Source organism: Pygocentrus nattereri, chromosome 13 (genome assembly GCF_015220715.1).
Source record: "Pygocentrus nattereri isolate fPygNat1 chromosome 13, fPygNat1.pri, whole genome shotgun sequence".
Classification (NCBI taxonomy): domain Eukaryota; kingdom Metazoa; phylum Chordata; class Actinopteri; order Characiformes; family Serrasalmidae; genus Pygocentrus; species Pygocentrus nattereri.
In genome coordinates this window covers 14,089,710-14,190,963 of record NC_051223.1, presented here as the reverse complement: position 1 = coordinate 14,190,963, position 101,254 = coordinate 14,089,710, and the positions used below count along the sequence as shown (strand labels likewise).

The window sequence follows — 101,254 nt, the reverse complement described above, 5'->3', positions numbered from 1 at the left end:
AACTCCGGTCTTCAGTGTAACAGGTGGAGATACTGTCCACTATATTAACGAGGACAAGGAATATCCCATACTGGATAGCAAAATTAGCATTATTGCACTATATGTTTTTTGAACAGGTTTGGACAGTTTAGGCCAGAGAAACTTGATGAATGAATGCCCTGATCTCTTATTACTTCACAGAGTTCTTGGGTTAGAAAGGTTTAGGATCTTCTGAAGTACAACCACAACTAAATCACAACTTTCAGATGATTGATCTTTTTATTCAAGTACAGAATATAGTTTGATTTAAGTTGCATGTTAGAATCCATTCTTCAAAAAAAGTCAATACAAATACACTTCTAAAACAGTCCTTGCCATGTTTATGGTATTGCCTTTCACAACTAATCAGAAAATAAAAACAGAACAATGGCATTTAAACAGCTTGTGTAAAAAAGAAAGAAAGAAAGAAGCCTCACATTTCTCACATTGTATCAAATAAATTATAAGGCTGAAATAGAGTAACCAAACTTAAACAGTGACTCAAAGTGCTTGTGCTGGGTTTCTCTGAAAATATTTCTGCAAAGCACTTTGGCTCGTTGCATCCCATTTTTCTTGTGATAGCTGATTTTGTTAAGATTTTTAAAAATGATTATATATTCATATTATAACTTTGTCTAAAATGTCAAGTGAACTAAAACTATATAGATTTTGCTTGATTAACCTACACAAAAATCGATTTGCCACTACTTAGATATGTTCCACAATAGCAATGTGCATCTTGAAAATTAAATCCTCCAACCATGAAAAAAAAAGGAACAAGGATAATCATTAATGTTCAGCATAGATTTCTCAGGGAACAAAAAAATGCAAAAGAAGTAAAAAGAAGAATTATATACCATTTTCCATATTATGAACCATTTCATTATGCTAATGTAGCAAAACAAAAGTCAATAGATCCTTAGACCAGCAGTGAATGAGGAAAGAGTATGAATGTTCATGGAAATGACTCTGCCCTCTCCCATAGAGGCATCTCGGAGAAGAATCCTTCACAGAGACCATAACCCTGGTCCAGAGACAGTGGGATGGCTTGGACTTCCTCTTTAATCTCCCAGGGGTGCTGCTGCTGCTGAGGAATATCTGAAAACAGTGCCATTCCTTCATAATATTGTGGATGGGTCTGTATGTGCTGCTGATGCTGCTGCTGCTGAAAGTCCTCCATGCTGCATCCCAATCCGCTGTTCATCTCCAAGTAAGCACAAGCCTGTTCATCCTCATTGCTGTACCATTTGGGCAGGCTAGGTATATGCTGGTTCTGGGAGGACACCTCCATTTCACAGCCCAGAGAGCTCAGAGCAGTGTTGATATCCAAGTCCTCAAAGGTGCTGCCGTTCCCACTAAGGACATCATCGAAGACAGAAGCCAGGTCAAAGTCCCCCCGGAGAACGTCTGAGCTTTTGATCTCACTGGCCAGCAGTGGCGACTGGGACACCCTCGACAACTTGCCCCCATGCTTGGGAAACACCTGCTTGCGTTTGCTTCCTGCTACAGGCTCTTGGTAGTGGACCATCGCTGTTTGTTGGTTGCGTTGAGGGCTATAAGAAGAACAAGAGGATAGCAATCTGCTCTGTCTCTGGGTGTTGAAATTTGTGGCAGGCATCCGCCTTCGTTTGAAGACCCCATTTACAAACATGTCTGCGTACTGAGGGTCAATCTGCCAGAAGCCTCCCTTTCCTGGCTCATCCTTCTGCCTGGGCACCTTCATGAAACACTTGTTCAGCGACAGGTTGTGGCGAATTGAATTCTGGAAAAGATTGAGACAATTGGATTTGTTAGTTAATATATGCCATTAGTTTAAGATTATTTTCTCAAAATAATTTACTGGTGATTCACTGCTTGACATTTGTCCATTAATATATACCCTTGCTTTTCGGATAATTTCTCAAAATAAGACATTTAAGACATTTTTTCTTAAAATACATTTCAGCACTTCAATACAAATAAATGTACTCAATCAAAAAACGCCAAAGAGCGATCAGTTGTGCTTCACCAAAAAACATCTAGTCCACTGCAAACAGCAAAACTTTTAATAATTCCTAAACTCAGTATGTACATTTTGACAAAATGCACTTTCAAAAATGCTCTGCATTTGCAATTACCCCTAACTTCATACGTGGGTCCTCAGGAAGATCCCATTGTGCAGCAGGTTGAGGTGTCCTCTTTCATTGGCATACAGTGTATGTGTGTCAGGGAGTTGGTGGGGGGGTTGATGAAGGTGGGGGAAGGGAATGATGTGTGTACAGGAGAGCATATGCTCCTAATGAGGCTCTCTTGTAATGCAGTAATGCATGTTTCTTATGATCAGCTGTGCTGGGCTGTGAGTGACGTCCCCTAAGGGTCCCTCATTAAAGAGGTAGGCCCCATAACACACTGTGGTCCCTTTGGGTATCGTGGGTTCAGTTTCCAGCAACAGCACATCTGCAAGGGCTCTAACCTATCTAAACACATTTCATTTATTCATACTGAGAAGCAGAACATTATAGACAAAGGTGTTCAGTTTTGTGCATCTTTATGCTAACTCATGGTAATTGGTTTTCTTTGACCACATACAGTATGAAATGCAATTGGCTCTACAGATCATAGCTTTTGCAATTTCCCTGCCATAAGACTGCTCACCTAAATCTTTCAATCTGCATAAATTATTGACGTAAAAGATGCTTGGCTAAAGCAAAATTTTCTGAGAACTCAACACAGAATCAAACTTTTTTTTCTTTACATTCAGATTAAAACAAGCCTTAACTATTTCTTTGCATTACATGTATAATAAGTAATAATAAGTGCTAGCTTATTACTTATTTAACCTATTTGAAAAACAGCAACTGCCCATTACATTGTGTGAACATTTTATGATGAATAGACCAACTGAAACATTTTAAAATGACTTAATCTTTGTTAATGTACATGCAGTTAAAAACACATTATGGCTTCTAAAGTTAACATTTCTGAGCTATGAGGTAATATTTCAAAACATAAATACACCATTTACCTGCCAGCTTGGCTCAGCGTGTCTGTAGTAGCAGAAGTTCTCAGTGATCCAGCTGTAGATGGCAGACAGGGTGATTTTAGTCTTCTTGCTGGCCTGCATGGCCATGAAGATTAACGTGGCATATGAATAAGGGGGTTTGACATGAGGGTTCGTTTTGTAGTCAATTTCCTCACTGTGGCCATAGAGTCCAACCTGTGGATGGCTGTAAGTGCTACAGGCTGGCATGGGATTTCCTGGGGGCTGAGCCATGCCCATGGCTGCTGTGTCCCCAGCAGGGGGGCTGGAGGGTGAGTCAGAGCTCCCCGAAGGGTTCTTGGGCTGAGGGAAGTGCTGCGGGTGGCATCCAAAGCTTGGAGACCTTTCTGGATTGGCACTGAGGATGGAGAAGTTCTGAAGCCAGTGAAGGCTGGTGAGGCTGTCGTCCAAACTCACAGAACCACTGGCGTTTTCACAGTCCTCTGGATGAAGCAGCATCCATTTCTCCTTAAATTTGTTGGCAATCTCAGGCCTTGTTAGTACTGGCATCTTGGACAGAAACACGTCTAAACACCTCTAAGGGATTTTACAGTGGATATCTAGAAGATGTGTGGAAATTACAGACAAGTTACAAAGAGAAAATAAACACCTGCTAAGTATGTACAACATATAAGGTCTTGAGATACCAAAAAGAGACACATACATTAGGGTGGACTGAGGTATAAGAGGCAATCAGGTTGTAAATTATATCTTTAAAAACTCCTGTTTATTTGATATTCAGATGATGCTTCCTACTGTATTTTTTCTTAGCAAAATGAAATACTGTAAATTAATTACATTACCAAAAGACATTTTAATGGGAAACTGAATATAGGAATGATTTTGAAAAACTGAAGATGGCCCATATTTCCTAGCACATTATTGGATATTCTAATACCTGAATTGACCCTACTCAGAAAAAGAAAAAGCAAACAGAGACCTACACATTTTGTGGTGAATACGGGGACAGAGTTTAAAAACACTGGAACTACTTTATTCTCTCTGAATATGCAAAAGGTAACAGCGTATACTAAATAAGATGATTAAATCACAACTTTAGTGGGAAAATTAAACAAAAAAAACATTGCTTTATCGTTCAGAAACTAGAAACTAGTTACCATACTACCTTATAAAACGTTAGATCCCTTTTTAGATAAGGCTGCATGATCAAAGTAAGGTAAAGCTACTGTAAAGACGCATTTTCTTACCTTGGTGATAGAGTAAATGCAGTGGAGCTGGAGCTGCGTCTCAGTCCGTTAGCAGATAACGAGGCAGAACAACAAGTGCACTCGGATGCTGCACTCGCAATCACTCCATTCTCATGTGAAAAGAGCAAAGATTAGAATCCACCTTCAGGCTACGGCATCCAAAATGTCATGGTGCACGGTGTGAGAGAGTGAGGCAGGCTGGAGGAGGCTTTACTGCTTCTTAATAGCTCTTTAAAAAGAGGCGCATTCTGATTGGCTCGAGTATCACGTAGCACAGTCTGGTGGCACAGTCAGACACACTGAGGGGAGTGTCTCTACCACAACATTATCACAAACGGTAAAGCGAGGTCAGCTCTGGCATACATCACTCTGATCATCAGTGGCTTCCATCATTTCATAATTACATGCGTATATTGTAATAAGGCGTAGAAGCTGAACTACAAAGTCTATTGGTGGTTCCATATCATTCCATACACTGGGATCCTGTCCTTTAAAATGAATCGAGGACCTCCCCTGTTTAATACTGACTGTTTGAGTTTGGTATGTGTCCGTTGAACGTGTGTGGGGTGCAGTGGTGGTGTGAAGTTTTCCCGCCTCGGGACAGCGCTGGTTGTAGATACATGGCGCGCAAACACTGACAGAAAGGCGCTAAAAGTGTAGAAGCAAACGCGCCACTTGTCCCGCCTTCGCACGCACTTTTCCTCCTCACGCTGTACACTCACACACATAGACGCTGCATGCCCTCACAAATTCCGTCACTTATTTATCCGTCGTTAAACCAGTAGTTGGGCAGACTTTTTGAGTGATAAAATCATGTATACATGCTTTAATATGGAGGTATCTATGTTGCAAAACTTGAGAACCTGTGGGACTTGATGTGAGAACTTGTAGAACTGAAATCTGAATTTGCACGTAAACATTTTCACTGGTATGTGATATTCTGGTATGTGATATAAATTTGAAGTCACAGAGAAAAAGTCACATCTGTGGACGAATACCAAGTTAAAAACAAGTGTATTTATTTGTACACAGAGTCATTTTTTGGTCTACAACCACAAATTCGAGCCCACAACCTCTTAAACACGACCGCACAACTTCAAATCTGCTCGCCTCGACTTTTACAACACTTCTCTCAGTAGATTGCTGTAAAACCGATTTGTGCACTTGTAGCTGCATCATTGAGGGAGCAGAGCTTGGAAGGGGTGGCGCCAGTGTTGCCAACGCCACAGTAAGGAAAGTAGCTATTGGCTGTCCTAAAAGTCGCTAGAAGTCGCTGAATGACGCCATCGCCTAATTTGCATAATAGTCTATTTGCGTGTATTTGAAGCCGTAGAATAAAGGAATAACGTTGTGGGAGAGAAGAAAGTGAGTAAAAAACATCCTTAATGTGTTAGAACTACAAATTAACTGAATAAATGAATTTCTGTTGATTCTTTTTTTTGCCGTCACTTCTAAAAATAACTTAATGACTTTAATGCTTTGTCTAGACCCACACTACATAAATCATTTTAACGTAAATTACAGAAATCAATTTTGTCCTGTGTTATTAAATGTTAGCATATCAAATTTAATCAAATGACTATTGTGTGGGGTGGAACTGCTACTCTACGCTCAACCCTCCTCCTTTATCCGGGCTTGGGAATGGCAAAGTGACCTTAATAGAGACTCTTTGACAGACTTAGTTTTTTTCTGTCTTTTTTTTTCAATTTTTAAATATTTTTTTAATTTATATTTACATCCCGTTCTGTGAATAGGGGGCGAGGTCAGCGGCGGCTTTAGGCATGCGCAGTTCATTTGCAGTGTGGCCGTGGAGCGGTGTGGGTCTGCTCTGACTGTGAGAGTTGTGAGACCCGCCGCTCGCTGAGGACAGTAACTGAAGAAGGAGTGTGTTCACCTCAGAGTCTCCAACAGTCTCCAACAACACCAGAAAAAGTCGCTAGATTTGTCGCTAGTCGCTTAAAAAAAAGTCGCTAGAGGAGTCTGAGAAGTCGCTAAGTTGGCAACACTGGATGTCGCGATGGGGTTGAGACGTTATTCATTACCAATCAAATAAGCTTATTTTAGCGCAAAAAAAGAACAACTCATGGGCGCCGCCGGGCGAAGCAACCCACGTTGCACAACGCCAATTAGTTAACTAACTAAGAAAGCGTCCCTGCTGTTGGATTATGGAACGACGAGCTCAGACGGTAAATTTATTCCCAATTTTGGTAACGTTAATGCTAATGTAAACATTATTATTATTATTATAAATCTATGTCTTAATTTTCGAAATAGTGTTGCCATGGAGGTAATAGTAGATGATGACTGCACGCTAGCTAGTTATCGAAGCTTTTTAGCTAATGCGTTTACATGGAAACATTTTCATAACATTAGTTAAATGTAAAAACCCACTATGATGGTTTTCACATTCAGAGTTAGATAGTTCGATCCAACATCCAGGATTGGTATAGCTAGTTATGTTTCTGGAATTTTTGGTGACAAGTTGGTGGGGCTAGCTTTTTACATTTAGAATAGGATGTAATGTTAATTTAATGTTAATTAGCGTTAGCTAGAAAAGAAATTGATATGTACTTTGTTTCGTATGTCCACTATATCCTAGGAGTCATTAAGTAAACTAAAGTATTTTGCTGTAGTATGGAAACATCTGTATAATGTGGGCTAGTATTAATTAACCTATTTTATTTTGCTTTTAGGAACTGTTCCTCGGCCATTTATTGGAAAGGCTCCATACTCGACTTCGGAGTTGGCTTGACCGTATTCCTCTTGATGTAGTTAGATTACTTAGAATTTGTGTGTTCACAGAAGCTGGTACTCCTTAGTTCAGTCTCAACTCAAGTAGATGTTCCTCAAGGTGTTTATAACGCACTTGCAGAGGTCCACCAGATGGCATGCAATCTAAATAACAAGGAGACCTGCATCACTATTGAGCATGAGAAGGGAATGAATGGCTGTTGGGTCTGTCAAGATTTACAGTACACAGGCGTATGGCAGAGTGGGGGTTATCTGTGTGGGCAGGCTTCAGCATCTTGACTGATGAGGAACTGGACTCCCTAGTATCAACAATTCATGCCAAAAATTCAAATGCAGGATATAGAATGATGATGGGTTTGCTGAGGGCACAAGGACTTTGTGCGTAGTGGGAAAAAGTACATTCTTCAATGCACCGAGTAGACACCATTGGCATAATTTCCAGAATGTCAGAGTTGGGCTGTGTGATCAGAGGAACATATTCTGTGACAGCCCCAAAGTCACTGATGCACATCGACACAAATCACAAGTTAATAAGGTTTGTATAATGAATATAAAATAAGTAGTAATATATACTTCGAATTTATCTTGGGCAGCAACTGTAGTAAATTTAACATATAATTCATTAACCAAGGTACAACACGGTGATCTTTGGAGGCATAGATGGCTTCTCTAGGAAAGTAATAATATAATTATTTTTTATTACATGTATGTGTTACAATATATTACATAGCACACAGTGAGTGTAATTATTTGAAGTAGTCCTATAATAGGCCTAGTTGATAGCCATACATATAGCTGTGTATCATAGTGAGGATATTGATCATCAGACAAAATTAATTCAAAGATTGAAGTCAGGAATGCCTTTGTTTACATCTGTTTATTTTCTTCATTTGTATTCTTAATGTAGATAATGTACAGGGGTTGGACAATGAAACTGAAATACCTGTCATTTTAGTGTGGGAGGTTTCATGGCTAAATTGGACCAGCCTGGTGGCCAATCTTTATTAATTGCACATTGCACCAGTAAGAGCAGAGTGTGAAGGGTCAATTAAGGGTAAGAGCACAGTTTTGCTCAAAATATTGCAATGCACACAACATTATGGGTGACATACCAGAGTTCAAAAGAGGACCAATTGTTGGTGCACGTCTTGCTGGCGCATCTGTGACCAAGACAGCAAGTCTTTGTGATGTATCAAGAACCACGGTATCCAGGGTAATGTCAGCATACCACCAAGAAGGACGAACCACATCCAACTGGATTAACTGTGGATGCAAGAGGAAGCTGTCTGAAAGGGGTATTCGGGTGCTAACCGGGATTGTATCCAAAAAACATAAAACCATGGCTGCATTAAATGTGCACCTCAACTCTCCTGTTTCCACCAAAACTGCCCGGCGGGAGCTCCACAGGGTCAATATACACGGCCAGGCTGCTATAGCCAAACCTTTGGTCACTCATGCCAATGCCAAACGTTGGTTTCAATGGTGCAAGGAGCACAAATCTTGGGCTGTGGACAATGTGAAACATGTATTGTTCTCTGAGGCGTCCACCTTTACTGTTTTCCTCACATCTGGGAGAGTTACGGTGTGGAGAAGCCCCAAAGAAGTGTACCACCCAGACTGTTGCATGCCCAGAGTAAAGCATGGGGGTGGATCAGTGATGGTTTGGGCTGCCATATCATGGCATTCCCTTGGCCCAATACTTGTGCTAGATGGGCGCGTCACTGCCAAGGACTACCGAACCATTCTGGAGGACCATGTGCATCCAATGGTTCAAACATTGTATCCTGAAGGCGGTGCCGTGTATCAGGATGACAATGCACCAGTACACACAGCAAGAATGGTGAAAGATTGGTTTGATGAACATGAAAGTGAAGTTGAACATCTCCCATGGCCTGCACAGTCACCAGATCTAAATATTATTGAGCCACTTTTGGGTGTTTTGGAGGAGCGAGTCAGGAAACATTTTCCTCCACCAGCATCACGTAGTGACCTGGCCTATCCTGTAAGAAGAATGGCTTAAAATCCCTCTGACCACTGTGCAGGGCTTGTATATGTCATTCCCAAGACGAATTGACGCTTCATTAGCCGCAAAAGGAGGCCCTACACCATACTAATAAATTATTGTGGTCTAAAACCAGGTGTTTCAGTTTCATTGTCCAACCCCTGTATCTTGGTGTGTCAAATAACAATTTGGCTTCAAAACTCTGGCTTTCTTCAGTGATGCAGTTCAAAAGTTTGGACTTCCACTGAGGTAAATAAAATTAAAAACAAAACAAAAAAAAACCTTGTCAAGAAAACCAACATTACCCTACATGAATATTTATAAATGCTTATTCCAGTAGGCATCTGTCAAAGGCTATAAAGCCTCAGTTTGACAAATGCAACCTTTATAGCCCACTTGAATAAGCATTTGTAAACCATTTATGTAGGACAGGGGTGCCAGTCTTATCCACAAAGGGCCAGTCTGGCTGCAGTTTTTCATTCAAAACACCTGATTCCATTTAATCCGTTTCGGTCTTTAAACTGCTGTTCATGTTCTCTCCGGCTTTGTTGAATTAAAAAACCTGCAGCTACATAGGCTTTTTGTGGATAAGATTGGAAACCCCCTGATGTAGGGTTATGTCATTTGTCATGACAAGCTTCTGCTCAGTTGCAGTGAAAAGGCACATTAGTATTTGCACCCAAGATTTGTGACCCCCCTCCAGAAAATCACATTCAATCATATGCAGTGTTTTGTTGCCAAATTTGTGTTTTAACAGGGTGTGGGGCGACCATGGAGCAGAGACTATTGATGTGGCTCGTGTTATGTTGTCCGTTAGGGGAACGGGAAGGAGTAGCTTTATTGCAGGCAAAAGCGTCCACAATCAAAGGTAATTATGAATAAACCCTTATGAGTATCTACAACTCCTACACAACCAGTGTGTCTGATGGCTTCTTTTATTTATTTATTTTTTGTAATCAGAATTGAGCGCTAGTGGTGTGATGTGTTCACAGCAGTGACCAGCCACTTCTACAACGTCCTGCATGAGCCTGATGAGGGTCATCTTGATCTGTTCAGCAGCCTGCACAACTGCCATAATGACTTCATTCCATGCCTGCAAGCCCACCTTGACATTTTCAGAGATGGTTGGGATAATTATCCTATTTGGGCAACCTCTCTCCTAATCAGCTGTGGCACCTGGGACAACAATATCACTCTCAAGAGAGTGATGAAGTAAGTATGACTAAACTTGAAAGCTTTTCCCACATTTATGTATACATTTGTTGTTCCAGTCACTGAAGCTGAAATTTTATTTAACAGAATCTGAACATTCCACAAATAGACTGGGAAAGCAGTGGACTTCTGCCCAGTGATTCCAACTCTGGCATCCAGGTCCCTAAAATTGAATGCCCACTGACAGCTGATGAATTTGCTGGACTAAAGTCTACTGTAGAACGTCAACAAGAGTCAAGAGAGTCAACAAGTTTTGGTGGCAGTATTTATTTAGCAGCACTGCAGTACATGCAAAACATTGGTTACAATTAATAATTGTTTTTTTTTGTTTTTTTTTTTAAATCTCAACTAAATCTGCCTAAAGAGCTATTAAATGGCTGAATAGTTTTCCTAAAACATTTAAAAGGCTGGAAACATCTAAAACATTTTAAATTTGGACAATGAAAAGGTTTCAAATGACCCAACATGTTTAACATGAATTGACATAACAAAAAAGTCTAAGTAAAATAAAAGGTTGCATGTTTAAACAGTGTGTATTTCATAATTGCAGTATTTGGGGGAAGGGCAACAGTGCAAAAATGAACTCGGAACAGTTGGAACTTTTCTATCCCAAGATAACACACATACATGAGTAAGTGATTAAAGTGAAAAACAGAACCCCTTACCACATGATGCTTCTTCCCCTACATAATTGTATCAGTCCAAACCCACTGTCATTGCAGGCAATACAACCTTTCAAATGATCAGTGACCAGGTAAGCGCAGGATACGAAAGCAGGTGGATGATGATGGATGGGCTGCCTGCACCACTTCTACTTGCATGTCTTTCATGGGCAGTTCCCAGCCCACCCAGAATTTTACCAGCTGCTTCAATTTGTCTTCGGTTACTGTAATTTAGACAAATAAAAGTTGAAGCTCTACAGCATGCATAATTAAGAACTGGTTTGCAAGAACCATACAAACTAATTTGTATTAACCAAAACCCTTTAAAAAGACAAAAATGTTAGTGTTTTTTCTGACGAATTTAGACCTCATTTCACACGCCACCCCACCTGTCCGTTTTGTGCCTTCAAGCCTAGGGATAGGATGTCCTGATTTTTTATTTATTTTTTTATTTATTTTTTTTTTGTTAGAGTGGTAGGGTGAATTTTTAGAGATACATGGTCTTCCAAACAGATTTTTCAGGAGCACACTCGGTGTTCTGAGAAATTTCTCTGAATGCAGTGTGAATCACATCACTGGCAGGATGGCTGTGCAAGTGACCAAAGAAACCCACAAATGCAAGTAATTTGTAACACCGTTCCTATGTATTATAACAAGCATTAAAAAAATTGCTAGTAGTAGCTGAAGTCGTGGTAGCTAGCTAGCTAAATTTTCTGTTCCGCCTTAAATGGTGCATAATCCAAATGGTTTCATATAACCGAAGAGTCAGACGTGGGTGATGAGCAATTATCACATCCCCCTCTTTGAAAGCATATGATGCCCTAAATGTAACTAAAGCCCAGCAGCAACATGGCTGAACTACATTTTTACATTTACGGCATTTGGCTGACGCTCTTATCCAGAGCGACTTACAATTTGATCATTTTACACAGGCAGGCCAAGGTGGTGTTAGGAGTCTTGCCCAAGGACTCTTATTGGTATAGTGTAGGGTGTTTGCCCAGGTGGGGATTGAACCCCAGTCTACAGCGTAGAAGGCTAGCAGCTGTTAATTAATGGTGTGTTTTTTGAGGGTTGGCCCATTGTGTAGGGGAAGATTACAGACATTACTCCTTGCAACTCACTCCCAAGGGGCAAGGTGACACTCAAAAACAAGGAGTAAAAATATTATATGGGTATGGGCCTTTGTTACATATGCCCATTGCTGTCTTTTGCAGATTGAAATAGATCAATTCCCCCTTTTGGTGCACATACTATACTATCCTATACCACCATGATAGAATATTCAACTAAAAATAGATATTTCTAAAATACTTTAAAAGTTACAAATCATCTTACAAATGGGATTCTTTATGTTAAGTTTACTTTAAAATACAAAAGTATAGTTTTGTGTGTGCTCATTAAAGCATATGCAACCTCAAAAAACAAAATGTTACAATACACCTGCCTTTGTGGTTAAGAAGGTGAATAATCCTGCATTACATGACAGTCTGAGGGACTCACTGTTAGTAATTCAATTAATAAGAAATTAATAAGGAGAAAAGGTTAAAACATTGCTTTAAGGCAGTTCTGCATTTTTGTTGTATAGCCTTAAGGAGATCAATAGCTTGTAGAATATATACAAAACATTTTCTGTGCAAGAAAAATAAGAGATTTCATATTTCACTATTCCCTTGCTGGTAGCTACAATGGCAAATACAAAGGAAGAGGTCTGACAAGAAAAAATACAAGTCTTCGTGGTGCTATGGTTTAAAGGGGACCCTGACTGTTAAGGCTGTTCAGTTCAACGTTATTAAAATTATGTATAAACCAAATAAATGTTTTGTTCATTATTGACAAAAATGGCAACCTACTAGTATAGAAATTGTCTATATTTAAGTATATTTTTATCATAGTAGTACTGGACATATACACAATATGGCATATCTTGACATGTCTTTACAGTCAGGGTTCCCTTTAAGGTATCATTATGAGCCTGCATAGCGATACCCAACTTCACCAGCCTCAGTTTTAACTGGCTAACTCTCAACAGAAAAGCATTGGTCTTTTAAACTTACAGCATGATGAAACAAACTGTGCAAGAGCAAGGTACGGTTTGTTGCTGTCAGTAAAGGAAGGTCCCAAAATAATGCCAGCTGATTAACAGCTCCCCTCTGGTCCTCATTAAGCTTTTCATCTTTCTTCTCATCATCTGACTGCCCGTTGCCTGTATATAACATTATGCATAAAGATGAAACAACTTGAGTGTGCTTGAAATGGCATATGCACTTCCCATTACACTCCAAACCTACAAGCTGTAATGTCTCTTGTATGTCATTGTCTACTACATCTTCAAGCAGGATAGTTGCGGTCTGTGGGGAACCAATATAATAGTACATGGATAATTGCTGGGCTGAGACCAGCAAGCAGGAGGCCACCATGGAGGAAAGAGTGGCTGATCATCCTTACTGCCATCAAGAATAAATCATTCTGCACATGAACTTGAGAGGTGGATGGGACTAGGTGATCAATTTGTCCCTCAAAAATCACAGTGCTGGTTCCATTTCCTGCAGGAAGAATGACAAGCATATGGTATATATTTTTATTTTATTCATGCAGTTATTGCACAGAAAAGTGCACCTCTTTTATAAGAACACTATTTGAACGACTAACCAAAATCTGTGATGAATCCACTTCGCAATTTGTGCATTACAAGGCTGAAGAGATGGCGTTTAATACCCTCTCCAGTGGCTACATCACCTTTTTTAAAAGAAATTTAAAAAATGTATCATATAGTTTGAAAGTAATATAATTTAAAGCTAATTTAAGAACAAATCATTTAAAAGTTCAGTTTACCTTCCAGTTTGCAATAGAGTGGTCTGGCCCAGTCTATTTTAGGGACCTTATAAAAGCTGATTATTCTTTCCTCCTGATCTTCCACGTCCTCTCTTATATCCATTCTGAACTTCAGTGGTGGTTCAGTTTCTTTTTCATGCAGCAAACCTTGTACAGCACTGCTGCTCTTTGTGGAACTTCGGCCCTCTTCCATGCTGGGACAAAAAGTTACACATTTCTATCGAAAAATAAACAAATAAATTTACCAATAACAATCTTCAGGCATTGCAGCTCTGTTGACTCATGTTCTGCTGTGTCAAAAGTGGACAGGCCAACAGTACTGTTTTCAGATGCAGTAACCACTGGTAATGATGTACTTTCTTCAGTGACATTCCTGTTCATCATTGTGAAATTCACTGGAGGAAAGCTACAAAGAAAACTAATTTTGAAAGGAACATCTTTTAGGAATACTGGATAGACACACACACACACACACACACACACACTTTTATATAAAAATCTATATAACATATTGATTTATATGTTTACTACATATAAATATGCAGTAAACATATTTAGTTTCAATTCAAAATACAGTATGTTCTCTCTCATTTAATGCACTTTCTTATGGCTTGAACAAATGATCTATTTAAATTTCATCTGTCATGTTGATATACCACTAGCATGTTTACAATACTTTTCTCTATATGAACATGCATGGTAAGGCATTATCTCAGCAGCAAACTGCTCTCCACATACTGGACATGAATCCTGGTTAGGGCAAAGTACAAAATGATATTAACTATTATTTGTATAAAACCAGTATACAAATAATAGTTCATATTATTTTGGCCTGCTAATATTAGTTGGCCTGTAGGACACCAGAGGCAGCTGGCAGGTATCGACAGGCCAAGCGATCTGCAGTTTCAGTCGTTGCCAAGGCAAAAACCTGGATGTGGGAAGAGTTCGGTGAGGCCTTGGAAAGTGACTAAGTCGGCTCCGAAAAGATTCTGGCAAACCGTCAGGCGACTCAGAAGGGGAAAGCAGTGTGCCAATAGGACTGTATATAGTGGAGATGGTGTGCTGCTGACTTTGACTGAAGACGTCATTGGGCGGTGGAAGGAATACTTTGAGGACCTTCTCAATCCCACCAACACTTTTCTCCAGTGAGGAGGCAGAGTCTGGAGACACGGGAATAGGCTCGTCCATTACTGAGGCCTAAGTCATTAAGTCATTAAGGTAGTTAAAAAGCTCCTTGGTGGCAAGGCTCCAGGGGGGGATGAGATCCGTCCCGAGTTCCTCAAGGCTCTGGATGTTGTGGGGCTGTCTTGGCTGACACGCCTTTTCAACATTGCGTGGACATCGGGGGCAGTGCCACTGGATTGGCAGACTGGGGTGGTGGTGCCTCTTTTTAAAAAGGGGGACCGGAGAGTGTGTTCCAACTACAGGGGAATCACACTCCTCAGCCTCCCTGGTAAGGTCTATGGGGTACTGGAGAAGAGAGTCCGGCTTATAGTAGAACCTCGGATTCAGGAGGAGCAGTGCGGGTTCCGCCCTGGTCGTGGAACACTGGACCAACTCTTTACCCTCTCCAGGATTCTGGAGAGTTCATGGGAGTTTGCCCAACCAGTCCACATGTGCTTTGTGGATTTCGTGAAGGCATTCGACTGTGTTCCCCGGGGTATTCTGTGGGAGGTGCTTCGGGAGTACGGGGTACATGGCTCTTTGCTACGAGCCATTCAGGCCCTGTACAAACAAAGCAGGAGTATGGTTCGCATGGCCGGCAGTAAGTCAGACTCGTTCCCTGTATGAGAGGCTGGACAGTAAAGAAGGAGTAAAGGACTCAGTGTAGAAAGGTGAAGAAGAGGGTGCAGGCAGGATGGAGTGGGTGGAGACGGGTGTCAGGGCTGATGTGTGACAGAAGGATAGCAGCCAGAGTGAAAGGGCAGGTTTACAAGACAGTAGTGCGTCCTGCTATGATGTATGGTTTGGAGACTGTGGCTCTGTCTAAAAGACAGGAGGCTGAGCTGGAGGTGGCGGAGATGAAGATGCTGAGATTTTCGTTGGGGTGACAAGGATAGACAAGATTAGAAATGAGCGGATCAGAGGAACAGTGAAGGTGGAGCAGTTTGGAGATAAAGCCAGAGAGGCCAGGTTGAGATGGTTTGGACATGTGTTGAGGAGGAATAGTGGATATATTGGGCAAAGAATGTTGGAGATGGAGCTGCTGGGTAGAAGGAGAAGAGGTAGACCTCAGAGAAGGTTTATGGATGTACTGAAGGTGGACATGGGGATGGTTGGTGTAAAAGTAGAGGAGGCAGTGGATAGGGCAAGATGGAGGCAGATGATTCACTGTGGCGACCCCTAAAGGGAGCAGCCGAAAGAAGATTTGTATAAAACCAGTGTTTCCCAGCCCTGAAACTGGAGGGCCCCTCACCCTGCACATTTCAGTGCTTCAATGGCTCTTAATACCTGATACAACTAATTAGCCCATTTAACAAACCCTTCATGACTTTAAGTGGGTGTGTTGGAGCACAACCACTAAAATGTGCAGGGCAGTGGGTACTCCAAGATCTAAGTTAATATTATTTCTTGGGACCTGCTTGGGAGTTTACTCACAATTAGCCTGATTATTACTTGATTCCGTAACAAACTGTCAGTGGTTTTATTTATTGTGAATATCTAATGTGAATATCTGCTTACCATACAAATAACATCAGTCTCTTGGCTTGGCTGTTCTCCTGCAACATATCCAGAATCCTTGAATCCTTGAAAAACAATACACACAAATGTATGCCATATGAGCACCTTTTGCAACAAAGTGTAATACAGCAAATGAATTAAAAGGGCAAGATGTTCTGGGTTTCTGTATGCCATAGCAGCTACATTGGCTTACTACATTTTAGATGGCTGACGGTCTGAATCCTGATACAGACGGAAGAGTGTACTGCATCTAAGACACCCATAAGTAGCTGCAATATAAGTCATGCTGACTACACCAAGGAACTAAAATGATAAAAATTCAAAGGAGTGGCAGCGTAAAGAGGATACAGGAAGTTTTCTTTATGAAGTCCAATGCTGCACTCTGCAATTATGTGACGAATTACCAGAAGAATAACGTATTTTAAAGAAATATAATTTAGGATATGTCTGTTATAACTACAGATGAATGTGAAATGGGATCTTATTATAGTAGTATGGTAATTAAAAGCAGAAGCACTACTAGCGCTTGCTTAAATCATGAACTGCACTAAGACACAGCATTAGCTGCATCTGATTGACTGCACACAATGATCTCAATGGCACTCAAATGTGATTGTTGCCAAGCTCATTTGGGTCTCATGATTTTATCTACATTAGAGTTAACTTGTTCATACCTGTCCAAACAAGCTGAAGAGACAAAAGTACTACAGTTTAAAAAAAAAAAAAAAAAAAACTTATGTATGAAACTGAGCTTGCTTGGAAAATGTATTATGTCACTTACATCATCTAGCTGACAGGATTCAATGTGAAACGGCAGCAACTGAAGAGGAACTGATGTACCACAAGTCATGCAAACACTTTTTGGCATGTTCTTGAATTCCAGGGCATCATATGTCAATGGGGTCATGCCAATTTTTTCTTGAAGGGGAACAATGTAGATGATGTTCTTGCCGTTGTTTAAGGAGGACTTCAGTTTTTTTGCTGTGTAGCCCTGGGAACCTTGGGATAGGAGTATTTTTTTTTGTCCACTGCCCCTTTTGAAAATAAATATTTGTTATATACTGAAAGATCAGTCTTCATTCCAACATAACGACATTAAATACCAAAATGCAAAAAACTTCAAATGTGCAGTGATTTATTCTTTCCCCTATGTAACGTCACAATCTTACCTGCTGCTTTGTGGAGAAGCCAACCACCAACGCAAATGTTGCAGCTTGGGATATTCCTCAAGCAGTACTCTGGTGATCTAAAGAATAAAACAAAAAATATGCAGAGTTGGGCAGTATGACAATATTTATAGTTTTTGTGATGAAATATGCCACAAAGTGTCACAATATGCTTCTCTGAGCATACTGTAGATATCATGGAGTACTTAACTTGCCTGTTTCATAACAAAGAGAGCATAATTAGTATTGCTTAATTAGATTTAGTTCAGCACAATGTGTGAAGTGAACAGAAATAATTGAAGTCATAATTGTTGATAGTATTTTTAAAATGTGGCACACAGTGCTAACTGACTAAAGAAAATCAGGTTAATTTGTCGATACACTAATTAAAAAGACAAACATCGTGTGAAAGGGACAAACGTACTTGTGTAATACAAACTGCATTTGGAAAAATACTGTTTACTGTTAATAATAGTTTACTGCTAACCTCAGAATGATCAGCATCATCAGAAATGTTAATACTTCTTCTGCCTAAACCGACTCGCAATAGCAGAGTTTCATCTTTAGGACTTTTGTTTGTATTTTATCCTTGCAAGCAGAACTGCAGTTGCAGGAACTTGGTCACTCTTGGAGGTTCAAGTGCCTTTCTTTTAGTTCTTGTCCGATTACTGTAGATTGCTGGAAAAGACCTTTAGGGAAATAAAATATTTAGTAATGTAGCTACTGTCGTTGACATGTCATGTTTTTTCAGCAACTTTTAAGAAAGACCTTTTGTTAGTACTAATACTAGATTTGAACTGGGTTGATTTTACTTTATCAAGAGTTCAAGTTCAAAGTGTTTATTGTCATTTGTACAGAGGAAACAGGTTTCCTTATATACAGTGAAAAGCTTACTTTGCTCCTCGCTAAGAATGCCAGATATAACATTAAAAATACAAAGGAGAATATATACAAGCATATATATTAATCAAGAAATAATGCAATGTATAAATTACAGTGGTATGGACGGATAGTGCTGTGCCTTGCCAGGAACATGATTGTCTGCAGCAGAAATGAGTAGTAAAGTGCAATAGTGCAATTGTAAACATGTGCTACAGTTAAAGTGACAGTAGGTGCAGGTTATTCCTGAGGAAAGAGTTATTTACCAGTGGGATACACATCACACGTCTGTACCTAAGTCTGGCAGACCGAAGTGTGAATAGTTATTTCTGATTCAGAACTCTGATTGTGGTGGGGAAGAAGGAGTTCTTTAGTCTGGAGGTCTTGCACATCATGCTCATATACCTCCGGCCTGAGGGCAGAGGTTTGAACAGTCCGTGCTGGGGGTGGGTGGGGTCTTTAATGATGGAGGCAGCCTTCCTTTGGACTCTATGGTTGTAAATGTTCTGCAGAGAGTGCAGTGGAGATTTGGTGATCTTCTCTGCAGTCTTCACCACTCTCTGTAGGCATTTACGATCCATCACGGTAAAGCTGCCGTACCACACGGTGATGCAGCTGGTCAGGAGGCTCTCAATGACGCAGTTGTAGAAGTTGCTGAGGATCACCGGAGACATCCCAAACTTCCTCAGCCTCCTCAGGAAGTACAGCCGCTGTTGAGCCTTTCTGACTAGCTGCTTGGTGTTCAGTGACCATGTGAGGTCCTCACTGATGTGGACACCCAGGTATTTAAAGCTGCTCTCCCTCTCCACCTCGAGCTCCCGGATGAAAAAGTGGCCGATGAGGTCTCCTCTCCTTCCTCATGTCCACTATCAGCTCCTTCGTCTTGTAAGAGTACTTGTAAATTCAGATTTGTGACTGGAAAATTACACACGTACCATAATTCATATCTGTGAAATTCTTACCTGTGCATCTCTTGTTGAACTGTATTTGTTCTAACTGGAAAAATTATTATTGTAAAAATTATATACAAAAACTAGGTAGAACATGTATGTTCGCATGACACTGTCTTGGTAATTTAACCACAGATATGTTTGTATAAATTCAACTTTAGCTGTGCTGCTTTAGGGAATGTGTAAATTCCCCACAAATCAAAATGACAACTGGCTTAATATGGACTGCTTCTGCATTATAACAAGCATATATAAATGTATTTAGCTAGCTACTTTCTACTGTTACTGTTAAGCCACAGCAGTGTGGTCACCAACTCTCTTCCTGGCGATCCAACTTCCTAGAGTTCCCTTCTAAACCTAATCTAGCTAACTTAGTAACCTGCTTCTACTAAACCAACATGACTGCAAAACTGAACACTGCTACACTTATCTGCACCACCTGTGGGTTAGCTAACTAACTTACTGAGCTCTGCAAGAAGGTTAATAGCTAGGAACAGAGTTGGTGACCACAAAGGAAACGTTAACTAGTTATCTAGCGGTGTTTGCTAGCTAGCTACACTTCACAGTTTCTGCGGCAGGCCAACCTCTTAGCTGTGTTTGGGCAAGATTAGCGTCGCTGGTAAGCTACGCGAACTAAGGTATCTTAGCTAGCTAGCTACATAACGTCATTAGAGTTTGAGTCTACACCGATTGGCTATTTTGATCATATTTAATACCGATTACTAAATATCGCTTGTCATGTTTGCAGGTGAGAGGTTGTTTTCCTCCGCGTCCAGAAGTTGTTCTCTTTTTTTGCGCTAAAATAAGCTCCTTTGATTGGTCATAAATAACGTCTCATCCCCATCGCGCCACCCCTTCCAAGCTCTGCTCCCTCAATGAAGCAGCTACAAGTGCACAAATCGGTTTTACAGCAATCTACTGAGAGAAGTGTTGTAAAAGTCGAGGCGAGCAGATTTGAAGTTGTGCGGTCGTGTTTAAGAGGTTGTGGGCTCGAATTTGCGGTTGTAGACCAAAAAATGACTCTGTGTACAAATAAATACACTTGTTTTTAACTTGGTATTCGTCCACAGATGTGACTTTTTCTCTGTGACTTCAAATTTAAAACACAGTGGTGAGAATATCACATACCAGTAAAAATGTTTACATGCAAGTTCAGATTTTAGTTCTACAAGTTCTCACATCAAAAATACAAGTACAGATTTGTTTCACAAGTTCTCACATCAAGTCCTACAGGTTCTCAGGTTTTGCAACATAATTACCTCCATACTTTAACATGTATGACGTTTAATAGAGAAAGGCATTTATTTCACACCTCTGTATTCGACTTTATCGGAGTTGCAAGTATTAGAGTGCCCTCTTGCGGCAATAAAACGTTACATCACCCCTCTATGCGCTCACTCGTTTTGTGCATCCACTGTTATTAAACGGTCCGTACTCGGCTGTATTTTTATGATCTTTGATTCTGATATGTTTTTATTTTTATATTTACTACAATGAAATGAAATGGAATGAAATTCCTCTGATTTCTCAGTCTAATTCAATGACTAAGATTAAAACTAAATAATTCAGACTGGATTGATGTAAAAGAGTGCATCATAGAGAAACTCACCCAGGGAGGTTTTCAGTTGTGGCGATCTGAGCTTGAGGCTGTGACATCTACAACAACAAAAGCGTTTTTTTTTTGTTTGTTTTGACAAAAGAATTGTTTACACCGACCAACCACTCCATTAAGTACACCTATCTTATATCTACACTCATTGTCTGTTTTATCAGCTTCACTCATCATATAGGTGCACTTTGTAATTCTACAATTACAGAAGTCTGTAGTCTCTCTGTTTCTCTACAGGCTTTGTTCCTACAGAGCAGGTATTGTGCTGGTTAAAGTGGATCAGACACAGCAGTGTTGCTGGAGTCTGCTGTGTCCACTCACGGTCCACTCCATTAGACACACCTACTTTGTTGGTTCACCTTGTAGATGTAAAGTCAGAGACAGTAGCTCATCTGTTGCTGCACAGTGTGTGTTAGTCATCCTCAACTCCTTCATCAGTGGTCACAGAATGCTGATGGATAGATACTTTTGGTTGGTGGGCTATTCTCAGTCCAGCAGCGACTCTGAGGTGTTTAAAAACCCCAGCAGCACTGCTGCATCTGATCCACTTGTACCTACACAACACACACTAACCTGCCAAAACCATTACTGCAGTGCTGACAATGATCCACCACTCAAATAATACCTGGTCCTGTGTGGGTCCTGACCTTTGAAGAACAGGATAAAGGGGACTAATAAAGTATGCAGAGAAACAGATGGACTACAGTCTGTAACTGTAGAACTAGAAAGTAGGTCATGGTAAGTGTTACAGATGGACAATGAGTGCCGAAACAAGGAGCTGCACTCAAAGAAAAGGCTGATTGATATTTGTAATGCTGATGTACAATTGTGGTAAATAAAAAAATACTCTTTCGACTCTCTCCACTCTATTTCGTATGTACCTCTCCACCATAAGTCTGTGTTAAAAAATACATTTTAGGCCAAAACCTTAACGAGTTCCTAATGCATGGCCACGCCTTGGTAAGCCGCGATCTCGTTCCCACGCCTTACGAAGTCATGGCCACGACTTAATCATCTCATGTCACGCATTATTTTTATTTATACAGGGTATCACCAGCGGGGCTCCGTAGGGAATTAAAAAAATTCAGGGGATTTCTGTATGGAATTATAGAATAACGTTAGAGGACTGACCATGCCTGTCACTCCTAGACAATTGGATGCTTTAAGCAAAAACGTAGGCATTTTCGCTGCGTCCAGAAAGATGAACAGGTTCTAAAATGAAGGAAAGTTGTATAACTTTGTTATACAAAAAAGAATGAAATAATAAAATGAACGTCTAGAATTCATTATATTCATACAAAAAGTGTTCTACTTTGACTAAAAGACTCGATCTTGCGCCTCATGACTCCGAAAGACTCGAGACCCAAAGTGGAAGAAACGTGGTGAGGCGCCCGACTGACACAGCTGGTAACTGTTCATGTGGATTCGCTTCCTGCTCTAAATGTGATACAGAAACGTCATCAAATGTCTGTTATTGTGTTTGTTTGGCTTATTTCGCTAAGTTCGCCTCCATGAGCTGGAAACAACTGAAGCTTGTTTTACTGGAGAAACTTACCGGGTAAAATGACCATCTCTCTCTCTCTAATTGCCTGATTGTAACAGCTTCTAGAGCTACAACACACGCAACATTAATCTGACTTATATTCGAATTTGCCGTTCGACCTTAAGAGGTGCAGCAGTATTCCCACGCCTGACTGCTGCATCATTTAAGGTGGAACGGAAAATTCGAGGAGGCCAAATTCAGATTCGTACAATCACCATCGTTTTGCTGTCTTTTGTGTAAACTTTGTTCAACATGGTCGTATTGCTTTCTCTTGTTCAATCTAAATTCAAATAAAACTAACGGTTTTTAGTTTGCTGAGATAGATCTAGTTTCTATTTGAATCACATGCTCACAAAAATCATTAAAAAATCTTCAAATTTTTTTTATTTAATTGAATAGTACTTTGAAAATTATTTTGATGTGTAGTGGCACCACTCTTTGTGTATACAATTATGTCCGTTATGATTATCCATGTACCTGGATTTTTTGGAAGGGTAAAAAAAAAAAAAAAAAAAAAAAAAAAAAAAAAAACATACTAATCCTACATAACCTAATTGCCTAGAAGACAAAGACACAATGTAGTTGTTTACAGTGCTTTATGATAAAATGATTCTTCTACATACAAATATACAATACTTTTACAGGGGCCAGCAGCAGTGAATAACTAAAAAGCGACATATCAATCCAGGGTGGCTGTTGCACAGAGATCTAAATGTAATCTTTGACATATTGCATTTTGGATGTTCTTCTGCTCAAAAATCTCTTTAGGTCTGAGGCTAGACTTAATGTCTGCCATGAAAAAGACATTTATGTATGGCAAACCCATTTCAATTGACTATAATTAAAGCTTAACAGCTTCCCATGTTGCACATTTCAGAGACCAGAAGGGACAGCCATATGCTCTAAGGCACAAACAGATATACAGGTTCAGATACAAGCTCCACAATTAATATATCCAATGCATCACAGACTGAAATATTACTTAGTGTTCAATTGTCAATACAAAATAATAGAAAAGACTTAAGACCAAAAAGATGCTTACTTAAATAAATGAAATAAAAGGCACACAAGAAACTGACTGGACCACACAATTGCACTGTCACAGGTGTGTGTGTGTGCATATATATATTTAGAGAGAGAGAGAGAGAAGCAGCTGGAGCTTTACAGGTTCAGTAAGGGCAGTATATGTAAGGGACTGTCTTGTCATTTGTAAACATGGTGTGTGCGTTTCTTCTAACGTGTTATGATTTATGCTAAATCATAGCATGTGCATATAAAAACATACCCTTCTAAACTCCTTGGAAATGATAAGCAATGGGTCTAGTCTGGGACTAAACTGTAATGCAAGGGTGTCTCATCGTTGAATGTCATCATTGTTGACTAGTAGATTAAGAAGGTGTAGGTACTTAAGAAATGTAACCTTGTACTGATTACAAATTATCTGACTAAAAATCAGTTTAGTAATGCAGCTTAAAGATTTAAAAAGTAAAATCTGACCTAAATATTTTGAAGTATTTCTGTTTTAACAGCTTTGTTTGGCTTCACATCTTAACTGTTAAACAGGTTTTAAAAAGATTGATTCATGTGAAGATACAGTCCTAATTTCTCTCTTATGTCTACTTTCTTATAAAATGATGAACTATTAATGTCAGTTCAAGTGACATGACCGTTTTGCAGTTTACACTGTAAATTAGGAAACAATGGGCTGATTTATCAATATTGTTTTAAGCAAAAAGGTCCTTAAAATAGTAATCCACAAAAATGGTAATTGCAATCTGATTAGGTTTATTTTCAAAGGTATACTAATCTAATTACAAGTATTTGGTTAGTGTCAGAGAGTTTTCAGTTTAGACTAGGTCTATTTCAGATAGCTGGCCACAAATTGCATGATAGTTTTATGCACATCCTGGGCTACCAATTATTCGTTCACACCATCCAGTAATCAACCATGAAAAATTAGACTCATGCACACAACTAACTAAAGCCACCATCATGAACCTTCTTGCCTTTTAACCTAGTCCCAATCTAAATCAAATCTGTTCCTGCATTTTTCCATTACTTGTACGCAAATTGAACAAGTTCTGCAACTGATTCGATTAGAAACCCAGTGCAGACAAAAGTAAATTCTGCAATATCCAGCACCTGAGGACTATGAATCAAGTTTCCAAACTTAGTGATTTGTAGTTTGGAAGACACTTAAGTATTCACAAAGTATTCTGGCAGAAAGATTTTTGCACAGCCAAAGGCCAAAATTTGTAGACCCTGGTAGAAAAACAATAATTTGACCCTTTTGGTGGAGAAAATCTGATTTTTTTTTAAGTGTTCAACCTGTGGTGTTACATTTGATAACAAATGGTTTTCACAATGGTTTTCCCAATGTATTTAGCTCATTCCCTCCAACCACTGGTTAACAATGGTCACCTTACTCTAACCTGCTGGAACTAGTTTTTTGGTGGAAGAAATGTCTAATATTAAAAGCATATATTTATACGTTTGGTGCTTCTTTGCCTTACCTTTTCTTTACCTTGCATAAAACACTATAGACTGTATGTTATCACAAATAGCATTACAGCTGTGATTTACTGTGACCAAATCGCAGCCATGATGTTATAAATAATAACGCACTCCTTCTATTGCTTAACTGACAAACATTAGTGATTGTGGTATGTTGTTTCTGAGTGAGACACTTTTGACTGAAGGCAGAGGAGGCTTAGAGATAAACTGTAAGAGGAGAAAGAGTGCTAATGTAAACGGAGGAAAGCACATTGCTGCTATGGGCTGAGGCGCTCATCCTCCATGTGTAGACTGCTGGGGAGGCAGAGCAGAGGCTGGCTGGAGCTGCTGGTGCTCTGACTCTTCAGACTCTCAATGGATCCAGATGATCCTGAGCAGATAACCAGAGTGAGATGTAGGCAAAAAGAGGAACAACTTATCACATCTATTTTAAGCTGGTTAATATTCATTCACCTTCTGAAAATAGCCAAATACACCAGGGTCTTAAAAGGATAAATTAGCACAAGTGATCACTCATATACACGTACCATTGTCAACATTCCTCAACAGCAGTAGACCAGGACTCAGATGCTGAGCAAGTTGAGAGTAAAGCCAGGTCAGATTAAAAGAGGAAAGGTTAGGAAACAGCAGAATAGCAGCGCTCAAGCATCAGAGTGTGAAAGTAAGTCAAAAGCATCTTCAGCCAAACATCTTAAAATGGTAGTTCTACATAATTTAAAATTTACACAATTTTCCTTTAATTTTCTAATGAATTATTACAGCACTGTTCTTAGATCTTAATTTAATTTAATTCCCTTCTTTTTCTTCATTCCTTCTATCACTCAAAGAGGATATTTAATCCAGCAATCAGATTTTTCCCTAAGCCATTATGGACTACCTGAACAGCATTAGGAACTAATATTTTTAGTCATTCAGTGTTTAGTATGTTCTTTTCTTGCAGATTCTTTCATTTCCTATCTTTTACCTAATCAACACAAAGTATGTCTTTGTACAAGCAGTTTTTACAAGCTTGGCCTGCAAGTCATTCCTGACTAATGTCTGGATACTTTTCCATTTATTTAAATAGTATTGTACACAATGTTTTGTTAATTAGAATCTAGAATAAGACTTGTTGAAAATTACATTATGCATAATACTGCCAACAATTTTGGAAAGTCGTGTGGTTGTGCAGCTCCTGGATATTTTGTTAGGCATTTGTTTCGGTAGTTTCATGTATGGAAACAAATCTATAAAAACTGTTTTCGTGATGTCACAACAAGAAATGTGTTTACATCAGTGGTGTTCAATCTTATCTGCAGAGAGATGGTTGCATTCCAAACGAGCAGAAGGACACCTTACACTTGTTCAATCAGTTGGTCAGCTCCTGCTTTTTTGGAATGACAACCCGCAGTCACACTGGCCCTTTATGGATAAGACTGGACACCCCTAGTTTACAAAAATCTGCCTATTAAGCAGTTCAGCTCTGTTCATCAGAAGTGTTTCAGTGTGGGCTGCTTTTTGAATGAGACAAAATACAGGACAGCCAATCAGAATTGAGGTCATTTATACACACAAGATGTAAAAGCACAATAACTTGTTTAACTCTAAGTGATAGAGGTTGGAAAACAACCATGCAAATTAAATTTTGGCTGTTTTTGCATATTAAGTGGGGAACAGATTATATCCAAAAAAAAAAAAAAAACGTAGGACACAGGAACTTTATCAACTTAACAGAGTTTGATGCAATTGTGTAATGATTTAGAAACACAGCCAGGGTACATAATTTTCCATTACTTTTTAGCTACATTAGCCTCATGTTCAGGGCTCAAGATCAAAACTAAAGATGGAAATTTTGAATACCAAACGTCTTGGCTGATTAACTACATTTGGGGGAAAGTGTGTATATTTGTTATTTTGCTGAACCATTGTTACAAGCAGCATTGTTACAATACAGTGAGGAGAAAAGAGAAAATCTAAAGCAAGTGCATGTTAGAGACCACTGGCACAATAAGCAATTGTCTTTATCTCCCATAAACTGTGAAATAAACATGAAATAAATAATGGCACTGGAGAGAAGACTGTGCGCTGCAAAGCAAATACTGAATTGCCCAGCTCCTTGCTCTGCAGGCTGACAATCTGCAGCATGACCACCATAAGTATGCTGACAAAATAAAGGCATTGTAAGACAAGTCTGTGGGTTATAAAGCGGTGCTGGACTGTAGTGTGGAGAATGGCACTATTAGGTGCTGAAGGTGTCTGTCTGTGAAGAGTATCAGAGCATGCACTGCAGGGACAATATGTGGAGTGTCAGAGTGTTATGATGAAGGAGTGTAAACTCACCAGGCAGGGCCAGGTCAGCTGAGGGGTCACTCTCAGTGCGGCTCAAGCTGCTGCGGGCGCTGTGACAGTCCTGCAAGATCTCACTCACAGACACACCCAGAGTCCTGCTCTCTGAACCCACACACACACAATAAGTATAATAAGAATTATACACCAGACTTTAACCAGACATGTTTTGTATCCAAAGTTTTTTAAAGCTCTTCTAGTTAACAAGAATAGGAAGCTTATATCCACCACTTAGCAAATGTATGCTTAAATCATGTTACACTTGCTCCAGACCGTGCTGAACTGTTAAATAATCTCAAACAGACTTGCTTATATGGTTTCTGACCATGCATGACATAGTTATTTAAGGAAATTATCAAAAGCATGTTGTATAGCAATATAAAATTTTGAAGCCTGAATTTTGTTTGTACTTTTGTCCATTTTATAGATAGCAGCATATCATGCAGTGTCAAAAATTTCGTTTTTTAAAAAGTTTGATTTTTAGCTCATCCATCATCTTAAGAATCTTGCATGTCTTATTTGTTGTTAATACACATTTCCTTTGGGACTCAGAAGAACAGCCTTAGACAATGGACTGGAAGAACATACTTCTCCTTCCTTACAGACTTACCTGTGTTAGGAGAGGCAGGTTCAGAGATCTCCCCATCTATTGTTCCCTGCGGAGGTGGGGGAGAATGAAACAGCTTTAGAGTACAAAGCAGCTGTGACAGTAATGTGATGTTACCAGTGTGTTTCCTGATTCCATTGAATTAACAGTTTTAAACAGAGTACCACTCTAACAAAAAAAAAAAAAAAAAAAACACGGTGACATAGAAAACACAATGAGCCTTCATCTATGAACTATTCTATAACACCACTACAGTACAGCCAGTTGAGTTAAGCTTTAACACACCCACAACACTACTTACATATACGCTAGGTACATACTTTGCAAAAATGAATAATCTGAGGATGATATACAACCCCCCAAAAAAGTGGGATGCTGTGCAAAGTGAAAATAAAAACATAATGCAAGGATGTAAAAGTCATTTAAACTTGATATTTATAAGAAAAACATGCTGAAACAGAAATGCTAATTGTTTTTTGATAAATATATGCCCATTTTCATTTGATGCCAGCATTTTTCAAAAAGGGAGAGGGACATGTTTACCACTTTGTTGCATCACCTCTTCTTTTAACAACACTCTGTAAGTGCTTGGGAACTGAGGAGACCAATTTAACAGTGAAATGTTTTGCTACATGTTTTCTTCCATGATATGGGATTTCAGCTGCTCAACAGTTTGAGGTCTCCTTTGATGTACATTTTATTTCATGCAGCAGTTTCCAGTGGGTGACAGGTCTGGACTGCAGGCAGGCCAGTTTAGCACCTGAACCCTTTACCTAAGGAGTCATGGGGATTTATGTGGATGACAGAATATGTTGCCAAACCTGTATAAATCTCTTCAGCATTATTGGTGCCTTCACACCCATGTCACCCATGTACACTAATGCACCATCATACCAACACGGATGCTAGCCTCTGAACTATGTGTTGAGAACAAGCCAAATGGTCTTTAGTCCAAGGGATGCAGTGTCCAAGATTTTTAAAAATAACTTCCAATTTTGATTCGTCAGACCACAGGACACTTTTCCACTTTGCTTCAGTCCACCTTAAATGAGCTGGGGCCGAAAAAAGTTGGCAGTGTTTCTGGATCCTGCGCAAATGTGGTTTCTTCTTTTCAAGGCATTTGTAAATTTGTGGATGTAGCGGAAAACTATTTTCACAAACAATGGTTTTCAGATGTTTTCTGAGCCCATGCGCTGATTTCTACTATATAAGTGTGTTTTTAACAGAGGTGGACGAAGTACACAAATCATGTACTTGAGTTAAAGTAGAGATACCCAAGGTAAAACATTACTCCAATAAAACTAGAAGTCCTTACTCTAGACCTCAACCTGAGTAAAAGTACAAAAGTGTTTGCCTTCAAATATACTTAAATAAAAGTACTAAGTACTAAAAGTACTTTTCACTAAAGTGAAAGTAAAAGTACTAAAAGATTATGACTCTAATGTCCTATTATCATTTTTGTAACAAGACTCACTTCATGAACTCATTTTAAGTGAAAATACTCCAGTGTCTCTCTTGGTAAACCAGTCTTTTAATAGAACGTCATTAATTGGTGACGCTGACGTCTATTAAAATGATCATAAGCACAAAACACTGAAGGCAAACAGTTTCCATCAGGTAGAACCGAGTGGCTCTGAAATCTCTTTTTACAAACAAGCAAAGTTTCAGTTTAAGATTACTTTGTAAATTAGTTACAAGCTGAAATAAAAACTTGCTTTAAAACACAGGTCCACAAATACACTTTCCATTACTATCTGTAGGTCTCTGTTCATAAATATAAACTAACCAAAACTAATTTACTATAAAATGAAAGTGTTTGTAGGAATTCAGAAAAAAAAGAAACATGCCAGTCACAACTGCATTTGTGTACATATTTCTATATTGTGTTCTATTTACACAAAGTTAGGTTAGTTCCATCCTTTAGGTAGACGTATGTGCTCCCAATTTTTTACGCTACTGCACTGACGTTTAACCATGTGCTTGCACTGGGTTGGTATGACCAACAGGCCAAAACAAGCTCAGAACAAAGTGACCCTGACTGGGGTTCTTGCTTTGCACTTCTCTTGTTTTGACATGTTACGTTTTTTTACAGACAAAAACCAAAGGAAACGACAGATTTCTCAAAATGTAGTGGAGTAAAGATAAATTAAGATATTTGACTTTGAAATGTAGTGGAGTGAAAGTAAAAAGTCGCCCAAAATGGAAATACTTAAGTAAAGTACAGATACACAAAAAAACGACTTAAGTACAGTAACGAATTACATTTACTTAGTTACTGTCCACCACTGGTTTTTAATGCTGTACCACCAGAGGGCCCAAAGATCACGGCCAGCCAGTACTGTTTTTTTGGCCTTGTCGCTTTGCAAACTGAGATTTCTCTGGATTCTCTTAGTCTTCTAATGATTTTACACACCACAAATGATTAAAAAACTCAAGTTCTTTGCTATTGTATATTGAGAAATGTTATTCTTGCATTGTTTCACTATGTACCCAGGTGGTCTTGATGGTTGCCATTAGACGCCATTAAGAAATTATCAAATGTATGTGGAATCAGTCCCAAAACACTTGATTAAATGATTAGAATCCTTTACACTGTGATATCAACCCATCAGGAAAACACAGAAAACCATTAGCAACTACTGAAACATTTTTAATAGGTTCTATGATCATTTTTATCAGGAAGGTACATTAAATGTAACTCTCGAGCCGTGTTATGGAGGATTGGATTAAGTGATATGGCTAAGCAGCAGCCGCCAAAAGTTACCATTGTGGCAGAGTGGGCAGTGACGTCACTGGGGCTGAGAGTCCATGTCTGTAGCCAGACTCTATTGCTTTTTATACCCAATCACGTTACTGACCTGTTATCAATTAAGCATCAGTTTTTTTTTGGTTCTGTTTTTGTTCTGTTTTTATTTCCCAAAACTTTATCCATTTTTATTGCTCTGTTCCAACTTTTTTTAATATGGGTTGCTGGTTTCAACTTCAAAATGGGCATATATTTTTCAAATAACAATAAATATGTTCAGTTTCAACATTTTATATATTGTCTTTGAACTATTTCCAATTTTATATATAGGCTTTAAATGATTTGCACATCATGTTTTATTTACATTCTGGTCAGCAAACAGGGTTGTACACTTAATTAAATAATCATAATAATATTAAGAATACACTCGACGTCCTTAGGCTATTTTCAAATATAAAAATAAAAAAAAGTGGTGTATTGTTTTTATTGTCTCTATTCCACTACAGTGTACTACATTGTATCATCATTTTTATCAGGTACACTTCATCTGTTTTTCTGTATAATTTGTTAGCCCCTTTTACCCTTTTTTGCAATGGTCAGGACCCCCACAGAACCACCACAGAGCAGGGTTATTGAGGTGGTGGATCATTCTCAGCACTGTTGTGACAGTGTGTTTTGCACTGGTACAAGCGTAATTATAGAACTGTGTCCCTTTGTGCTAAGTGGAGCTGATAGAACAAGATACAAGGTAGACGTATTTAATGAATTGGCCAGTGTATTCATGTATTTGCTATATTTTATCATTCTGAATTATATCAACATAAACAAGCTGAATTGAACTGTAGGAAAATTTTAAATTTCATGACGCACTAAATTGTTTCTTAAAGCATCATAGCCAAAACAAATCAAACCACTGAGGTGAAATTTATATACTAGCATTGTGCTGCCAAAACTCATTTGCTGTAGAAAAAAGGACATATACAGTGGGGCAAAAAAGTATTTAGCCAGCCACTGATTGTGCAAGTTCTCCTACTTAGAAAGATGAGAGAGGTCTGTAATTTTCATCATAGGTACACTTCAACTATGAGAGACAATACGAGAAAAAAAAAATCCAGGGAATCACATTGTAGGATTTTTAAAGAATTTATTTGTAAATTATGGTGGGAAATAATTATTTGGTCAATAACAAAAGTTCAACTCAATACTTTGTAACATAACCATTGTTGGCAATGACAGAGGTCAAACGTTTCTTTCAGTCTTCACCAGGTTTGCACACACTGTAGTTGGTATTTTGGCCCATTCCTCCTGCAGATCTCCTCTAGAACAGTGATGTTTTGGGGCTGTCGCTGGGCAACACGGACTTTCAACTCCCTCCACAAATTTTCTATGGGGTTGAGGACTGGAGACTGTCTAGGCCACTCCAGGACCTTGAAATTCTTTTTACGGAGCCACTCCTTTGTTGCCCGAGGGGTGTGTTTGGAATCATTGTCATGCTGGAAGACCCAGCCACGTTCCATCTTCAATGCTCTCACTGATGGAAGGAGGTTTTGGCTTAAAATCTCACGATACATGGCCCCGTTCATTCTTCCCTTAACACAGATCGGTCGTCTTGTCCCTTTTGCAGAAAAACAGCTCCAAAGCATGATGTTTCCACCGCCATGCTTCACAGTAGGTATGGTGTTCTTGGGACACAACTTAGCATTCTTCTTCCTCCAAAAACGACGAGTTGAGTTTTTACCAAAAAGTTTTATTTTGATTTCATCTGACCACATGATATTCTTCCAATCCTGTTCTGTATCATCCATATCCTCTCTGGCAAACTTCAGACAGGTCTGGACATGTACTGTCTTAAACAGGGGGACACACCTGGCACTGCAGGATTTGAGTCCCTCTCGGCATAGTGTGTTACTGAGGGTAGCCTTTGTTACTTTGTCCCAGCTCTCTGCAGGTCATTCATTAGGTCCCTCTGTGTAGTTCTGGGATTTTTGTTCACCGTTCTCATGATCATTTTGACCCCACGGGATGAGATCTTGTGTGGACCCCAGATCAAGGGAGATTATGAATGGTCTTGTATGTCTTCCATTTTCTTACAATTGCTCCCACAGTTGATTTATTCACACCAACCTGCTTGCCTATTGTAGGTTCACTCTTCCCAGCCTGGTGCAGGTCTACAATTTTCTTCCTGGTGTCCTTCAACAGCTCTTTGGTCTTGGACATGGTTAAGTTTGGAGTGTGACTGTTTGAGGCTGTGGACAGGTGTCTTTTATACAGATAACGAGGTCAAACAGGTGCCATTAATACAGGTAACGAGTGGAGGACAGAAGAGCTTCTTAAAGAAGACGTTACATGTCTGTGAGAGCCAGAAATCTTGCTTGCTTGTGGGTGACCAAGTAATTATATTCCACCATAATTTACAAATAAATTCTTTAAAAATCCTACAATGTGATTTCCTGGATTTTTTTCCTCATATTGTCTCTCATAGTTGAAGTGTACCTATGATGAAAATTACAGACCTCTCTCATCTTTCTAAGTAGAAGAAGTTGCACAATCAGTGGCTGACTAAATACTTTTCCACCCCACTGTACATATACAAGTTTTCTTTGTTTTTAATTAAATAGGTCCTTCTACTTTCTAAAATTCAAGGAAGGTTCTGGGCACTTTCATTTTTACCCCTTTGAGTTCCACTGATTGAGGACTCTCTGGAATTTTGCAGTTTTTCATATAATGGGGGAAACAGGAAGTAGCCAGGCTCCTCATAAACTGGTTGTGTGGCTGGCTTCACAGGACTAGGACAAAGCTGGCTAGCCTCACCCTTCCAGTACTGGTGGTATCGTGTGATTGGGGCTGTCCTAACTACTGGGTGGAATTGGATAGGACTAAATTGGAAGAAAAATCCCCCAAAAAAGTATTCCCAAGCCCTATGAGGGGATAACCATCACATAAATATGCCGTTTTTTAATGCAGTGTTGTCTGAGAGGTCAAAAGTCACAGGAATTTATTTGTGGTTTTTGGCCTTGCCAAGGTAGATTTGCAACTGTTTTTATTTACATTTTACTTACTGTCCCAACTTATTTGGAATTGAGGTCATAAATAAAGTGCGTCAGAGACGTGTGAAGGTGCAGGCGGACCTCAGTAGGTGCTGGGCTATAGGGCAGCACAGTGCGAGGCTGGGCATCAGAAAGTTCAGACAGTCTCTCTTCATCCTCCTCTTCCTGGATGGGAGACGATGGAGACCGTATGGACCTGTAGAATACGCAACACGCAGCAAGATCACCTAAGCAAAAAGGTCATCATTGTACATGGGACAAAAAGAAAACTGTAAAATTCAATGTTAAAACGTATTACAGGCCTGGGCAATATAGTCAAAAATTCATTTTGAATAATTACCAATAATTATTTTCGGAATAGTTCTATGAATGCTGTTGAAAACAAAAAGCTCATGCAAGTTTATGAACCAAAATTCTTTACCGTCAAGACAGAACATAAACATAAATAAAACACAAATAAAAATAAGCGCTAACAACACTAACATAAACAAAAACTGTTAACACTCTTAACTGTTCCACTGGTTTGTGTTGAGAATAAACTATTAAGACTATTCCTTCCTCATCTGGAAAGTAAATGGTGCATACTGGCACCTAGCATACCAATGTAGCAATTGTTAGTTAAACATATTGCTATATTTTATATGTTTTAGATGCTCTTACCCATCTGGTGATTTGCTCCCTTTGCCTTTCAGCGCTGCAGGGTCTGGACTGTGCTCAAGCATGCTCTGCTGTCGTCTGCTCAGGTTCAATGGGTCACCCACCTCACCTGTAAACTGGATCTCCTCGTAGAGAGGGGCTGAAGGTATGGCAGGAGGCAAAGCCTGCACCCCGTTTAGTGCCTCCAGCAGGGACACTGGCTCATACCCTGGAGGGACATTCTCGGAGTTCTAGAGAAGAGATGAGCCAACATGAGCCAAAGCAAAACACTGTTCAGAGTCAGATTTCAAACACAATTCCAGAAAGCACAATCAATTCTGTTTTTTTATGCATTAGGGACATGGCTACAGAGCAGAGAGGGCAAACTGATTTGTTTAAAAAACAAAGGCTTGTTGTGGTGAGGAAGAAAGCGTCTGTGTTAGGGGTGTAAACCTAACACTTCATGTCAATTCAACTAAGATTCTTTCAATTAGGTCTGTGCTGGTAATAGAATCCTCTCATTCAGATAGCAGTGTGGAAATTAACATTGGTAGAAAGTTTTACCCATAAAAACAGAAAGCAATGATTTGCAAATCTCTCAGACCTATATTTTATTCACAATAGAGCATAGAACATATATCAGATATTAAGAGTGAGACATTTAACCATTTCATGAAAAACAATAACTCATTTGCACTAACTTGATGATAGCAATGCATCTCAAAAAAAGTTGGCACATGGCCATGTCTACCATTGTGTAGCAACCCCTTTTCTTTTAACAACAGTCTGTAAATGCCTGGGAAGTGAGGACTCCAATTGCTGGAGTTTTGAGAGAGGAATGTTGTCTCATTCTTGTCTGATGTAGGATTCTAGCTGCATAACAGTCCTGGGTCTTCTTTGCCAGATTTTTCATTTCATGATGTGCCAAATGTTTTCTATTGGTGAAAGGTCTGGACCTTCCAAATGTGTAAGCTGCCCATGCCACTGACACTAATACAACCCCATAACATGAGAGGCCTTCGAACACTGATAAAAAACCTCCTCTTGAGCCCACAAGACACAGTGTCTGTTTCCAAAAAGAATTCAAAATTTTGATTAATCTGACCACAGAACATTTTTCCATTTAGCCTCAGTCCATTTTAAATGAGCTCTGGCCCACAGAAGAAGGAAGCATTTCTGGAGAGTGTTGACAAACAGCTTGTTCTCTGCATGATACAGCTTTAACTTGCATTTGTCGATTGTACAGCAAACTGTGTTCACAAACAATGATTTTTGGAAGTGTTCCTGAGCCCATGCCATGATTTCCAGTACAGAATCATGCCTGTTTTTAATGCATTGTTGCTTGAGGGCCAAAAGATCACAAGCAGCCAATACAGAGTGTTGTCCTTGTCCCTTGCGTACAAGGATTTCTCCAGATTCTATGAATCTCAATGATATTATGTACTGTAGATGATGAGATATAAGTTTTTGCAATTTACACTGAGGAACATTTTTCTGAAATTGTTCAACAGTTTTTCACAGATTGGTGAACCTCTGCTCATCTTTGCTTCTAAGAGTCTGCCTCTAAAATGCTCTTTTTATACCCAGTCATGCGAGTTAGTTGCAAATTTCTCCTCCAGCAGTTTTTTTTCCATTAGTACAACTTACTTTTCCAGCCTTTCATTGCCTGTGTCCCAAGTTTTTTTTTACATGCATTGCTGCCATCAAGTTCTAAATGAGTTCATGTTTTTTATGAAATGGTAAAATGTCTCACTTTCAACATCTGTGTTCTATGTTCCAATGTGACTAAAATATGGGTCTATGAGATTCGCAAATCAGCGCATTGTGGGTTTTTTTTTTTTTTGGGGGGGGGGGGGTTAGGTCATACCCAACTCCACCCACTATTTAGGACTAGTTAGTATACCACCAGTGCTAGGAGGGCGAGACCTGTGAGGCCAGCCACCGCGTCTTTTTAAACGGCCACTCACACAACATCACTGGACAGCCAAATATGCTCAAAGGGAAGCGCCAACCGCCAGTTCTGTGACATCAGCTAACAGGTGTCTGCATTGACTAGCATCACACTGAGTGATGGGGGAGAGGCAGGGCTATCCTACCCACCCAGAGAGCAAGGCCAATTGTGCTCTCTTAGACTCTCACCCACGGATGGCTGTAGCATCACCAGAGATCGAACTTGCGATCTCCTGACGATAGGGCCAATGCTTAGGCAGTTGCTCCACTTGACAGCCCCATTGCATTCTGTTTATTTACATTTACTCACATTTTACACAGCGTCCGAACTTTTAAAGAATTGGGGTTGTATGTTATCTTTAATTTGGCCACAAGACAATAATTAATCTAGTAATAATGAACAGAATTACAAATATCTGAAGCTGTTTACGGTAACTTAGCTCAATGTCTTTTTCTCTGAACTCTGGCAACTCAGCTAACTGCCACATAGGCCTAGATTCAATGCATTTTTACATTTGAAAATAGATGAGATTTTTATTTTGGTTAAAAAAAATAGTGCATAATTTATTGAATATTATTAGAATAAGGTAATTCGTAAATGCATTTTTACACCCCTGATGTGTGTGAATATGTGCATGTGTATGTTATATACTGTATTCTCCGTGTGGTCTGAGCTCTGAGAGAGCACTGGACTGAAGGAGACAGAAGAGAGCATGCTAGCTGGTTTCTTCCTCACTGCACGGATCTGGAGCAGTGCACGAAAGGCTGGTGACAAAGAGAAAGACCATTTAAGGGGGAAAAAAGTGCTAATCAGAGCACTACAAATAAAGCAAACACAGGTGCTGCATCTCTATAAGCAGCCACTTCCCAAATATTGCCAGCTTCTTCTTTTTTTTTTAGCAGAAAAGGAGTAAACGTTTCCAGAGCTGTTCTAATTGCAAAAGGGAAGACTTTTTTCCTCACTAGGTACTGTTAATCAAAACTGTAATTGTTGCCTTGTTAACCAACCAATTCTACAAATTGTTACAGGAATGATGTACAGGATTGCAAAACGTGATATAAACCAGAAATCTCATGTTCACAGAGGTTAGAGGTTAGCCAAAATAAGAAAAATTACACTCTGTCCTTTGAATGACATTTAAAAAAGGTCTCTGTTCTCTGTTGTCATTACTATAATATTCTTTGTCTCCCACTAAACAGTGATTTAAGCAAGTATAGAACATGGTGACTTTGAAATTATTCTATTCAATGCTGACAAGTGACCATAAATATAAAACAGTAACAGGCTTCTTTATACACATTTACAAAAACAGTTATAAACATAAACCAACACTTCTGAAGTAATCATTAACTAATGCAATAACCAAGTTTTAGTTGTCATTTTCAGTGTACTTAAAATGAATGAATAACTAATCACTTTGTTGTGTAAAAAACTATTGTGAAAATTCATTCACTTTTCCGTTCTATTTGATAAAGAGATGTTTTGAACTGAGAGAATGCGTTGTTACAGTGAGGTGATATTAACAGTTTTCCAGGCTACAAAGACATGAAATGATTTGAGGATTAAAAGAAATCGAGGGCCTAAATCTTTTCAAGCCACATGCAGCGACACTGCACCAAAGATTATTCTACTCTTTCCAGCAGATGTCACTGTTTTCAAAAGGTACCACACATATCTTCTGCAGCTATTGCATGTCTACTTACAGCCTCATCAGATTAATACAAAGAAGAAAAATTAAGCAAAATGGAGAGAAAAATGAACATGCATCCTTTCAGCACTCTGCCAAGGCTCTGCCTATTATTATTGTTATTCTCCAAAACATTACAAGATCCATTATAATAACAATGGCCAAATACAAGGACAATTTATGCACTGATTAATGAGACACTTACGCAGTCGGCAGATGGGGCAGTTGTTGGCCTGGTAACGCAGGGTGTCCGCACATGCATTGCAGAGGCATAGGTGCCTGCAGGGGAGTATAAGTGTATCACGAAGGTCTGACAGACACACCACACACTCACTGCTGTTGTCACTGTTCTCATCCTCTGGAGACTGATGGAAGAAAGAAAACACACCATATAGCAAAAAAGAATATGGAGTATGGTTGTCATAATATCAGAATTTTGACTTTGATACTGATAAGTATCATTAGCATTAGCATTTGTAGCATTACAAAGCTCGATATCTAAATAACAGTCTAGCAAAAACTATTGTCACTACCTGAAAACCCAATGGATAATGATGATTATCAAATTCAATCCTTTTTTTTGACATGTAAAATAAATCAAATAAGTAAACAAAGAAAAGAAATTAGAGTATTCAATTAACAACTGCATTGAACTTTCAATACATCATGCAGCACTCTTGGGGAGACAAACATGTCAGCAGGAACACTCAGTAGTAGTGACTTGCAGGGACAGCACAAGGCCTAATCATTTTATGATGTGCCTACATGAAATGTTTTATAACAGTGTTTGGATTTACCTTTGTCTTTTGATTGTTCTTATTCTCAATACCATAAATCTCCTGAAGAAGGTAGCTCACACGATCAACCTGTATGACAGCATTAATACAAGATTAGTTTTTTTTTTATACTTCACAGGAGCCATCTGAAGCTAACACTTTAGAAGTAATAATTAACTAAGACAGTAAGCACTCTTTTAGCATTTTTATAAGGTTAGCTTATACACATTTAAACCAGAAGTGGGCAGTAAAGAGCTACAGCCACTCAGCTGCTGTTTACCCTGAAGTGCTTTTGCTGACGATACTTCTTGTACGCAATGCATCCAGTTCACTCGCACTTACATAACGTCAAGTCCCTCTATATATAGCTTCTGATATCAGCTATCCCATTCTATTTTACAATAAATTCTACTCAAAAATACTTCCCCTTTCTCCTCAAATACAGTAGTCAATACTGATGAAGTTTCATTACATTACTTGCTTTAATTATTGTCTCTTTGTAGATGAGCAAGAGTGATGAACAACAAAATTAGAAGGAAATAAAGAATTACATCTTTGTTAAGATTACAGACATGCCAATAGACGTCATGTGACTTACTAATTCTAAATATAAACATTTAGAAAAATCAGTCATGACTGTGACCATATATACTCTGTCCCATGCATAAATCCCAAATACACTTACTATTTGCTTCTGCTTTAAGGGCTTCACTGAAAAACTGCCATCAACATGCTGTGGGGGAAAAAAGAAAAAAAATTCCATGGTCGAATCATACCATGACAGTAGACCCACTTACACTCGGTAATACAATTTAACATTCACAGGTAATCAAAAAAATATTTAGAATATAACATTACATACCTTTTCAAAGGCTGCTAAAAGTATGTGAGCATGTCCTATGACATCTGCAGCAGTAAAGAATACAGTTCCTATGAATCAGTGCAACTTGACACAACATTTTCACAGAGAGAATAATTCTCTAAAGGTTAACTTGTAAGGCCTACCATCTCCCTCATCAACGACTGCCTGAATCACCAGAGGGAATACACCTCTGTCCAGATCAAAGTTCAGCTAGGCAAAAACACAAAGAGCACTTTCAAACTGTAATTTTAAACTGTCAAAAGCCCCCCATCCAAAAGCACTATTGTTACTGTTAACACGCCTATAGGTATTTCATTTCAATTTCCCGCATGAAGTGTAAATACAGTCAGTGTTGTTTCATTCATCATTTTATTTCACAGAAATAATCCTCACACAGCTTTTTTGAAAAAAAAAAAAAAGACTGAAAATTGCACAGCTATTAGTAAAGTTGACATGGTTCATCATTTGTGATTCTCACCTCCTCTGGCTTCCACTTAGTGAAATCAATCTTGAAGGACGGCAGAGAAAACTGCTGATTTATCTCTCTCTTATAATGAACCGTTTCAGAGACCAGAGCTGGTGTCTTAGGAGTATACCTTCAAACGTGAACATTAGCATGATCATCATTAAGTAGTTTTTGAAAATACCCAGTCAAAATAATTACACAGTTCACATCTATTCTACATTCAAATGAATTGTGCATGTCTCAGTGAGTAACCAGCTGTCAATAGATCACAAACTTAAACTTTAAAGCTAAGGAGAGCCCCTTATACTTTTTGTTTTATCTAAAAGCCCAGTACTATTTGTGCTGTTGTTTCTGTGGCATCAAAGAAACTACTAAGGGATCTGTTGTCTAGCTAAGGCAGTGTTGTATTTCCTTGAACTCAGGTAACAGAAACAAGACAGAGCTATTTAGCTCATCAAGCATGTGATCCACATGCTTCCTCTGACCTGTAACATTTCCACAAAACTGACAAAACCCACTGGAGCATTTGCAGCATAATCTATCCTAAAGCTAGGACTTTATTCCTAGAACTGTCCAAGTCAAAGTTTTGCTTTATTTTTGTATGAAGTTGTGAACTAAAAAAAGTAATGCATTATATGTATTTGATTCAAATGTGTACACCATTTCCACATGAAAAAATACAGCACGTTAACATGACTAAAGCAAAAAATAAGTAACCTAAAGACAAATCTATCTGGATGCAAAATATCTTATTCATGTGGAAATAATGTACATATTTGAATCAAGTAAATTAAATTATTTAGATTTTTCAGTGTATAGTGTGTACCATTTACTACAGATACTTACACTGCCATTCCGTTAGAAAACTCCTCAAAAGCTTGACAATATAGTGTTATGGCAACTCTCGCATCAGTATCAAAACAGAACTCCACACCATATAAAACTCTGGGATTTTCAGTTTCCTCAGTCATGCCCTCAGCATCATCTTTGTACCTGACAACGAAAGGCAAAGTTTATGTCCAAATCCTTAAGTTTGTTATTCAGTAACTACATGGAAAACAAGACAAAATAATGGAGTTATTTAAGCAAGTATGACAGAATGAAATATCTGGCCTCAAGCTTGAGAAACAAGACTACCTGACAAGCCGTAAAGAGTCTTTCCTGATGTTCACCAGGCTCCTCAGGGTCTTCACAGGCTCGTGAGGCGCAGGGGTCACATAGGGAAACTAGGAAAAGAAGTACATGTATCCATTAAGGATCCATGATGACTCAGTTTTGAGCTATACTCAGATGTAACTTTAGAAGATTCTGTTTTGCTTACTTGAACAGGTCTGTTGCCTAGAAAGTTCAAATCCATATTTTCTCCAAACAAATATCCCTCAGGATGTGGGGTGTCAAATTTCTCCCCTCCCATGAAAAAATGACTGGTGAAGTAATTTCCTGAAATGATAATGATGAATGTGAGTTCATAACATGAGACAAAGAAACACCTGTGGATAATGAAAGTTGCATGACTGGACTGATTTATGTAACATTCACTAGGTTCGCTATTTGCCATCAGTTACAACCATAAGCAAGCTACTGAAATTGGGAGGAGAGGTATGCTATATTTTGGTATGGTCATAAATATCAGGATGGAAATAATTCATAGTTCATGTTTATTAATAATCTAAGTTATTACAGATGGACAGCCATAGTAAACATTTAGGCATTGTCATTAAGTATTTTGCTATGTTTTTCCCAAAGGTTATCGTACACGTCTTACCTGATTTGGGAGGATATCTGTAAGCTGAATTAGCTTGAATATCGATGTCTTCAACTCCAGCAATTCTTCGACTAAGTATTGAACCCATCTTTAGATATGACCTCACTCCTGAAAATATGAGAACCAAAGAAGAAAGACAATCCTGGCAAGCTGCTGGGTTTATTTTGCTAGTTTTGCTTCATCCGTTACAGATGCATTCGCATTCCCATTTTGTCTGCCAAATATGTAAGGTTCAACGGCACTTTTGCGTCAGAACGATCCTTCAAAGCATTAAAACGACTAAATATACAGTGCAGATCGTACACTAACGCCTTCAGACGTTAGATAAACGACTGGCTTTAAAAATAAAGTCTAAAAAAGACCAAAAACAATACTATAACCCTACACCACTGACTCCCCTCTGTGGCAACAACAGCAGCTACACCGCGAGATGCGTGATTTCATGGAGCTAAGAACTGTGGGATATGTAGTAAGGAAAGGGACCGAGATTCAACAGCGCATTTGTGCAACCGATTAAAAATAAAATTGATACTATAAAAATAAGCGCAATAACATGTGAATATATTTCATTTTCTCCATTATTAGGAATACAAGTCATACATACAATTAAAATGCTGGTTACATTACATGCCCTGTAAAAGTAACTATAACCGTTATAGTAACTATAACTGTTGTAGTAAACGTTTGTCTCTTAGGACTATGAAAAAAAAACATTTATTAACGTGCCTTCAAATTTACTATCATAAAATTAAAATATTAGGTGTTTCTGTAATGCTTTGGCATATGACAGCATGGTGCGGGTATTATAATAATTGATAATACAGACACGTGTTTGTAAACTACATATATGTTGAATTATATGTCACGTGGAAAGAAAGAGGATTCCAATAGCCCAACTAGCGGTGTTTATAAATATCGTATTAAATATAGCTTCTCCCTATTTCCATCACATCATTTAAATCTACGCAGAGTGCTAGGAAAACTCATGAAAAGGCAAGGCAGCGAGACTGCGCATACGTGGTGTACACTGGACTCCTCTAAAGTACGTCTAATGGTGCCTTTGGACTTTTATGTTTCTCCACGCAATTCAATTGGTGTTGGAAGATTTGTTTACCATATTTGGCGAGGTGGCAGCGTGACTCGGACGGGAATTGGATGGGAGCGGCCGTCATTCATAAAACTCTGCCTTCCAGGACTTTACAAACAAAGCGGGCGTCGACGGGAAATGTAGTTCGGAAGAGTAATAACTTGTAGCTGAAACATACATTTTGCTTGCCTGCTGGAAATGTCAAAACGGTGATCGTGTATATCTCTCTAATTAAACTGTGCACATATATCAAGACACACATTCGGGATGAGTGGGTAATTTAGAGTAAATCAGTTCCGTCACCGGCATAACAAAAAAGGGATTATGCGGCATACATTTCCCACCACCTCTAATGTGTTGCTATTGGCCGCTCAGCTGTGTCAATCAGAGGGCGCTCAGGACACTAGGCTCCCTACAGTAAATATTTGTGTTTGCTCAGCCGGCTGTAATGGTGGACGACTGAAAGAGAAAAGGGAGAAATACAATCTCTAAAAAATTGCATCCCAGGCAAACACAGTGCTGCCCGTGGCTCGGACATAAACTCCGGCAGACATGGATGAACTTAAACATCAAGTGATGATAAACCAGTTCGTCCTGACAGCTGGATGTGCGGCAGATCAGGCGAAGCAGCTTTTGCAAGCGGCACATTGGCAGTTTGAGGTGAGAAAGCTGGTTTGGTTTTGCCCGTAATGTTTATGCTATGTTTAACAGTTTAGCGCTGGTGGGCCTCGCTGCCACGGAAACGAAGCCGGATTATCAAACTCTCGTTTTCTCTAACGTTACACGTTTGCTTTATTTTCATTGGTTTTGTCGTCAATCAGAGACAGTGCACGTAGCAATAGTAAACCACAACGAGAATAGTCTGCACTGGCTGCTATCCAGTTTAACTTTACTCTAGATTAAATACTATAATCCTTCCCCGTGACACACCGTTCTAGCTTGCAGTGCTATTATGCAATAAAAACGGACATCGTGGTCGCTGTCTTTCTCTCACAGATTACTTGGGCTATACCAGCAAACAGCTCCTTACCAACGCCATAATGAATGTGCTGGCGTTTTGTTTTACTTTATTTAGCCTGCTATGATGCAAGACAGTGCTCTGCTCCATGAAGAATTACAAACATGTATAACGTTATATGACAACTTCAGTTGTCTTATGTAATGCAAATGAAGCTTAAAATTACGCTTTTCATAGCATATATGTGATGTGTGTGTGTGTGTGTGTGTGTGTGTATATATATATATATATATATATATATATATATATATATATATATATATATATATATATATTATATGTGTGTTTAACATAGCATTGTGCTTTCTCGTTTCAGACAGCCCTCAGTGCCTTTTTTCAAGAGACTAATATTCCTTACGGTCACCACCATCAAATGGTGAGTACAGAGCTACAGTCTTTTGTTTTTATAGTTCATTTTAGCAGATCGCCTGTCTCAAAATGGTTTCCCATTAGCCATGTGGGATTTTCATTTTGTCACGGCTTGACTGAGAAGAAAGAGTCCTATCCAAGTAACAATAACATTGTATATGTCGGCCATGTTGCGGAGACACGGGGCTTCCAGAAATAAACACAGTCGGCCCTGTTCATACTGCTGTTACTGTAGTGGACAGAAGCAACGTTAGTAAAATGAAATCGTGCTCTCGTGTAGACTCGTGTTATAAATTTGTCTGCGATTTGTCACTTAGTTTAATGTTTGCGTGATATAGCTCTATGATCATCATTTTTAGCTTTCCATTTAGTTAAAGGAACCTTTAACGTTAAATGCTGTACAGAATTGAGCAGTGTTTATGTTTTGGAAGGTGGTCCTGGCTCCATGTGCAGATGGACAGCATTGATTTTATTCGCAGCTCCACAGTATGTGTTGGCTTTTGCAGAGCATGTCCACTGAGGCAGCACACACAGTCTTTGTTTAGAGTCACAGTATCGTTCATCTGCGTTCTCGAACATCTCACTCTCAGTACATTGCAAATGGTGGTGCCCTATTGTAGCTGGCCATTGTGATACACTCCTATTATTATAGTATTCCTTTTACTGAGATATATAATTGATTGTTTTGCACTGTCAATTATTTTAAATAAGGATGCACAATGACTTTGGAAGTATATTGGTATTGGCTGATAATTGTTTTTGCAAAATATATCGATATTGGATTGTTAATGCATTATCAAATATTACCAAACTTGTCCATCAACTCAGAAGGTCAGAGTACATTAATGGAATAAATACAAACATTCTAATGTTTGCATTTATCCTTATGTTCAGAAGTAAAATGAACTAAACACAAACAGAGTGTGGTGTGCCATACTCAAATTTGATTGTAGAACATTAGAATGTTCTCTTCCTTTTCACTCTAGTTGGTTTTACTTTCAAGTTCTTTTCTTAACATTCTACACAACAACAAACATTACAATGTTCAAACATTATAATGTTCCTGTTTTGTCCTGACTGTGTACTCTGGTCTTTTGATTTTACAGATAATTCACACTGCTATTTGAGGATGCATTTACTGTATTCCAGAAGAGTGACGCATAGCTACAATGCTAAAATTCCTGCATAAATAAATTTGACTAATTATATTGATTATGCATATAACCCTATGCAAATATGTGCTGTATTTCTCCATAATGCTAATCCAGGTGTATCTTGTCCTGATTTGTGTGTGTACATAGATGTTTGTATATCGGCATCAGCAGATATGTACATGAAAAATATCTGATATCAGCATCAAAATTAGGTGCATCCTAATTTTAAATCTGTTCTTTTGTTAATTGAACATCTCTCTTTATTCTTAATCCATATTAACTTGTTTTGTCTTATACAGTACTAAAACATTCTTACCCTGGCCTAAAAACACACACTAAAGCTGTTTCATTAAATCCTTTCAGTCCGTTAATTTTTTTGCATAAAATATGGGGTGCTCATAAATCAGTGTTTGAAGACAGCCCTTTGGTTTTATGCCACAAACTTTGATAAAGTACTTTCCTTTGTAAGTGTTATAGCAGCTTTGCTTAGCTTTACTTAGCATATGGGCTGTTCTAGGTCTGAGGCCTTTTTGAAAGAAGCCTTTTTAGAAGCCTCTATCTAAGGGCATCTGCAGACCCTCATTCAAAGCTAAACGCAGAACAGATTGTCTAGCATTGTACAGTTTGGCTGTATTCAGTTGAAGCATAGGCCTGCGGTTGCTGCATGGTAGCCAACCCCCTCCAGCTTATCAGTGTTGCTTAGCTATACAGTCCTAATCCACTTTGCTCCAGAATTTCTGCAGCACTGACACACTTCTTCTGATTGACAGAACTGAGGCTGCAAGTGGTCCCTTAAGTCACTTTGGCCTTAAGTGCATGAAAGAGAATTTGCAGTATTGTAGATACCACTGTACTCTTTGACATTACACTATATTTTATGCAGCTGTGAAGGGGCTGAAAGTATTGATGATAAAACTCCCAATGAGCGCCAACACAAAAAAGAATTAGATTAGAGGAAGTTACTAACTTACAAATACTTGTAAAATGGAGCTTTGAGAGATTTTATTCAGAATTGAATATGAAGGACCATATTTTATGATGGTGAAAGCAAGAGCATTGCTACTCTCCAATAAGCTCAATAGCTAGCAGAACTAAGCATTTTCGCTGCTCATTTTCTCTTAAGATTAGTTCATTATCACTTTACATTACTGCATGAATTGAGTTGCATGCTGGGAGATTATGGAGCACTGAAGAGATGAAGGTGTGGTGTGTCCACTGCTGGTCATGGCAACTCGCAGCCCACCACCATTACACCTATCTTACGCACACATTGCAAAGGCCTCAAATAGGAAGTATGACCATGGCCCAGTCCATTGATGGATGAATTAAGTAAAGGTTTTGAGAGCGGGGTTGAAAATTCAAATGTCCTTCTCACCCTTATGAATACAATGAATGTTTATGACCGTATTACTATGGCAATACTGTCACACAGTTAAAAGAGCTCTTACTAAAAATAAAATTTTTATGTGTGCAGTTAACAATGAATATGCAAATCGGCTCAAAATGTTATCCTGTTATACTGTGATTTTTTTTAAGTTGTCTCTTTTTTTTCCTAGTACATTTTTACCTACATTAACCCTTTGAACTCTAATGCTCACACTTCACTTTATCACTCTCATATTCATATAAATGAAATACTACTTTCATAGTAAAAGTAAATAATTTATATCAGTTATTTAATAATAAGTAGAGGTATAACAGTACACTCAGCCCATGATTCAACCTGATACTGGGTGCATGATTTCTCACTATGTTTTGAATTGTAATTGTGTTGTTGCACTACCTACTAACGATACATGACAATGGGAGGCAGGAGGAGTGTTGCAGGGTTGCAGTTGTTGATTGGTCGCTTGCAAATGTTGGTGTTCAAACAATGTAACTACATTAAATGGCATAATTTAAATAATGTAAGTTCCCCTCAATGGACAAAGTTCAAGAAATTAATGACATTGTACTATTGCAATAGTGCATAGTTTACTAGTAGATTTGGAATATTAGAGCTATCAAATTTGTATAAAAGCATTTTAAGGTAGATTTATGTGGCTTTTAAAAATATGTGGTAAAATAGAAAAACAGATTGTATTAATTAATTTGGATTAATTAACATGGATTAATTTAAGGGAGTGTAAAGAGCTCATACCTTCTTATTTGCAGTTTTACACATTTACAGATTATTTCTGAAACATACTGAAGAGGCTCTTTAACATAAGTCTTCAAGCTAATAACTATTCACTAAAAATGCTAAAGGCTCAAAGGTATTTAGTCTCTTGTTAAATTTAATTTAAAAAAGACAATAAAAAAGGATAAAAGACTGTGTTCCTGGCAGCCTGGGTAAAGGAATAAAGGATGGAAAAGAAGGTGATGTGAAGGTTCTCGTAACTTTAAATATGTGGTTTCTTTCTGGGTGTGGCCAAAGCAGGAGTTGGATTTCATAGAAACATATGACACACAAGGTCAGAATTGGGCTGTTTAGGGCCTAGTCTAGTATAAACCTAACCTAAACCATGTTGTGGAACAGAGTCTGGAGTAATAAATTGGCCTGACCATAGATATTGTATTTTGTTAATGTAATAAAGAGCACATTTGTTGCTATGTCTCGTAGAGGCTGGCAATTTGAGCAAATGGAAAATCTAGAGCCGCGACCCTGACGGAGAAGCAGCTTAGAAAATGGATGGATGGATGGAAAATCTAGAGTGCGTGATGCATTAGTACAAAATACGTCAGGTACATGTTGAAGTGTAGAATTACTGCTAAAAAAGTTTTTGTTATGACGGTGTCATAGACCAAGTACTTGGTGTCTTTACAGCAATATGTACACCATTGCTGTTGTTAAAGTCTATGAAATGGTATTTTTATAGGATAAGGAAAGGTATTCTTAATTTACTTTAATGTAATAACATTTAATTAGAAGGTATTTTGGGACATTTCTATTAGTCTCTTCATCCATGTCAAGGCAAGTAGCATTTTCAAGTGGTGTAAAAAGGAGAAGTGGGGGGGTGAGTATTGATGTGATGGCAGCTCTATACACGTCTGCATTTTTATATCTCACACAGAATTGTCACTGTGTACACGTACATGGTCACTGTTTAAGCACACTGTAAATTACTGTTAGAACTAAGGTGTTTTATTTTTGGATGTTTTGTCTATTTAAATGATCAAAAATCAAATAATGTGTAAGGACTAAAACCTCAGAAATTTCATGGCTTTATTATAGACCAAGCAATACATTCTGGCTTGTATCCCTGGAGTGGCATTGAGTATGGCCTTCTTTCGGTAAGTGTGCCAGGCAGAGCCAGAGCCACATCTGAAGTGGTTTGGTCTGTGTGTGTGAGCGTGTGCTTCTAGTAGAACAGCTTCCCGGAACACAGGGAACCCGGTGGTGGATGGTTTGGCCGAGTGTGCGAAGAGCAGATGTGTGAACAAGTAGTGGTGCGCAACACACACACAACATTTCTGCTGTGTGTTTTATGTGACCTAGACCGGAGAGTGCTCTTTAGGGTTTCTAAACTGGCCCATGCTTAACATTATTCTGTGATATTCAATCATATCAGAGAATTATTCATTTTATTTATTTGATTGTTTATTTATTTAGTTATTTATACACCATTTGAAAATTAAAGTTGCCACCCTTTACAATGTATGGACATTTCAACTGTGTACATGTATAGTAAATTGTAAAGTTTCAGATCTTAAGTCATAAGGCCTTCATGACAGTTCCAGAAAGTAATACACTCTCTAACTTTTCAGATCTTGCGCTAATTTTCAGCATCCATGGACTTCTCTAAGTAGCTGCTGACAATCCAGAAATTAAGTTTCTTTAGATATCAAAAGTTTGCAAAGTTGTCCAAAATATCATTAAGAAATTAATGCTATGTTAAGGGGAACTGTGGAAGTCCAGACGAAATCTGGAATAGCAAATAAAATAGGACTGCTTGTATGTGTCCGAAGGCGTGGGCCTTGGCGTTCTGATCCTCGGTTGCTGAAACTGGCTTTTGGAACTTGGAATGTTACCTCCCTGTTGGGGAAGGAGCCTGAGTTGGTGCGCGAGGTTGAGAGATACCGGCTAGATATAGTCAGGCTCACCTCAACACACAGCTTGGGCTCTGGGTCCAGTCTCCTTGAGAGGGGCTGGACTTTATTCTTTTCTGGAGTTGCCCATGGTGAGAGGCGGCGGGCAAGTGTGGGCTTTCTCATAGCCCCTCAACTCGGTGCCTGTATGTTGGGGTTTTCTCCGGTGGACGAGAGGGTAGCTTCCCTACGCCTTCAGGTTGGGGAACGGGTCCTGACTGCTGTCTGTGCTTATGCACCGAACAGCAGTTCAGAGTACCCAGCCTTCCTAGAGTCCTTGGGAAGGGTGCTTGAAAGTGCTCCTCCTGGAGACTCTATTGTCCTACTGGGGGACTTGCCTCTCTGATCTGAACCCGAGTGGTGTTCAGTTTTTGGACTTCTGTGCAAACCACAGTTTGTCCATCACGAACACCATGTTTGAACACAAGGATGTCCATAAGTGCACATGGTACCAGGACACCCTAGGCCGCAGTTCAATGATTGACTTTGTAGTCGTGTCATCGGACTTGCGGCCATGTGTTTTGGACTCTTGGGTAAAGAGAGGAGCTGAGCTGTCAACTGATCATCACCTGGTGGTGAGTTGGATCAGGTGGTGGGGGAAGATGCTGGTCAGACTGGACAAACCCAAACGTATAGTGAGGGTTTGCTGGGAACGCCTGGCAGAAGAACCTGTCAGATTGATCTTCAACTCACACCTCCGTCAGAACTTTGACCAGATATCGGGGGAGGTGGGGGACATTGACTCAGAATGAGCCATGTTCTGCTCCTCCATTGTTGAAGCGGCTGACTGTAGCTGTGGCCGCAAGGTAGTAGGTGCCTGTTGGGGCGGTAATCCTCGAACCCGGTGGTGGACACCCCAGGTGAGAGATGCCGTCAAGCTGAAGAAGGAGTCCTACCAGGCATGGTTGGCCTGTGGGACACCAGAGGCAACAGGCAGGTATCGACAGGCCAAGCGATCTGCGGCTTCAGTCGTCGCCAAGGCAAAAACTCGGGTGTGGGTGGAGTTTAGTGAGGCCTTGGAAAGTGACTCAGTCAGCTCCGAAAAGATTCTGGCAAACTGTCATTCGACACAGAAGGGGAAAGCAGTGTGCCATTAGCACTGTATATAGTGGAGATGGTGTGCTGCTGACTTCAACTGAAGACGTCATTGGGCGGTGGAAGGAATACTTTGAGGACCTTCTCAATCCCACCGACACGTTCTCCAGTGAGGAGGCAAAGTCTGGAGACACAGGAATAGGCTCGTCCATTACTGAGGCCGAAGTCATTAAGGTAGTTAAAAAGCTCCTTGGTGGCAAGGCTCCACGGGGGGATGAGATCCGTCCCAAGTTCCTCAAGGCTCTGGATGTTGTGGGGCTGTCTTGGCTGACACGCCTTTTCAACATTGCGTGGACATCGGGGGCGGTGCCACTGGATTGGCAGACTGGGGTGGTGGTGCCTCTTTTTAAAAAAGGGGACCAGAGGGTGTGTTCCAACTATAGGGGAATCACACTCCTCAGCCTCCCTGGTAAGGTCTATGCAGGGGTACTGGAGAAGAGAGTCCGGCTTATAGTCGAACCTCGGATTCAGGAGGAGTAGTGCGGGTTCCGCCCTGGTCATGGAACACTGGACCCTTCACCCTTCACCCTCTCCAGGATTCTGGAGGGCTCATGGAAGTTTGCCCAACCAGTCCACATGTGCTTTGTGGATCTGGAGAAGGCATTCGACTGTGTTCCCCGGGGTATTCTGTGGGAGGTGCTTCGGGAGTACGGGGTACATGGCTCTTTGCTACGAGCCATTCAGGCCCTGTACAAACAAAGCAGGAGTTTGGTTCGCATGGCCAGCAGTAAGTCAGACTCATTCCCAGTGAGAGTTGGACTACGTCAGGGCTGCCCTTTGTCACCGATTCTATTCATAATTTTTATGAATAGAATTTCTAGCCGCAGTCAGGGGACGGAGGGTGTCCGGTTTGGTGACCTCAAGGTCACATCGCTGCTGTTTGCAGATGATGTGGTCCTATTAGGGACATCAGGCCATGAACTTTAGCTTTCGCTGGATCGGTTTGCAGCCGAGCGTGAAGCGGCCAGGATGAGAATCAGTACCTCTAAATCCGAGACCATGGTTCTCAGGCGGAAAAGGGTGGAGAGCCCTCTCTGGGTCTGGGATAAGCTCTTGCCTCAAGTGGAGGAGTTTAAGTATCTTGGGGTCTTGTTCACGAGTGATAGTACAAGGGAGCAGGAGATTGACAGGCGGATTGGTGCTGGGTCAGCAGTGATGCGGGCTCTTTGCCGGTCTGCTGTGGTAAAGAAAGAGCTGAGCCACAAGGCAAAGCTCTCGATTTACCGGTCGATCTACGTTCCTACCCTCACCTATGGTCATGAGCTTTGGGTAATGACCGAAAGAATAAGATCGTGAATACAATCGGCTGAAATGAGTTTCCTCCGCAGGGTGTCTGGACTCTCCCTTAGAGATAGGGTGAGAAGTTCGGTCATCCGGGAGGGACTCGGAGTAGAGCCGCTGCTTCTTCACGTCGAGAGGAGCCACTTGAGGTGGTTCGGGCATCTGGTTAGGATGCCTCCTGAACGCCTCCCTCGTGGGGTGTCACAGGCAAGTCCACCAGGGAGGAGACCCCGGGGAAGACCCAGGACACGCTGGCGTGACTATATTGCCCAGCTGGCCTGGGAGCACCTCGGAATCCCCCCGAGGCGCTGTCTGGCGTGGTCTGGGCTTCACGGATGCTGCCCCCCCGACCCGAAACCCGGAGAAGCGGAAGATGATGAATGAATGGATGGATGGATGGATGGATGGATGGATGGATGGATGGATGGATGCTGTCCAGAAAAGCAATGATAGCATTTGATAGCAAGGACTTGCAGGAAGGTTTAGCAGACACAGGAGTTGGGATGCACCATTCTACTGTGCACCATTGCTTGCACAAATACTGTATGATATCAATGGTCAAGAGACATTCTTCCATGTGATTCAAACTGACCTGTGACCTAATCACAAAAGTCAGCATTGCACGCGTAGATGGATGAATGGATTCCACCCAATTCAGAAAGTAATTAGCACAATCCATAATGACTTATTTTAGTATTTCTATTTTGGACATTCATGAAATATAAAGTAACTATGCATTAATGTTTTACCGTAAAGTCCATCCATCCATCCGAGGTTGTGATTGTTTTATAATTTGGTCTGGGGTGGCCAAATTCATGTGCACAACTGTATCTGGGTACTTTAAAAGAAAATCACATCAAAGTACTAAAACCTCTGAAATTTGTATAGTTTTATTAAAGACCATGCAGTGCTGACTCTTGACCTAAATGCTTTGCATTAAGCTTGGGGATTTTAATACTTTGCATATTGGTCTAGCAAGCACTGCACAATTCTGGGTCTGACTGATGCCACCATTAGCTTATACCAATATAACATTTTGTCCTTGCTTTAGATATGTGTACTCGCAGATTATTTTTTCAACTGTCCACTTAGAAAACCAAATAAGCTTATAGAGACAATAACTACCCATTGTTTTTTCTCTGAAGTCCCCTGTGGTGTGTCAACAGCCAGGTTAATAATCAAGCCTTGCACCAAGAGATCTTTTACCTACATGTGCAAGGACACACACTCATTTGTTTTTTTTATATCTTGTCAGAATACGAGGTCATGCGTACATTGCGTTATGTAGATACTACCATGTAAAAAATCACTTATATATTTAAATACTGTACAGCAGAAGGCCTTCTAAGTGTATGGTAATTTCTCAATTTTCTCTGTTATACAGTTTTCTCAGTCATTAGTCATTAAGACATCATCAACATTGGTTATACATGAATTAATTTTTTTCCATACTTATGTACAATAAGGATTTTCTAGGCCTAACAATAGTGTCCCCTGCATTCTTTCGCGGGTCTTGTTACTTGAGTGTTGTCTGTCTGCAATGCAGAATGTGAATAAACCTGTCAGTGAGCTGTGGATTTCAAATAAATTATCTTCTCAAGCTCAACATACCAAAAAAAGATAGCCTGCTATAACTGTCTATAACACCATTGACAGAACACTGACAATGTCAGAGACTTCCTGCTATGGCAGTATGTCTTTAGCATTTGGTTTGGATCATACAGGACCTAGGAAACCCAGACAGAGCTGTTAATAACTTTTTGTCTGTGTCATCCAGAACTGTGTAGGCTCCATGGTGAGAATGTAATGAATATAAGTCTTGGGAATATGTATTCAAAATACAGAAATTAAGTGCCTGTGTTCAGTCCAAGTTACATTCATAAAGGCAGTGTCCAGAATACAGATTTTTAGAAGAATACTTTAAGAATTCCTACCCACTGAATGAAATATAATAAATAAGATAATAATAAATTTAAAAACACATTAATGTTTGTTTATACAGTTCATACACAGCCCATTAGGCACACTCTAAAAAAACTTCTTTGGAAACTTTGTCATTCGTGCTAAAGCCTGAGTAGACTGGTAAATCAATGTGATAATCAGTTATTAATCTCAGTGTTAGTAAGCTTTACTAAAGCCTGTGTAGACTGGTAAAAATCAAAATGATGAGCCGGTTATCAATCTCTGCATTATTGAACTCTTTTGAGGGATGACTGAACTGCACATCTCTTCAATAGTGGAAATGCTCACAAATTACCTAGTATCTGTGATTAACTGGACTCCTGCTCATGGGGATTATGGAAGCAGTGAACCCTAACTTCAGTAACCAGAAAGAAGCTGCTGTATCCTTCCAATGAATCATGAAGCTTTTAGTAAAGAGCACTTTGCAAAGTTTTTTCCTTGTGTGGTATGCTGGCCTGTAATTTTCCCACAATGTCAGTACATTTTTTTTTTTTTTTTTTTTTTTTTAATATGTAAAATATATAAAATATATAAAAACCACACACAGACAGTCAGGAGATTGAATGTTTTTGCTGGTCTAATAATGTGTGTGGTATATATATTTTTAACATCATTACTTCTGAGCAAATGATTGTCTTGCACCTTAAAATGAATTACCAGATTCAAACTCTCCACCCACCAGTCTCTGTCTGCGCTGTGCTATTCCTGTCTCTTTGCAGTATGTTCCTGTCAGCCTATCACTCTCTTTTTCACTCACTGACAAACTGTTCCCTCAAACAGAGCTGGAGCTCAGTGGCCTTAGATAATGCTTTTGGACTTAAAGGGGCCCATGTCACAGACAAACAAAATTACCCTGCTTTCTTGAAGTAAGAGTTTAAGGTTCTTCAGAAATGTTGTTGATATCTCAAAATATACCATTCACTCACAAGTTCATGCTGTAAAAACAGTCCCTATGAGCACCCATTCAGCCTAGCAGGTTAGCTCACCATTTTATTTTAAAGTGATAAGAAGTGTTGGTACTGCAGGCTGTAGCAGGTTATTGGAGTAGAGGACATGAGGAAAACAATTATAGCAGCTTTCCACAAAAAGCAATCACTGCTGATTATTTTTTTCCAATTTCTGTGAGGATTTTAACCTAAACATATCAGTTTGTTCTGTATATTTTAGCCTTAACCACCTAAGGCCCAATACAGTGCAGCCAATCGGAACAGAGGTAACATCAGTAACAAAAACAGCCTGTTTAAATTAGGGATAAAGGGATGAATAAGAAAATGACTGTGTTTGGTACATAACACTACACATGTTATGAGTGGCCTGTAGTTGGGACAGTATGTGAAATACAAACAAAAAACAAAGCAATAATTACAAAATTCAGTTTGACCTGTATTAAATCGAGTACAGTACAAAAACTGAATTGTTTACCATTATTTATTCATTCAGTCATTTTAGTTAACTTTACGCTGGTAACAATCTAGATGTTTCTTTTCTTCTTTGGCTCATAGAACACAACATCCATTATTTTCTATAAACACTCTGAATGGTTTATTCATCAGACCACAATACTGATGAATGGTGTCTTAACAGTTTTTTGTCAAAGTATTCCGGAACCCATGTGGCAGGTTTTACCATGGAGACATGCTGATTTTTGAAGGTCTTTAGCTATGCCCTTTACAGACAGAGATTTCTCTAGATTTATTTAATCTTGTGATGACATGCATTGTAGATGGTGAAATACCTTGCAAGTTCTTGTTGTGGAATGTTGTTCTTAGTGTTAGATTATACGTTGGTGCTTTTTTTTGTTTGTTTTTTTTGTTTGTTTGTTTGTTTTGGTGACCAACTTTTCCTGGATGTTGTTTTCATACCCAAGCATGATTACACCACTTTTTTATTTCCTTTTTTTCTTCAGTATTACAGAATTCCTATTGCTATTTCTTTCTTAACTTTTTTGGACCATGGTGCAGGCACCCATTTCAGAATGTGTGTGTGTGTGTTTGAGCAAGACAGAGTGAGAACATGTAAGAAAGGGTAAACATAAAACAATGATTCAGTTGATCCTCTTCTTTAATTGTTCTCCGTGAGCCTTGATGAATCGCATCCTCCTCTGAGCAGTTAGTGCTCTGAAAGGCATCTTCTGTTCTTTGTATATTCCAGTTATCTGTGGTAAGGAGGGACATTTATTGAAAGTTTGCATAGTAAATCTCAAATCCCATTCATAATGGTATTATATTATAGATCCAACTGGTCATGCAAACTGGTAAAACTGTAAATGGTAATGAGGATGTACAACCCCAATTCCAATTAAGTTGGGACGTTGTGTAAAACATAAATAAAAACAAAATACAATGAATTGCAAATCCTTTTCAACCTATATTCAACAGAATACACTACAAAGACAAGATATTTAATGTTCAGGTGGATAAACTTTATTGTTTTTTGCAAATATTCACTCATTTTGAATTTGATGCCTGCAACATGTTCCAAAGAAGTTGGGACAGGGGCATGTTTACCACTGTGTTACATCACCTTTCCTTTTAACAACACTCAATAAGCGTTTGGAAACTGAGGACACTAATTGTTGAAGCTTTGTAGGAGGAATTCTTTACCATTCTTGCTTGATGTACAACTTCAGTTGCTCAACAGTCTGGGGTGTCTGTTGTCGTATTTTGCGCTTCATAATGTGCCACACGTTTTCAATGGGAGACAGGTCTGGACTGCAGGCAGGCCAGTCTAGTACCAGCACTCTTTTACTACGAAGCCACGCTGTTGTAACGTGCATAATGTGGCTTGGCATTGTCTTGCTGAAATAAGCAGGGACGTCTCTGAAATACATTGCTTGGACGGCAGCATATGTTGCTCCAAAACCTGTATGTACCTTTCAGCATCAATGGTGCCTTCACAGATGTGCAAGTTACCCATGCCATGGGCACTAACACACCCCCATACCATCAGAGATGCTGACTTTTGAACTTTGCGCTGATAACAATCTGGACAGTCCTTTTCCTCTTTGGCCTAGAGGACACGATGTCCATGATTTCCAAAAACAATTTGAAATGTGGACTCGTCAGACCACAGGACACTTTTCCACTTTGTGTCAGTCCATCTCAGATGAGCTCGGGCCCAGAGAAGCCGGCGGCGTTTCTGGGTGTTGTTGACGTATGGCTTTTGCTTGGCATGGCAGAGTTTTAACTTGCACTTGTAGATGGAGCGACGAACTGTGTTCACTAACAATGGTTTTCTGAAGTGTTCCTGAGCCCATGTGGTAATATCCATTACAGAATGATGTCGGTTTTTAATGCAGTGCTGCCTGAGGGATCGAAGGTCACGGGTATTCAATGTTGGTTTTCTGCCTTGCCGCTTATTTGCAGAGATTTCTCCCGATTCTCTGAATCTTTTGATATTATGGACTGTAGATGATGAATTGCACGTTGAGAAACGTTGTTCTTAAACTCTTGGACTATTTGCTCACGCAGTTGTTCACAAAGTGGTGAACCTCGCCCCATCCTTGCTTGTGAACAACTGAGCCTTTCAGGGATGCTCCCTTTATACCCAATCATGACACTCACCTGTTTCCAATTAACCTGTTCACCTGTGGAATGTTCCAAAGAGGTGTTTTTTGAGCATTCCTCAACTTTCCCAGGCTTTTGTTGCTCCTGTCCCAACTCCTTTGGAACGTGTTGCAGGCATCAAATTAAAAATGAGTGAATGTTTGCAAAAAACAATAAAGTTTATCCATTTGAACATTAAATATCTTGTCTTTGTAGTGTATTCAATTGAATATAGGTTGAAAATGATTTGCAAATCATCGTATTCTGTTTTTATTTATGTTTTACACAACGTACCAACTTCATTGGAATCTGGGTTGTAAGTGCTTCTTCTCATTGTCCTGCAACTATGGACATGACAGACTGCAGCAGGATGAAGTCGACAGGGCTGGTATTTTCTCCACAACTTCTAAATACAGTCTGTATCACAATACAAGCATCACAAGCAACACACCATAAAACAACACATTAGACATACAACAATGTTTTTTGTTCCCAGTCTTATTAAAAACTAATGCGCATTACATATGTAGAAAAGACTGTACCAATTTTCATATTGGCAAGAGTTTTCATGATATTTCAGCATATATTGACTTTGATGGTGTACACTCATATCATACACCAGCTGCTTTGACTTGCACACAGTGGAAATGTTGAGAGTCTGCTGTGATTTTGTTTGGATGCAGGGTAACACACGTTGACCTCCAGTTTTAAAATGATGCAATAAGATGGCATTTGTTTACAAATTCCTTGTCCACTCAGCCACAGTAGAACATCAACAGCAGAAAGCTCGAGTTTCACAGGAAATGTATGTAATTTGTCCTAAGCTACAATACTAAAGCCGTTCAGGAGACCATCAGGACACAGTATGGTTTACCACAACGTGGCATGAAAGCAGGTTTGATGTTTCCAAACATGATTTAATAAACCGTAACGGAGCACAAATACAGTGAGCCTTGTCTTAAATCTGACCTCCTTTCTCATCAAGGGATTTATCCTCTATCCTAACAACCCAAATATTCCCATAGCAACACAGCTGTGGGCTGCTGCATATTTATGTACACCCCACCTCAGAAGAGCAGTTTTTAATTTTATTTGAAAAGTGGAGGATCCCCATATGCTTCTGCTCTTTGTATGAAGGCTGTGTTGAGCCACTAACTGTTACCTGCAGCTCTTCCCTGCAGTTTTGGCTGACACAATGTGTTCCCAATTTGAGTGCTTTGAATAAATGTTGCCTTCTTTATAAAATGGGGTCATTTGAAGCCTTGTTTTGTTTAGTGGGGTTTTTTTTTTCGTTTTTTTTTAACTTCTGATGCTAACTTTTAACTTTTGATGCTTCCCTGGCCAATCAGCTTGCAGGACAGTGCTCAGGATAATGGAAATCATTTGTTTTATTTTTATATAATTGTTTTATTTATTTATTTATTTATTTACTTAGGAGGCTTTTGACCAACAAGAAACTGATGAAAATTTTCATGATTTTCAAAAATTCAGGATTCCTTCATGCATCTCCAGCCAATCAGCATCCAGCACTTAGGATCATGCAGTGGGGTCTATTTGAGACTTTTGACCGTCAACAAAGGGGCGATTGTGGTCGTTCTGTGCCGATACTCTTTCAGATGGGTCGATAAGTGCCGTGGGCAGAGAGAGCCGAGTTTGCTGACAGGATGGGGCACAGGGTGCTGGCTGTGACTGAGCTAGGCAGATGTGGCCTCAGCAGTAAGATAATATGGAGACATTTAACATAGCAATGCAGGGCCAGCGGAAGGGGATACCAGGAAGTGTGTGAGGAATGCACAAATGACAAGTGCCCTTAGCAGAGAAGACACACTTTATAAAAACAAAAGAATGCAAAAGTGCTGTATCACACAATGTGTCTATTTTTACTTACTTATGTCTGGAACAATGACTGGAACGGATCTAGAGGAAAACAAAGTAATTGTACGCACGCTGGCACAGATAAACAACTTAGTAGACATTCACAACGACCTACAAGAAGATGTTTGTTTTGCTGCTGCTGCTGCTGCTGCTGATGATGATGATGATGATGATGATGATGATGATGATGATAATAATAATGTTCTACAGCCCCAAGGCATTGTGGGATTGTGAGAGTGCTCCCATGAGGGCTGTTGTAAGTGAGGGATTTGTGGCAAGAGGAGAACCGGAACAAAGAGGACAATGGAGGGGTCATGTGGGGTCATGGTGGAGCAGGGAAGCCTGAGGGGGAGGGCAGAGTGTGCCATGCCAGGGCACAGCTCAGAAACAGGAAATAGTACCGCTAGCAGAGCATCAGTCCAAACAAACAGGGGGAACAGTGTAGGAAGGGAGGGAATGTTGGCGTGATCATCAGGGATAGCTGAGCTGAGCCCAGCTGTGTGTTGTAGTTTCAACTGCAGTTAAACTTCTCAGCTTGGTTAAGAAAACTACTTTTTTCCTCCCTATCTTAAGTTTATTTTATTATTTTATTAACATTTCTAACAAATATTTCTCCTTATATTATTATGTATTATTGTTTTAAAATTCTTTTCACTTTTTTCTTTGTTTCCTATTCCATACATTCAAGGCATGGACATTTCAGACAAACTTGTTATTTGAATTTTCAATGCAATATGCAAAAAATAATAGATGGACATGGTGCGCTTATGTGCGTGTATTTGCAGTGATGGCTTGCTTACATGCTTGACTATTGCTGTTGTGTTTTCACAAAAGCCTGTAGCCTGGATAGACAAGTACTATTATAAGTGGTACTTGACAGTAACTCCACCCTCTAGTCTATAATGTTGCATTCTGTTCAGACATTTTTAAGTGTTCCAGATGTAATAAAGAGCACAGACGAGGAACGTATAATGTTAGTAGCAAGTTAATTTGATCACCAAAAAGTCTAATTTACTCTTCAAATTTTGGAGTTATGTGACCTGAACTAAAGGTAGATGAATGTGAGCTATATGTTCACGAAAACAAAGAAATGCTTAAGCATGGACAGAAACTCAGTAGCTACATGATTCTAACTTCAATTTGCAGAAATATATGTAGTTTTAACTATAATCCAGTTTTAGAAATGAAAGGACATTGCTACAGATCAGTCAAATAATCATTGCAGCCGGCGATGTACACCAGATGTCATGCAGCACCCAGAAATAGGAAACCATTGTCTGACTGCATGTCTCTTCATCCCTACAGATGTGTACTCCAGCAAACACACCAGCGACTCCCCCGAACTTCCCTGACGCTCTCACCATGTTCTCCCGCCTCAAGGCCTCAGAAAGCTTCAACAGCAGCAGCCCTAGCATGGCCTCTATGGCCACCTCACCTCCTCCACCTCCTGTCAGCTGGGGCATGACACCACCCATGGCTGGCCAGCAGGGACTATGGACTCAGGGGCCTCCAGCCACACAGGCCCACCCACCCCCGGGCTGGCCGTCTGCAGTCAACCAACAAGCAGCCACCGAACAGAAGGCCAGTGTGGCCATGGAGGCCGAGAGATGAGGAGCCGGACTGCATGGCCCCCAGGGGTGGATTAGGGTGGGGGTAGAACAGGGGAGGGGTGAGGCGAGGGATGGGGAAACAATACCAGAGAAGGGGGAGCTCGCTTTACTCTTCCACCTTTTAAGAGGTAAAGGGAGGGATAGAGCGACACAACCAAGAATAAACCAAGCAACATGGACAATTTCAAAGTGTGAGGTAGAGAAAAGCCAACAGAAAGGTAATAAGGAAAAAAAACAGAGAAACGCACATTGTATTACCGAGAAAGAAAGCAACTTTCTTTTTTCCTATTTTTTTTCTTCAATAGATAAATATGAATGGAACTATGATCGTCATGCCCAAGGATTATTTCTGGTATTTCATGAAAGATGGACTTATATTCCCTAAGGCAGCAACTACTTTTGTCATATTTTCTTTCAAGCTTTTCATCTGGTGTCTTTTCTGTACTCAGATCATTACATGAATTGATGTTGCATGAGGATTGGAGATATGTTATTGCAGTTTTTTAACTGAATAGTATTCATCACAAGCGTTCATGTGTATGGTGTGTCGCGTTTACACACACAGGTAACAGCAAGTCGATAGGACGTTTTCCTTTCTACATTGGATACTGGGACTTTTTGTACCTCACTGGTCACATGACTTTCCTCAGCCAATCAGGGAATCTCACTAGTTGAATACAGAACATTTTTTAAAGCCGAATTTTACATTGGGCATCAGCCTTGCTACTCTTCCTCATGCAGTAACACAATGAATGATGTTGTCAAAGCTCTGTTAGGCTGACTAGATACACCTGGACTGTTTTTTTTGTTTTTGTTTTTTGTTTTGTTTTTTTTTTTTTAGCTCCCTGCAATGACCAACAGACATTTTGAAATTATGGTTGACTATTTTATTACTTTTTTTTTGTGGGTAGGTGGAAGGAGACGTTTTAATTAGACTGTTGTTTCTTGGGAAGGGGCAAACTCCAACTGCTAAAAACTACACACAACCAGACTACTAAATGACGTTTGTAAGCAGACTTGCCACTTTGCATGATGTATTCATATATAACTATATATCATATTTTGTAGTTTCTTGCTTTTTTGGGGGGGAATTCTACATGAGCTCCTTGTTTTGCAAGCTGATTTTTTTTTTTTTTTTTTTTTTTTTTTTTTTTTTTAGAAATGTCTCTCTTTCCCTTCTCTGGGTGCATTCATTGAGAGGAGGGTTAGGGAGAGAGAGACAAATTCTAATTCAGGGTAGGTCTCATCCACTTTTCTAATGTATGTTTATTTAAAAAGGATAAAATTAGAAAAATATTTTAATGTTCATTTGATTGTTTCTTTTAGGATGAAAGCAACTGAGTAATTTTCATGAACTGATTATCAATAAACCTTCTTAAATTTGACTTTTTTTTCCCCCATTTTCACCAGTTTTCTAATCAAAAATTGTCTTTTGGGATCACATGTTCCTTAACAGGTTTTCATGTAAGTTTTCCCCTGTATGACTGTATTGATACCATTCCCACAATATTTGTGGACTACCTGATAATTAACTTATCATTGTTTGTGTTCCTAAATAAATATTGTATGTCCTATGCTACTGTCTGTTTGTCACATTGGTGCAATATTGTGTGTTCATGACAGCTAATCTGTAGTCATTCTACAGGATAGTACAAAACATCCTCATATTTAAAGGGGAATACCACAGAATTTTCAAAATTCCTGCATAATTAAATAATTCAGGCATAGACAAAGTCATTCATAGTCTTGTAGCAAATTACTGAGGCAGGATTTTTCACTGCAGTGCTGATAGGGGCCAGAAATCTGAAGTGTTTAATGGCTGTAAAATATACCTCACATGAAGATATTACATGAAATGGTTCCAAACACACTGCCTGATGCCTGAGAGATTATTTTTTGAGAGTTTTGAATTAAGCTTTTGGCTGGAATTGTATTTTTAAAATCTATTCATGGGAGAGGCACATGCAGTGTCATCAATCAAAATACTCTGTAAAATGAAAGTGTATTTATTCCAGATTTAGGATTATTTTATCATTATCAGCATTACATAGACAAAGTGAAAAGACTTGTGTAGGTTCACTCGTCATTTTGGGTAGTAAATAAATGCTTAGATTAATGCTGTAGGCCTGTACCAGTAACAGTCCTCTTATTCAGGTATCCCTTTTGAAGAGGGGCGGGGGGTATTTACTGTTTTGTCCTGTAACTTTCTGATGGTCCCTTACACTGAAGTAGACGTGGGAGAAAAGACTTGTTATATCATGTGAATTGAGTCTTAATCTTTGTCAAATAAAAGCACACAATAAGCACACTTCAGTTGTGTTTATCATATGCTGTATCTTTCTTTTGTCCATGAAACTGTATTGTGAATGTCACATGAATTTTACCATCTCAGAGTTTGTGTCCACTTAGCTGAGCCCATTGCCTTGTTCTCTGAACCATTTTATTTGAGGCAGTGCAGCTGCTATTCTATAACAATCTATTCTATAACCCAAAATCAGAAAAAGTTGGGATGGTATGCTAAATTAAAACCGAAAACTGATTTGTAAATCATTGTGACCTGTACGACATTGAAAACAACAGCACATTATTTGATGTTAACCTTGTGATTTTTTTTTTCCAAAATGAACACATTTTGATTTTGATTCTTGCAACATATTTCAAACAAGTTGGGACAGTAAAGCATTTACGACTTTGTAATGATGCCATTTATTTCACAAAACTAAGAATACATTTAGGTACTATGAGATTAAGCATTTTAGGTGTAATTCTGCCCCATTCTTCCTACAAACAAGTTTTGAGTTATGCACAATGTAGATAATATAGAGCCTTCATTGTTGCATTTTGTGTTTTCAATTACAACCCCAATTCCAATGAAGTTGGAAAAGCCATAAATCAACAACACACAGAAACGCCGCCGGCTTCTCTGGGCCCGAGCTCATCTGAGATGGACTGACACAAAATGGAAAAGTGTCCTGTGGTCTGACAAGTCCACATTTCTAATTGTTTTTGGAAATCATGGACATCGTGTCCTCTGGGCCAAAGAGGAAAAGGATTGTCCAGATTGTTATCAGCGCAAAGTTCAAAAGCCAGCATCTCTGATGGTATGGGGGTGTGTTAGTGCCCATGGCATGGGTAACTTGCACATCTGTGAAGGCACCATGTACATACAGGTTTTGGAGCAACATATCCTGCTATCCAAGCAACGTCTTTTTCAGGACGTCCCTGCTTATTTCAGCAAGATGATGCCGAGCCACATTCTGCACGTTACAACAGCGTGGCGTCATAGTGAAAGAGTGTGGGTACTAGACTGGCCTGCCTGCAGTCCAAACCTGTCTCCCATTGAAAATGTGTGGCATGTTATGAAGCACAAAACACGACAACGGAGACCCCGGACTGTTGAGCAACTGAAGTTGTACATCAAGCAAGAATGGGAAAGAATTCCACCTTCAAAGCTTCAACAAATAGTGTTCTCAATTCCCAAACGCTTATTGAGTGTTGTTAAAAGGAAAGCTGATGTAACACAGCGGTAAACATGCCCTTGTCCCAACTTCTTTGGAACGTGTTGCAGGCATCAAATTCAAAATGAGTGAATATTTGCAAAAAACAAAGTTTATCTGTTTGAACATTAAATATATTGTCTTTGTAGTGTATTCAAGTGAATATAGGTTGAAAAGGATTTGCAAATCATCGTATTCTGTTTTTATTTATTTTTTACACAATGTCCCAACTTCATTGGAATTGGGGTTGTATGCCATACATTCTCTGCTGACAGGGCCAGGCCAGCACCTGCACCCTCCTCTTCCACAGGTATGCCACAGGCATTAGTAATGTGGGGCAGAGTGTAGTTTTGCATTGTCTTCTTGAAAATGTGTGTGCAACCCTGGAAAAGATGTCATTCTGAAGGCGCCATATGTTGCTTCAAAATCTCTATGTGCTATTTGGCATTAATGGTACCATTCCAGAAGTGTAAGCTACCTTTGTCAAGGGCACTGACACAGCCCCATACCATGACAGACCACGGCTTCTGAAGTTGTTGCTCATAACAGCCTGGATGGTCCTTTTTGTCTTTGGTCCAGAGCACACAGCATCCATTTCTTCCAGGAAAGAGCTGAATTACTCATTTGTCTGACCACAACACACATTTCCACTGTGAGATGTTCCTCAACCATCCCAGATGCCTCCAAGCCCAAAGAATTGTAGTGCTTGAAAAAGGTTTGCCAAAGTAATCCTAAGCCCACATGAGTACCATGATGGTTCTTGATGCAGTGCCATCTGAAGGATGAGAGAACACAGTTATTCAACTTAGGCTGGCACCCTTGCCATTTTTGCACTGAAATTCCTCCAGATTCCTTGAATCATTTGATTATGTTATACAGTGTTGAGTGTGAAATAACCAAAACACCTCCTGACTTTCATTAATATTTAAACATTTAAGTAATTTTCTCATGTTTTTTGGCAAAATAGCAATCCTCATCTCATCTTTGTTCCTAAAGGGCTAGGCCTTTCTTAGACAAATTACACCAACTCAACTTATTTGGCCTGAATGGCAGGAATGGATGTATATTTTAAAATGAAATTAAATTAACCAGACAAAACATGAAATATGTTGTACTCATGCTATCTGCAATTAAAAACAAGTCAAAGTAAATTTTAGAAATCACTACTTTCTTTTGTTATTTGCATTTTCCACAGCGTTCCAACTTTGTCTGATTTTGGGATTGTAGTTTAGGTACAATAAATGTGGTATTAACATAGGACATCACAATGTGTAAAAGTTCAGTTATGTTTACGTCTGGGAATACTACTGTTTTGTTATGGTTTGCACAAAAATAAAGAAATAAATTAACACTTTTGAACTGGTGGTAAATGAGATGTTACTGTCACTAGGAGCTTTTACCACGACAACTTCATTACCTGTCACCAGACACAGGCGTAGTTGCAGTCATTGTGACCCCGGTTCCTGTCACAAACACTGTAAAGAAATATATCTCTCCATTTCACCCCTTTACATTAATCCACTCTAAATGGCTTTGTTTACATCTGAACAATTTAATTATGAAAAAAAAATGTACAAAAAAAACTCAAAGTGACCCCAATCTGATAGCTTTGGGCTATGATCAAAACTTCTATATAGCTCAGTATGCCACTCGTACAGTCAATTACAATTACAAATACAGGATGAAATCACAGTGCATCAGTTTGTTCAAAAACCTTATATCTCTGAAATGCTAACTTTATAGGAAAAGGCGAGGAAAACATTCTTAGCATTTGTTAATGTATCTTTAAAGAACATTAAATGTTTACACAATGTGATTGGTAGCTGCTGTTCTTAAACAGTGTAAAAAAAATAAAAATCAGTTAGAATGATAAAAGGTTTTCTTAAGCCAAAGTATTCCAAACACACAAAGCAAACTGGATGCACTGTGCATGCTAGTTTGTGTGAATCTTAGAGCTGTTAAGAAGGGCATTTATAAGCCAAGAGTCATAAACAGAGCCTTTCCAGCCTTGCTTCTCCCAGAATGAAAGTAAAATATGTGTGAACATAAAATACAGATGTTTCTACAGAGAGCAACACACAGCCACTTCACACTGGGTGACCTGAGAAGCAGGAGTCAGCAAGTTTGTTGGCCTAGGTGTCCTCACTTCACTCCTCCACCAAACACACACAAACAGAAAGAGAGAGAGCCTTTGATTTGCTGAGTTGTTGCACATCTCCTCCTTCCCTCCCAAACACCTCTCGGCATTCAGTGTGTTATGAGCACACTGTGTGTTTGTGTGTTTTTCAGGGCGTGACTTGGAAACCGGGACACTGCCAACTTGGCAAAGCACATCTCCGTCAGGCTGCATGAGCAGACTGGGCTCCAGGCTGGTCTGCGCCAGGTGAAGCCTGGCCTGGGCAGCTCACCCACTCTGGTGTTCTTCTCATCCATCCACACAAATACACAGACATACACTACCAGAAGTGGGCAATAACTAGGCTCATTTACTTGTTGGAGTATATCCTCTACAATTTTCCCGGGCTTTTCATTTATTTATGTATGAATGTATGTATGCATATATGTATATGTAGGTATTTATTTATTTATTTTAAATACAATCCTCATACAACTATTTAAATTCAGTTCTTCCCACTAACATACTGGCAATGTTCAATATTCTCATATGCTTTATCTTGCCCTTACAGCTTTAGTTTCTGAAATAGATCACCATGGTCATTTTGGGGCATGACAAGGGACTTCCAAGGGTCTCACTCCACAATGTCTTGACTGACTTTAAGCTATAATTTAAAGAGAAATAGCTGCTGCTATAACACTTGTTTGCAACATTCCACAGGTGAACAGGTTAATTGGAAACAGGTGAGTGTCATGATTGGGTATAAAGGGAGCATCCCTGAAAGGCTCACTCATTCACAAGCAACAATGGGGCGAGGTTCACCACTTTGTGAACAACTGCGTGAGCAAATAGTCCAACAGTTTAAGAACAATGTTTTTTAACATGCAATTGCAATTAATTTAGGGATTTCATCATCTACAATCCATAATATCAAAGTATCATCAGCAAGTAAGCGGCAAGGCTGAAAGCCAACACTGAATGGCCGTGACCTTCGATCCCTCAGGCAGAACTGCATTAAAAACCGACATCATTCTGTAACAGATATTACCACATGGGCTAAGGAACACTTCAGAAAACCACTGTCAGTGAACACAGTTCATCGCTCCATCTACAAGTGCAAGTTAAAACTCTGCCATGCAAAGCGAAAGCCATATATCAACAACACACAGAAACGCCGCTGGGTTCTCTGGGCCCGAGCTCATCTGAGATGAACTGACACAAAGTGGAAAAGTGTCCTGTGGTCTGACGGGTCCACATTTCTAATTGTTTTTGGAAATCACGGACGTCATGTCCTCTGGGCCAAAGAGGAAAAGGACTGTCCGGATTGTTATCAGCGCAAAGTTCAAAAGTCAGCATCTCTGATGGTATGGGGGTGTGTTAGTGCACATGGCATGGGTAACTTGCACATCTGTGAAGGCACCATTAATGCTGAAAGGTACATACAGGTTTTGTAGCAACATATGCTGCCATCCAAGCAACGTCTTTTTCAGGGACGTCCCTGCTTATTTCAGCAAGACAATGCCAAGCCACATTCTGCACGTGTTATAACAGCGTGGCTTCGTAGTAAAAGAGTGCGGGTACTAGACTGGCCTGTCTAGTGTGGCGCATTATAAAATGTGTGGCGCATTATGAAGCGTAAAATATGACAACAGAGACCCCGGACTGTTGAGCAACTGAAGTTGTACATTAAGCAAGAATGGGAAAGAATTCCTCCTACAAAGCTTCTATAATTAGTGTCCTCAGTTCCCAAACACTTATTGAGTGTTGTTAAAAGGAAAGGTGATGTAACACAGTGGTAAACATGCCCCTGTCCCAACTTCTTTGGAATGTGTTGCAGGCATCAAATTCAAAATGAGTGAATATTTGCAAAAAACAATAAAGTTTATCCATTTGAACATTAAATATCTTGTCTTTGTAATGTATTCAATTGAATATAGGTTGAAATGGATTTGCAAATCATTGTATTCTGTTTTTGTTTATGTTTACACAACGTCCCAACTTCATTGGAATTGGGTTGTGTATGAAATCTACTAGTATTTAATTTGGCCACTTTTGTGCATGCCCTACTGCCACTTTAACTCTTCTATGCTTTCTGTCTTAACTCTTCAATCCTTCCAGTGAATTACAGCTGTGTCCTCCAAACAAACGATGTTCCCAAAGGTGTTACTGGCATTATGTTACCTTTCAAAGACACATTAACATTAACACAAGAAAGCCAAACACGCATTAGCTGCATTGCAAATTTGTTTCTTCTGTGTGTCTAAAGGGGCTAAAGAGGATATTTCAGAGGTTACTAGTTATATGATAATCAACTTGCATGAAAGGAATGTTCAGGGAGAATAAGTAAAAAGAGGTTCCAAAGGTAGAGTTATAGAGAAATGCTAACTCCTACCAATTGTGCAAGACCTGGTAGACCATCAAAATTGTCACAATCAGATAACAGTACTAAGTTTTTGACCATGATGGATAGTAGAAAATCAAGCTCCATGCTGCCTTGCTTATTTGAGATTACCAAGATCACGAGAAGCAGATAATGTAAGACTGCAGATTTCTTTGAAAAACTGAAAGCAAGTCTCCTGAATGAAATGTAAGCTGTAGTAAAGGTCAAGGGTGGGCAGACTAAATGCAAAAAAATTATTGATATTATATTTTGTTGTTGAGGCTACTGTGTAGTTTGTAATGCTGGGGAGCGATGATCCAAACTCGGGGTCAACACAGTCCAGGGTTGTATAGCCAACATGGATCAAATGTGGAAAAATGAACACAGGGATAAACAAACACCAAACAAACACCAAACAAACACCAAACAATCCAAACACTTCAAACACTACAAGCTGCACAAACAATATAAAGACCAACAATCAACTAGGGAAAAACACAGGGCTTAAATGCAACAGGGATAACAAGGGATAACAGGACACAGGTGGAAAACACAGGTGGTAACAACCAGGGGCGGAGTCTGAAAACAAGGGTGCCAGACTGGGAAGATAAATGAAAGCACATTGACACATAAACAAAAGCACATGGAGGACCAAGCATATGGATAACTGGGAGGTGGCAATCATGACATAGCTATTTGCTAAATATGTTGCTAATTCTTTTTTTTTCCTGATACTGAAAAATTAAGAACAGGCACTCAGTGGAAATTAAATAAATGCATTGGTGGTTTCTAACATTTGCACAATACTTTATATATAATCAGTTTTATTTATTTATTCATATACATAGTTATATACTATGTAATTAAAAATAGTGACTGTTTCAGTGGTCAGCCCATTAATCACAATTGTTAGCAGTGGATATACTGCATGCCTTCTACTGCTAAAAATCATCTCCTTTTTTTCTCTACAATCTCTACACTCAGCAGTGACATGCTTTAAGTATTATATCTCACCTTTAATTTAATTCTATTGGTGACAGCATCTGTACAGCATTTTAGAACTGAGCTGAAATACTAACTGGGTATAAAAAACATTTTTGTGCTAATAAAGCCCTTCAGCAAATTCAATTAATGGAGAGTCATATATGACTTTATAATGATTAAAAGTTGTTTAACACTGAGACTTTATAATAAGTTATAATAAAAAAAATAAACATAACATCCAGAATGATCAGATCTTGTGGCAGATAACTTGACAAGAAATTACTTTATATAGACAATAACTTTATATTATATAAACTACAAAAATACCATTGTGGTTTAATTGTTTTAAATGTTACAATTCGCACTATATTGTTATTATTGAATGAAATTACAACAATTATTAATGGAATGATTCAAAACTTTTGAACAGGTGTGTACACACACACATCGGTAATACCGTGCTTCCCTGCCTTATTGCCTGCTAAAGCAGAATAGCACACTAACTTACACACACAATCATTTTTCACTGTGTTAATACAGGGTATGGTGTGGTTATGTAAGCAGCCAGATGCTTGCCCTTCCGCTTCCTCTTTGGCCGCAGCGTGGAGCTGTACTACAGGCACAATCCACTCCACACTGCCCTGGAGAGGCTGAGCAGGAGTCTCACTGTTACTGCGTCAGAGTGGAGAGAGAGTGTGTGTAAGTGAGAATGAACACTGTGCTGCAATTCATAAGGGGAGTGAGTGAGTGAAGGGATGGGGAAGTAGTGCAGTGCTGAGATGAATCAGACAGACATTAGATAACCACACACACACTCACACACAGAAATTGTGGTTAAGGATGGCACTGATCTGATGGACTGGATGGAAATGGATTGGATATCGGAGGGCAAAAAAGAACTAATTCTATCCAATCCTGTAACAAATCTAGTCTGAAATAGCACACACTGATATTATGCAATGTCACGGTGTTAGTAGTCCAAACATGATCATGTAAAGAGAATGGGCCTCATTCACCAACTGTTCTTAAGAAATTTCTTCTTAAAACCCATTTATGCCGTTTTCACTTTTATGCATATTCACCTCAGAATCTACACATACTCAAGAGCACAAAGGTGAAAACAGTTCTGCGGTTCAAGAACACGTCATGAACCTTGCTTTTTCTTAGGACCTTTCTCAAGAAGAAATTTAGGCCCAATGTCTGGGTACAACTTAATATAAATCATCGCAAATATCTAAAGAAAAAATTATGCCATTGTTCATGTCACATACATTATATGGTCAAAAATACTGGGACTCCTTTACATTACAACTACAAGAGTTTTATGACATCCCATTCTAAATCCACAGGCATTAATATGGAGTTGGTTCCTCCTTTTGCAACTACAACGGTTTCCAAGATTTTGTAGAAATCTTCCCACAAGAGTATTTATGAGGTCAGACACTGATGGTGGATGAGAGGGCCTGGCTCACAATCACCGTTCTAGTTCAACCCAAAGATTTCATGCAGTTGAGGTCAGAGCTCTGTGCAGGCCTGTCAAGTTCTTCCACACCAAACTCACCCAACCATGACTTTATGGATCTTTGTGCCCTGGGGCTCAGTCATGTTGGAAAAGAAAAGGGACTTCCCCAACTGTTCCCACAAAGTTGGAAGCATACAATTGGTCAAAATGTCTTGGTATGCTGAAGACCTAAGATTTCTCTTCACTGGAACTAAGGGGCCTAAGACAACCCCTGGAAAACAACCCACAGCATTATGCCTCCTTCGCCTAAGTTTAGAGTTGGCACAGTACTGTCAGGCAGGTATCGTTCTCCTGGCATTTGCCAAACCTAGACTCATCCATTAGACTGCCAGATAGAGAAGCGTGATTTGTCACTGCACAGAATACGTTTCCACTGCTCCAGATTCCAGTGGCGGCGTGCAGACACTTGGCATTGTGCATTTTTATTGTGCAATTTGGAACTCTTTACTGAGTGATTCAACAGAGGATAGGCACTGTGTGCTTTAACACTTCTCAGCCTGCTCTGTGAGTTTGTGTGGCCTAACATTTTGTAGCTAAGCTGTTGTTGCTCCCATTTCACAATAATAGCACTTACAGTTGACAAGGGGCAGATTTAGCAGGACAGTAATTTCACAAACTGACTTGTGGCAGAGCCATGTTTGAAGTCCATGAGCTAATCAGTATGACCCATGCTACTGCCAGTGTTTGTCTGTCAACACTGCAAGGCTATGTGCTTAATTTTATTCACTTGTTAGCAATGGGTGTGGCTGAAATGCCTGAATGCAATAATTAGGAGGGATGTTGCAATACTTTTGCCCATATAATGTATATGCTGCTTAAAATTTTAGCACCCCAGCTTTGAATTCCTTCATGCATCCTTTTGTTAGCTGTTTATTTCTCCCTGAAAGGAGAAGACTGTTTGAGTAGTTTGAGTATGCTTACTATTAGCTGCTCATCTAGCTTCCTTATAGTTTCCTTATACTATTCTAAAGCAAAGTGCAGCAATTGAAAATAGCTCATTGTAATATTTAGTAGTTTTTAAAGAAAAAAAATATCAGCATGGCATCAGATCATACTCAAGGTTTCAATATCAGTACCAGAAAATAAGAAGTGGTGTAGTGTCTTCTGTAATCGTGGTTCTAAATGGTCTGCTGCTGCTGTCTCTGTGTGTGTGTGCAAGTTGATCAGACAGAATGAAGTGGGTTAGAGTTGAGAGATTTAAGGCATGCTCTGATCACACTCCATCAGACACACAGACAGAAGGCTGATTATAGAAAAACTGACTTATGCTTACAAATACATACACTGCCAGTTCATTAGGTACACCTTGTTGCTACATTCACTGGTCACCCTACCAGAAATATATAGATGCACTTCGTAGGTTTACAGATATTGAGCCCATCAGTTACTGCACAGTTTATCACCCATGGCCCTGTCCATCAGTGTACCAACATAGGACCAGCACTGACTAGATCTTTTTTGGGAGGTGGACCATTCTCAACACATCAGTAACAACACTGTTTACACTTACTGGCCATTTATTTTGACCCTCCTACTTTGTTGGTCTGCCTTGTAAGTTCACAGTTAAGAGTACATGGCTTATCTTTTCCTGTGTTAGTTATCCACTTGGTCTTAATCGGTAGTCTGTTTTTGATGACAGGAGTGGTTTCTGGCTGAATTATTTGGTTAGTGGACTATTCTCAACTCAGCAGTTGAGGTATGTAAGAATCTCAGCCTTGTATATTCACAGTACTATACACACACTTTCTTGCCTCTACTATGTTTGCGCCACTGCTGTTCTAAGAATGGTTATAAAATAATGAAATAATTTTTGATCAAAGGTAATCCTATGGTGGTCTCTTTCCTTTGATGGTGAGGTAAAGGGGAGCTGCAACAGATGAGTTACACTCAGTAACTTTACATCTACTAAATGCATCCATATCCAGTTTCTTCTGTGCTTTTTCCACAATGCGTTGAGTAAATAAGCAAGTGTTTGCTCAAAAAATGGGTCTATTTTGCCTTAGGAGCTGATAGGATGAAACTCAGAGTCTTAAGAGAGTCGCTTACCTGTGATCCTATAATGCAGATTCAGCCAGCAGTTTAACAACGTCACTGCAAAGAAAGACGTGTTTGCTCAGTAGTCAAACCAACATTTCCACAGTCAAGCAGCATACAAATGCACTTACATATGCAGGCTCAACAAATTTTAGCTGGGGAAGTAAGGTGGATGCTGTACTACAGAGCAAAGAAGAAAGAATCTCTATCTAGGAACTTAACACTGGTTTCATGCAAAGCTTGTATAAGACAAACAAGCAGAAATTAGTCCATCATGAATGTCTGTCTTTGTGTTTGTCTAGAAGGAATCAAGTCACAGATATATATTATCATGCTAAAGTTAGAGACTAACCTTCATTTATTCAATTTCCAGTCAAAACAGCCATTAAGTACAAATAATTTATTTTTATGTGCTAGGGAAAAAAGCAGAAATCACACTGAACAGAAAAATACACAGAAGCCTCGAGAACTTAATATAATAAACATTTTTCAGTATTCTAAATATCTAACCTGTGCTTTTATTACAACTTTCACTCCTTTGAGCAGACATGCTTTCAGTATTTCAAAGAAATCTACAGGATTATTTTTCCACACCTCGTATGTTCAGTCTTTGCATTTTTTCCACGCCTCCAAAGGTTAGTTTGTGCAAGTAAATGCAAACACATTCTGTGATGCTGAGGTCTGGAGTCCATTGTCCCAAGAACACCAGCAGCTTCTTTATTTGGTTTGCAAATTTCCTTCTTTTTGACTATAACCTTTTATTGATTTTAATTGTTAAAGCATCTGTTTCATTTTCTGTTAACATGGTTAAAAGTACATAAAGACATAAAATGATAACAACTGCCAAATCATCTGCACATATAGACAGCGTGCTGCACATCTTGCACTTTCTGCGTAGCTCATTGCACATCTTGCACATCTGGACACTTTATTGGGTACAATATATGCACATATTTATGTATTCATTCTGTGGACATTATATGCCGTCATCTGTAAATTTTGGTACAGTCATTATTGCACTGCATCTCTCATCTCAGGTTATAGATATTATCACAGTCTGTGGTATTTTTTTCTTCTATTTGTATATATACCTGTAGATAGGATCTGGTCTATTTATTCTTCTTATATGTCTACACCCATTTACAGTTAGTGTATAGTGTTCTGTGTGTGTTACTGGTTGCTAAATTTAAATCAATAGTATCTATCTATCTATCTATCTATCTATCTATCTATCTATCTATCTATCTATCTATCTATCTATCTATCTATCTATCTATCTATCTATCTATCTGTCTGTCTGTCTGTCTATCTATATATCTATCTATCTATCTGTCTGTCTGTCTGTCTATCTATATATCTATCTATCTATCTGTCTATCTATCTGTCTATCTATCTATTTCAAATCAAAGGAGCTGCTGGTGATCTCAGAAAAATGGACTGGCCACTTAAGAGCCCAGACCTCAACATCACTAAATGAGTTTTAAATGATTTGGTTCTACTTCATTTCTTCACATCAAAATATACATATTTGCATAACTTGTGCTTAATTGCTGTTGGGTAGTCTCTGACTTTTACACAATACTGTATGTTTAAAGATATGTGTGCAGTGTTGTGTGTTAATATGTATTGACACTTATATGCATGTTTTCTCTTCTTTATTTATTTTCAATATCACAATTAATATTAAAAACTAATTTCATTGATTTGGCAATGAACTGTAATTCAATGAAAGAAATGTAATGAAAGAAACGTAATTCCTTTTAACAAAGACAGAGACAGAGAGAGAGAGAGAAAGAGAGAGAGAGAACTCTATACACTCACACTAACACACACATACGCTCCTGCTCGCAAACTGAAGACGTCATAGCCAATTAAGTCATAGCCAATTAAGTCTCCAGGAAAAGCCAAACAGCACATTTGCTAAACACACTCACACTCACACACACACACACACACACACACACACACATGCTTTGTGTATCTGCAGTGATTTTGCACTCAGCTCCTCCACAGAAGAGATCTACCACATTTGCTCCTTATAATTTTCTGTATTTACTGAAACAAATGGAATGAATGAAAATCTGGAACATTATGAGACATTTTACTATAATTAGGGGTGACGGAAGTGTGAATCACAAGAGGGAAAGAATGACAGCAACAATATCATTTCTCAAAACCATGATGATGGCCTTTAAAAAACATGAGCAGGCAGTGCCAATGTTGGGTTGGCTTAGCTGATCAGAGCAGAGAGAGTCGAGAAAAAAAATTCAAGTGCAACACAAGTACAGAAGGTCAGCATCATATAGAGCTGTAAACATGTCCCACTGCACCATGATCCATCAACTTGAAGTTTGAAGGATATTAGAATTTTAATCTATTACATTAAAATGCAGGGTTGGCCTTATTGAAATGTGACACTTTTCAAAATTTATGTGCTTAGAAAGTAAAACTTGGTGAATTGATTTTATTCTCTATATTCCACTTCTGTAAAGAATCATACCAAAATAATCAAATTGAATGCAATATCATGGTGCACTGAATAATTTCCTAAAAATCATAATCAAATCTAATAACTGGATCAGAGTTTTAATCTCCTGCACAATACACACTGAACATGAATCAAAAGCTCGTGACACACTCTAGCAATCCAGTGTGTAGACTCTATGCTGTTTCTTGGTTGGCCTGACTGACCCCCTCCCTCCTCCCAATGAGATGATGTCAGACTGTCACATTTGGCACATGTGTCAACTGCTAAGAAAGGACAGCTCACACTGTGTGCAACCTATGAGGGAAAAAAAGGTTCAATGGAGAAGGTAGAAGTGATGAAAAAAGAAAGAAGAATGAGCAACCAATGAACATAAGGACATAGATAGATTTTATTTTTATATTTATTTTATTATAATTTTTTATTTTGTGTTACTGTCACATTTACTCTTGTTAAATGTTTATACACCCTTCATTTATTCAATTTCCAGTCAGTTATTTTAGAAATATTACACACTCAAAAAAGATGGTTCTTCAGGGGCTCTTTAGTAAAGAAAGTGGTTCTGTATGGAACCATGAAAACACAAAGAAACCTTTTGCATAATGAAAGTGTTCTTCAGGTTGATGGAGAATGTGCTGTACATGAAATGGGTTCTACATAATACAGAAAAGGTTCTTCTATTGTCACAGGCTTGACATCGTAACAATAAAAGAACCCTTTCTGGTGCTATCTAGGTGCTTTATCGTAAGGTTCTATATGGAACCATATACAGCACATTCTCCGTCAATCTGAAAAGCCCTTTCACGAGGCAAAGAACCCTTTAATCATGCAAAGGCTTTTTTAATTGTTCATGGTTCTATAGAGAATCATACTCTTTACTAGAAGAACCCTTCAAGAACTTATTTTTTAAGTTTGTGGGGAGATTACATATAAAATGATCCACTTGCATATATATATATATATATATATATATATATATATATATATATATATATATATATATATATATCTAACAACTGCCAAATCAAAGGAGCTGCTGGTGATCTCAGAAAAATGGACTGGCCACTTAAGAGCACACATATGTGTATATATACACACATACATACACACACACACACACATATATATATATATATATATATATATATATATATATATATACACATACACACACACATACACATACACATAGACATACACAAAATGCAACCAACTTCTAAGGCTGAACTTTGGATTACTTGGAAAATTTGAAAGCAAGTCTCTCTAAAAAAGGAAACTAATAAAAGCAAAGGCTGAACACACTAAATACTGAAAAAAAGTCATATTTAGTTGTTGAGGCGTCTGTGTAATTTTCTGTTAAAATATGTTTTCTCTGTTTTTTTCTGATACTGAAAATGAATGACTTGTACATAATGGAATTTTTGAAAATTAAATCAATGAATTGTTGCTCGTTTCGTACAGTACTCTACATACATGAATGCACTCTCACTCTTCTGAGTCTCTGCCATACTCACATAACTGCATGCTTATTGTTGAGTTATAAACCTCAATATTTACTACACTGCATGAGGACTGAGAGAAGTCACTGACTCCATTTAATTAAGAATCATCACAAACATATACTGACACTACATTAAAGAAAAAAATAAACAAATAAAAGTACAAACATAATTCAGGTTTCAAGACAGCGAGAGCAGCTGCTGCTACTGTTTTAATTTTACAGATCACTGTGTCCAGCCATTAGGGGTGTACTTTGTGTACTTCTGGTGCCGGTCCCAAGCCCGGATAAATGGTGAGGGTTGCATCAGGAAGGGCATCCGGCATTAAACCTCCGGTGCCAAAACTATCATGCGGATCACAAATATGATTGCCATACCGGATCGGTCGAGGCCCGGGTTAACAACGACCGCCTGCGGTGCTGTTGACCAGTAGGGTGCCGGTGGAAATTGGACTACTGTAGGTCGAAGACCATCAAAGAGGAGAGGAGGAAGGCGGGTTAGAAGGCAGTGAGAGAGAAGGAAAGGCAGGAGTGTGGAGGTTAGAGTAGAACATAGGGACAATGACTGGTAAAGGCAGAGAGCTTGCAGACATGATGGAGAGAAGGAAGGTTGATATTCTGTGTGTCCAGGAGACCAGATGGAAAGGAAGCAAGGCCAGGAACATTGGAGGTGGATTCAAACTGTTCTATCATGGTGTAGAGAGGAAGAGAAATGTAGTAGGCATAATCCTAAAGGAACAGCTTGTGAAAAGTGTTCTGGATGTAAAGAGAGTGTCAGACAGGATCATGAGCCTGAAGTTGGAGGTTGATGGTGTAATTTTGAATGTGGTCAGTTCATATGCACCACAGGTTGGTTGTCAGTTAGAGGAAAAAGAGGAATTTTGGAGTAAGTTGGATGAAGTGGTAGATGGTGTCCCTAGAGAGGAGAGATTAGTGATTGGTGCAGACTTCAATGGACTTGTTGGTGAAGGGAACAGAGGGGATGAAGAAGTGCTGGGTATGTATGGTGTGCAAGACCAGTGGTTGTAGATTTTTCAAAGAGAATGGAAATGGCTGTGGTGAACACGTATTTTCAGAAGAGGGAAGAACACAGGGTGACATACAAGAGTGGAGGGAAGTGCACACAGGTGGATTATATCCTTAGCAGGAGATGCCACCTAAAGGAGATTGGAGATTGTAAAGTGGTACCAGGGGAAAGTGTAGCAATTCAGCATAGGGTGGTTGTCTGTAGAATGAGATTAGAAACAAAGAAGAGGAAGAGACAGTTGGTGGTGGAATGAGAAAATCCAGGAGAGTATTCAGAAGAAGAAGGCAGGTAAGAAAAAGTGGGATAACCAGAGAGATGAAGGAAGTAGGCAGGAGTACTGTGAGGCTAGTCGCATAGTGAAAAGAATGGTGGCAAATGCAAAGCTCAGGCCTATGATGAGCTGTATGAGAGGCTGGACAGTAAAGAAGGAGTAAAGGACTTGTAAACAGAGAGATAGAGCTGGAAAGGATGTACAGCAGGTTAGGCTGATAAAGGATAGAGAGGGAAATGTACTAGTGAGTGAACAGTGAGCGTTGAGTAGATGGAAGGAGTACTTTGAAGAACTAATGAATCAGGAAAACAAGAGAGAGAGAGGAGGACAATGGGGGGAGAGATAGTGGATCGGGAAGTGCAGAGAATTGGTAAGGTGGAAGTGAGGGCAGCTTTAAAAAGGATGAAGAATGGAAAGGTCCAGTTGGTCCAAGGTCCAAGTTGGTCCAGATGACATACATGTGGAGGTATTGAAGAAGGCAGTGGACTTTTTAACCAGGTTGTTTAACAAAATCCTGGAGAGTGAGAGGATGCCTGATGAGTGGAGAAGTAGTGTACTGGTCCCCATTTTTAAGAACAAGGGTGATGTGCAGAGCTGCAGTAACTACAGAGGTATAAAGTTGATGCGCCACATGAAGGTAGGGGAAAGAGTTGTTGAAGCAAGGCTAAGGCGAGAGGTTCAGATCAGTGAGCAGCAGTTTGGTTTCATGCCCAGAAAGAGTACAACAGATGCAATTTTTGCATTCAGAGTGTTGGTAGAGAAGTACAGAGAAGGTCAGAAGGAGCTACATTGTGTCTTTGTGGATCTAGAGAAGGCATATGATAGGATGCCAAGAGAGGAACTGTGGTATAGTATGAGAAAGTCAGGTGTAGCTGAAAAGTATGTTAGAGTGGTGCAGGACATGTATGAAGATAGTGAGACAGTGGTGAGGTGTGCAGTTGGAGTGACAAATGGTTTCAAGGTGAATGTAGGGTTACATTAGGGATCAGCTTTGAGCCCCTTCTTGTTTGCAATGGTGATGGACAGGTTGACAGATGATGTCAGGCAGGAGGCTCCATGGACCATGATGTTTGCAGATGACATTGTAATCTGTGGTGAGACTAGAGAGCAGGTGGGAGAGAATCTGGAGAGGTGGAGGTTTGCACTGGAGAGGAGAGGAATGAAGGTCAGTAGAGACAAGACGGAATACATGTGTGTGATAGAGAGGGAGGCAGGTGGAAAGGGGAAGATGCAAGGAGTAGAGGTCGTAAAGGTGGATGACTTCAAATATCTTGGGTCAACCATCCAGAGCAATGGACAGTGTAGAAAAGAGGTGAAGAAGAGGGTGCAGGCAGGATGGAGTGGGTAGAGACGGATGTCAGGGCTGATGTGTGACAGAAGGATAGCAGCAAGAGTGAAAGGGAAGGTTTACAAGACAGTAGTGCCTCCTGCTATGATGTATGGTTTGGAGACTGTGGCTCTGTCTAAAAGACAGGAGGCTGAGCTGGAGGTGGCGGAGATGAAGATGCTGAGATTTTCGTTGGGAGTGACAAGGATGGACAAGATTAGAAATGAGCAGATCAGAGGGACAGTGAAGGTGGAGCAGTTTGGAGATAAAGCCAGCGAGGCCAGGTTGAGATGGTTTGGACATATGTTGAGGAGGAATAGTGGATATATATTGGTCAAAGAATGTTGGAGATGGAGCAGCCGGGTAGAAGGAGAAGAGGTAGACCTCAGAGAAGGTTTATGGATGTAGTGAAGGTGGACTTGGAGATGGTTGGTGTAAAAGTAGAGGAGGCAGTGGATAGGGCAAGATGGAGGCAGATGATCCGCTGTGGCGACCCCTAAAGGGAGCAGCCGAAAGAAGAAGAAGAGGAGTGTCACACAAGCAAGTCTTTTTGACATTATTTAAAAAATCAACATGAATGAAACAAAATGTGTGATACTTTGCAAATGTAGTTTGAGCAATGCTAACCTGGCAGCTATAAGATTTTTCTTGTTACATTAGCCTCATAGCTGCAGCGTAAGCAAACAACCACATGTCAAGGCTGATTCATTACGTTTGGGGGACAGTTGTGTTGATTCTTGACTGAACAATTGTTTTAAGAAGTCTGTGTTGTGCTGTGTCTGTAGCAGTGTGAGCTATGGGCCTGCAGTCATTAGTCTGCTGGTTAATATTTCAGTGTGCTTGGCGTGCAGTCTGTTCAGCAGTTTGCTCCAACTCGGCCACGTGATGCCTTTGCCTGGGGACTCAACCAAGACTGACCTCTAGAGACCAGGCAGAGGAAAAGGCACTGGCCGAATTGCACCATGCATGTTTCTGCCATGCACTGCTGATATTTCCAATAGGCTTAACCCTTTAAACTGCAGGCTTATTTTTGAGTTATAAACCTCAAGATTTACCATTCAATATTTACTTGAGAAAGAATATTGTATAAAATCTGAGAAAATCACTTAATCAGGGATCTTCACTAATGATAAAAATATGCTGAATACATATTACTTAAATAATAGTGGGATACAGACAATGAAAACAATACACCAAGCTGTTTATAGCCTGAATGTGTTTTTTGATTGATATTAAAACATTCCAATTCATAACAGTTGACCCTCAGACCAAAACATTACAAATTTTTGACACATGACACATTTTTACATATCTAGAAACTACTTTAAATGATTTAGTATATACTATTCAATACTTGGTATACTCTTAGCAAAAAGAGTTTCATATAGTACCAAAAAAAGTGTTTATTATTCAAGGGTTGTTAATTATGCAAAGGGTTCTTTGAGTTGAGAACCATAATTTTTAAGAGTGTACCTGCTATGAAACTCGTTTAAAGCTTAAGGGGCTCAACAGCAAAACAGAAAATAATATATCTGATGAGATCACTCTGATCCAAGCCACATTCACATCTCAAGCAGCATTTTCAGCGAATCATCATATAACAGCACATCTACACTGATCAGATAAACAGGAAAGACAAATTGGCACATCATGTTCACATCAGAGTTGGAAAGAGTACAGAAAGAGCTGCAATATTTGTCAGAGAAAGAGAAAGAGCTTGTGAATACAAACCATCATCGTGGAAAAAACACAGGAATCATCTGCCACTGGTACACTTACAGGACCATCTTTTCATAGAAGCTACCACTGTATGAAAAGGACAGTTTGTTAATGCTGCATAAAACATCTATTTGGTTTGTTGAAAATTAAACAAGAAAAACAAGAAAGACAAATTGCTACATCGTTGTTCATTTTAAATGCTGTCTAAAGATGCATACAGTGCACAAATAACACAATTAATCATAAAACATACACGCAGGTGAAAATACATTTTCTTACAAGATATAATGACTCGGGCAGAAGTAAAAGTAGCCTAGAAAATAATGTTTTTAAGTCCTGTGTTACTTATAGAACTGCAATAGAATATCTTAATGCATCTATCAGAATACTGAAAAACTGAAATTTGTTGGGTGCTGCTCTTCTCTTTTCGGATCCGTTTGGTCTAAAATAAAATGTTGAAAGCTGATATGTGTGAGCAATCTAGGAAATGAACCAAGAGAGTAAAAGTATATACTTGAATAGAAGCTTTAGAAAAAAAAAACATCTATACCAATTCTACATGGAACTGAGCACATCTAACTAATTCCAACCCATGTTAGAAAAATTACAGTAGTGATAGAAAATAGTGCGGAAAACCATCAAGGGATGAACAGTTTTTGATGCGTGAAGAATTTGCATCAATTTTCTAGAGAAAATTCAAAATAACAGTCTGCTACTGTCTCAGTAAAGAAAATAAAACAAAAACAAAACAAAATAACATAAAAAGCATCCACTGTTTAAGTCAGCCCTGCTCTTTTCCAGCAGAATTTGACTATGGAAATGCATTCAAAACAGTAAGGAACAAATCAGACCACCTCTTACAAGCACCGTACACACCATGACAAACATGCAAACAACATAAAACTGACACTGAAGGACTACTGCCTGTCATGTGTTGAAAGTCATTCCATAATCCATTCTTGTTTGAATATGTAACTCTGAACGACGTTGTGTCTTTTCCTTGTTGTGAACTGCAGCCAGGGCTGGACTGGTAATCTGGCGTACCGGGCATTTTCCCGGTGGGCCGACAGTCCTGAGGGGCCGATGCTGTTGGATTTTTTTTTCTTCCCTTTTTTTTTAAGAGACCGGCCCACAATTTAGAGGGGGCGGCCCATTGGCCCATCTTCCATATAGACAGTGGACTGAACCAATCAGGATATAGGACGAAAGCGGCCCCACCCTCTCTCTGCGTGGTCCGCTGTAACTCCCGCTACGTTCAGTGTTGAGCGCGTATGTTAGGAGAGGCAGCATGGAGAAACACAAGCGGCAGAAAGAGAGCGGAGAAGTTACGTGCAAAGAAATTGAAGTCTCAGTGTAGATGCCGCAAAATGTGTAAAAATCACAGACGTGTTCGCTGCTGTAGCCACCACGTCCTCTGTAGGTGAAGACAGTAGCAGCAGCAGCAAACAAGGAGAGGAGCAGCCAAAGATGCAGGCTTTTGAAAGGGAAGCCGAGGGACAGACTGAGCAGGAAAGCGTAGTACGTAAGCAGGTAGTAACGTTAGGATAACACAGGGACCTTGAGGTGATGGAGGTAACGTTAGCTCTGTTACATGAGAATGATGAGCAATGGCGATTGATTAGTATCAGTATTTAGTGGTATTACATACTTCTCAAAATCTGGCACGAACCAGCTCCCTTTCATGGATCCCTCTTTTTTTCTCTTAGGAAGCCTTTGTCTCTCAGGTTTTGTTGAATGTTCGTTTTCACAAAGTAAGCAATAAGTGTGAAAATGTATTTAGTTGTAGATATTTTTATGTATATGTAAATGACAAATTATATGCATAGATCATAAAAGGCCCTGCCAATTGCATGTGGCCATGAGCATAATTAGTGGATAAGGACTAGCACACTACAGCATAACACACTAAGTACTATAATTGCCCATCCATCCATCCATCCATCCATTATCTTCCGCTTCTCCGGGGTTTGGGTCGCGGGGGCAGCATCCTAAGCAATGAGGCCCAGACCTCCCTTTCCCCAGCCACTTCCACTAGCTCTCCAAGGGGGATTCCGAGGAGCTCCCAGGCCAGCTGGGCGATATAGTCATGCCAGCGTGTCCTGGGTCTTCCCCGGGATCTCCTCCCGGGTGGACTTGCCTGTGACACCTCCCGAGGGAGGCGTCCAGGAGGCATCCTAACCAGATGCCCGAACCACCTCAGCTGGCTCCTCTCGACGTGAAGAAGCAGCGGCTCTACTCCGAGTCCCTCTCGGATGACTGAACTTCTCACCCTATCTGTAAGGGAGAGTCCAGACACCCTGCGGCCACTTGTATTTGCGATCTTATTCTTTCGGTCATTACCCAAAGCTCATGACCATAGGTGAGGGTGGGAACGTAGATCGACCGGTAAATCGAGAGCCTTGCCTTATGGCTCAGCTCTTTCTTTACCACAACAGACCAGTAAAGAGCCCGCATCACTGCTGACCCAGCACCAATCCGCCTGTCAATCTCCCGCTCCCTTGTACCATCACTCGTGAACAAGACCCCGAGATACTTGAACTCCTCCACTTGAGGCAAGAGCCTATCCCCGACCCAGAGAGGGCTCTCCACCCTTTTCTGCCTGAGAACCATGGTCTCGGATTTAGAGGTACTGATTCTCATCCCGGCCGCTTCACACTCGGCTGCAAACCGATCCAGCGAAAGCTGAAGTTCGCGGCCTGATGTCCCCAGTAGGACCACATCATCTGCAAACAGCAGCGATATGACCCTGAGGTCACCAAACCGGACACCCTCCATCCCCTGACTGCGCTTAGAAATTCTATCCATAAAAATTATGAATAGAAAGGGCAGCCCTGACGGAGTCCAACTCTCACTGGGAACGAGTCTGACTTACTGCCGGCTATGCGAACCAAACTCCAGCTTTGTTTGTACAGGGCCTGAATGGTTCGTAGCAAAGAGCCATGTACCCCGTACTCCCGAAGCACATGGCCGTAAGTCCGATGAAACGACTACAAAGTCAATCATTGAACTGCGGCCTAGGGTGTCCTGGTGCCATGTGCACTTATGGACATCCTTGTGTTCAAACATGGTGTTCGTGATGGACAAACTGTGGTTTGCACAGAAGTCCAAAAACTGAACATCACTCAGGTTCAGATCAGAGAGGCCATTCCTCCCAATCACACCCCTCCAGGTCTCACTGTCATTGCCCACATGAGCGTTAAAGTCCCCTAGTAGGACAATAGAGTCTCCAGGAGGAGCACTTTCAAGCAGCCTTCCCAAGGACTCTAAGAAGGCTGGGTACTCTGAACTGCTGTTCGGTGCATAAGCACAGACAGCAGTCAGGACCCGTTCCCCAACCCGAAGGCGTAGGGAAGCTACCCTCTCGTCCACCGGAGAAAACCCCAACATACAGGCACCGAGTCGAGGGGCTATGAGAAAGCCCACACTTGCCCGCCGTCCTCTCACCATGGGCAACTCCAGAAAAGAATAAAGTTCAGCCCCTCTCAAGGAGATTGGACCCAAAACCCAAGCTGTGTGTTGAGGTGAGCCCAACTATATCTAGCCGGTATCTCTCAACCTCGCGCACCAACTCAGGCTCCTTCCACGCCAGTGAGGTAACGTTCCAAGTTCCAAAAGCCAGTTTCAGCAACCGAGGATCAGAACGCCAAGGCTCACGCCTTCGGACACTGCCCGATCCACAAAGCACCGAACCCCTACTACTGCCCCTCCCATTGGTGGTGGGTCGATGGGATGGGGGACTCATGTAACTCCTTCAGGCTGGGCCCGGCCGGGCACCATGAGTAAATGCCCGGCCACCAGACGCTCGGGGCCCCGGTAACCCTGTTCCGGGCAGGGTACACAAGTCCTGTTTTTGTCGTTTCATAGGGGTTATTATGGATCACACTTTGTCTGACCTGTCACCTAGGACCAGTTTGCCATGGGAGACCCTACCAGGAGCTTTTGCTCCAGACAACATAGCTCCTAGGATCATTCAAGCACGCAAACCCCTCCACCACGATACGGTGGTGATCCATGGAGAGGGTACTATAATTGTACATTTGCTTCTCTGGTTGAATTTTGTTGTATTGGTCAATCTGACAGTTAACTTAGCTCTGTTTTTTGATTAATGAAAGACATTGAAGTGAGTTTATAGACTTATACAGAAGTTTTGAGTAACAAGTTACAGTAAACTCTCAAATTGGTCTATACACCAATGGACAAAAGAGACTTTGTTCTCAGTCAAGATTTTCTACTTCTCATATAGAAAGAATGAACACTTATTTTCCTTAAATCAATAAAACTTTCATACAATTGAATACAACATTCACACAAGTGAATTTCTTCATGTGTGAAACTTTAAAAAGTTGTACAACAGATTTTTGTAAATGGACAAAGAGGGGCATACATTTCCAGCAGGAAATAAAAAAGCTCTGTTGCTCATGGTCTACACTAACAATAACAACCCTTTGGACATACAGTCATCTAGGCAACATATATTTCCCTATTTTCTCTAAAACCTCACTGTTGCAGTAGAGATGTCTCACTCTGATTCCATTGTTTATGTCATAATGATCATAATATGTATTCACAGATGGAGCTGAAGTGAAAAAGGAAGAAGAGGAAGAAGGACCATCAGAGCTGGAAAGAGTACAGAAAGAGCTGCAATATTTATCAGAAAGAGAAAGAGCTTGTGAATAAAAGGTGTTTGTGGGAAAAACAAATCATCATCTGCCACTGGTACACTTACAGAACCATCTGCTAATAGAAGCTACCACTGTATGAAAAGGACAGTTTTTTATGCTGCAGATTGTTTTCTGCATCATTAATTGGTCTTGGTTCCTTTGTGCTATTGACTTTAATTCGAGAGGGTGTGTTTATGTGTGGAGAGTTGATGGGGAGGGGGAGAGAGAGAGTGAGAGACATGAGCTGGGTTTAGAGTGAGCTGTTACAGGAAAAACTCCACTTATGTATGGAGTGGCTGTTTTGTCGACAACAGATGGAAAATAAACCACGATGCCCTATGCGAAAGCTGTTTCTTTTAATAGCTGTGAGTGCTACAACATTTTCATTCCAGCTGGGGAAGTGTGCATTGCATTACAGTTCCTGTGAAGCATTTAGTGGCAGTGATGATAATATGATTTTAATATGATTTCAGAACAGCCTGCATCTGACCTGACCTCCACTGGATCCAGTCCAGGTACTGTGTCACCCAGAAAATGAAATAAGTTACAAACCAAATCATATCAAATTTATTTGTATAGCGCTTTTTACAACGGATGTTGTCACAAAGCAGCTTTACAGAATTTCGGAAAAGACAAAGATTCAACAGGACTAAGAATGTACAGAAACCCCCTGGTGGGCAAGCCAGTGGCAACAGTGGCAAGGAAAAACTCCCTCAGAACTGAGGAAGAAACCTTTGGAGGAACCAGGCTCACCAGGGGGGACCCATCCTCCTCTGGTCAAACTACCTACAATTGATTATATTACTAATATTAATAGCAGTAATATTGGTATTAGGAATAACTAGGAGTCTATGAGAACATCAGCGTAGGGTGGGCAGCTCGTCCAAGGCAGGTGGTGGCAGCTGGGGCATGGGCAGCTGGCCTGAAGTGGGTAGCAGGAGGGCTCAGCAGTCAGTCGTCCTTCAGTGTCCAGCCGGACATATGGGTGAATTGTATACTCGGAAAGAAAGCAGGTAAATGGAATTAGTTTTATTCTATCCGTTTGTACATAAACAGGGAATGTAAACATTTACAGAGTGTGGCTAACGACTCCGGCAGATCTGACTATGACAGCTTAGCTAAAAGGAGAGAACCAGAAGGACACACAGACACGGCAGCACTCTGAAACAGTTCGGCATCCCTCCGCTCCACCATCCACAAACCTGGGTGACCACGTGCGAGCAGCGGGACGACAGCACCAGCGTCTCAGTTTACTATAATTCCCTGTGTCCATGGACCCCTGGATCTGCTGCCTTTATCTAAGGGGGAACATTAGCTACCAAAAGCTAAACTGAACAAGTGAGTTTTCAGCCTAGTCTTAAAGAATAAGACTGTGTCTGAGTCCCGAACAGTTTCTGGAAGATCATTCCAGAGTTTGGGGGCTTTATAAGAAAAAGCTCTTCCCCCAGCTGAAACCTTCTGAATTCTGGGGACTATTAATAAGCCAGCACTCTGTGATCTGAGTGGTCATGATGGCTCATAATGAGAAATAAGGTCTTGCAGGTACTCAGGAGCAAGACCATGTTACACTCTTTAAAAAAGTCCAAAGGTAAAAGCTTCAGTGTTATCAAGTATGTACACAACTTTAACTAGCTTGGTAGCTACTAGTAATATTAGAAATTTCAGTTTAACTGACTGGGCTATTTTTTCCTTTTCTGCGATGAACATCTGAACAGTGCTAAAATTGATATCATGATCTATTAGTAAACTTCAACAATAGCTAATCCTCACTTACAGTCTGTCCCTAGAAAATTAACAGTAAGCAATCTTTCTGTAATGAACCTGCAGATGAAAGACCCTGGGTGGATGTTTGCCAACCAGTTAGTGAGCTCAAGTTTAGAGGAGGTATCTTGCATCCTATATTAACATAAAGCAAATTAAAGCGTTCAGGCTTAAGTGCTAGGTTTGTGCTAACATATCCATATGAGTGATTAATCTGTAGATCTTTAATGGTATAACATTAAGTGTGAAGAATGCTTTCAAGAATATCTTGATCTTTCCACTAAAAATAAACCTTCCATTAAGTTTAATGCAAATTAAAGATTTTTCTTTCAAGAATCATACACCCAATACAAGAAGCATTAACAAATCTTTAAGTGTATGAACAATATATATATATATATATATATATATACACACACACACACACACACACACAGCTCAAAACAATAAAGGGAACAATCAAATAACACATCCTAGATCTGAATGAATGAAATATTCTCATAGAATACTTTGTTCTGTACAAAGTTGAATGTGCTGACAACAAAATCACATAAAAATCATCGATGGAAATCAAATTTATTAACCAATGGAGTCCTGGATTTGGAGTCAGACAAAAAATTAAAGTGGAAAAAGACACTACAGGCTGATCCAACTTTGATGTAATGTCCTTAAAACAAGTCTAAATGAAGCTCAGTATTGTGTGTGGCCTCCATGTGCCTGTATGACCTCCCTACAATGCCTGGGCATGCTCCTGATGACGTGGCGGATGGTCTCCTGAGGGATCTCCTTCCAGACCTGGACTAAAGCATCCGCCAACTCCTGGACAGTCTGTGTTGCAACGTGGCGTTGGTGGATGGAGCGAGACATGATGTCCCAGATGTGCTCAATTGGATTCAGGTCTGGGCAACGGGTGGGCCAGTACATAGTTTCAATGCCTTCATCTTGCAAGAACTGCTGATACACTCCAGCCACATGAGGTCTAGCATTGTCCTGCATTAGGAGGAACCCAGGGCCAACCGCACCAGCATATGGTCTCACAAGGGGTCTGAGGATCTCATCTCGGTACGTAATGGCAGTCAGGCTACCTCTGGTGAGCACATGGAGGGCTGTGCGGCCCTCCAAAGAAATGCCACCCCACACTATTGCTGACCCTCCTCCACGTCTCCTGGTGTACTGGCCTGTCTCCTGGTAGCGCCTCCAGCCTCTGGACACTACGCTGACAGACACAGCAAACCTTCTTGCCACAGCTCACATTGATGTGCCATCCTGGATGAGCTGCACTACCCAAGCCACTTGTGTGGGTTGTAGAGTCCGTCTCATGCTACCACGAGTGTGAAAGCACCACCAACATTCAAAAGTGACCAAAACATCAGCCAGAAAGCATAGGTACTGAGAAGTGGTCTGTGGTCCCCACCTGCAGAACTACTCCTTTATTGAGTGTCTTGCTAATTGCCAATAATTTCCACCTGTTGTCTATTCCATTTGCACAACAGCATGTGAAATTGATTGTCTATCAGTGTTGCTTCCTAAGTGGACGGTTTGATTTCACAGAAGTTTGATTTACATGGAGTTATATTATGCTGTTTAAGTGTTCCCTTTATTTTTCTGAGCAGTGTGTGTGTGTGTGTGTGTGTGTGTGTGTGTGTGTGTGTGTGTGTGTGTGTGTGTGTGTATATATATATATATATATATATATATATATATATATATATATATAAAATATATTCACACACTGCTCAAAAAAAAATAAAGGGAACACACACACATATAGTATCATATGGGAACATGTCTGAATTGATAAATTTCACATTTACTGTATTTTATTTGTCATTATTTTCTAAAACGTGAATCGAATTTTGTAATATATTTGGTTCAATAAAAAAAAGACAGTTTTCAAATTTTGCATTTCATTCTTCTGGTATATTTAAGAGATTCTGAAACATCCTCTACAACAGTATGTTCACAATACATCAAAGTGAACTGACACATAACAGCGTATGTATACTTACATCTTTAAAACTATTCACAAAATAGAGCTCATGGATGTGCTAAACATGTATAAAAATATGTATTACGTCCATTCAAATATGTACACAATGTGCAAAATGTATGGCATACAAATGATGATTGCGCCTCCATCTGGAGGACAAAGAGAAGTGGCAGTCAACAGGTTCATCACCCAGTGTAGTCACCACTGATACTTTACACATTAACAGCGTTGATAAAAAGTATTCCGCTTGAAAATGAAGTCCAGCAGTATAAAATGGGAACAGCTGAATGGTTGCATGACAACGACTGAACATTGTACACAAAAAAGGATCATTCTAGCACTGAATTGTGGGTTGGCATCACAAGACCACTTGATGAAAAGAAGAAACCAAGAGACTGTATTTTTCTGGTTAAAAAGTATGGGGAAAAATTACTGTCCAGCTGCCTAGTTGAGGTGATTTCTACATGAGGCTAAATGCTGAGCATTGACATCCTCAAAGCTGCTCAGCACAAATGAGTGAGCATTTAATATAAACTGCAACTTTGTAAGATCAAGGCAATGCACTGAGAATGACCACATACTGTATACATTACAGTACTGAATTAAACAGCTAATTAAAAATTGTGAAGTTATTGCTTTGCTCTCTTTATGCTGATATTTGCAATTGAATAGATACAACACTAGCCATTTCAAGTTTTATACTGACAGTGATTAAAACCGATCAACAGGTTTACAGTTAACCTACTTTTCAGTTAAGTTCTACTCAAATCAAAAAGTTTACCCACCCAGCAATTCGTAAACTACCCAAGTCAAATGGCATTGTACATTATTAATTTGGCCTCTTTGGTAACTATTTTACAAAACTGCATTCCAGTACCAGCCCTCAATACAGACAGGCAAGCGGTGGGACATCCAGAAAGGCCTTAAGATTTTTGAGCCAGATTCTTAATTTTCAAAAATCAGCCCATCAATGGCAATATGGCAATGCATCACCCAGAGCACAGCTCTTCAACTCTAGACCTTGAATTCTGTTTCCAGTCCTGGATTTTCTCATCACTGGTAGGTATGACACTTGATGGTCAAACAGTTAAATCAACAGTTCAGTTAACAGCAGTGATTACAAAATCCAGAAGACCTCTGATGCTGCCTTCTTAGAAAGAACTTACTCAATTCATTCCTACTAATGAGTGCCTATACAATGATGCTTGCATTTGGCAAGTAATTGGAGAGGCCATAGCTTGGTCAGTGTGCAGGGCGAACAGTACAAAGCCCTGAAGCAAGAGTGGACTAAAGCTCTGTGTGTGTGCCTTACAGCAACGAGAACACAGACAAGAGTGGTGCAAGAACAGCCAACAAAATCTATCCACTGTAAAACATCTATGAAGGTGCTCAGATGCCAAGTGATTGCTTCACCATGATACAAAGTTTATCACTGCACCCCAAAGTGCTATATATATCCTGTACTCTAAAAGAAAAAAAAATTACTGACAAATTTGGAGCACATTCCCTTTGGATCAAATATGCCATTACTAGCTTCTAAACAGATATTTGAGCCAGTGATCAGGTCTAATAAACTGATCAAAACGTGATATCATAAAAGTAACTCTCCTAATAAATGCTATAGAGGCATTTCTCCTAGAGACACCGATCAAGTCATAAACAATCATTCCTAAGTGGCCTTCAAATCTGGTAAAGTGAGGCCACATTAGCTAAAGATGACTGGAGTTTGGTCTCAGAGATTAACTCTGTTTTTCACTTGTGGTGAACCAAAATCAAATAATTTAACAGAAAGTGTTTTAGCTGATGAATACCACATTCAGAATAATTTACAACTGCATGCTGCTGAAGCATTTCTCCAATTGCATACATATTTTTGATTAGACTGCCATATAGTTTTTTTTTTTTTTGCTTGTTTTTACTGTGCACAGAACAGTACAAGAGGGCACAGTAACATCCAACAGTAAAACGCGCACGCGCACACACACACACACACACACTCTCAGAAACAACAACGTGCCACAGACAGAAGGACAGACAGAGACATAATCAAAAGTGCAGATAAGAGGGAGGGGTCTTACAGGATCTAAAAATGGTCACTGATGAGGTTTGAGATGGAATGGAGGTGTACTATTCAGTACTGCAGAGTAGGTGGCAAACAAGAATTGTAAACACTTTAATGCGTGTTTAAAAAATAAAAATATGTATAAATATTATAGTGCCCGGTTAAGACTGGGCAAACAGCCACTGCTAATAGACTAATAGAGTTGTCATTTTAGTTAATTCTCTTCAACAACGGTCATTAAAACAGCATTGTGTCTGAGGTTCGTCCCATTTCTAAAAAATAACTTATGTGCACCATCCACTTGGTACTGACACACCTCTGCTGCAAATCATCACAGAATTCAAAACACACAATGTAACTGCATCTACAGGCCCTCCCTTCACAATATGGTACACATAAGCACCTGCAGATATTAAAGCACTGGTCTGGCCAGTATTCCATACAGACAGCATTCCATACAGATTCTTACTGACTTCATATACCCAGCATACTTGCTCACACACGCACATCCACATGCGCACACACTCAAACAAAATGCTTTCAGACACAAATGTGCATGGTTTTCAAAGAGATTGACTTCAGAGACGACAGTGTTAAGTCACTGTTTTCTGAATAACAGATTAAATAATATTCTGATTCTGTTTGATCAGGGCATTTCCAAAAACTGCTGATCTACCCAGTACAGGTAGGAAAGTGTTCTACTGCAAAGTATGCAAAGTATATGGGCATATTTTTCTTGTGAAAAATGCACCTGATATTTGGGCTTCTGCTTCTTAAAAACCAAAATATTTAAATGCCATCAGTGCTCAAACTCTTCATGAATTTTGTGCAAACAAAGCAATCAAATCATTTGAATATCTCCTGTCGAGCCAAGGTGTCTGGAATTAGAGCCTGTTCTTGTGACTCTGGACAGTTGTAGTTTAAAATTAGCCATGACAGTATTTATAGACTGCACAGAACAATGCTGAGTCAATGGCGCAATGACTTAACAGAGCAGTACAGAAACTCACACTGTTTACAAGCAGCACCCTCTCTGAATGGCACAGACAAGAGAAACCAGCACACACTCTACAAGAAGCATAGAACTGCAAGAACCATAGCTCAATACAGCGGAACAGTAGAGACAATCACTCGTATCATCCACTGAGTGGATCTCTGATTTTTATAGCAAATAGCACAGAATGCTGAACAGGGTTGCTGTGGAGGCAAAACTTCAACACCACGATGTTTGTTTGCCTTACCACCACAATAGGTTATAACACCCAGGGGGTGGGTAGGAAAATTAAAAGTGAGTTTTGCTGTGCGACAGATAATTCAGTTCTTGAAATGCAGTGCTGTGAGTGATTCTGGCCATAGTCAAGTGATAATGATCACAGTGTTGAGAAGATTCAACAAGCTAACAACAAGATAACTACAATGGTTGAAAAAATAGTAGCACTTCAAAATGCATATCAATAGTAAACAAATTGTTTTCCTTAAAACAATATTAGCTGTGTTGTCATCTGCTTTACATCATGGCTCAGAAATAGCCTTTTTACTCTGGACAGCTTCACTTGCTTGTGTGTTAGGGTCACAAGCAAGCAGCTTAACTGTCTTGAATAAAAAAAGAATTAAACTCAGTCCTCAGGTTGCCTAGCTCTGACTCTTAAGGGCCAGAGTTATATTTGTAAATTGATATATTTAGATGGTTCGCTTTTAATTTGTATGTCAGAAACCCTGGAAATATCTCTCAAATAACATGGAAATAGTATTTAAAAAGCTACCATCGTGGTGTTGAGGTAATGGCTGCAGCCCTAGTGCTGCACATAGCCCTGTACAGTCTCAAAAGAAAAAAATCACCCACAGATACACATGCTCAGATTTCATGGCTATAAACAAACTAGACCCTCTTGTGTCACATGGTGGAGGAGGGAGTGTGTGTATGTATGTGTATATGTGAGAGGGAGAGAGAGCGAAAGAAAGAGTGAAAGAAAGAGCGAAAGAAAGAGCGAAAGAAAGAAAGAGCGAAAGAAAGAGTGAAAGAAAGAGCGAAAGAAAGAAAGAGTGAAAGAAAGAGCGAAAGAAAGAGCGAAAGAAAGAAAGAAAGAGCGAAAGAGCGAAAGAAAGAGCGAAAGAAAGAAAGAGCGAAAGAAAGAGCGAAAGAAAGAGCGAAAGAGCGAAAGAAAGAAAGAGCGAAAGAAAGAGCGAAAGAAAGAAAGAAAGAAAGAAAGAAAGAAAGAAAGAAAGAAAGAAAATGAGCATGTAGAAAGTGAGAGCATCAACACTCTCAGTCCCAGTGCAACTGCAAATCATGTGTGTCCAGAAAATCTGAAGCAATGCCTAATGGGTTCAGTGGCCCAATGGGTCCAGGCATAGTCAGGTCCAGCCACTCCATGTTATCCAGGCCTGTATCCTGCAGGCTGAAAGAGGAAGACGAAGAGCGTGCTGGAGGATCGCAGAAACTCAGCTCAGACGTGTCCATTGGAGAATGGGGCTGCTCTAAAAGCTGGCTCTGCAGTTCCTCTAGAATCCCCAGCGTCCTCTGCTCTGGTTCATCCTCTCCCACCAGCGCACCCTCCAAAAGTGCTTCCAGCTGGTTGTCTGAGGCCAGTGAGGCCAGGTTGGGCATAGGCTCCACCAGTAGGGCTGGTGGAGGTGCCATCTGCACCTGTGCAGGTGGGCGGCTCAGGGCAGTATTGACAGGTAGAGTGGTAATGTTGGCGGTCACTGGCATCATCTTCGGAACAGAGTGCTCTGGCTGGCTAAAGGGTGTGATCTCTGCAGAGAGCAGGAACAAATGGTTGAAAATATCACACTGACTAAAACAGAGTTTAGCCAGGTATCAAAACTGTGCAATTTTCCCTTTAACAAAAATGTGGTCAATTGTCCAAAACATGGGCCCAATGCCATTTCACCCCTTGCCCCTACAACTTATCTCTCTGTTTTGCACATTCACGTCTAGGGTTAGGGTGTCCCAATTTTTGTTGAGATAGAGGGGTAGGGCAAAGAGTTATATGGCCCTCCAAACTGAGGCTGTGTGAGTCACACAGAGTGTATTATCTTAGTTTAATGTAATTTCAATGTATTATGGTCGTTTTGATGCCTGAAGCACCAGAATGTAACTGCTGCACCATTTAAGGTTTAATGGGAAAATGTGAAAAAGAACAGCTGGTGAATAGCTGACTTCAGCTTTGTATCACCAATGAATTAGCGTTGAATGACCACCAACTCTGTTCCAAGGGGTTAGGGTGACACTCAAGGAGTAGGGGTAAAAAGAAGACATGGGAATGGGCCACGGTGTCTCACGTTTGCTTCTTTAGTTTTGTACTGAAAGTAGAAGTTAATGGGAGATTAAAAGGGCAAACTGGACAATGTTGTTAACTAATCTCATATAGACTTACTAGTGTGGTTTCTGGCATTGTTTAATTTGAAGATCATTGCACTAGACCCCCAAAGGTATGAGTGCTCAATCACTCCACATAACACATCTGAACTGCTGGAGAGCCTTATACTCTTCTACCTCATACTAGGCATTGGACATGGTGACTACAGGCTTGTGTGTATTTCTATGGAGATATGCACAGTTAATCCGATTTGCTTGTGCATTATATGTTCTGAGCATTCACCTCCACTCTCAATGAGGATATCAAACAGGTCATCCATCTGCTGACTGGTTGCTGTAGGAACCTGAAACACATTAAAACCAGCAACAAACTGTTATTTGAATAATTGTATGATTTGTAAACGACAGTAGATTTGACACTGCAGCATGTGTAGGTCAAGGTGTCCATAAGTAAGTGAGAATTGTTACCTGTGTAATGGCAGGTGCCTGCAGTCTGCGGGTCTGTTTAACAGCGTCCTCATAAGTGGGCAGCTCTCGGCTCTTGGGGGCCTGACTGAATGCTGGAGGCTGCAGGATAAAGGCAGGCTGAGCCTGAGAGGGGAACTGATACAACATACAAATTCTACATCATACACAACACAACGCAAAACAAAACAGCACAGACATACTGTTCAAATGTTTAGAACTACTTGTCGTCAAAATTTATTTATAAAAACTAAAATAATGTATAAAGTATATATTTAAATATAAAATAGAGAATAACTGAAATTTTTAGATTGTATTCAACATAAAACAAAGAACTTATTAAACTAAAAATTCTATGCAATTGTTATTTATTTGCCTTTTTTTTGGCAATTAATTTTATTAGCAATAAATGCTTGAACTTGTGAATAGTAGTGTACTCATAAGCCACATATACAGTGTGGTGTTACCTTATTAAGAGGGTCATTGGTAAGGGAAGAGGTGATGGGTGAAGTCTGGGCAGAAACTGTGTTCTCTGGGGAGCTGCTCAGGAAACACTGGGCCATCTCCAGGCCTGTCTGGTTCTCAATGGCACTGTGCTGGAAACCACTGCTACACACAGGCAGAGTCTGCTTGGAGACAGCAAACCACAAGATAATCAACAATCGACAAGCTATACACCACCAATATACAAAACATCTGTTATGGACCTAGGGATGTTGAGATTACTTGGTTTCGTTATTAACCAAGATTAAACACATTAGTTACCAAACTGAGAATTTCACAAACTTCACATTGATTCTCCAGAGATATCTTTAATACATTTTCCTGCAATTGCTACCCACCTCTTGTCCACCCCCTAATGCCAAAATAAAGACAGGGTAACGCTGAGAGGCTGACCGCTTCGAACATTTTCACATGCAAGCTGTATTTCCACATAACTGAAAGTGACTCAATTAAAAAACACTCAAAAACAATAAAATTTTTAATTATGCCATCCTAATCTTTTTCCCCCTTCCACAGCCTAATAATAAATTATCAGGGAAAAATTTCAATACAATAATCACCATAATCATACCTGAACTGTGAAAAACAGCCCTTTTTTGCTTTGTTGGTTCATTATACCATTTCATCACACCATTTCTAAGACAAAATTCTTTTTTTTCCTGTCATCTTCCACCAAAACATCTTTTTCTGGGGTTCACCATCATGCACCAGTGAATGGAGAAAAACAATATTTACCACTAAAATAAATTTTCACCTCCTAGTCCCACCATCCCATATCAACACTAAGCGAAAACACCTGAAACTGTACGGAAGGAAAATGTTTTATGATCGCTGATTCATGTTGCGTCACATTGGCGTTGTTTACACGCAAAGATTTTTGCTGCACCGACTGAATACATTCCAATTACAGATTAAAACTGAAGTGTTTATTTGCACACTCTACTCAACAATCTGATTGAAAAATCTCCATTTACATGTGCACAAAATGTAACAGATTCAAAATGACACGTGGATTACCACTTAGTGTAGACGTTACAATGACAAACATCACGTATGGTCCAGTTAGAGCGAGATGAGTTTTCAGCTTGCGCACTTGAGTTTTTAATTACTTTAAAATTATGTCTGACTCAGTAAAATGTACTTCACATGTCCTTTTTAAAGAAAGGTGAGAGGAAGACGTTATGTTCTGAGAAACATAAGCTGGACACCTGTCCCACCACCGTCCCCGCTGAATGTTCTAAACTATCGCTGTGATGTGAACACACATGTGCAGAACGTACTTTCATGTTGGGAATGAAATACATGCATTTACAGGTCCTTTATTCTTCTATTTAAGAGATCATTTACAGGGTTACCTACCTCTTTCACCCTGATAGAAATTGTATTCCGAACAGCCTCAAGTGGACTAGTCTATTCAGACTGAGGCGTACACATGGATGTATTTTGTTCAGCTCGACATATTAGTCAGATTACTGACAGATTATTAGCCTGCATTTAAACACAGATACTGGCAAACCTCTATATACAGCAAGGGTGTTTTATGCTAACACACCATCATTCGAAGTCACTCTGACAATAAAAGCCCCTCTATTGATGCATGGTGTTGTACATGGAGCACATTCTTCTGGCAGGGATGTCAGTGAAAGCCCATCTTTTCCTTTGAGCTCCAGTTACACATCACTGAAAACAGACTGAGGCCACAACCACAGTTACACTTGTTCTCCATGCTGCTGGCACCAGCATCTGTCTACTGTTATTACTTGAGTAACTCTAGCACAGCACCTCCTGCCAAGACAGGCTAGCTACACAAGACATCAGGCATTGTGTAAAATGAGTCCACTCTCTGCCATCTTACTAATGGATGACTACCCTATAATCAGACCAGACTACATGATCCTGAAGCCCCCACATAAGAATATACCAGATGCTTTGATTGCTCTGTCTGACACAGATCCACTTTCATTTACTCCCTTTCATCCTACCTGGTTGCTTGGTACCAAGGCCTCCCAACTCTCCCAACTCTGTAATAGAAGAATGTAGACACCTGCACTGTGCAAACTGCATGTCTAAATCACAGTTGTGTCATACAGTGGTTTTTGACACTGTGTGACACACAGTTGTCTATAAAAATGAGCCATAAATTAGCCTAAATGATTATGAATAATAACTGCTGGATATCAGCAAAAAAAAACTGCAAGTAACATAGCTAAAAACTGTAGAAACAGTTATGTCATCTTAAAATCTCAATATAGTTTTTCTCATCCATTATTCACAGGCAACATTATATTACAGACTGTTTGACGTCGATGCAATTTGCAGTGAGTGTGTAGTTTGTAACAGGCATGCCAATTTTGGCAAATTCTTTTGACTAATAACCAAAAGTTTAGTCACTGGCACTCTTAAATTTAAGGACACAACCAATCAAATGATGAATTATAAAATGGACAGTTCCTGTTCTGAAATCTGGCTTACCTACGTTCAAATCCACTTTAAATAATAAATATTTGTACATTTGTGGATGCACACATCCATATGAATTCTCTATTAGTGTAGATATATTAAATACAAGTTAAGCACAGTACTGATAGGTGTGGCTCCAGTACAAAACTAAAGAAGCATACCGCAAATACCAAACATGTCTTGACTGCCTAAACACATTGTGGAATAAGAGAAAAATAGAAACTATTGCGAACATGCAGCAAGTGGAGTGGGGGAAAAAAGACACAGTTAGAATATAACAGCTTGCGTATCATTCATGTAAAGAAAAATGCATCACTAGTCCCTCTCATGAAACAGTCCACATAAGCTTTTACTATGACTGCATAATTACCTGCACTATGTTATGGTTATGATTGACTGGCTGCTTCACTGAGGAACTCTCAGCTTTGGCAGGCTGCATTTGAGTGCTCTGGATCAGTCCTTGGCTTTGGGGAGAGACAGCTGCCTGAAGGATTGGCTGTCAAAAACAAAAAAACAAAACCAAAAAAACTAAATTACACATTATAAACACAGAAATAGAAAGAAAGAGAGAAAGAGACAAATGATGTCAGAAGGCTATTTTTTTCCTGTCTATTTTTAGCTAGCTCTGCTATTTCACTGCAGCTCACTCTATATGTAAACTTAGGGCTGGGCCAGCAAGCAGTAAAGCTTCTTATCATAATTTATCTTCTCTCTCTAACACACAACATGTCATTTCATGCCACTTCTTATTGGCTCTTAAATGTGTGTCGTAGCAGAAGTCACCCTGTGAGATCTGGACCAAAATTTGACACTGCCAGAACTTTATTGCAGGCTGTCTTTTATAGAGCAAATTTTGTGCTTTTATGGAGTTAAATAATGGCTCTCAGAGTTGGCGTTGCTACATGTTCAGAAGACGTATCACTCCAAATCAGTTGACCACAAAAAGTGCAGGTGAACACCCTTGTAAGTCCTGCCCCCTGTTAAAAAGTGCCAAAAGCCAAAAGCAAAAGAAAAATTCTAGAAGCAAAAGAGCAATTCAGCAAAATCACCAAACAGAAAAAAATATATAAAATTATATAACAGCCAGTGAAAAAATAAGTTTTTATGCTTGTTAACATATTTTGGACATTCTCATGCTTAACATTTTGCCTATGTATTTTATTATTTTATTTGAAACATCTGGCACAAAATGAACTACATCGTCTTTGGTGGCAGTAAATCACGTACCTTCGAATATGTCAGACTGAGTATTCAATGACCACTGATTTTAACCCAAGACCAAAGAATTCTTTTATGATTTTTGTCTGCAACACGATTGTGATCTAACAGCATAAAACTGTCTTAAGTGGACACACAACTATAAACACAAAATTGGATATATTTGCACTCTTAGCTGGTAAGTTAGCTAATATAGTTAAACTATGACATCTCTAGCTAAGAAAATCAACTAGAGATGTGTGCCCAAGTGAAGCAAACTAAGCAGGCTCTGAGGAGTGATGTTACCGATCCTGGCTTTTGCATTGGCTGACATTAACTAATCAGCTGCAGTGCTGTCAGCTTGTGTTATTTTATCTAAACTAACTATTCTATTCTATGTTAAGACTCGCATTCAGGCATTCATTTCTAGTCTAAGTGCTGCATGTACATGTGTCTTAACCAACATCTGCCAAATTCACCAACTATCCCCAGCACCTGATATGTACATATATACTACCATTTGAGAACAAGTGGACCATTCACATGGCGTTACTGATTCTGATAATGTGTGCCTGTGGCAGAGGTGTGTTCACACTATTGACAGGTATGGACGACTTACAAACACAAATGTGAAAAATCAAAACATCAAATCCAATCCAAATATTAAAACTGAGCTTGTAATGTGAATGTAGCCAATATCTGATGAAAATGCATTAAAGAAACCAATACTAGAGTACCTGCAGTTTAACGTTAGTATTGGGGAGCTGAATAGTGGTGGCATTATTGGGCAGGGAGACAGGCAGCAGGATCTGGGTGCCACCATGCTGTGTGGTGAGAAGAGTCTGTGGCTGCCCAATGACCTGTGATACCCCCTGGTGGCTTATGATGAACTGGGGCAGAGCAGTGGCTGTCACTTGGGTCGGGCGGCTTTCCTCTAGCTTCTTTATAGTATGTGAGGTCACTTTACAGTTGGGGACGACTGCTTTCTCCATC

At 39.7% G+C, this 101,254-nt stretch overlaps 5 protein-coding genes and 2 long non-coding RNA genes across 12 annotated transcripts in view; 3 read left to right on the top strand and 4 right to left on the bottom strand.

The window, feature by feature from the left end:
* Positions 1-239: 239 nt before the first annotated feature.
* On the bottom strand, positions 240-4,426 carry foxj1b (forkhead box J1b). Its single transcript, XM_017705451.2, has 3 exons — positions 4,246-4,426; positions 3,023-3,597; positions 240-1,780 (listed from the first exon to the last, which is right to left on the bottom strand). The coding sequence occupies exons 2-3, from the start codon at positions 3,545-3,547 to the stop codon at positions 974-976; spliced, it is 1,332 nt and encodes a 443-aa protein (XP_017560940.1). The 5' UTR covers positions 3,548-3,597; positions 4,246-4,426; the 3' UTR covers positions 240-973.
* Positions 4,427-6,072: 1,646 nt separating this feature from the next.
* On the top strand, positions 6,073-10,503 carry LOC108431953. 2 transcript variants are annotated; one of them, XR_005131308.1, is made up of 5 exons: positions 6,073-6,431; positions 6,939-7,531; positions 9,756-9,866; positions 9,991-10,210; positions 10,298-10,503. It is a non-coding gene; the product is annotated as an uncharacterized LOC108431953 (long non-coding RNA). The 2 variants fall into 2 exon arrangements; XR_001858186.2 differs by having other exon boundaries at positions 9,959-10,210.
* Positions 10,504-11,808: 1,305 nt separating this feature from the next.
* Positions 11,809-21,184, bottom strand: LOC108431952. 2 transcript variants are annotated; one of them, XM_037544039.1, is made up of 9 exons: positions 20,991-21,184; positions 18,040-18,241; positions 17,556-17,632; positions 17,168-17,420; positions 16,387-16,451; positions 13,705-13,898; positions 13,522-13,608; positions 13,161-13,415; positions 11,809-13,075 (listed from the first exon to the last, which is right to left on the bottom strand). In XM_037544039.1, exons 4-8 carry the CDS (start codon positions 17,291-17,293, stop codon positions 13,201-13,203), a joined length of 687 nt encoding a protein of 228 aa, XP_037399936.1. In that variant the 5' UTR covers positions 17,294-17,420; positions 17,556-17,632; positions 18,040-18,241; positions 20,991-21,184; the 3' UTR covers positions 11,809-13,075; positions 13,161-13,200. The 2 variants fall into 2 exon arrangements, with proteins under 2 accessions (XP_037399936.1, XP_037399935.1); XM_037544038.1 differs by lacking the exon at positions 18,040-18,241 and having other exon boundaries at positions 11,809-13,415.
* A 1,928-nt stretch (positions 21,185-23,112) lies between these two features.
* On the bottom strand, positions 23,113-42,346 carry mgrn1a (mahogunin, ring finger 1a). 2 transcript variants are annotated; one of them, XM_017705516.2, is made up of 17 exons: positions 41,916-42,346; positions 41,472-41,590; positions 41,288-41,376; positions 40,997-41,143; positions 40,163-40,280; positions 39,828-39,894; positions 39,685-39,728; positions 39,508-39,555; positions 38,844-38,912; positions 38,252-38,411; positions 37,011-37,123; positions 34,433-34,659; positions 33,854-33,968; positions 27,983-28,028; positions 27,367-27,477; positions 25,575-25,617; positions 23,113-25,417 (listed from the first exon to the last, which is right to left on the bottom strand). In XM_017705516.2, exons 1-16 carry the CDS (start codon positions 42,001-42,003, stop codon positions 25,580-25,582), a joined length of 1,599 nt encoding a protein of 532 aa, XP_017561005.1. In that variant the 5' UTR covers positions 42,004-42,346; the 3' UTR covers positions 23,113-25,417; positions 25,575-25,579. The 2 variants fall into 2 exon arrangements, with proteins under 2 accessions (XP_017561005.1, XP_017561004.1); XM_017705515.2 differs by lacking the exon at positions 25,575-25,617.
* A 1,056-nt stretch (positions 42,347-43,402) lies between these two features.
* On the top strand, positions 43,403-62,558 carry ubald1a (UBA-like domain containing 1a). The gene is made up of 3 exons (XM_017705518.2): positions 43,403-43,662; positions 44,337-44,396; positions 60,675-62,558. The coding sequence occupies exons 1-3, from the start codon at positions 43,555-43,557 to the stop codon at positions 60,978-60,980; spliced, it is 474 nt and encodes a 157-aa protein (XP_017561007.1). The 5' UTR covers positions 43,403-43,554; the 3' UTR covers positions 60,981-62,558.
* An 8,006-nt stretch (positions 62,559-70,564) lies between these two features.
* On the top strand, positions 70,565-86,846 carry LOC108431995. The gene is made up of 2 exons (XR_001858193.2): positions 70,565-70,655; positions 86,410-86,846. It is a non-coding gene; the product is annotated as an uncharacterized LOC108431995 (long non-coding RNA).
* A 7,597-nt stretch (positions 86,847-94,443) lies between these two features.
* mrtfba (myocardin related transcription factor Ba) overlaps positions 94,444-101,254 on the bottom strand; it is a 47,554-nt gene continuing 40,743 nt past the window's right edge. Inside the window, exons 11-16 of one of the 3 annotated variants that reach the window (XM_017705511.2) lie at positions 100,999-101,254; positions 99,435-99,560; positions 96,568-96,729; positions 96,104-96,238; positions 95,919-95,979; positions 94,444-95,070 (exon numbers count right to left, since the gene is read on the bottom strand). The exon at positions 100,999-101,254 is cut by the window's right edge and continues 536 nt beyond it. In XM_017705511.2, the coding sequence (XP_017561000.1) occupies positions 94,580-95,070; positions 95,919-95,979; positions 96,104-96,238; positions 96,568-96,729; positions 99,435-99,560; positions 100,999-101,254 (1,231 nt within the window). In that variant the 3' untranslated portion in view covers positions 94,444-94,579. The remainder of the gene's footprint in view (positions 95,071-95,918; positions 95,980-96,103; positions 96,239-96,567; positions 96,730-99,434; positions 99,561-100,998) is intronic. The other 2 variants (XM_017705513.2, XM_017705512.2) reach the window with 2 other exon arrangements.

Excerpts from the sequence above, each read along its gene's own strand:
- foxj1b (XM_017705451.2), bottom strand. The coding sequence starts at position 3,547 with ATGCCAGTACTAACAAGGCCTGAGATTGCCAACAAATTTAAGGAGAAA. Across the intron at positions 1,781-3,022 it reads ACGCTGAGCCAAGCTGGCAG|AATTCAATTCGCCACAACCT; the intron begins GTAAATGGTGTA and ends AATCTTTTCCAG.
- LOC108431952 (XM_037544039.1), bottom strand. The coding sequence starts at position 17,293 with ATGACCCCATTGACATATGATGCCCTGGAATTCAAGAACATGCCAAAA. Across the intron at positions 16,452-17,167 it reads AATCCTGTCAGCTAGATGAT|GATTCAAGGATTCTGGATAT; the intron begins GTAAGTGACATA and ends TTGTTTTTCAAG. Across the intron at positions 13,899-16,386 it reads AGACTGATGTTATTTGTATG|CATGGAAGAGGGCCGAAGTT; the intron begins GTAAGCAGATAT and ends TTTTTGTCCCAG.
- mgrn1a (XM_017705515.2), bottom strand. The coding sequence starts at position 42,003 with ATGGGTTCAATACTTAGTCGAAGAATTGCTGGAGTTGAAGACATCGAT. Across the intron at positions 39,895-40,162 it reads CTAAGTGGAAGCCAGAGGAG|CTGAACTTTGATCTGGACAG; the intron begins GTGAGAATCACA and ends GTTTTTGCCTAG. Across the intron at positions 39,729-39,827 it reads AGTCGTTGATGAGGGAGATG|ATGTCATAGGACATGCTCAC; the intron begins GTAGGCCTTACA and ends TTACTGCTGCAG.
- ubald1a (XM_017705518.2), top strand. The coding sequence starts at position 43,555 with ATGGATGAACTTAAACATCAAGTGATGATAAACCAGTTCGTCCTGACA. Across the intron at positions 43,663-44,336 it reads CGGCACATTGGCAGTTTGAG|ACAGCCCTCAGTGCCTTTTT; the intron begins GTGAGAAAGCTG and ends TTCTCGTTTCAG. Across the intron at positions 44,397-60,674 it reads ACGGTCACCACCATCAAATG|ATGTGTACTCCAGCAAACAC; the intron begins GTGAGTACAGAG and ends TCATCCCTACAG.